This window comes from Mastacembelus armatus, chromosome 7, assembly GCF_900324485.2.
Source record: "Mastacembelus armatus chromosome 7, fMasArm1.2, whole genome shotgun sequence".
NCBI classification, from domain to species: Eukaryota; Metazoa; Chordata; class Actinopteri; order Synbranchiformes; family Mastacembelidae; genus Mastacembelus; species Mastacembelus armatus.
The window spans coordinates 15,911,715-16,055,893 of NC_046639.1; the positions used below are offsets into that span (position 1 = coordinate 15,911,715).

Sequence of the window (144,179 nt, forward strand, 5' to 3'; positions counted from 1 at the left end):
GTTGTACCTGTAAGTTAGTACTTTTACTTAAAGGGAAGATTTGAATATTACCAGTTCCTTTTATAAATTATGGCATTACATTTCAACTATTCTTCTTAGACAAGACTGAAGCTTTATATGGTTTTTAATCGCCATCTTGTGGCCAACACGAAGCACTGCAGTTACCAAGGTCTCACGGGTAATAAACACCATGAGTACTCCGTTAGTGAAATTATTCTATTATTTCCAACTCTTGGAATAAACATGTGTATTTTGTGCGGTGTTACTTGTAAAATGTTCACTTTGACATGTCTGCAGGAGTAGCAGTAAAGCAATTTGTTGTTAGATGTACGGCGAAAGTCTCGGTACGGTAGCCTGGAGAATCACGCTCATTTTTAATGAAGGAGACGTTGACGTGACCCCCTTGACGCTGCTGTGCTGTCGGTGGCATTTCGTGGCGAGGAAAATAAAAACAGTAATGTTAGTTAGTCTGATTAAATATCAGCATTTTCAGTGTTTTTGCTTCAGGCTAAGACGTTTTAAGGTGGGGTTGGTAGCCCTCACTTGTTAGCAACAGCTACATTCATGTCACAGCTAGTTAACCACCAGGTTCTCTGGGTGATAACTAATTAAACCCAGGTCATTTAAAAGAGTTGCTAGTTGCCATTGTTCTGAAGGTGCCTCTATAATCCCCTAACTGGCCGAAAAACTTAGCGTTAGTCCACAAAATGATGAAAGAAGATTTTGAAACTCTTTTACCGAAGTTGCGACAGTTTGCCACCGAGCCGCCATCTTTGCTCTGGGTTTTATCACGTGGGCTAAACAGGTAAAGTTTATTGTTTCTACAGACAAATTTTCATCCTGAACAGCCAAACAGTCTCTGCGGATTCTGAAATATCCCGCGGTAAATGTTTTTTGTCTAATTAACATTTAGATAAATCAATGGTTTTCTTTGTGAAAACATTATAAGCCAATTCACAAGGGCCAGCATAAACCACTACAAGGTAATCACTACTACCTGAGTCACTAATGGTCACTAATGCATTTTAAACAGTCTAGTTTTTAATCATTACTCTGTCCTTTACACCTATATACTGTGTAGTATAACCATTTTCTTTTTTCATTGTCTCACTAAGTGTTTTGTAAAGGATCTACATCAACCTGTGTGGTATTTGTAAATTAGCCAAAGAGCCTGTATGGAGTCCACAAACATTCAAAATAGGAATCAATGTCTACTGTTCTTTGTTTTTCAATCCTTTATGTTGCCATAATTAAAACTTTGCAGCCCTGTGTGAAACAAAAGATGCCACCAACCAAGGATGCTTGGTAACTGGACCATACATACTCTCTGTTTAAACACCATGTCACTGAGCTGGTGCTGAATGTGCCTGTTTACTGGGCTTTGTTTAATTCATGCTGAATTGCAAGAGCTGACATGGCAAACAATTAGGGTGAAATTCTGTTGCATTAGCCGCTGTGAAACAGCCCAAACAGATTCCAATCTTAACTCCAAGAACTGACATATAAGAGCCTAATCCTGTTGATGGAAACAGAATCCCAACCGCGTCAAAACGGCCCACTGCCCCAGGTGCTGTAGCCACGCAAGCCCTGGCTCGTCTCCCTTTATCACAGCTGATGAATTGGGAGACCCCTTCTGGGCAGACAGCCCAGGCTGTGGTTTCGCCAATTAGAGGGTTTGTTTTCTCATAAATATCAATAGTGATGAAAATTAGCCAAGTAAAGGCTGTAGTTACAGCCTGTGAAAATGTAAGATGCAAATTTTAAATGCAGAGTGACACTGTGATGGGAAATCTAGTGTGTCTTTGTAGATGCAAGTTATCCCAGTTTCATTTTTTTAGTTCTGTGAAACTTTTGCTGAGAAGAACCCACCAAACACTTTAACAGCAGTTTTGACAAGCAATAGTATAAAAGATGTTTGTTCTAAATTCCAAGTGAGACCACATCATTAATAAATACATTCAGCTGCAATTAAGGTACATTAGGCGTCTGCTAAGTACAGTTTAACAGCTGATAATGAGATAAGAACTGATGGCTCATCTTGATAAGAGTCTGTGACATTTCAACCACAAGGATGGCCCTTAATCACATTGTCCTTACTAAGTCTTACTGGTAGCTATAAACAAAGCCCTCCTCAGATAAGCCATTTTATCTAACGGTGGTAGATTTTAGCTGAAAATAAACCATGGTTTTAGCCTGACATCTGTGCCATCCTTTCAGGTAACACGAGTATGTACAATAAACCTTTTAAATTTAACATAAAATTTTAATAATTATATAATGCAGATCAGCAAGTGATAGATTCACCTAAAAGTTTTAACTGTCAAAAACCAAGCACGTATGGGAGAGGAGAAGATCAGAAATATATCAAGGCAACAAGTCGGAAACCAAGTTGCCACATCACCATTATTGCTTATTGGACTTCCAGGCGAGTTAGGATGTCACAAAATCAGCCTGTATATAAATTATTAAAAATGTCCTAAATTTTAAGTAAAAAAAATGTTGCTCTTTGTCCAGACAAATTTGAAAACTGCTTAAAACACTGCATAGTAGTAGAACCCCTTTTTTTGTTTGTTAGATGAATATGTTTTTTTTTTCTTTTTTTCTGCTGTTCAAATTTAAATGAGTGACATAAGCTTCAAATGTTGCAGCTCCAGTGTCTTCGCCTGTGTCCCTGGCTCTTCTGCAGCATCTGGAAAATTTCATGGGAAACATTCAGATCAACTGTCGCTCCATGACATCACACTAGTGAGGTATCACCTGACTCACACACACCTCTCATGACCCCCATGTTTGCTGACCCCAACAGACCCACAACAGCTGCCAGGGACATTACTGTAGGTACATTTCAGTTTTGAGTTATTTGATTAAATATCATGATATTGCATTAACAAAATGGCCTAAAACAAATATTAGTATTGCATAGATCCACTTTTAATACATATTGTAGCAAGCATTTCTCAAATAAAACAATGTAAAAAATATTGTGCAACCAGTTTTGCAGTTTGCTAGTGTAGAGTCTATTTAAAGTTGTGAAACATTATGCCTCTGTTGGGGATTGCTGTATTACGTGTGTTACGTGATCAGAAGCACCGCTCTATATTTATCAAATCATGGGGCTTGTGGCGCTGCATGCTTGTGCAAAAAAAGAAAAAAAAAAAAAAACGCCTACCAGAGGACATACAACATGGTGCTGAGACTCCAGACTTCCTAGACCTTCACCTCCTGCAGACCGGAATCACATTTGACACCTGACAGGTAGGAAACCTGAACAGATGTTCATACACAGACAGCTAGAAGTGTAGACAAACCTAATTATCATACATTTATATATTATAATTTATTTAATTGGTGATTAAAGAGTTTTAACTTACTGGCTAGTTTTCAGTTGCAGTCCTCTAGAGATTTCTATTACATCATAGTACATTAGATCACATTGATATCTTTTATAGCATTACCTTTTTGTTTTTTGATTGTGCTGCTAATTGTATGTACAATTAAATTCAGCATGTCTGTGTGTGTTTTCTTTAAATTGTATAAATACCTTTATTAATCTGTTAACAATCTTATGACAGTTTAGCATTTGGTATCCGTGATTATAGTAATTATTTGGTATTTTATTATGAGAAGATTTAATTATGATCTTAAAATTACCTGAAAGAAACATAAATACATTTAACAGTTACAGTTTTTCTGTTTTGCTTGGTTTTGCAGGTTATATTGCACCCGCTAAGTCAAAATGGAAGATTTTGAATACAGTGTGGAGATCTGTGAACGTGACTGGGAGTGTTTCTTTGCAGAGTGTGAGGAATGTAACCTGCTTCCTCCTTCATTAGCAGGTGTGGATGACTCAGGGATGAGTGACATTGATGATAGAGGGCCCATGCTTGCTAAGAGGGTTCAGAAAGGCGACCCAGCAGCAGGCTTTTCAGAGGTGGACCACCCGAGTGATGGCCCCCCAGATTGTAAGGGCTCTCCTGTGGAGCATTACCTCAACAAACATGGCATCAGTGGAATGGAAAGTGTCCTTTCAGGCAGTGAGGAGGATATACACCTGCAGTCTGTGAATATATTCTTTGAAAGGCTGAAAAATCTTACAGATGCTGATAAACATGCTGAGCCAAACCAAGTGAGAGATGGAAAAACCAGAGAGGCAATACAAGAAAAGGAGCCGTGTACTGATGAGCAACAAGCCAGCATGAGCACGTTTCCAACAAACATCCCCAAGTTAAATTCTTTTCCTGCCAATAGTCACGCAGCAGTTGGCAAACGGACCATGAAACCTGTCGACACCATCCGCAAAATAAATACAATAGAAAAAGTCACCCCTGGTTTCAACATTTCTCCTGAACCTGGTGCCAGTAGCTCAAAGCTCAAGACTAACAAATCTGCTTACCCTGAAACAGAGTTATTCGTCAAGGAGGAAGCCTTCTCAGAAACCAGAGTGAAAACAGCAACACCAGGGAATCAGTTTCATGACTCACTGCTTCACTGCTCAGAAACAGCACCTCACGCGGACAAGATGGTGGAGGTGGAAATTGGCACATATCTAGGCGATATTAAGCAGGAAGATAAGTTAAGTCAGTTAACACTCAGTAGAAAGTGTAGTGGTGATTTGTCAAGTAATCTAGAAATGGGGACAAATGTTAATTGGAAGGAACAACAAAACCCTAAAATTATGCAGTCCAGCACATCAACCATAAATGAAACAAGAAGTCAGGAATTGTCTCCATCTGTCTCAATCAAAAGGAAGAGGAGAAAGAAAAGACGACTCAGCGCTGAGCCATTTGAGAGTGGTCATGTATATGAGAGGCAGGCTTTAGGGAAGCAGTGGACTCAGGACTCAGAAGAGGAACAGAATACATGGAGAGGAGGAACAGACCTGTGTTTATCCAAGGATATCAATTTATCTTACTCACCTGAACCACAAAAAAATGTCATGTCTTCTTTATATTCAGTCACAAGCAATCACCCAGTGAGAAATTCTGCTGAGGAGATAAAGGTAAATGAATTTTCTCACTCTGTTCCTCCATGTGGCAGTCAATACCCACATTTATCAGAGAGCATAGTTAAACAGGGAAGATATAGAACAGCCAGCATGGCTGAAAATAAAGTAACTCACAATAGTCATTCAGTAGCCATGTTGAGTACAACTGATGTCACTTTAACGTCACCATCACACAGCAGTGGTAAGGTGCAAACAGATTTGCAACCATGCATGAAGTTAGACATAGAAGAAGTAAGTAGACTTAATAAATGTCCTTGTTTGCCTCTTTCACTTACTGCTAGTCTAAATGGTAAATCAGATAAATTAGATATGGCCAGAGAAACACCAAAGAGTGAAAGGAAGGATACTCTTTTAGGGAGTTTGCAGCAGTCTAATAAAGCGAATCATCCTATTATTGATTGTGAAAATGAACAAAATGGAAAATTTTGTACAGCAGAGGTCAAATCAATAACTGCCTGTACTTTGCCAAATGCAGAGTCAAATGATCCTGTTGTGGATTTCAGCCAAAATGACAAACTATCTGCTGCTAAGTCAGTCCTGGCTGTAAAGACTGGAAATTATGGCAGAGACAGCCACGTGTTGTGTCAAAGAGAGCTTGAGTCCCAACAACAGCTGGAAATTGACAGTCAGGACACAGACCAATATAACTCTACACTGGGAAAGACTCACCTTTCCCTTACTGCAACTGGTATGAACAGTCAAAACGCAGATCCCCAGCAATTCAAAACCAGAGCCGGTACATTCTTAGATGAGGTTTCCAGCAAAAAATCTGCCAGATTAACATCAGGTAGTATTAACTCATTGTCTAAAAGTCCCTCCAATTTAGATGTGAATAATACAATACAAGAAACAGAACATTCTCTGGAGGTTCAGACTTTATCCAAAACTGATAATCTCACAGCAAAAAACATAACAGTTGTGAAAGCTCAATTAGAGCCATCCCAAATGATGGCTTTTCATAGTGGGAATCCTTGCAAATCTATTGAAATTAATCTAACAGGCTGCAGTCACAGTATGTCCATGTCTGAAGACTTACTAACGTGTCCATCTCCAGATATTACACCGGTATCATCCTGCTGTACTTTGGACACAGGATCTGTCATGTCACTCTCAAATGAAAATATGACAGACATCTCAGGCAGTTTTTGTTCACCCAATGGTCAAAATGAGCCTGAAGGCAATGGAGAAAAGACAACAGTAATCCTGTCAAAACATGAGGAGGAGGATGATGCATTTGTGCCTAAAAACCAGACCATATCAAGTGACTTGCCTGAATCAAAATGTGAGTTATTGGGTGGAGCAGAAGATGTCATTGTAGCATCCAAAGCTGAATGTGAACCTAAAACGGCACTGGATTCAAAACCTTCATTGTTTACCATGTCATCTTTTTGGAGTGAGATGGAGAAGCTGACAATAAATGATATTCTGGGTTTACGAATGCTCAACCACTCTGCTTCACCCAGCCCCCTCATACCTATACAGGAAAATGACGAGACTGACATGTTTGCTATGACTGATTCAGGTTTTTTTACGCAACTGGATGAGCCCAAGCAAACAAATGAGTACATGTTGAGTGTTCCTGAATCTGTACAGTCAAGTTTAGCTTCTGTTATGGCACTTGATTCTTTCTCTTCCAGAAGTGTCATGTGGGAGAATGAACCTGTCTCAGGGAACCGAGGTGCTGATATTTACCCTGGCAATATGATGTTAACAGCTGTGAATGACATTTCTCAACCAGTCCTCTCTGAAAGTGCTCAGAAGGGCTTCAGAAAGATTTCCAAAAATGTAAGTGTTCACAATCTACATGCCTTGGAATCTGAGTCTTCCAGCTCCACATCGAAAGACCAATCTTTACCAAGCTTAAACAAAAAAGAATTAGAAACAGAGTATTTTCCTAATGAACACATGCCTAAGGAAGACAATAACGTTGAGTCTTTACCCTGCTCTTTGTTAGACAGCTACCAAACCTCTTTCCTGGATGCTGTTCAATACCTCTTTGGTGGGAAGCAGTCCATTCCCAGACAGCCATCTACAGATGACATAACCACCATCTCTATTGAAGGAGAGTCTGTGCCTGAAACCTATGATCATTTTTTCTCAGAGTTTGACACAGAAAGCTTCTTCTCCTCTCTTGTCACAGAAGAAGTTCAGACCAAAGACGAGCTGGTTCCCATCTTTTCCTGTTCTCGTTCAGCTAATAAAAATTTTCAGTTCCCTGAAGCTTATGATTTTTTTTTTGCGTCCTCCTCTTCAGATGATTCTTCTGTCGAATCTGATGAAGATGATAACAGGGAGCCCATGAAAGTGGTGACCAGGTTCAGCCGTAAGAAAAGTGCATCTCAGATTAATACAGATATGTATGAGAATTTCTTTACAGATAATGACCTCGGCCAGAATTTCTTCTGGAAAGCAACATTCTCCTTCAGGAATACAAATGTTACTTCATCTACAGTTCAGAAGCAGACTGTTTCAAACTCTCTGGCTCTTGTACCCGTGAAGCAAAGTGGCAGAGCTTTTCAACGAACACTTAGTTCCAGGAATATTCTGGGAAATCAAGACATATTGTTTCCTGATCCACTTCTCTGCAACCTGGAGGACAGAATCTCTAGACAACTAGCACAGCAGCCTTTCAGAAATGAGGACTTACAGACAGCAGTTTCCAATCCAAGTAAGTCTTAATTTCTCCAAATGATATGTCATTGATGATGAGCATTAGATTTATCTGCTGTTAAGGTCATTGTACAGGGTGGGCCATTTATATGGATACACCTTAATAAAATGGGAATGGTTGGTGATATTAACGTCCTGTTTGTGGCACATTAGTATATGTGAGGGGGCAAACTTTTCAAGATGGGTGGTGACCATGGTGGCCATTTGGAAGTCGGCCATCTTGGATCCAACTTTTGTTTTTTCAATAGGAAGAGGGTCATGTGACACATCAAACTTATTGGGAATTTCACAAGAAAAACAATGGTGTGCTTGGTTTTAACGTAACTTCCTATTGAAAAAACAAAAAGTTGGATCCAAGATGGCCGACTTCCAAATGGCCACCATGGTCACCACCCATCTTGAAAAGTTTGCCCCCTCACATATACTAATGTGCCACAAACAGGACATTAATATCACCAACCATTCCCATTTTATTAAGGTGTATCCATATAAATGGCCCACCCTGTAGATTAATATACAATAGGAAAACAAGTATGAAAATTAATTCTTCTGCAGTTAAATTGGAAATAATTTCACCCCATTGTGAGTGGTTTGGTGAAATTATTCAGATGTATTCAGAAAAATGTAATAGCTCATCACAACACAGAGCTGTGAGTGTGTTTTTATACATAGTTCAATACTACACTCAATACTATTCTACACTACATTCAGAGCACAAATGCAACCACAGGGGGGCACAATTCAGTGTCTTCATGTGCTGGTCCCAAGTCTGGGTAAATGCAGAGGGTTGTGTCAGGAAGGGCATCCAAATTTCAGCCAAATCAAACATGCGAATCACAAATACGACTTCCATACCGGATCGGTCGTGGCCCGGGTTAACAACGACCGCCACTTGTGCTGTTGACCTACAGGGTGCCAGTGGAAATTGGACTACTGTTGGTTGAAGAAGGAGAGGAGGAAGGCGTGTTCATAGGCAAAGAGAGAAGAGGAAGGGCAGGAGTGTAGGGACTTTGAATGTAGGGACTTTTTCAGAGAAAACTAGAGTTGGCTGATATGATGGAAAGAAGAAAGGTGGATATCTTGTGTGTTCAGGAGTCCAGGTGGAAAGGTAGCAAGGCATATAGATTAGGAGCAGGGTTCAAGCTGTTTTATCATGGTATGGATGGAAAGAGGAATGGAGTAGGAGTTATCCTGAAGGAGGATTTTGCTAGGAATGTTCTGGAGGTGAAGAGAGTGTCAGATAGGGTGATGAGTCTGAAGCTGAAGTTGAAGGTGTGATGTTGAATGTTGTCAGTGGTTATGCCCCACAGGTAGGATGTGAGTTAGAAGAGAAGGAGAAATTCTGGAGGGAGATGGATGAGGTGATTCAGGGTATCCCTAGTGGTGAGAGAGTGGTGATTGGGGCAGACTTCAACGGACATGTTGGTGAGGGAAACAGAGGTGACGAGGAAGTGATGGGTAAGTTTAGTATGCAGGACAGGAATGCAGAAGGACAGATGGTGGTAGACTTCGCAAAAAGGATGGAAATGGATGTAGTGAACACATTTTTCCAGAAAAGGGAGGAGTATAGGGTGACATATAAGAGTGGAGGCAGGAGCACACAAGTTGATTACATCTCGTGCAGATGTTTCAACCTGAAAGAGATCAGTGACTGCAAAGTAGTGGTTGGGGAGGGTGTAGCATAGGTGTACAGCATAGGATGGTGGTGTGTAGGATGACTGGTGGTGAGGAAGATGAAGAGGACAAGGGCAGAGCAGAGGACCAAGTGGTGGAAGTTGAAAAAGGAAGAGTGTTGTGTGGCTTTCAGGGAGGAGCTGAAATAGGCTCTGGGAGGTCAGGAGGTTCTCCCAGATGACTGGACAGCTACAACTAAAGTGATCAGGGAGACAGGTAGGAGGGTACTTGGTGTGTCATCTGGAAAGTGGAAAGCAGATAAGGAGACTTGGTGGTGGAATGAGGAAGTTCAGGAGTGTGTTAAGAGGAAAAGGTTAGCTAAGAAGAAGTGGGACACAGAGGACAGAAGAGAACAGACAGGAGTACAGGGGGATGCAGCGTAAGGTGAAGGTAGAGGTGGCAAAGGCCAAACAAAGGGCATATGAGGATTTGTATGATAGGTTGGACACTAAGGAGGGAGAGGTGAATTTGTACAGGTTGGCGAGGCAAAGAGACAGAGATGGGAAGGATGTACAGCAGGTTAGGGTGTGGATGGAAAGAGGAATGAAGTAGGAGTTATCCTGAAAGAGGATTTTGCTAGGAATGTTCTGGAGGTGTTGACAGGTGCCATAAGTGTGATGGAAAGATAGAATGAATACTTTGAAGAGTTGATGAATGAGGCAAATGTCAGAGAGCACAGAGTAGAAGAGGTGACTGTTGTGGAGCAGGAAGTAGCAAAGATAAATAAGGATGAAGTGAGGAATGCATTGAAGAGGATGAAGAGTGGAAAGGCAGTTGTTCCTGACGACATACCTGTGAAGTTATGGAAGTGTTTAGGAGAGGTGGCAGTAGAGTTTTTGACTGGGCTACTTAACAAGATCTTGGAGAGTGAGAGGATGCCTGAGGAATGGAGGAGAAGTGTACTGGTGTCCATCTTTAAGAACAAGGGAGACGTGCAGAGTTGTGGTAACTACAGAGGAATAAAGCTGATGAATCACACAATGAAGTTATGGGAAAGAGTAGTGGAGGCTAGGCTGAGGTCAGAAGTGAGTATTCGTGAGCAGCAGTATGGTTTCATGCCAAGAAAGAGTACCACAGATGCAATATTTGCTTTGAGAATGCTGATGGAGAAGTACAAAAAAGGCCAGAAGGAGCTGCATTGTGTCTTTGTAGATTTGGGAAAAGTATATGACAGGGTGCTGAGAGAGGAGCTGTGGTTTTGCATAAGGAAGTTTGGAGTGGCAGAGAAGTATGTTCGAGTGGTGCAGGACATGTATGAGAATGCAAGGAAAGGTGTACAAGACAGTAGTGAGAGCAGCAATGTTGTATGGTTTAGAGACAGTGGCACTGAGAAAAAGACAGGAGGCAGAGCTGGAGGTAGCAGAGATGAAGATGTTGAGGTTCTCTCTGGGAGTGACGAGGATGGATACGATCAGGAACGAGTACATCAGGCTCATGTTAGATGTTTTGGAGAAAAAGACAGGGAAGTCAGATTGAGATGGTTTGCACATGTTCAGAGGAGGGACAGTGAACACATTGGTAAAAGGATGCTGAGGTTTAGAGAGGCCAGGAAGGAGGCCTAGAGGAAGCCCAAAGAGGAGGTTCTTGGATGTAGTAAAGGAGGACATGAGGATAGTTGGTGTGGGTGTGGAGGATACAGAGGATAGAGTTAAATGGAGGCAGATGATTCGCTGTGGCGACCCCTGAAGGCAGCAGCAAAAAGGAGAAGAAGAAGACTACATTCAGAGCACAGCATCAATTCCCAAGTAATCAGCTACAGAAAACATTCTCCACTGAAGAAAATTCTGTTCTTGATATCTGTGATCATTTTTTGACACAGAAAGCTCACAGAGGTTTAGGCCAAAGATATGCTGGCTTCTATCTTTTCCTATGCTTATTAATAGAAATGTACTGTTCCCTGACACTTAGAATTATTAGGCTTCTGCTAATTAAAACCTACATGATTGTTCATGTGGGGCAGCACGGTGGCTGAGTGGTTAGCACTGTTCCCTCACAGCAAGAAGGTTGTTGGTTCGCAACCCGGCCTTTCTGTGTGGAATTTGCATGTTCTCCCTGTGCCAGGTTCTCCGGTTTCCTTCCACAGTCCAAGAACATGCATGTTAGGTTGATTGGTGACTCTAAATTGCCCATAGGAGTGAGTGTGAGTGTGTATGGTTGTTTGTCTCTGTGTGTCTATATTTGGCCCTGTGATGGACTGGTGACCTGTCCAGGATGTACCCCCACCCGAAAGAGAGCTGGGATAGGCTCCAGGAGATCCCCGTGACCCTGGTTAAGGAATAAGCGGGTATAAAAAATGGATGGATGATTGTTCATGTTTTTAAAACAAACAATTGTCAGGAATATATTGGGTAAAGCAGAAGGGACAAACTGGTTAAAGGTTAACAGTACAGTCACTAAAATTCAAAATATGAGGTTTTTGGACCTACTATCATTCTCAATTTAATTAAAGGGGAAAGCACTGTTTTTATACATCACCATTCTATTAGCAGGTTTTTGTGAGTACAACAGAATAGATGAGAAAAAAGTACTTTCCCTCAGGAGCTGGTGATGCCTGTTAACTTGAATCATGTGATGTCACTTGAATTAGAATTGGATGAGTGAAAATCAGTAGTCTTCAGGTGATGCTGACTGTTTTCATGAAAGCACAGCTTAGTTCAGTTCTTTATTCATGTTTTAGGCTGAACACTAGACCAACTGAAACTAAAGACGCTACTGGTCTGTCACAAAACTAAAGCTGATAGTGGTGACTCTTTTTAAAGTCAAGCCTTTACACTGTTGGATTTATTGCTCCTCTTTCTGCTAAGCTCTTTTCGTTGTGCTCACGTTGGCAGCTGTAGCATTAGATATGTCAGCTGTTACAGTCCTGACCGGGACGGACTCTCTTATATCACAGTACACAGAGTACACAGCAAGCATGTAGTGGTGAAAGTCAAGAGGAATGGCTGTACGTGATAAGTTGACTTCCCTTAATGAATGACCTCTCTAAGCTGCTACTACAGTACCCTGTCTGTGAAGGAAGTTTTCATGTATATGTAAATCCCAATGCTTAAGCATCTAATGAGCATTCATTAAAAAGTGACTCATAACCTGTTAAATATAGCACCTAAGGTAATATTCAGCACTAATTCACTAAGATTATCTGGAAGACAAAGTGAAAGTTTCATTTATCCGTCACGTAAAGCAGACTTGTATATTTGCAAAACTGAAATTTGTGCAGTCAGTGGGATTTGACTGGGTCAAAAGTCCCAACATAGTATTAGGTGTTGTTCAGACACCAGCTGGACTGCTCTGTGGATCTGAACGTTCATGGTTGTTGTCATCTTGTGTATTGCATTTGTGTGAACAACTAAATAATCCACAACATTTTTTATATTATTGCTATCTTTGAAGGTTTGGATCCCTCCCTCCTACCTCTCAGACAATCAGATATGTGTCTGGTTTGTATCGCGTTTGCTTCATGGGTACTGAAGACTGCAAACCCACAAGTTGGAGATGCATGGAAGGCTGGTATGTATGTAAATACATATAGCATTGGTGTACTTTAATATCACAGAATATCTACATTTTGATGTTTAAAAATCAATTTAAGGCTAAAATGTCAAAGGATGTGCTTATGTGTGTTTCTATGTTACATTTCATTTCAACCTCTGTTTAAATGTTATAACTCTAAACATTAGTGGTATTCAGAGGCTGTAACATCTGTTCTCTTAATATTTATTAAGGTAAAACCAGCAAAGTACCCAAAGTACTTCAGGAACAGCAGAGCTTTCAGGAATGAATACATTTAAAATTGAACTGGAAAGTTTCATGAGTAATATGGTGAGTCACATTTCATTTGTGTTTTCTCACAGTTCTGTTGGCCAATGTAAGTGCTCTGTCAGCCATTCGATACCTGCGTAAGTATGTCAAGAGGGAGACAGCAGCCACTGAGAAGAAATTGCATCACTCCGCCTTCTGATTCTCAATCTCACTGCCTCTTAATACATAATGATTAAAATTTTTCATTTTGCCAAGAACAACAAATATGAGCTGCAGAACTTGAGAAATGTGACAATTGTTGGATGCATTGCTGCATATTTGTGCTACGTATTTGCACTATCATTTCTTCAATTTTATGTTTCCCTGTAAAATGGAAAAGCAAACTGTTTTTGCTTCTTGCTGTGTTAATTTGGCTAACGTTTCAACTCTCTAATGTCTGGAAGCATTCATAGGAAATATGAAACAGCCAAAGGCCAGGTGAGATGTATATTTATGTAAAGGAGGTTTTAGACAGGTGTTAGACATTTGTAATTAAGGTTTCAGTATGTACTGAAGGAAGATTAGAAGCAGGTTTACTAAGAGCTGTATAGAGTTAAGATGCTAGCTACATGTGATAAGAGGATTAAATTGCGGCACTAAGAGAATTAGGATGGTGCTGCCTGTTTGTTTTCATCACCTCACTTTTATGTAGCTGATGATTAAATGCGAAGAGACTGTGTCAAATAATTCTAGTAAAGATAATAGAAAATATTTTACAACTTTCATGAAGTGTCAATGGTTCAGGGGACTATAATCTATGCCAGTAGCAATATGTTTTGTGATTGATATTTATTTTCATGATAGTTTATAGATGTACAATATTTTGTCATATAAATTTCACTGTGAGATGTTTTTCAGTTCAGCTCACGCAAGCAACAATTATGAGTTATGTGTTGCATCTGTTATTTCTTAAGCACTCAAGACATAAAGATGAAACTTTTCAAACACTAGGTGGCGACAAAAGCTCATGTAAGAACCTCATTTAATCGTCACTGCTGTGAGCTGCACTTATCAAGTAATCTACACTTTATTTTCTGTGAATTCAATTTAGAATATTAATTCAGGCAGGCTCCAGCAGATCCCCGTGACCCTGGTTAAGGAATAAGCGGGTATAGATAATGGATGGATGGATGGATATTAATTCAGGCATTATTAGATAATATTATGCTTATCTAAATTATTCAGAGAAGACTCTTTTCCTCCCCAGTTGGCAGAATTGTAATAGGCTTAAGCAAAAACACACATGGTGTACAGCATTCACGAGGGATGTTTGTTTCATTGGTTTGTCATGTCCAAATATAAATGTGACAATTGTTTGATTTGTCGCTCACATTTCTCAGTAGTTTGTAGTTTAAAACGGCAGGTCCTTTATACTGTATTTAGTGTAGACACAACAGATATAAGAATATCATTAGAATAAGACTAAATAGAGATCATCTTGCTGATTTGTGTTTTTTCTGGTTTTATTTACAAATATAAATAAACACTTCAAATAAATGTAAAAAGGAAGCCACACGGGTATCAGTATTCTGCAGCAGTGATAGTAACATTACCAACCTTCAGTGGCAGGCAGTGAAAGTCTCATCTATCTGGTTTTTCAATGTATTATAATAAAATAATAAATATACAAAATTTACACAAAAAATATACATCCTTTACCAAAACAAGACCTGAAGGAATGCTTATTACAGCTTTAAGTAGAAAGAAAAAAAAAAAAAGCTAATAGAATATGAAACGATAAACTGGATCTAAACAGGATCTTACAAAATTCGGAGATATAAAAAAACCGGAAGTTCTTGCACTACATATTAAAACATTAGTGCAAGTAAATGATACAAATTAAATCTAAATGTACATTTATCTATTCAATGCTACCTTTCAAATAACTGAAGGCAGTCTCGTCAGTTTTATAATGTTTTGCTTTTTTCCTGTTCTCCATACCTGCACTTATTGTTCAGCTGCTTGACTGGCCAGCATCTAATGATGCAGTTCATGGGATATTTTTTGGTTCACACTGTATGCAGAAAAATGAACACAAGCTGTGCTAGTTGACTTTTATTATCCCCTGATAGAGATCTGTTGTTTGCACACGTCCAGACGGGTGCTGAGCTATTGTTTTGTTTTATGACCATCTTTGTTGGGTTGCCATGGCACCAAGGCCTCTGGCCCCATAGTCTAATCCCGTCCAGTCTGTTGAAATTCCAGACATTGGCTGAATCATTCCATTATCGCAGTCGTACTCCCAAATGTTGTCATAGTCCATTTCCTGGTCATCTGGTTCTGTGGGTTCTAGGTACGAATGGTGATCTATAGGAGTGTGAGAAGATTCCCAGGAGTTAAGTTTCAAATAATGAAAGACAAAACCTCAGTTTGGCTGAATAAACTTGAATGGTATCACCAAAATACGAATGGTGTGATTGGCCTTGTCCTAACATGTAATGTTAATGTAAAACTGGTAGTGTAACATGCCACTACTACCCCACCCTCATTTGTTATTTATGCTCTCTATCTTATAGTACTGAAACATGCAACAGATACAACACTTGGTCATACTACATTTAAGAACCAAGTAAATTCTACTCTTGTTTTCATATGTAATAAATAAAAGCCTGCAGATACATGTGTGCCCAGTTGTGTGCTCTCTGGTACAGTTCAGGAGTAAATCCTTTCTGTGGAATGATGGTGTTATGCACTGGGCTTCCCCCAAATGAAATATCTGCACAAATGGCAGATAGAGCCATTTCATTTCATTGAAATTTCATTGGCATGTTTGTTACTTTGAGTTCACTTTCAGTTCTAAAGCCTCTTTCCCTCTACCTGGTGATAGACGCAAGTGATCAGTCAGTACAAAGTGTTTATTTTAAGTTGTAATGGAGCGTGAGCAATGTTCTGTATCTTTAGTGGTATTCAGGAAGGGGTCAAACAATTTTGACCTTCATAATTAACTTGTGAGGAATATGATGCTCCAGTCATATGCCTGTGATTTGAGTTGTTTGTTCAAGATATATTAATGGCCATTAAATGAAAATAAGAATTCTTTCTTGTTTGACAAAATGAGAAATTTTAACTAAATGGCTTTCTTGTCAAGACTTGAAACATATTGTGGTTTATTATAAACTGAAGATAAGTCACTTGCATACTCAAGACACTTGCATACAGTACATACATCAAGGAATGATTAGTCAGATTTACAATTGCATGCCTTCGGTTCTTACCTGATGAGTAATTGTAATGCATTTGAGAGGTATTGCTCACAAAGTTCGATGGGAGGAGCATCTGTCAACAAATGTGGGAACAAAAGAGTGTCATAGTTGATAACAGGAAGTAACTAACATTCTCATGTTTCCTGAAATATCTGGTTTAGCTGTGACATCTGTTCAAATATCATATGCATTGCTGATGCACTTTAACTAAGCATCCCAGAAACTGGAGTATTGAGGGATATGAGTGTCTCCATATTTCTCACCTGCTCTTGCAGTTGGCCAGGTGTAGGGAGCAGCTTTAGCCTTGATACAGCCTCGGCTCTTTGCTCTGCTTGACTTTGAGGAGTTTCCATCTCCTGACCCAGAGCCCGTCCCTGGGAATTTGTCAGGACTAAGCTTCTCCTACAACGCTTGCTCATGGGAGGAGTATGGAGTTGAAAGGAGGAGGGTAGGAACTCAGAGCCCTGCTGTTGGTTGTGGTGGTGCTGAATCGGTTCTTGCCAGCTCTGCTGTTAAAGAACAGAGGGTGACATGTAAGAGTAGGGCAGCTGTTAGCATGTAACAAGAATTTACATAATTTACTCAAATATGTATTTTGTCAGAATGGGTAGGAATCCATTAAACACATTCTTTAAAAGAATTCTTGTCTATAATCATGTAATCATGATACTACCTCAACATAACTGGTTTGAGTAATTAAACAATTAGTTGAATTTAGCAATGATGACTTTTAATGAATTATAAAAAAAGCAGTAATGACTACCACTCTGACCAAAGCATGACATAGGAAATAAACGTGACTTTAAAATGGAAATTTGCATAGACATATACAGTACATTATAATGGTATAAAGCTATACTCATTTGGCAATTAGCTAGATTATGCAGAACTCCTGATTAAAGAACTACTGGTTGTTGCCAAGCCTCTGCATTGATAGCACTTTATATTTCTAGTTTGTGTATGTCTGCCTGCGCTAAATTGTATCAGAGAGGCTGTGCAAGTGTAAACTGAAACTCTGAACCCAGTATCATAAACTTACCACTGGCCTGGCCTCGTCCAGGGAATAGATTTCAGGGCTGCAAGGCTCATCGTAGAGGGGTGACAAGGGTTGACGAGGGGCACACATGTCTGAGTGGCGTTGGGGGGCATTTAGGGAGTAGTTCAAGGATGTCTGAGGTGTGCTCCAGCTTTTAGACTGATCATAAAAGATGCAGACAGAAATCGGATTTAGTTTACAAATCCAAAAGATGAATGGAAACTCAATTGCCAATTTTCCCTCACTTGCCACATGTCTTTTCTGTCACATTTTTCAGGTTCACAGAAGGCAATCACATAAACCACACTTTTATTGGATTTACGATCAGGTACTGGTGTAACAACACTCTGCAGTCAGCTGTCTGTGTGAATAAAAACTATAATCTTTACTGCCATAGTATTGTAAGTACACCCGATAAATATAGCAAATCTTTTGTGGTTGTTGATTTAGATTTTGATTATGAACTATCGAGTAGATTGAGCTTTCAATCTCAATTCTGCACAAATGCCAACATTACCCCATTTGTTAACACCTATGTATCATGATCCTTGCAGCCAAATGCTTGTGTCTATTTCATGTCTATTTTAGTTTCTGCACACATGATATGTAAAATAAGTCCGCAGTCTCAAGGGGAATATCCAGCTATCAAGTTAGATGCCACACTGAATTACCTTGACAAGTGGAGCTTTCTCTAGGTGCCGTGGGCTGGCACGATGCACAGCAGAATAAGGTGTGCTGTAGATCTGAGACTGCTCTGAACTCTCTGTTGGCTGCAGATAGGAGCTGCGCTGGGGGGAAGAATACCACAGTGACAAAGGTGGTATGTCACGCTCAGGCCTGGTGTGGGAAGACACACTGTTGGTTCTGCTGCCCAGGCGGGCAGTCTCAGTTGAGGAGGGGCGGCTGGAGCTGTACTGTAAGAACAACAAACACAAACAGGGCAAACGTCAAATCAAGAGTTTTCGGTCTATGACATTGACAGCATCAAATCAATTTCATCCCAGTAAAGCAGTTATCAATTACCCTATCTACAGAAGGTAGTTTCATTATATATATATTTTTTTCTTATTAGTAAACACACTCATCTACAAAAAGGTCTCCATCAATTAACTGGGTGAATGGTGGTTCCGGGTCACATCGTCATACATGATCTGGGCACTAAACCCTCTCTACTTTAAGATAATTGGATGGACAGTCAGCCTACATATCCTTCCTATTGGGCAGCTTTGGCCAAATGTCCTGATAATGCAGAGTGCTGCAGTTCTTTGTAAGGAGTCTGAAGTTATTAAGCAAAGTTTTCAGTGCTGAATCAGCTTTTATGGGGAGTTTTTTATGGTTGGATGTTGTTTTGGGAAAGATTACTGACTTTAGGTTGATTTTTTTTTTTTTTTTACTGCAGTGCAAAGGACTACCACCCGCACTTGATGTAAGCACTTTGGTCTCTCATTTAATAATTAACTTTATAAGAAGGTGTTCCTGCTCAGCTCCACCAAAACAAATATACATTTTTTTAGTCATGTGCAGCTCACAGTACCACATTTATATCTAGGCAGACATTTTATTCTTGGTGTGTTTGCTTCAGCTGATTAGTTCAAGATTATCTGAACCTGAGAAGCAGCACAAGCACAAAGCTGACTTACACAGTAGGGTTCAGAGTATCCTGGAGAGAGAGGATTGTCTTCTTGAATCGGTAATTGAAGGTTGTAGGGCACTTGTCCATTCAGTGATTGGTTGAAATTTAGGGACTCATTTCGACCTTGGCTGTTTCTACTCCATCTGTCAGATGGTGTAGCCTAGAGAAAACAGGACAAGAAAAATTATATTATACAGTGCAATGAACATATTTGACTAAGAGCAAATGATCAAATCTGACACATCTTTTGTCTTTTTCAAACTTCTGTTGGATTTTCTTAGAAACAGAGGTAGATCTCGTTTTTAAGCCCCTTCATACTTGCGCTGACTGATAATTTATAAAAGAGGTAGGGCCATGTTATTTGTTCATGAACTCTCTCCACCCGCTGGGTTCCAAACCCAGGTGGAGCTTGTTATGGATCATCAGCAGCTATGTAGAATCATTTTTGTAATTTTTTTTGCCTCGTGAAAGGATGGAGCGCACACCTTACCTCTCTCTGTGTTGGGGTGTAGATGATGTCATACACAGGGGGTGGGGGACTAAGAACTGGCACATCAGCAATTTTGAAATGCTGAATCCATTCGCAAAACTCAGCTCTGTCCAGACATGACACCACGATGGGATTGATCAGCTTTCCTGGGAAGAGAAAAGAGATGGGACAAAGCCTGTCATTTGGTCGAGTCACTCACTGGAATGTGCTATCGTCAGACTGTCATTCACTGGGGATAAAAAGGCAGCTCATTCATGGAGGGCTACACTCTGTGACGTTGTAGTAGGACAGCAGCTCACTGATTAAGTGTATTTACCTTCGATCATAAACGTGTTGGGTTTAACATCTTGGCAGGGTGTGGTCACGGTAATCATGTTGAGTGGAAGTTTCCCCTGCAATAATACAAACACAGCTCGTTTCACGGACATACTGTCAGTGGAAATACTGTTTGCACAAAGCTCAGAATATGATTAATAAGAAGAATTTTAAGATCAGTGAAGTCAGTGGTACCTTGTAGAAGAGCCCATCATTCTCCTCTGATAGGATAATCAGTGTTGCTGGATACATCACTAGTAGTCTTTCACTTTGTTCCTACGAACAGAAGAGTATATTGTCTCGTGAGGTTAATTAAATACAAGTGGAGGGAAAAAAATAGGAATACAAAAAGAATAGAATTAGTAGTTCAAATCCAGAGAATAGAAGAGCTTCTAAGTGATTGTTGTATAGTTACAGTTGTTAGTATTATAACATTTTCAGTTATTATTCACAGTTATTGAACTTGGACAAATATTGCAGTGGGGGTTCATAGTTATTATGTGTCATATTCCAGTACTAGGACAGTGTTTATTTTTATCCTTGGGCAGTATACTAGTAACACTTATATACAATACCACTTCAAAATTTAGCTTAGTTTTAATGTATTCATCTCTGGAGTTTTTTTATGGTTCAAGAAAGATATGCACCGAGTGCTTTCTTCTGAAGGTACAAAAATAAGCCAGTTATTACGCCTGTGTGAAGAGGCAACTGTGAGCAAACATTAAATCTTTGAAAGCACAGTTTAAGTGCCAGTAAGAGCTTAAGTCAAACCAGTTAGTAAGGGCATTTAAAGGTGTGGAAGCGTTTATGTTTCCTCTCCCGCTTGGAGGGTGTGTCTAGACAGACAGCTGACATTCCAGCTGTGAGGTGAGTCGAGTCACCACGTGAGCCAGGCAAATGCCTCTCTCACACCCAAACCCTAAATCTCCCACACTTCAATAGGGCTCAAACTATTTCTCACAGTAAATTATTTGCAGATATCCATGCAACCTGTGATTTGCATTGGCTGTGTGAATCTGTATCAGTGTTATTTACTTGTACTCATGTTGTATTTGGTTAGAAAGGAGTTGTGTATTGTTTTTGACTTGATTGTAGGTATCAGACACTGTATTACACCTTGACAGGAAATAAAGGGTTACTATGTATTTGTAGGAAAAATGCCATTTTCTAAAATATGTGCTCCATGTGTTTCCTTTACTCCCTATATTGTTGTGATAATGTGTGTGTTGCGCAATTTGAAAATGAAGTAAGTCACATGGATTTAGATGTGACGTTATCCATCATCTGAAAAATTCCCAGAGTTTAAAAACATGTATGACCAGTTGCAGTCTGCACATTTGATATAAGGGCAACAGCAGAGATGGTGTGTTTTACTTCAGTGTGACTGGTAATAGTGGCTCACTCTTGATAAACAATGCTGTCATACCTGACAGGGCAGGTGCTGCAGTCGGACTTTAGTCACATAGGTGATGGGGCCCAGGCTGTCCCGCTGAGAGCCCTCCCACTCAAAGATGGGCTCTCTGTTGATTGAGTTCCTCAGCTCCTCTCTGTCCCCGGGAGCCTCATCCTTGTTGAGCTACAGCAGACAGCATGACAGAAAACGGAGAGAGTCATCAAGATCAATATAGACGGAGCTCTGCCCTTAAGCAATTTTAAACATGTTAATGTGGCTTTTTTCTTGTAATGTTAGTCATGTTTGTTCACAGAAAGTCTCCCAAGCTAAGGCTTATAAAACGTACAGTCAGTTCAGTTATTTTCTTTTGTTGTGACACATCTCGTGTGTTTCATCAGCTATTTCTCCACCTGTGGGTGTGGAGTCAGCCCTTTAACCCTGTGCAGATGTGAGGGTTAGTTTAATGTAGGATATGATGCAGTCGAGGCCACTCCCCTAGTATCCAGGCCTCAGGGAGAGCCAGCAATGACCTACTTGACTCACCAATTCTTAATGCTTATACACATCCTGTCTGATCAGAAGTGGTGGAAGCCAAAGCATTGTCTTGGCTAAAAAAAAAAATGACCATCTTTGTTTGAATTAGGGGGGAGGAAAGTGGATGTTAACTATTGCTGCAGTACCAGACCAAGTTTTTATGTAGTCTAGAAGCAAGGTGGCAGTGTTATTGAACTTACTTTGACTCTGGTGTAGTTTTCAGGTGCAATTGCAGTGCCTCCATTGGCCTCAATATTTTCTCTGAGCAGGCCAAACCATAGGTCCATTTCTTCTTGGTTGGCACAGTAGACAATGATGGAATTAATGCTGACACCTGCAGAGTGCAAAGGTCACGAGGTCAAAAAAAAGGAAAGTGTTACTCAGGCTTCTCTTTCTGCCATGGTGAATCATTACTTGTTCCATTACTTGTCAAGAACAAGTCAGGCAATAAACACAATAAATATTACCATGTGTTCCAGGCAATAAACCACATGTAAGACCTACTGTGGAAGATCCCCTGACCTTCTTCATTTGGCATTTAATCTTAATTTTATCTAATCATAGCAGACTCCCTCCCACATACTGCTTATCCAGGAGGAATGAGCAGGACCTGGGATGAAAAGAGCTGAAATCTCCCTGCATCTACCAGTCCTACACATACCAGAGATAACCAGCACAGATTCCAGCCCATGGCTTTGTACTGTAATTGTCTGGAACCATGGCCTGCTGACTGCTCCTTAATAAGCAGCTACTATGAACTCAGCTCTTGGCTTTCTTTTCATTCCAGCTCTTAATTGCAGACCTTGCCTATAGCATGGTTATGTTTTCCACAAAGCAAAACAAGTGATGTGACAAATTTTGGGACTGAAAGCACATAATCAGACTTTCTCTCTATTAGACTTTTAGTCAGTTTACAGAGGTCATTAACTGTTGTTAATGAAATTAATTATTAATGCAAATAATAGTGTGATACAAGTGAACCATCCCATAAGATAAATAAAAGTTCACCCTGATCAATTGATCAGTTTTTCTTAGACTGATGAAGCCACCTGGATGGGTGGTGAAACGTTTCGGCCTTAAAACTGAATGTCCAGTTGCCATGACTCAGACTTTAGACAACTTCCCCTGAGTCTTCACAGACCCTGATCAATGACATTTCTAGTACAATATGACAAAGAATGTCCATATTTTGTGATGTTTCATATTTCATTAAGATAGTAACATAAACATAGAAATCTTATGCTCCTCATGACTTTTTCTCATTTTAATAATTTTTACATTTTTACACACTTTATCCAGGTTAAGGGCCAAAGCCTATAGTTTTTAATTTCTTTTCTACTTTGTTAATATCAGATAGCTTTATTCCTTCAGAGTTCATAAGCTAAATGGGATTTTTGCCAGTCGTTAACCTAGGCAGCTTTTGAAATGTGGCATGGATTATATGCAGTAACAAGACTAAGAGCGGTAGCTGGGCTTTTCTGCGTGTCAGCTGGCCTGACTGAAGTGCACCTGTTGTCTAACAAGCAAGGCCATGAGGCTGGTTTGGACCCCTGACCAAGGGTGAAGAGGGCCCAGCTCTAGTTAGTCTTCGGGTTGAGTGGAGGTTAAGAGGGTTGCTGCACCTTTGAATCATTGGAATGTGACAGCATAGAAAATGCTGCAGCTTGAAAATAGTATGTGGCTTCTTGCTGATGTTTTAAGTGAGGAGAATTTTTACTTTGATCCATAACTGTTAAGAAGGACAGACATGGCAGACCACCACCAGATTGATATAAATATGAGCCAAAGACCAAGATTCTCACTGCAGTCCTAGTTTATCATCCGTCTTCCTTTTTTGAAGTGTGAAGTTATTCACTGACTTGTTAACATCCTGCTGGATTAGTCTGAATTTAGTCTGATTAGCTAAATTCAACACAACCAATAAAACTCAAAACAGGGGATTATAACATTCCAGTGCTCAGTCCCAACAACTACTTATTTCCTTTCTAGTGTAGTTGAACTTACCATTTATTTGAAAAGTGAATTCTTGGGGTTGGCTGTGGTTGCAATTCTGCTGCAAGTTGCAGATGTTTAGTTCTTTCAATGGAAGAGTTCCCTGAAAACAAATAAACAAAAAGTTATTTTAGGCATTACTTATCAAAAACATTCTCTGCAATATTTATCTTGTTTTATGCTCTAGTTGGTTACTGTAATAACCATAACCGTGACACTGAATTAAGCCTTGTAAAGTAATAATGTATTCTGATTAATATTGCACACATATGTTTAACAAGCTGCAAGGATGATTGACTGCTCATGCTTTCTCAGACAACTGAGAAAGCATAATCATATTTTCTGTTTACTAATAAACTCTTGGTTGACAGGAAATGTGATGCAAAGGTACAATGACATAAAACTCTAGCCCGCTGCGATATCAAAACTATAGAAAGTCAATACTGAGACATTAGTTTCTTGTGAGGAACCAAGGTTTTGAAGCAAGACAGGATCTTGCCTGAGAAAATAAAGAAAATAAATAAACTCACTTGGTAGGTCAGTCCAGTTGTGTTGTTTGATACAAAATGAAGGTGTGTCTGGAAGAGATCCAGGTAGCAATCATGTACATCCTACAAAGATAGTAAGTGGAGTTGTAAGGTGAGAGAGTTGTAGAAATACAATGTTGATAAATTGAGTCTTGACAGAGAATTAATGATTTGCAGAAACTATAATAATTGCATTACATTGCTGTCAAAATTCAAGGGTTAGGTTCAATCAAACAGAAACTAGCACTTAGCTCTTACAAAGAAGACTGATAAAATCCACTGGTTTAGTGGTGATGAAATGAAACCTTGCAAGCGTGCAGCCACATGTGTAGAAGCCCATGTTTTACTAAGATGTTGGTCTCAGATCAGTAAAGTGTCCTATTGCACAGCCTAATAAGTCTCACCACCACAATCTTGATTTTGTTTTTTTAAGTCTATGTCAAGGGGAGTGTGTGATTCTTTATTTCTTATTAAAACATGTTCTTGTATCACCTTCTGATTCATGGAGCACCTACAGGAAGAGTGATTTATTAGGTGTGACAAGGATTCTCAGAGAGGATTTTCAGTGACCGCAAAGTGTAATTTAAAGTTGTCTCTTTTTGCAGTCCTCTATCTTTATTGGTTCACGTATAGCAACAGTTGTCAACAGTTATGTAATTCATGCTTCCTTCGTGGTATTATTCTAATACAGTGTGTTCCTTTGTCAGCATGACGGCATTACTTCAACCAATCTTTTCTTTGTGGTTTTCGTAGAGCTGTTGTGTCACAGCTCTGACAAATTTCAGTTCCCATAGCGGGGAGCCGGCATGTTCTCTATCAGTTTCTGGGATCAGAGGAACTTTCTACCCTGAGGTTTTCTTTCTGAGATGTTTCACAACTGAAGCAGAAGTGAGCATGCCTAAACACAGGCTGCAGTCCACTTTGTGGATTATTCACATCCAGCCACCACATCAGTGCTTAAAGTGAGTTTCAGTGTGTTTGGTGGCTGCAGAACAACATCTTGTTACTCTGTCTTTTTTTTTTTCCTGTTTTTTGTTTTGTTTTGTAGGAGTTTTACACCCACTGGATTCACATAGATGACAGGTATGATGTGTCATTGTATGTATGGTCATTGTTTAAGACTTCGTTAACCACAGTGAAGATTGTGCAGTCTTTGTTTTCTTTATAGTTGATTTCCTGATGTTACAACACAGTCAGTTATTGTGTTCCACTCACCTGGCAGTGGAGGAAGCGGAAGCGGACTTTGGAACTGTGAATCATCCGTCCGTAATTCTTCACATTGATGCTGCTCTTCTTCCAGCCATTGATGGGGTCGTAAGGAAACGGAGGATCCCATTTTATGTTGTCTATCCTCTCTAGATCTTTAGGGGACATTTCCTGCAACCAGTCATAATGTTAGTGAAGTTTAGACATGTTATGAATAAACCAGTTGAACCTGTTATTAAAATCAGTCAGTGAAATGGCAAAAACATTTCACACAAGATGGGATGTATGGTGGTTGGGTATACAGATCACTGAAATTCATGTTATTGCCATCTACCTCAAGCTAAAGAAGGTTCCTACCTTCCTGGGGGTCACAGTGCACAGGATATTGATGATACTGTTTGACTTCTCCTGTCCCTCTTGAGGATTCTTCTTGCGAAACAACCGACTGCTGCCCAAGAGAAACAAAACACTTGTTAGCACTTGCTCTCCAATGTTTGCCATCTATTGCATATTTGCTTTTCAGTTAATTTCCCAATGGCAGTGTCAACAAGGAATACCTTCTGTTTATGGGAGTTGTCAGATGGAGAGTTGACCTAAATATAAGACCTTCTTTTTCCAAGTATATCCAACAGTCCTTCAATAAGTGACTTATTCCATTCCTTTCCCCATTTTTTTTCCCATAGTAATCTAATTATGCACAAAATCTTGACCCACAAATGGAGTTCAGTTTTCCTAGCACTTTAATGACTTTGAATCATGGTTTGTCTCATGTCCTATAAATTAAACAGAACCCCTTCCTTGGTCCTCATTCCATCAATGACAGCCATTTAAATAAGAACAATCAGGACTTCTGTTTCTGATAGTGAGATATGCATAGGAAAATACGCATTCAATGTCCCTCTTTGTTTTGCATGATCCTCATCTGTTACCATTAGTGTCACATCTTTATAAGGAAACTCCCTCACTGCAATGATCAGACATGAAGACTACTTTTACAACCTCACCATGTAGTTTGTTTATCTGCACATTTGTGTTCTAGTGTGTTCAGTGCAACAATGTAATAATATTTTGTTTGCTTGGTGGAAATCAAGGTATGTCTAATCAGGAGGTCCATGTCCAGTCATTGATTTGATGTTCAGTTAATGATGGTATTTCAGTGAGTGGTGCCATTTAAATTTTATTCAGAGAGAGAAAAAAATTGAAGAGGCATTGATGCAATCTGTACTTTCACATTGAAAGAGGACTGTAGATAATAGACAGGTAGAGTGGATTTACATGCCCAGCATTCCCCAACTCACTCCTGTGGCATTCATCGCCACTCACTCGCCTTCTCTGAGGGAAATACCTGAACCTCGCCTGATTCGCCAAAACAAAGAATTAGTAGGGTACACAAAGGAAACAGAACACTGAATGTATTGTTCATGCTGAACCATCAGTCTAACTTAAAACTAAAAAGTTTTATCAGTGTTCAAGCTGGAGCTGTTGGGTTTTGAAACCTGATGTTTTTAGGATTGCCCTGTCTCTATTTTTTATTTAAAAGCCAAGAACTACATGGTACGTTCAAGAAGACCAAAACCCTGAATCATCATATGGAACATGGCAGGAGACTGGAGCAGAAGCTAATTAGAATCAGATGTGGTGGTCCATAAGAGAGGGTTGTACTAAATGTAACATGCCCAGGCATATAATCCTAAAGCATTAAAGAAAACCAGATAGAAAACCAAGTATAGACCATTAATGTCAGACATTGCCTGTATTCATGTTTAAAGCCTTCCGGTCAGTTCACTACAAACTATTAACTAATATGTCAGGAGTCATAAACCAGATCATTTAATAACTGTAATTGCCAACATGTGGTCATAATCTTAATGAATAGGGGTCAGGTCCTGATTTTGGAGGGAAACCAGATTCACTGACAGCTGGCAGATCATTTTCTCAGAAATGCAATGATGGGCAAATGGTAACTGGATCATTGAAACTGTTTGCCAGACGGGCACCAGTCAAGCGTGACTCCGGGACTCTCCTGTATTGCAATATGATTCTGACCCTGCCCTCACAACATCACAACCTCCATCTAACCCCACTGCTTAAACCCTGAGAAATACCAAGAATTCCTTCCCACTTAAATTCAGAGCCTAAAATAACAAACAGCAGTGTTCTGTGTAGAGCAAACACACTAACAGAGGTACAGTAAGAATACTCAGACAATGAAATAGTTCTTACCTGTTTCTGCGTATGAAACTCTTGCTGGAGAATCTGAAGTTATGTTGGGGGACACATGACATACTGCTCCCCATGCTGCTATGCTGCTCTGTGGGAATTTGTAGACAAACTGTACTCCAGTGATGGATGAGTGTAATCCTTGAGTGCAGCGTGCTCCCTGCTGCAGTCAGACTTGTAGTGAGGAAAAAGTGGGCAGGGTGAGGGCTGTATAGTGAAACTCTGACAGTGTATCTGCGTAAAAGGGGTGGAGTTTGGGGCTGTGTCAAAGGCTGTGTGTGTGTGTGTGTGTGTGTGTGTGTGTCTATGTCTATATGTGTGGTGAATAACCAGTAGGATTCACACCTTCTGTGAGTAGCTCCTGTCTGCTAAATCAATCCCAACAACAAAGGAGGTTCATGGAGAAGTGTGCCATTTCACACCTTCCTGGAGCCAAATGGGTGCAATGAGTGGTCACTAAGCACACTTGGATGGTGTGTGTCAATCAAGATGGGAGTTTCCACAAACATGTCCAGACATGAAAAAAACTTTTTTCATGTCTATTCTGAATTTATTGGAACTGGAAAGTTTTAAGATACATTACATTATTATATTATATTTTATTATATATTTAATTTATAAATAGCTTTTCCTCTGGTCATTTGAAAAGAAAAGATATATAGTATATATAAAATATGATATAGATACAATATAGATTTAAAATAGGCAAGACATATCAGTAATATGTAAGTAAATATGAGATTATGTCTTAATGGGACTTGAGGTGCTCTCGGAATAAACACGTTTAGAGAATCAGTTCTAGGATCTACCCACAACAGACTGGAGAACTACACGTTTTTCTGTTTGTGTTCACACCACAAATAGGAACGTTGGAGTAATGTAAGCTGTTTGCTTTAGCCACATCACTTTTGCATGACGTTCAACAACAACCCTATCAAAAAATTTCATTTTCCACCTTGATCTGTCAAGATCTCTCTGAATTTTCTCCATTGCATAGCCAGCCTAAACTTTGGTGTTGTCCATTTGCTTTTCATAACTTTGGCATCACGAGTGGAATTGGAATGGGAATGTGCATTCAAACGCTCTAATTTTCATAATACAAGCGGTGTATGCATATAGATCTACTTTGCGTATAAGGAGTTTTTTCATAAATGAGATACTGGATACCTAAAAATGGAAACTCACTCTAGAAAAAGGTTATTGCACAGGCCTAGTTGGTGAATTCTGTTCTTTTAAATTCTATCTTTCTGTATTTAAGTCAATGTAGTGTTAAGTTCATTGTGACATTAATGCTACTCAATCAGATTAACTGTATTTACTTCCTATTTAGACCTTTTAGGAATTCATTTATAAAAAAAAAAAAAAGATTTTAGGTTACTCAATACATGACACCCTTAAAAACGTAATTTTCCAGGGTCACCTTAAATGGACAGTGACTAGTGGTCTTATCAGAAGGAGGTCTTATCAGGAGCCAACACGCAGTCGCTCTTTGTTTGCTCATTAATTAGGTAACTGTCTGTGGTGAGCTGCTTTACTGTTGTCATGAAATAAACTGTGTGCCACTCACTGGCAACTAATGCCAACCTGTTCAACCAGATTGTTAAAACAGATACACCCGAGGCATCAACAGTCATCAGCATGTTGAAAACCAGCCGTTGAGTTGTTGTCAATTCCAGCCTCCACAATAGCATTTTACTGTTCTTTAAAGAGCCTTTTTGGTGGGCCCTCCGATCTCATGACAAAGTCAGGTAATTTAATCAATGAGGATTGATCTGGTGTCAATGAATTAACATTAACAGTCAGTGACTGGCAAGATATAAAACAGCCCTAAATGCATTTTATCACACAAGTAGAAGAATTAAACACAGATAAGATTATCAGTGTTTTGTCCTTCCTGCATTTCATTTTGTTTCTACCATTTACATGATGAGGACTGATTGGGCTTTGTTCATTGATTGCAGTATTATACATAAAAAGTGTGACACAAGTGGGAGATGTTAGATCAAAGGCACAGCCAACAAAAACACAATGTGACTTATGAAATCTATCCCAAATTATAACAACTTAGCCTGTTTTAAGGAGGACAAAAATGTCATCATTAATAAATTATACTCCTTGACTAAATGGTGCCTGAGTTTATCTAGTAATGTTAGTGTAAAAAACAAGTGACGCTTTCCCACATATCTTGATATTGTCCGCCTACTCACTTTGAATGGGAGAAAGTGGGATCAGTATTCCTGGATTTGTAAGTTAAAGGCTGTTATCAAATGGTGACATCACAGAAACTATCTGCACTCTGTGGAAATGAGTTATACTGATGAGTTATACTCTCTGTCTACAGAATAAGAAGTGTGAAAAGTATTGGATGAAATAGGATTGTTATTGGACATTATTTTTCTTTTCTCTCTTCTTTAATGCTAGACAGTAATATTTCAATGCCAGTGTAGTGTGCTGTCTCTGTCTCTTATCCTTCAGTCTTGTTGGTTAAGCTTTTAAAAATGAAAAAAGAAGCAAATCTGTAGCAGGGTAGAGAAATCTGATTTTTGGACAAACCCTTGATTTCTTTTGGGTTTTATTTTACCTTCATGACCTTTCTGATGGTGAGACTAAAGAGCAGACTTTGAGCATTGCCTTCATTGCCTTTCAATGTATTTATTTACTTCATAAGTCAACATTATCTGTGACTCCTTACTAAAAGGGACCGTCTGAACCACTGTTTTTCTTGATTGAGGACTTTGTTTGAGTTTAATTTAAATTGGATTAGTTGAAAGTAATTTGATTAGTTAGTAATCCACTTGATTACACTGTAATCTGTGTAATTCATCAGATGATATAATCATTTACATATATGTGAAAACCCCAGTACCATTGTTGTAGATCATGATGGAAAAGCAGCATGATGAACTTGATTATACATGCAGCCATGGTGACTCATGTCTGACAGTATTTGTTATGAGATACAGTCAACCAGGAAAAAAAAAAAGCCATCTGGGAATTTTTACTGCAAGGTCAATTTAGTTTCAGTTTTAGACCAGGAGGACCGTTATTAAGTAGGATGAAATTATTTCTCAATAATTTTTCCATTCATTGCACAAAAAAGCTACAGTACACTAGGTTCATTTTTATTGTCAGTGATGTAGTCACATTGCAAGTGAAAACTGAACATCTTGTGTACTGTTATTAACTACAGGTTGGGAAAGAGGATCATTCAGTCTGAAGGCAGCATAACATCCTACTCTGGGGCCCATTTCAGGGCCATACTACATAATTACTAGTGTAGGTTTTACTGCTACAGTTTTGTGTCATAATACCCAATAGGAAGAGAAAATACCAGGTGCGAAAAGCAACACTATACCTATACTGACAAACAGCATATTCATTTTTTTCCACTCTTATTTTCATGTGATTAGATTAGATCACTTGATCCTCTTCAAGCCACCCAGCTGGACTGTTGTCTTACTATTGAATAGGGGTTTTCTGCGTATGTCAGTCCTATTTATATAGGCCAGTAGGTCCCAACTCACGTACTGGAACCTGGAAACGAACTGGTAGGTTCGTTAGGTTCCAGTAGTTTTTATCCTACAGATCTTCATTGTTGTCATTATGTACATTACGTGAGTTACATCATTAAGTTTAAGCATGACAACTACTCAGTTATATTTAGGCACTAAAACATCTGGGTTAGATTTAAGAAATAAACATCTTGGTTAGGTTTAGGGAATAAAACGTCCTGGTTAGGGTTAGGAAATAAGACGAATAAAACCTTTGCTGATGTTGCTAATGCTAATACTAATCGCCATTGACTCGCATTGTCTCCAGGAGGTGAGTAGGCTCGTACTGACCTATATAAATAGGTTTGATGTACACTGATAATGCCTTGACAATAGTCAAAACGGCTGTGCAAGTTCAGGTGTTCAGCAGTAAGCAAAGAGTTACAATAAAAACAGTAAATTAGAATATGGAAAAACACAATTAAAAAAATGTAAGTAATAACATAATATGAGTGTCAGTCTGTATTGAAATATGAATACAGAGGTGAGCAATGACAGATTTAGTGACAGTCACAGTTGTGGACTCTGATGATAGCAGGAAAGGCAGGAAACTCCTTCGCACACTGCGGGTGTAGCAGCCTGTCAGTGAAAGGGCTGCTCAGAACTGATAGGGTGTCCTGTTGTTGGGGCTCAAAATTCCGGAATATGCCATTTCCTAACAATAGCACTCATAGTTTCTCATTAGAAATAGTTATTTTATTATGCAGTATGTTTCAGTTTTTTTTGTCTTTGCTCACTAAAAAGATGTCTCACTGAGTCACCAAATCTAAACATCTAAATTATACTTAATTTAAGATGAAGTTTAAACTACCTGTTTTATTTCATTAGCTTTTAGTAGCATCTATTCAAAAGGAAAAAAAGACCTGAAAATCCATTTTAATAATGTAATTCCCTCCGAATAGGTTGAACTTTGGCTTTCCTGAGAAGTCACTGGCTTGTGTTTATCCAGACTCAGCGGGCGAGAGCAGAGGTGCTAAAGTCGCACCTCGGCCCAGTAAAACGGAGACTGGAAATGAGGTTCCCAACATCAGGTGTCCAACAAAGAATCTGATGTGCCAAAATTCTCACACAGGATGACCATAAAGGAATCTTAATTGGAAGCTGGCCCTTCTTTGAAGACAAGATCAGTCAAAGTCAGATTAACTATTTAAATTTCTAAATTCAGCGTGTACCTGTTTTTGTCACATTTCATGTTTATTTGATTATAGTAAACTAGGTAAATTACCAAACTATAATTATATTATCTTTTTTTTGGAGGTAACCAATATACACCTAGACATAAACATATAATACACTTTTTCAATAACTTTCACTTCTCTTGAGAACAATTTACAAGGAAGTTGGTAACAAAACAAATTACAAGGATGGGACTGTTTTCCTTGGAACTGTGGAAAAAAAGAAGAATGCTGTGTTCAGCATGTAATGCCTTGAATCCCTATCAATCAAATAACTTCTGCTGATATGAAGTTAACCCTATTATATACTTTTTCAATGTAATCTTTAATATAATCTCAATGTTTTCTTATCTCATACTGCACATTATTAAAATGAATAGATGTATTAATATTTAAAAATGCAACACAGGTAAATAAAATAACTGTTCAGTCGTAAATCCAACACATTTTGATATATTCACTGCTGTTTTTTGGTAACAAATTATCACACATTTGTGGTCTACTGTAGTTCTTGAGACCAGAGGTACCCAAGTATGTTTCTGTTCATTTGTCCACTCTTTATAATGTAGGTCTGTTGTTAAACGTTCCATGTTATTTCTACTCTGAACACATTGGCATGAGCTGTACAGTCACAAACAGTTTTGAGGAAGCTGAGAGATTTTCATCCTCATATCTTAAGTAACAGGTGGCTGTTGGTAATTTATGGTATTTACTTTTATCAATAATAGAGTCAGTAACAATGGCCAAGAAAATCAGTTCACTGAAACTGCTTTAATGTTGTGCTATCAGTCATAATTGCCAAAGCTGCATATTAAGCTGCCAAAAAACTTGTCAGAACTAATTGTCAACTTGACTGTGTTTATAGTACTTACGTAAGCAGGTTATAGAAACTTGGTTTCTGTAATCAGGGTATGGGATTGCATAAATCTGATTTCCTAAGGTAAATTTCTCCTGGAGAAATTACAATTGTCCACATGCATGACCAAAGACTCCAGACAGGGAAAACAGCAGAGTGGACCACTGGGGAAACCATTATAAGAGCAATATATCCTTGTATTTAAAATTTGTGCCCCATGCCGCCAAAATAATTGTATAAAACAATATATATTATATAAAATTAAATACAAAATTATTTCTGTGAGTTGCAAGGCCCCTCCCTGAACCTAGGAGCTACGTTGTCCGGGGCTATATGCCCCTGGCAGGGTCTCCCAAGGCAAACAGGTCATAGGTGACGGACCAGACCAAGAGCAGTTCAAAGATCCCTTATGAAGAGAACAGCAAGGACCGTGACGTCGCCCAGTATGGCGAAGCAGGGGCCCCACCCTGGAGCCAGTCCTGGGGTTGGGGCCCGTTGGCGAGCGCCTGGTGGCTGGGTCTCCCCCCATGGGGCCCAGCCGGGCAAAACCCAAAAGAGTGACGTGGGGCTGCTCTTCTGTAGGCCCACCACCCGCAGGAGGATCCATAAGGAGCCAGCGCTCTGTGGATCAGGCACTGGTCAAGGGCGGGGACCTTGACGACCCGATCCCTGGACACTGAAACTGGCTCTAGGGACATGGAATGTCACCTCACTGGATGGGAAGGAACCTGAGCTTGTGCGGGAGGTTGAGCGGTACCGACTAGAGATATTCAGGCTCGCCTCCACGCACAGCCTGGGCTCTGGAACCCAACTCCATGAGAGGGGCTGGACTCTCTTCTACGCTGCTCGCAGTGAGAGGTGGCGAGCTGGTGTGGGCTTGCTCACAGCTCCCCAGCTCAGCTGCCACGTGTTGGGAGTTTTTCCCCATGAATGAAAGGGTTGCTTCCCTGCACCTTCAGGTCGGGGACAGGTTTCTCACTGTTGTGTCGGCCTATGGGCCGAACAACAGTGCAGAGTACCCGGCCTTTTTGGAGTCTCTTGGGGGGGTGCTGAAAGGTGCTCCTACTGGGGACATCATCATTCTGTTGGGGGACATCAATGCTCACATGGGCAGCGACAGTGAAACCTGGAGGGGCGTGATTGGGAGGAACAGCCTCCCTAATCTGAACCTGAGTGGTGTTCTGTCCATTGGTGCAGATGGCACCAGGACACCCTAGGCCGGAGGTCAATGATCGACTTTGTAGTCGTATCATCTGACCTTCAGCCATATGTCTTGGACACTCAGGTGAAGAGAGGGGCAGAGCTGTCAACTGATAACCACCTGGTGGTGAATTGGATCCACTGGCGAAAAGGAAGAAGGGCGGCAGACTTGGCCTCCCTCGCGACATTCTGTGGGAGGTGCTTCAGGAGTATGGGATCCGGGGCCCGTTGCTAAGGACTATCCGGTCTCTGTATAAACGGAGCAGAGGCTTGGTTTGCATTGCCGGCAGTAAGTCAGACCTGTTCCCGGTGCAAGTTGGACTCTGGCAGGGCTGCCCTTTGTCACCGGTTCTGTTCATTATTTTTATGGAAAGAATTTCTAGGCGCAGCCGCGGGCCGGAGGGAGTTCAGTTCATTGAACACAGGATTTCATCTCTGCTTTTTGCAGATGATGTTGTCCTGTTGACTCCATCAAGCCAGGACCTTCAGTGTGCGTTGGGGCGGTTTGCAACCGAGTGTGAAGCAGCTGGGATTAGAATCAGCACCTCCAAGTTCAAGACCATGCTTCTCAACCGGAAAAAGGTGGCTTTCAAGCTCTAGGCCAGGGGAGAGATCCTGCCTCAGGTGGAGGAGTTTACGTATCTTGGGTTCTTGTTCACGAGTGAGGAAATGACAAGAGATTAACAGACGGATCGGGGCATCGGCAGCAGTCAGTGTACCGGTCCGTTGTGGTGAAGAAGGAGCTGAGCTGAAAGGCGAAGCTCTCGGTTTACTAGTTGATTTACCGTTCCTACTGTCACCTACGGTCATGAGCTTTGGGTCATGACCAAAAGGACAGGGTCTCGAATACATGAGAAATGAGCTTCTTTCGCAGGAATAAGGTGAGGAGCTCGGTCACCCGGGGGAGCTCGGAGTAGAGCCGCTGCTCCTCCACATTAAGAGGAGCCAGCTGAGGTGGCTCGGGCATCTGTTCCGGATGCCTCCTGGGCGCCTCCCTGGGGAGGTGTTCCGGGCATGTCCCACCAGGAGGAGGCCCCGGGGAAGATCCAGGACACGCTGGAGGGACTATGTCTCTCGGCTGGCATGGGAACGCCAGAAGAGATGGAGGAAGTGTCCAGGGAAAAGGAAGTCTGGATATCCCTGCTTAGGCTATTGCCCCCGCAACCTGGCCACAAGGATTACAAGATTACTTGAATGTCTGTAAATCTACTGGCTTCATTTTGGAACCAGCATTAACTGATGCAGTTCTTTGTGAAAAAGGAAACTAAACTTCTTAAAGAACCTTTTAGGCCTACAGGTGGTAGGTGTGTAAAGTTTCATTCAGAAGATTTTGGGTGTAACAGCACTCAAGGTTGATTAACTTTAGTTAAAAATGTAGTCCTATGCTGACAAATGGCAATGTTAATGAATAACATCATAGTTTCATTACTGTATTTATGTACAAATTACCATTATACTGTGTAAAAATTTAAAAGTTTTAAACAATTGAGGTGTGCAGGTTTGTGTTTATTAGTGTTTCATATCTTAACCTTTCCATTTCATGTATGTGCCATAATATGTTTTAGAATATGCATTCTAGTGCCACAAATATAGCAAAACCTCAAGCACAGACGCACAGATGTGTTGTCCTCAGGATACAGTGTTAAACCAGCTATGTGTGCAGTTCTAGCCTTGTTTTTTTTTTCTGACCTTCAAACCTAGATGCATTTATCTTTGTGTGTATTTGGCCTGTGCTTGTATGTGGGAGTTTATAGGTTTAAGTGTGTGCAGAGGCAGCCACAGGTGTGAATGCCATGTGACTGAGGTCAAGAAGGGTAAAGTGACAGTGTTCAGCTGTCGGCCTGGATCACTCTGAAAGAGGAGCATGTTGGAAAGCAACAGTGTGTGGTGAGCCTAGCAACAAACACTTAGCAACACAACCTTTAGTGTGTGTTTGCTTGTTTGTATGCATGTGTTTTACTGGGCATTTAACTGTTTCTCTTATCCAGTATTATGTACAGTGAGATGCTTACATTTGCAAAGGCAGGAATAAAAACCTCTGGCTTTGCAGCTGAGGATATGTTGTTTTTGTGGTACCAACCTGTGTGTGTGTGTGTGTGAGTGTGTGTGTATTTGAACTCATCGTGACATTTAGTCCTTCCGAAAACATCTTTATTTCATTTGTTTACGGTGTATAGTATTGCTCCATTTTGCAATAGTGCAAAATTAAATATTTTTAAGTTATTCATAAATAACATAAATAATTATGACCACATCAAACACAAAATAAAAATGCTACAGTTACACTGAAATTGCAGAAATGGATTTAAGATAATTTGATCAATCTATTTACAGTTAGATCAGCCCCTGGCTCGCATCGACTTTATAACAGCATTGCCACAGGACCATCACAGCCCCTATTCTACTGGGTTGCCTCTTAACACATTAATGAACAGGTAAGGTAGTTTTGGATAAAGAGAACTGGATCAACAAGATCCTTCAAAATAAGGAGGAAAAAGCCAACTTCTCAGAAGTTTGGAATGGTATCACTGCACTAAACATCAACGGAACAGAACCCAGGTATTGACTCCTGAGTCAAGAAGACTTAAAGCATTTATGTTAGACAATGCAAGTTCAGTGGTGACATTCCCAAATCATGCACCACAGGTTCTATACCTAGTATATTTGTGGGTAACTATAGAGCTATTTCCAGTTCAACTTTGTTGCAATATAGGTGTATCTATTTCAGCAATGAGGTAATATACCCAGACACCACTCATATATTGGGGAATATGACAGAGATGAGCGTCAACAATATTACGTGTCGATGAGTTGGTATACTGAAAGAAAAGTAATACTTGCTGCTTTGATGTCATTTTAAACTGGAATGGTTAAAGAATTACATTTACGTCTTTAAAGTACTTTTAAAGACAATGTAGAGTCCCTGTGAACACAGATATGGCTAAAAGCATTGGTACCCTTATACATTGGCATATTGATATATATTGTCCACATTTTGGACAGATGAAACAAAAACAGATATATATGTTCACAGTAAAAAGCTTTCAAAGAAAAGAACACCATTCCTACTGTAATACATAGATGAGGCTCGGTTATGTCACGGATTTGCTTTGCTGTGTCTGACACAGGCAAATCAGAAGATTATCAAAGCATTTTGGAGAGAAAAGAAATTTAAGCCCAGTCATTCATCCAGCAGGATAATAATCCAAAACATAGATCTAAAACCAACAAGAACGGATAAGGAGTTGTTGGAGCATTCTGATATGGCCTGCAATAAGTCTTGATCTCAATTTAATTTAACAAAGCTGGGGGAAGTACCCATTAAACCTGAGAGTGGACCAAACTACCAAACTACCAGAGTTCTCATTAAGACCTGCAAAAAAGCCCTTGTTAGCCGTGTTTGCCTCACAAGGGTACGCTGTAAGAATCAAGGAAGATGGTAGGTTCAGTGGGTATCAATGCCTTTAGCCATGTGTGTAGGCTTGCAAGCAGCGGAAAGATTTACACAACTATAAGATCATAAGTTACAGTGTCATGTGAGAACAGGCTTGTGGCAGTGAGGAAACACTAATTAAGCAACAACATAAAACACACAAACGCAACAGCCTACATCACAGTCTCTTTTTCATTTTCATTGAAAATCGGCACATCACACGCCTAAATAAACATATTAACACACTTTTAAATAAGTATAGCTCTACCTGTTTCTTTCTCTATGCATTTTTAAACAATATATTAGGATTTATTCATTTTTATAAATACATATAGTTATATACAACATAGTTATTCTCTATTTTTATAAGAAAAAAAAAAAAGGATCCAAACTCATTAATAGTTCTGACGGCCTAGTTTTTCAATGTTGGCCTAGCTTTTCTATTTTGTGTACATGCGCTCTTGCAGGGTGAGAAAGGTTTATAACATTGCCTTTTACTGCCACCTAGCGTGGCATAGCAGCACTACAACATTTTACCCTCATGTTGGGAGTCGTAAACATGCATGTTATAACCAGTCAAAAGCTACATTCCAAAAGTAAAATCTCTTTTACCTTTGTATACATTATTGCAACAATAACAAACATTAAAATTAAAATTTTGCTGAGAATAACATCAAACAAAAATCTTTTACATCACACATGACAGAAAGTGACCACCAAATTTAACAATGAGTGTATCAAACACTGGAGTGGTGGGTAAAGAAATAGGCCTTGAGGAAAAACCGGTGTCTGTAATTGTTTACACATCTTCTACATCCTGGAATATCTTTGTACTCTTCATGAGAATGGGAGCTGGGTATGGTGGAGCTGTACAGTGGCGTTTCAGGCATCCAGATCGAATATAGTGCAGTCCGGCATGAATGGCAAACCTGGTAAAGAGCAGCCAGATTGCTTTGACTGTAACATATAAAATAAAATTTCATAATTTTATGACATTTTTTAAATTATGGGTGGCCAATCTTTACCAAGTATGCCACTAAATTAGTAAAGGTACTGTATTTTAACCAGACCAGGGCCAATATTTATAAGATATCTCAGAGTAGGAAATCACTCCTAGCTTACCAAGACATCTGAAAAGTAGGACCATTTTGGTGCTACTTTAAGGACTAGAACTGAGCATTTTTTACAACATTCTTTACTAATAAAAAAAAAAGATTATAACAATAATGATAAAAATCTTTCCTATCTCCACCAATATATAAGAAAATATAATAAGAAATAATAGAAAGAATATAAGAAAATTCCAGAGGTGTCCCAATTGGTGAGGAATGGAGATGGCTTTTTAGGCAGAGACGTATAGAGTGGAAATTTGATTGGATAGGGTGGATGAGGATAATTTCACATAGCTGAGTCACATTATTAAAGCATTTAACTGCTATTTTTTGTTATCTACATTTTTGCCTATATTCATAAAGCATTTACTAGAAATGTAATGCTCATTTTGGTGTTTTCATTTGCCATTTTCTTAAACTAAAACAGTGACGTCGCACTCTTTCCTAAAATCAGTCCTTTTCCTTGCTGAAAGCAAGATTCCTAGGAGTGATTCTGAGACATTTGATTAATAAAGGCCCAAGAGTCTCATTCAGATCTTTCCTCTTTGAATTCTTCCCCCTCCATCCCTTTACCTGTGCAATTCCGTCCTCTACCTTCTCCCCATCTCAAACCGAGCAGTTGCGTCTCTTTCCAGAGCCAGTTTGGGCTGTAGCAGCAGAGGCTGAGGTCAACCAAGCGGTGACCCCGTGTCAAAGGCTGGTGGAGGAAACTGAGAGGGTGGGCGAGGAGGGTGGTGGGAAATTAAGCAGCTCCAGCACTGCCACGCCCACACTGCTGCGCCGTGTGAACATACAGGAGGCTGCAACCCATTTGTTGCTGCGTGGGTTATACTTCTCAATGGAGTTCAGACTGGAGCTGCCATCATTACCGCCCACTGCGTAGAGCCAGCCATCCATAGCCACCAGATCATGGGTGCTCCTGGAAAAAGAGGAAAAATCAGAAATCAGATTCAAAATATCTAAATTGCTTTATCATAATTCAATATTTCAGTTCTTAGCTAGATTGAATATGAATCTCTATGCATTCTGTTTAATCTGTCTAACTTTAGATTTATTACAGACTGCTAAAAGAAGCCATTGCCTGTTCTTACAGTGGGTACGGAAAGTATTCAGACCCCTTTACATTTTCCACTCTTTGTGTCATTGCAGCCATTTGCCAAAATCAAAAAAGTTCATTTTATTTCTCATTAATGTACACTCAGCACCCCATCTTGACAGAAAAAAAAACAGAAATGTAGAAATTTTTGCAAATTTATTAAAAAAGAAAAACTGAAATATCACATGGTCATAAGTATTCAGACCCTGTGCTCAGTATTGAGTAGAAGCACCCTTTTGAGCTAGTACAGCCATGAGTCTTCTTGGGAATGATGCAACAAGTTTTTCACACCTGGATTTGGGGATCCTCTGCCATTCTTCCTTGTAGATCCTCTCCAGTTCTGTCAGGTTGGATGGTGAACGTTGGTGGACAGCCATTTTCAGGTCTCTCCAGAGATGCTCAATTGGGTTTAGGTCAGGGCTCTGGCTGGGCCAGTCAAGAACGGTCACAGAGTAGTTCCGAAGCCACTCCTTTGTTATTTTAGCTGTGTGCTTAGGGTCATTGTCCTGTTGAAAGGTGAACCTTCGGCCCAGTCTGAGGTCCTGAGCACTCTGGAAGAGGATTTCTTCCAGGTTATCTCTGTACTTGGCCGCATTCATCTTTCCTTCAATTGCAACCAGTCGTCCTGTCCTTGCAGCTGAAAAACACCCCCACAACATGATGCTCCCACCACCATGTTTCACTGTAGGGATTGTATTGGGCAGGTGATGAGCAGTGCCTGGTTTTCTCCACACATACCGCTTAGAATTAACGCCAAAAAGTTCAATCTTGGTCTCATCAGACCAGAGAATCTTATTTCTCATAGTCTGGGAGTCCTTCATGTGGTTTTTGGCAAACTCTATGCGGGCTTTCATGTGTCTTGCACAGAGGAGAGGCTTCCATCGGGCCACTCTGCCATAAAGCCCCGACTGGTGGAGGGCTGCAGTGATAGTTGACTTTGTGGAACTTTCTCCCATCTCCCTACTGCATCTCTGGAGCTCAGCCACAGTGATCTTTGGGTTCTTCTTTACCTCTCTCACCAAGGCTCTTCTCCCACGATTGCTCAGTTTGCCTGGACGGCCAGGTCTAGGAAGAGTTCTGGTCGTCCCAAACTTTTTCCATTTGAGGATTATGGAGGCCACTGTGCTCTTAGGAACCTTGAGTGCTGCAGAAATTCTTTTGTAACCTTGACCAGATCTGTGCCTTGCCACAATTCTGTCTCTGAGCTCCTTGGGCAGTTCCTTCGACCTCATGATTCTCATTTGCTCTGACATGCACTGTGAGCTGTAAGGTCTTATATAGACAGGTGTGTGCCTTTCCTAATCAAGTCCAATCAGTTTAATTAAACACAGCTGGACTCCAATGAAGGAGCAGAACCATCTCAAGGAGGATCAGAAGAAATGGACAGCATGTGAGTTAAATATGAGTGAATATGAGAAGTGATAGATTTGTCTGGATCCAGTGGACAAATCAAATCATTTATAAAACCAACCAATTCACCTATGCACATTGACTTTGCTTGCCATTCTTTACAAATAGAACAGTTTAAAGTAATTTTCACAATTACTCTTTTTGTCCTAGCTACTCACACTCAAGGGAAGTGACTATTTCTGTGTATGTGTGTATGTGTGTGTGTGTGTGTGTGTGTGTATGGGTGGGTCTATGGGCTTGGTCAACAAGTGAATCTGCAGGTATGTCCACTGCTACATTTCTCTGATGTTAATCCTGTACCAGTACAAGGCTGTGGGAGTGCTGATGCACAGCAGCTTTGATATTCACCCACACCACAAGTTTCTAAGAAATGAGAAAGCGCAGAGTGTTGTGGAAAATAGGTCATTTGATGTTTATGCTGTAAGAAGCTTTAGGCAGTAAGGAAGGCATCCAAATGCCCCAAAATCCCATGCCTTGAAGAGCGAAGATTTTTCAAGGTTCAGCAAGGGTGCCTCTGAAAAGCTCCATAAAAACAGCATTACAGTGCTGTTTTTAGCTATTAAAGGGACATTTTATGTTCTACCAAAGTTAAGGCAAAACTAAGGTTTGATGCATCGATCTTTCCTCATAAAAATGTCACACATTTAATATAAAGCACCAATAAGGATCAAAGCTGGACAGCACTAAACAAAAAGTGTATTTCAGTACATCATGACTGAGTTGAACCCGTGTGCCTGGATAAATTGAACCAGGTTGTCCTGATGGTTCAGCTGACTAAGGTGTGTCATTTAATAATATTCCTTGGCTCTATACCAGTCCCTTTGTCATCTACTCTTTTAACTGTTCGATGTCACATAAGCAAATGCAAATGCAAAAAAAAAAAAAAAAAAAAATGTATGTATGTTTAAACTTTCATTTTTAAAGCTAATTTTGGTAGTTCCAAATTTTGTATTGTGTGTTGTTCACAGTCAGTGTCACTTCTCTAGAGACTAACCTGCGTATGTTCATGGGGGCCACTCCCTCCCAGGTGTTGGTCTTAGGGTTGAACCGCTCCACTGAGTTCAGGCAGCTGGTGCCGTCATTGCCGCCTGCGACATACAGCATGCCGTCCAGCACAGCCACCCCAGCACTGCTGCGCCGACTCAGCATGTTGGCAATAGCTGTCCACGTGTTGCTCTGTTCATTAAATCAAAAGAGAATGTCAGTCACATGTTCATAGATCCACCCATAGTATATAATTCTTTCTGCCATGTTCAATTGATCTAAACCTGGCAACACAAGTTATTTGATGATAAATTTAACAGCATACAATTTACCTGGGGGTCATATTTTTCCACGGTTGCAAGATGTGAGGAACTATCATAACCTCCCACTGCATACAAGCTGCCATCTGGAAGGGAAAAGGGAGTGAACACTCAGAATGTAAATATTAGCAGTTGAATACCAAGACGGCAACTCCCTCTTGATCGCAGACAGTAAAATATAAATATGTTCATGATATTATGTGTTGTGGCAAACTCCTACCCAGAGTTGCCACTCTGACATATCTTCTACGTGTACTCATGGCAGCAATTGAGGTCCATGTACTAGTCAGAGGGTCGTACCGCTCTGCACTGAAAGAGGAGAAAAAAAAATATTTGTCATCGATTCAATTGTGTGCAAGATTATCCTATAAATTTTGTCTGCAACTTAACCAAGGAAACACAAAAAACTCACAAGATACAACAATGCACTCTAAGCTTAAAAGTATTAAGATGTTCAGTATTCATCCCCACCACATCAGTCTGTGTGTACCTGTTGAGGCAGGAAGCTCCATCATAACCTCCAGCAGCATACAGCAGGCCATGCAGGACTGCTACACCCAAACAGCTTCGCCGTGTTCCCATGGAAACCTCAGGTTGCCAGGAGTTAGTAATGGGGTCATAGGACTCCACGGTTGCGAGGTCTGAGGTGCCATCGTACCTGAGGAGATATGGATATAAATGAAAGAGGAAAGACTTTCTTATGACTGAAGTGGCAGCATGTCGCCTCAAATCATCAAATTAAATGGCATTTTAAATAAAAAACTTTATATCTTATCAGAAGGATGAAGCAGCATTTTCAATGTCAGCCATTTGTTCCACCTGCTAAAGCTTCCTCTTAATAAGCCAGGTTTAGTTCATATAACACAATGTAATGTTTGAGTAAGAGATAAGATGGTGGGTTGACTAGTTTTGTGTGAAAGGTCAACACTACACTTCCCATCACTCACCCTCCAACAGCATAGAGCCTGTTGCCAATGGCTGCCACGCCCACCCGTGCCCGCCGAGTGGACATGGATGCCACCATGTGCCAGCGATCTGTCCTGGTGTCGTACGCCTCGCAGTCTCCATGGATGGCAAACAGGCTGCCACCACCTAGGACACACATAAACACATAATATGGTGGAAAAAATGCTTTAACGTTGAGCTGTAGTGTAAACATGAAAAATTCAAAATTGTAAGCATAGTGATTATTTGGCTGCAGCCTATGTCGTCTCCTGGTTCAATGTAAGATCAAGGTCCCATCTTAATTGCTCTTAGACAATGGCATTCATTTTGATAGTGACATTTTGTTATACATAATGATGTTGTATTTGAAAATGAACATTTTTAGGCTTTTGGACCCAACCATGGCCTTTAATTGCACTGATGTTTTAGCTGTGAAAGAATTTTAAGCTTATATAATGGTACAGTTGCAAAACACCACTTTTTTATCAGTTTTTCATCTCTCAACTTTTAAAAATGTGTGACATAAGGTAAATTTAGTTGCTGTGTGGCTTAAGTGTACCCTGGTGGGTACCTTCAAGGGCACACTGACCAACGGCGAAGAGCACAGGGCTGGCGCCTTCACAGCGTCGGGGGCGCGTTCGGCTGTTGCTGAGGACTCCCCTCTGCTCAGGCATCAGGTGGTATTTAAGAGCCTCAATCAGCAGATCCTTGCACTCTGAGTGATGACGTACAAGGAGCTCTGTATCCACATTGCTCATCAGAAAGTCTCGCCTCAGCAGTGGCAGACGTACACACTTCATCAGCTGACGGAAACAGAGGGGTGATGGGGCCAGGAGGGCCTAAAGTGAGTTTGTATACAGTGTTGAGAAATAATGTCACATGAGATGGGTCGTGCCTTACCCATGGTACATGTTGCCTACGTCCATCTATATCGTGTTTCACCCAGTTCAACACAGCGCGGTACACTTCCTCTTCTGATGGTACATTAAGATTGTCACTGGAGATCAGATCAAGGACCTGGATGGAGAGAACAAAGCAGATGGGGAAACTACATTTAATGGATGTGTGCCAAAACCACATGTAGAAGCATTTACCAATAGCAGTGAAAGCTTCCTGATCAAACATGTAGTAAGTAAATAGTGCTGGACAGTAGCAGATTTATTTCCTGCATGCTGTATCTGACTTTGTTTGCTGAGCTTTTGCCTCTTTTTCTTCCTCCTCTCCTCCCTCCCTTGATTTGTTTTATCCAGACTAATATTTGGCAGGATGAGCAGCACTCGTGTTGTTAAAAATAATACTCGTCAAATAGAATAATGAAATATAAAACTAAACGATCATTTTAGACATCATTTTCATAGGATCACAATTCACATTTAAATGCATCTATGTCATATTACAATCTTATGTGTATAATGGCGCTGTGATATATTTAAGTTACCAGTATGTGTTTGTGTGTCTGGCACTAGTGCTGCAGTCTGAGTGGCCGGCTGGCGCTGTGCCCAGATCAACCCAAAGCTGGCAGGGTTGGGTGGGGCCAGAGCAGCCAGCTGCTGCTGCTGTTGCTGCTGCTGCTGCTGCTGCTGCTGCTGTCTTGCCTGGCCAGATCAGGGCAACTGTTAGCAGCCTCTCAGGAATAGCCTCCACTAATCCACAGTCACAGTAAGAAATAGTGCTGCCGCTCTACCCTGCAGTCCCTTTTACCTCTGTATGCATGAACTGCATCACACTAACTCATACAACAAAAGGGAGTGAATCTCTGCTTGGAGGAGATGTAAAAGAAAATTGCCTGTGTTTACAAGTGTATTAACTGTCCTCATAGTTTGGCAGCAGAAACTATAGCTGTATGACTGAAAAAGGTTTAGTTATATCAAGATGTTTAATATTAAGTAATTAGGGCACACCCATCCTTTTTTGTTTTCATAATGTCATGCATGTAATGCTACATCAATGAAGCATCACCAAAGGAAGCTAGTCAAAACCCGTTCCTGCCACTTCCTTCACAGAACAATGGAGGAAATATGGGGCACATTTTACAGCTCTGTAAGTGCAGAGTCCTTTAGAGCAGCCAGGACATAAATCCAGATCTGGTGCAGATTTATGACAGACACACAACAGCTGCAGAAAGAATGGGGCGGTAAGGCAAAGGAAAAAGTGAGACAGAAGAATAGAAATGAAGGAAATTGTCTATTTTTAATCTGCATTCACGCTGGTTAACTTTCACTGTTTTAATTCACTGTGCCCACACATTCACATTGCAGATTCAGTCTCAGAGAGATGTTTAGTGTTTTACTCTCATGTAGCACAAACTCTCTCTAGTGCTGTGGGGAATGTTCCTTAGAGAGTTGATTAGATAATGGGATGAAAAGTGATGCTGGCAGCTGTTTTTTTCTTCTCACAGTCGCTTTGATTCATTGTCACTTGACAGGGCTCAACAGGCATTTGTTCGAAACAGACACTATTTCATAACAAAGATTATGCAGTTTTCTCTTTTACTGAGGTACCTACATAAACTCCTCCTATACATTGGTGGAGGAATGCATCACCTGCTGGGCTTTTAGCATAGACTTAGCACAATATTGTGAAGGTAATTTCATGCCCATGCCCATGTCTCCCATAGTCCATTAGTTTTGGTTGTTGAGACCATCCCTTTTCAACCTTTGGATCACATATTGTAGTGTTGTTGTTTCTTTCACCAAACGGTTAGGCAAAAAACACTTGAGCAGTTTATCTCATTAGTCTACGAATCTAACCAGCAACCTTCTGACCACCACTGCACCACTAGCTAGCCTCAATCTAACCTATTTTTTTCTCCAAAACCTTGAATGAATAAATAAGGGTAAATTAGTGGGACAAAAAAAGAAACCAACACTGAGAAGCAAGCAACGCTGTTAGCCCTACAAACAGTACAGCAGCTGTGAAAATGTCACTGGCTTTGCCTAATTACCACTTCGAGGACAGGAGCCACAGCACTGCCACTGCTGACTCCAGCTGATGAATAAGTGATAGTTTGGTTAAGTTAATGTGTTACATAAAGTAGTGCATGGCAAAATCCCAAGAGACAGTGATTGATGCAGCTGGCTCAGGAGGAAGAGGCTTTCTAACGACATGCTCATGGTCATTTTCCTTTGGGGAGCCTGCATGGTAATGGAAAAACATGACTGGTTTGGATACAGGCAACTGTGCTCAGACTAGTGAGGAAGAATAAACGATATGCAAGAACAAAATTAAATGCTTCTTAGTGTGTTCATCTTTCAGGTTTCTTGAGCATGTTTCAAAGCAAGTTGGCTTAATCAAACTGAACCGCTGAAGTATAAAAAGCAGTAGGTTGTTAACCCAAAGGTCAATAAGTGTCATAAATTAATAACAAATAGCATTTTTAAATAAAATTGTTACAACCAGTTGTCACAAAATAAACTGAGCCTGGGCCAGATAAGGGAATGTTTTGTCTACTACGTTTTCATATTAAAACATTTATGCACAAGTTTCTATGGCGACAGACTGTGACCACACTGCTATGTCTCATGGTAAGCAAATTACCAGCATGACTGACAAACAAACAATCTAACAACAAGATGCGCAATTTCCAGGAAAACAACTCAATCAGCAACCATGAGTATATCACAGTTTTGTTTTTTTTTAAAGCACCGGTCGGCTGAAGCATCACACCTACCTGTTTGAGTGGCAGCAACATGAACTCCTCTGTCTTGGACACTTCCACAAAGTGCTGCAGGACATACTTGTGTGCTGACTTGAGCAGGTCGCTGCACGAGTGCGTGTCAGCGAAGCCTCGGATGCCCAAGCAGTTGGAGGGGTCCAGCTGGCTGAGGAGGAACTTACAGCAGGCATCCCGCACCCCGTTGAGCTGCAGCAGGCTCGCTGCTGGAAGCAGCGTCTAGTAAGAGAGCAATTACAGGTGGAAATAAACTGTGTGTGCTGTGTGTTTTGCACTTTGTGACAAATAGGGGACAAATTAGAAGACAAATTTAACAATTTTGCCTATAAGTCTTCTACCTTACCTGTACATTCCCTTCCCCGACCACAATTTCAGCTGTGTAGGCATATTGAACCAGCTGCTCCAAAGCCTGAGGGTCAATGTCATGAAGGGTCACATGGGTCTGCCGACTTTCGGACATCTCATCTGCATGGACAGCACAGAACAAGAGCTGTTACATTTTGGAGTTATAACCAGTAAATCTCTGGCTGATATAATTGCCTCCCCTGACAGCTCCTAAAATATACAACACTGCTTCCAAATGTCAGCATGACTCATTTGTTGTCATCCATTTAATCAGTTGTTATAGCTGTGGAGCTTCTTGAAATTCCACTTGGAATCTTGGATAATGTGTGTGTTCCTGCAAAACATCAGGAGTCAAAATTTTCCTCTCCTATCAGTTGGACTAAATCAGAAACAGTTAGGGTTGTGAGTTTGCTGTTTGTACCCACAGGGAGGTTTAGGATTGTGTGGAAACCTGAGACACACACACCTCAGCTGATCACCTGTGCCCCAGACAGGAAGAGGTGGAAGGAAGCGATGATGCTGAAAGGATAAGGTGGCTTTTACTTTGCACACAAATAAGTTAGTGTGTCATCAAGCTATGAGCAACAGAGGGAAAATAATCTGCAGTTTGAGGAATGCACCATGCTGGGCTTCATGCATTTTATAAATAAAAGCACACAGTGAAGCAGAAACAGGCCAGGGCTTGTAGGAATAAATTACACAAAATGGGCAACAGGGACTGAACTTACTGGTAAACATAGCATGGAAGTAGGGGCTGCAGGATGCCAGCACCACTTTATGGGCCTTGATTTCTTTGTTTGAAACATGGAGCACGATGTCACACAGTAGGCCACGCTGTCGCATCCTGTTCATGGATACAAAGGAGTCATGGTAGTGGCGCTTTGAATTGTGCGAGATGCTGTGGCCATCGCGGTTGAGCAGCTGCATACCCCCCTCCATCATGGTGCCTGATGTGGCGGTCGCTGGCTCTTGCCTGGGCCGCACTCTGGGCAACTGAAACACATTTTCATTTCAGTTAATACCAAAGTCATTATCCTATAAAAAAAAAAAAAAAAATTGTCATCACAAAAGTTTTCCACCTACAGCAGCTTAGTTTATCTGCAGGCACGCAGGTGTTATGACAGGTGTCCTGAGCAATTATTATAGCTGTCATTACTGTTACAGTACTCATTCTGAGGGCTATGATGAAAAGCTTACCACCATGACAAAAATCTTAGTGCAATTACAAACTGTATTAGGTTGGCTGGCCTGATTAGTTGACATTTAGTATCAAGATTAATTAGATCAGTTTTTGACAGATGGCAAGTCAAAAGATGGCCATTATTACTTAAACTGGAATCAAGTCAGCACTGGCTTTTCATCTCTTTGACTATCTAGGTTTGTCTGGCTGCAGAGACTCCTGAATTTACCAGAATTAGCGATCAACCTGCACCTCAACCACAACCCAGCTGCAGCCGCAGGTATGCAGGGTGTGAGGAGAGAGGGATGTAGCCCGAGTTAGCTTTTTTTCCTTTCTAGTCTCAGCCACCCTGCTTCTAGAGGGAGGGCACATTTCAGAACGTTGCATAACCATCTTCACACGGCATCTTAGAAGCTGTCATCTGATGCATATTTAGAATGCATTATGGTAAACTATGAGGCAACCCCAGCTAGAACTAAATTAGAAACCTCACAGATATAAACCAGACTTCCGGTAGCACAGTAGGCATATAAGCAGAAGCTGACTGGTTTAAACAGTGTAAAATAAGGAACTTCAAACAACTGATGGAAAACTTCTACACATATATTCTGCTGTTGTAAATATTCTTTACTAGGTAAATACATTGAAATACTATTTCATACCATGTAGCCTGTCATTTGATTGTGTCCTACAGCGGTGTGTGGATAAATCTTTCTATTTATTGTTCTACTTTCATTTATATTTTCAGTTATTTTTATTTTTGCATGTTTAAGGAGGTTTCTGGGAAAATAACAACAAATAAACAGCCACTACAACCTAATTTCTGTGTTGTATTAATCAGTCTGAAGTCAAGGAGATGCAACACTCAAGGCTGAATCATACTATCCATTCTAAGGTCAAGTTTCACGTCTTTCCAGTCAAATATAATATTCACTAAGTATCTGTGCATCACAGTAATATAGTCACCTGTCCAGAGGCACTCTTTCAACTAAATACTCAGCACTGTGCCACAGAGGGGCCATCTCATATGTCACCACAGCTGCCTTGTGATCAGCTTTGGATCTAATTTTCCAAAACACACTGTACCACAAAAACACACCGACCATGTTCCTGTGTGAGGGAACAATCTGCTCTGGTGCCCAAGGGAATAACATGAGACAATGCTGCAAACTGAGACGTGGTCACAAAGAAGGCTGGGGACAGACGTGAGAACCCAGTTGCAATAGTTAAAACCAACAGAGTAAAGCACTTGTCATCTTCATCCTCAACTTATATCTGAAATTTTGAATCTCCTCTTCTCTGGTTCAAAACCTTGGCTTACATCCACACAACGACTCCTTGGCAAACATGCATAATCTTATCAGTGTTGTACTATAATATCTTCTTTCTATTCATATATCACCCTTCTTATGTGATGTGAAGACACCCCCAACCCCCACTCCATCTATTCTGACTAACACTAGCTATCAGCTGCAGCAGCACCAGCAACAGAAAGAATGAAAATGCCATTTCTTTACCGGTGGCTCTGTTGCGGTTATCCTTGGACACAGTGTCTTCCTAGAATTGATGGGAGATAAAGCAGCAGCTGTCAGATAGTTGGAAAATTGGGACCGGTGTCAGACTCTCTGTCCATATTGTGACTCAAGCATACGAGACATACGAAAGCCTCTGTTTTGTGCTGTATGCGGTTGACGTCAATGCAAAAAAACTGCATGAAAGCTGAGATCGGCTTGTTAAGGTGGAGCCGGAGCTGCCCGGGGGGGGGGGGGACACTACAGTGTTACTGTCGAAATACGACGCACCCAAGAAGAGGCACCAATGAAACACAGGAAGCTATTTCTTAAAAGCAAATGTCAACAGCTTACAATGGATGTTCGTTTATAACTTGACGTGACACAGTCGACCTTAAGCGCCCCCTTTTGTCTGGTCCGAGTCCGGATGTGCGTTTGATATATTCATCTGTGCTTGCTTCAAAGGCGGGGTTTAACGTAGAGTGCGATGATTGGTCAGGCGATAAACCGTCCTTGCACCGGTTAGCCCGGATGCAAAAAAATCAAGCACACAACCAACCAATCCATCTACTCGGTGTTCACAAATGCATACATCCTGCGATTCTTTTCGATTTGGATCGTGTTGAATGGGTGGAGATAATGCGTTTATAAGTATATCACTAAAAGAAAACTGTCATGACTGTTGTAAGTCATGATCATGTAACTAAAGTTGCTAATGTTAGCCTCGCCTGTCAGGACTCACCACCAGCCGTCGTCGATGTCGATAAGACAGCAGTGATTTCTTCTTGTGCGTAAGCTTGCCCAGCTTTGTGGTTATGTAACATAACAGTCAGAAATGACGACCCCAAATAATAACTCCCCCCTCTGGATTTTTAGCTTGGCCGTGTCTTGTGAATGCAGTTTCTCATTTAATTTTAACCTCAACTGTCACATCTAAACGCTGCTGGCATAGCTCCAGCTGTTAAACTTCGAGGGTGTCGTGATCGCCGATTGTCTTTTTTTGTTTTTTTTTAATTCATATATGAGTGTGCGTTAACAGTGACAAAATTGAATGCTTTCATTTATTATTTAAAAGCTAAGCTAACATACGCCTGCAGTGTTGGATCAACATAACTATGCTTCTGTTGTTACCTGTGTCAACCTAGTTAGTTTACGCGATAGCGCCCATGAACCACAAAACCAAGTCTTTCGTTTTGTAGCGCGGGGGATTGTGGGTATCGAGGTTCGCCAGCGTCACGTTTTGGATTCAGCATGGCAGGGAAACAGAAGAGGCATGTGGCTATTTTTTATACTCCGTGCTGTTATTACGACGTTTTAATGTCAGGTTCACGTCGGTGTTAAAAGTTAATGTTTGGAAGCCCGGTTGGTTTATCTCGTGTGATTGTTAGACTCGTTTTAACCAGCTAACGTTAGCTAACAAGTTAGCCAGACATGCTGTTAACGCTACGTTAGCTTAGTATGGGCTCCTTGCAAACTCCAGCAACTACAACATGTTTTATCTTAGTTAAACACGGAACACGAATGATGTGATATTTGCAGCTAAAGGACAAGCGTATAGCTAAACAAGCAGACGTTTCAATTGTTTTACGCTGTAAATGGTGTAGCACATGCATATATGCATCATTTAAAGCGCCCCCACCACCAAACCTCATGTTGAACAGCCAGTTTCAGCTGTTGAACTTCTGTCTTTTTTTTCTGTAGGAAATTAGAAGATCTCAGTGTGGACGAGTTCCTGCTGTCAGGCTTTGACTCTGAAGGTGAAGGTGAAGGTGATTCTGAAGAAGAGATTCACAAAAAGAATACCCCCAACAAAAAGAACAAGAAAAAAGATTTAAAATCTGTAGTCTCCAAGAGGTGATTATCAGCTGTGGGATCATTTGTTTTGACATACTGATGATAATAAAACCTTTATCTCCAGGACTGACAAACATCTTGTGTGTTTGTGCTTGTTTTTCTATATAGCAGTGAAAAGAAGGAAGGCAGGGCCTCTGAGCACAAGGAGCAGCTGTCCAGGTTAAAGAACAAAGATCCAGAGTTCTACAAATTTCTGCAAGACAACGACCAAACACTATTAAATTTTGATGACACAGACAGCGATGAGGATGAGGAAAAGTACCACAGATTGCCAGCCAGACTGGAGGTAGGCCAGATGATTGTGTGTGTAAGCTCCTAATGAATTCTCTTGTTTAAAACTCCTTAAGTGCCCCTGGAGCAGAGCGGATCCGATCCGAAAGTTGTATGTGCAGATATGTCTTGATACAGTCTAACAATTTTTAATTTTTTTTATATCTAATAAAAGCTTAAAGTCTCACGATTCAAATGGTATCAAGCAATTTAAGATTGAATAATCACAGCGACTACAGTTTAATTTAATTTAACAACAGTACAAATACAGTACAGTACGCTGGTTCTTACCTTTCTGTCGTGTTACTTCATACGTCTACTCAAACATGGAGTGTCGCATATCGTTTTGTTCGTTAGAATCCATAGAACAAAGTGCATTATTATATATTATTATTATACAGTAAATCCATAAAACCATTGTCCTCCTCATGAAAAGCTGTAATCCCGTTCGTTTTACGGTTGATTTCGCCAGTTATTCAATAAAGTTTGACGTAGCAAGCTTCTGTGAATCACATGAGGCCTCAATCAAACTTGTTTGTTACGTTTCACAGCGTAACTAACCCTAAAACCAATAGAATTCACACTAATAGAATTCAGAACAAATCCCAGTTAGGGGGCATAGACTAACTTCGATTGACAGTAGAACAGTCACATTGTTCGTCAATGATGACTAACGCATCTTGTAGCCAATGATGAGGCCTTTCCAAAGTTATATGACTCGTTATGTTTGATGACGCAGCAGTGGGCTTTAAAGGGCCCCCACCGCTACTGTAAATGTTGCCTTGACAACGCTGGGCAAGCAGCGCTCTAAGCTAGAGGGGAAGGGGAGTCATATTTCACATTTTACAGCACGCCGATAGTAAACTGGAAAGCTTTTGCTTCAAACGACTCCAAGGTCATCAATATAACTCTTAAAATGTAAGAACAACTGCTAGTTTAAATTGGGTGTTTTTCAGCCGTGTGCCGAAAACGGGGCACGGCAGCTAACAGGTTAAAAAAAAAAAAAAAAGTCTTACTTCTGGCATGTTTGACATGTAGGAGGCCAGCTCTGGTGAGGATGATGATGAGGAAGATCAAGAAGGTTCAAAGAAATCCAAAAAGGTAGTGGAGGCCATTAAAGTCACTGACAAAATGATTGAAGACTGGAAAGCTGCTCTGAAAAAGCAACCCACACCTCGACTGTTCAAAGAAGTCACCCAGGCCTTTAAAGCTGCAGTCGCCACAACTAAGGGTGAAGGAGGGGGCCAGTGTCGATACAAAGTGGCTGAAAGTTCAGGTAGGACTCGACTCCATATGTATCTAGAGGTGCTGATATGTATATTCATGTTGTACCACCTCAACAAAAATATTGGACTACTGGTAATTAGTTGTGTAAGACAAAGGGACTTGGTATCATCCAGCTTTTGATAAGTGGATAGAGCAGAGATAGTTGGAAAACAAACAGGGTAGAGACTCAAGGACTGAAATTGCCCAACCCCGTTCTAATGCCCACTACATTATTTCTCTTGATTTTTTATTTATTTATTTATTTGTTTGTTTTCAGCCACTTTTACTTTTTGATATTTTCTTCTTAATTTTTTTCCTCATTGACCATCTATCTGCACTGCTCTACATTTACTTTCCTATTGATATGGTGACGCAGCATGTCTATACTATCATTTGGGAAACACTGATAGAAACATACCATAGCAGTGCACAACAAGCAAACCAGTGTTACTGTTCGTTAGCCAGGTATGGGGAAAAAGCAGGAGTTAACATATTAAATTAGGAGACTTGTGCAAACATAATTCACCACGTTCTACTCAATAAGTATAATATTTCTTTTCCTGTCCTGTCCGCAGTATTCAACGCCTTGATCCTGTTCTGTATCCGAGATATTTACATGGCCCTACAGAGGATACTAAACCTGAAGCCAAATAAAGATCAGAAAAAGTATAAAGTGAAAGTTGCATCTGCTGATCTTACCTTCTGCTGACAATTAATGTAGTTGTGGAAAGATGGTTCACTCCTCACTGTTTCCTTTTTGTTCTCAGGTTGGTGCTCCCGTCTTCAAGTCCAAAGTGGCAAAAGAATCAGATTGATGTCAAGACATATCTCAGTGGAGTAGTTCAGGTGTGTTTTTCCTTTGTCTCTCTCTCTCTGCGTTTCTCAGTTTAATGTATTTCTGTGAGGTAGACATTATTATATAGTGCACAGTAGATACGTTTTTTTTTTTTTTTTTTTGTTGTTTTTTTTTATGCAGAGCAGTTGAACTGTACATATGCCCTCATTTGTCTCCCTCTGCATCCTGAAAACATCCCTTTTAATAATCAGTGTTCTTTAACATTTTTGGGTTCTCCACTGGTAGCTATTATCCAGTCTCACGGAGGCTACAGTCATCAGTGCTGTGCTGCGACACGCCAACCAGCTCGTACCCTATTACCTCTGCCTGCCTAAACAGTGTCGGCACCTGGTAAAGGTAAGCTTCACCTACAGAATAACAGCAGGGCTCCAAACCAAAAAATTAAGGGACCAATGGCTCCTATAAGGGAAAAAATCAGGCGCCAAATAATTTTGTTTAAGAGCCACATAATGCAAATAATACACTTAAAAAAAAAAAAAAATCACTTTTAGTTACCCTGTTGTGTGCATGTCTCTCCTCTTCTTACAGTTTCAGCATTTTCATCTTGTTAAAGTTCTGGGAACTGAAGCTTATTTGGGAACTGAATGTCACTTCCAACTTATGAACTATATACAGTCAAATAAAATTTTTTTACGCAGAATCAGAGCCAGTGTCACTGCCACTGACCACGATTATGTCCATATCACTTGGCCACTGAGTGTAGTTTGGCCCTCTCCTCTTCGTTTTTGCAGAAAGCCAGCGTTTGACACATGGTTCAGGATCAAACTGTTCAAGTGATGGGCTTTCAGTGCTGATCCTGATCAAATCTTCCAATACACATGGCGTGAATTGCGTACTTTAGATTATATCCTGTTTTGAGCTGAAAAGCCACGCTCACACTGAGCAGCCGAAATTGGTAGGACAAGCATTAGCTCAATCAGATGCAAAACATTCTGGAAATCTGTGCAGTAGGGCTCTTTTGTTAGTAGGACTTCCCACAAGCTGTAAAAACAAAACATTTTTTGTATCTCGTGATCATACCTCAGCCAAGAAAACTCCAGAATCCAGGACGTTTTGAAATGTCTTTCGGCACGGTGTTCATTGACTGACGCAGAAAGATGAATCCCTGTGTCTCTGTGTCAGCTGGCACAGCTGCTGGAGCCTGCTTTTTTGTTAGAAGGTGTGTCATCCGTGCTGGTGCTTGACAGAGATGAGGATTGCTTGAAGAAGTCAGATATTTTTCGTTTTGACATTTTTTCTGTCGCAGAAAGGTGACATTCGCTTTACCCGTTCATATTTTGGCACTTTCACTCATTGAAACTTTCACCCAAAGCATCTTATTTCATGACGTTAACAAAACAAATGAAGCGATAGGCTACTCGTTATAAAACATGCACGTAGGATGCAAATTTTACAATCAAAGCGAGTAAATTTGTATTGTCGCCAATGGCAACCTGGGCAGAAATTTCACTTGCAAATAAATATATTTGGTCGCAGTTTGGAGCCCTGAACAGGGAGTGTTATGTTTTAGCTGTTGATTGGAAAATGGAGTTTATTGTTCCTTTTTATTTTTCATTTAATTCTCCTTATATCTTTTGGTATAGCAACTAATGAAACAGTGGAGCACTGGGGAGGAAACAAGTCGGGTTCTCGCTTTTCTGGCCCTCAACAAAATCTGCAGGCACAAGCAGGAAACATATCTAAACCCAATTCTCAAGGTGAGCTAACTGCAGATCATCACAGGGTTTACAGAGCAAATCTGGATTTAAAGTAAAGTAGAAGTGATCAACTTTCAAAACTTCTTTGATTTCGTATTCCTTTTAATTCGGTGGTGATTACAAACACTTAAAACCACGTTAAACAGGCATAATCAGTGCAGTAGTGTTAATCAGTGGTGTTCTCGAAAGTATCTCTCACTTATGATACTTTCCTTTCTCTTTGTAGCAAATGTACATTTCCTATGTACAAAACTGCAAGTTCACGTCTCCCAATGCACTGCCCATGATCAACTTCATGCAGCGAACTCTAACAGAGATGTACGCCCTGGACACACAGGCAACTTATCAGCACGCCTTCATCTACATTCGACAGCTAGCCATCCACCTTAGAAACGCCATGACCATGAAGAAAAAGGTTGTTTTGTTTTTTTTTGTTTTGTTTTTTTTACTGTTTATGTGCATAGTGTTTTTTTTGTTTTGTTTTGTTTTGTTTGTTTCTTTTTTTCCTTGGAAAGCTTTGAAGAGATTGATACACTGAACTGCTGTTCTAGATCAGACAGAAATGGATACTTTTTGTGATGGGTATAATACAAATTCACATTACAGGCCTTACTACTCATCTTGTTTAGTTTTCAATTTTGTTGATAGTTTACATTCATGTTTGTGAGACATGTATTCAGCTTTGATGTGAACATTAAGGTCCTAAGGTGTCTCCCATAAGCAGATTTAACTGAAATGAGAGGTGCACAAAAATGGCAGTATCATTTGTGTGATGGTCAGGTGTGGACACAGTGTTAACAGGCAATATGTGTACACACAGTGGACTGAGACATAAAAAAAGTCACATGAATTTAGATAGTACTGTTACTGATACTGGTCATATAGCAAGAGAATTGATATGAAGTGGGTTAGAGCCAGATCTGATGCAAGAAAAAAAATATGCTGTGTGATTTGTTCATACATCTGTGGGGAAAAAAATTTGGGGAAAAAAAAAAACTGATTTGGACTGCATGTAATGTGAACATAACCTCTGACACTGACTCTGCCTGTGTATCCACTGCAGGAAACATATCAGTCGGTGTATAATTGGCAGTTTATACACTGTCTGTACCTCTGGTGTCGTGTCCTCAGCACCTTGCACCCCAGTGACGTTCTCCAGCCTCTCATCTATCCACTCTGCCAGGTCATAATTGGCACCATCAAGTGAGTTCATTTATATAGATTTGTACTGAAGTTCTTGGTAATCTCATGTGTATGTGAAACTTATAATTGGCAAAGGAACTTGAAGCTGCTGTATGACGTTCATTTTATATTCAGTATAATATTAGCTTTGTGTTAACCTACTTTATCACTGTACATTTTACCAACAGCAGGTGGAGACATTGACTGCTTTGTTCTCTTTCTGAACAGGTTGGTGCCCACATCAAGATATTACCCTCTAAGGATGCACTGTTGCAGAGCCCTCACCCTGCTCTCTAGTAGCACCAATACATTTGTACCTGTTCTGCCTTTCCTCTTGGAGGTAAGACTTGCTGTGATATCCAATAACCACTATGTGGATCTAATAGAATCAGTGCAGTTTGACAGGAGTCAAGTAGATGGTCAAGTTTCCATCACTCTGATCTTAAGTATTTTACATCAGCGAACTGCTCAGAGGCCTCAAATAGTTTGAACTGATGAACAACAACAGTTGCTTATCTTTGTCATAAATGGAAACAATGAAAAGGTAGATGTGATGAAATGTTCCGTCGGTGGTTTGCTGTGGAAAAACAGCACCATATGAAATACATTTTGGTCTCAACGGCCACAACTGTAGGAGCTCAGGAGGAAACACATCGAAGGGTAGCAGAGTGTGTGTGTGTGTGTGTGTTTGTGTGTTTGTATGAGAATGAGAGAGAGATATGCCTTTGTTATCAGACCAATCAGATGTCACCAACTGACAACATTTTCTCTAGGTCAGGTGTTGAGCATGTGACTGTGCGGTGTGGTTCTGTTTGTCTTTTGTGCGCGATTGTGTTTATGCATGCTGTGGAGTGGCGTTGTGGTTTCCCAAAAGAGAGCAGTGTGCTGGCGGCAGTGACTAACTCGTCCCGCTGGGAGTGGTCAGTACATGTCTGTATGTGTGCATGATTGTAGGCGTGTGTGTGCATGCGCATGCAGCAGTTTGACCGAAACGATAAAGGCATGGTTGTGGTTTACATCACACTGTGCAGACCACATCCTTTCTGCCTGTGGCCCACTCCCCACCTCTTTTTCCCTGCACACACATTCAGAGCCCCCTCCCCCTTCCCCTAACCCCCAACAGCAGGCTGAGTTTATTTGTGACGCATGATATTTCCTGTGTTTTTTCTCCTTTACTGTTCCTCTTGTTAAAGGCAGGCTGAGGTACTCAGCTACTGTTTTAATTAGAGCAGCAGAAGCAACCCCTTCCTCCTGTGCGTCTGTGCCTGTGTGTGTTCTCGCATCTCAGAGGGGGGGTGTATGATTTGGAGCTTCCTGCTTCAGTAACTGTGTGTGTGTTGCGTGTGTGTGCATTTGCGTGTGTGTGTGTGCGCGCATGTGACTGAACGTGCGTCTGTGCGCATATGCATGTGTGTATATGTATGTGCATGCATCAGGATTGGCCCATGCTTTCCCACTTCCCCAAGGCTCCCCCACAGACCGTCACCACATCCTATGTTTGTAGAAACAGCACCGGCCAAGAGCGTTGCTCTGCTCGCACACTGAGCACATTAACAAACACACTAATGCACAGAAGTACACAGAGATATGGCGAGTCAGAAATAGCTTGATACACAAATGCAAGATAGAAATTCACTTGCGCACTGTGGGCAGATGTGAAAGCTAAAGCTTTTTGACATAAAGCCCACACGTTGGCTAGAGTGTGTGTACTTTCACACACAGAAATTTGTCATCTTAGTAACACTGCAGTAGGTAAAATGAACAGCATAGTTATAATTGTCAAAATGAAATAGCCCATATCAATATATAGTTGATTACATAAACTTGTAATGTATTAAATGCATGCTATGTAGGAACAGTACTTAAATTAAAATAAAAATTGTTTATTTGGTTTTTTACTGACCTGTTGAGTTTTTGTCGTTAGCTTGAGTATAAGGTTTCTCTTTCATTCATTCACTCACCAGGTTCATGATAATGAGTGGCAACAATTTCTTTTAAACATTGAGAACAATAAACAAAAAAGTAAACAAAGTTTACCAGGTTTCATATTTTGCACAACATTTCTTATTTGCTTTGGGTTTTGGATCCATGTATTACTCTGAAGAAAGTGTGAATTGCACCAGTGAATCAGATCATTTTGGAGCAGTCCGATGTCGGTTCATGCCAGTTTATGCCTTTCCTTTATAGATCTTCCAACAAGTGGACTTCAATAAAAAACCTGGACGAATGAGCAAGAAACCCATCAACTTTGCAGTCATCCTGAAGCTTAGCAAGGTCAACCTGATGGAGAAGGCCTTCAAGGTGAATATTACTGCTATCACTGGTAGTGATGGGCAGAATGTAGGACCGTCAGACTTTTGCTCTCTGCCTCTGTGTGTTAGTCTATGTGCGTGCATAAGGGGATTGAGGGCAGCACTGAAAGCCCCTTGTCAAAGCTTTAAAACTGTGAGTTGCCATACTCCGTGCTGCAGCCAAGAGGATTGCAGCATGGCCTTCTGGGATTATCCCTACACTCCACTCACCAGAGTTTTTTTCACTGCTGTCACCTGGGCAGCTACCACAAACCAAAGTCACACAGACTTCATCAAGCAAACACTAATCTGTCTGATATGAGACACTCATTAGCTGAAGTTTTCAGTTGTATTCACAGAGGCCAAGCTGAGTCTCTGTTATTGTAGACGGTGTGTTCACTTACTCTTGCCATGAGTTTTAATAAGGTTGAATTATACCTTTATCAAATTGCACTTTCCACAAATTGGTGCTGTCATAAATATGTAATGATTCCACAGTTTGGCTGTAACTGCTTTAATATGTAAATTTCTGTAGTGGCTACTACTGCTCAGTTTACTTGTATTTTTTATTTTTGTAGTGTTTGTTGATAGTTAATGCAACATTGAATGTTGACGAACGGCTACATAATCCTCTCCTCATCAGTAATATGATGAAGTTCATTTATACAATCCTGTGTTCTGCTTTTAGGATGGGTTGATGGACCAGCTTTATGACCTGATTTTGGAATACTTCCACACTCAGGCCAGCTCCATCGGCTTCCCGGAGCTCACCCTGCCCACCGTCATCCAGGTAACATCACTTTTAAACCAAGTGGAATCCATTCAAATTCCTATAATTTTACAGGACACACTCAACTGTTAGTTGCATTGATTTGGTGTAAACTCTTTAGAACCAGTGACCCTGAATATTATTGCCACAGTTCAAATTCTCCCTGAAAAGATATTCAGGATCTGGGCTGAATCCACTCTTCCCAACCACAGACCCTCCGCTGCTCTGCATCAATGCACCGTATGGACAGACTGGTTGATCCTTTACACTGGTTCCTTCTTTCTCATGCTCCCCCTTCATGTCTCTGCAGCTGAAAGCGTTCCTGAAGGAATGCAAAGTGGCCAATTACTGCAAGCCGGTGCGCCAGCTGCTGGAGAAGGTACAGGAGAACAGCAGCCACATCACAGCACAGAGACAGAAGGCCGCCTTCGGAGTGGCCGATGCTGCCGCTGTGGTGAGTGTGTGTGTGCGTGTGTGTTTATATATGTATATGAGAAAAACTGAGGGAGGGGAAGACTCTTATCCTGAATTTACAGCCTTTCCAGAGTCCTCATTTCACCTTACTCTTCTATTTTCTATTATTATTGTTAGCAGACCTTAAGGTAGAAATGAGAAATTAGAAAAATAAAAGCATGGATGTGCTCATCAGGTCTGTTACTGACCATTTACTTTAATTACTTCAGATTTGTAGTATTACTGAAGAGAGACATTTTTAGCTGACTACTAAAACTTGTGATTATAAAAGACAGCTTATCTCAAGATTTAATAATATCTTGTGGGTTATAATGCAGTATTGTAATAACATCAGTGAGCAATAAATTACAGTCTTGATAGGTACTAATTACCAGTTTTCACAGCAGTTTTACAACTTTACTGCTTTATTTGTTTGATTGCATTTTCCCTACACAGTGAAACAAGTCATTTTATCGTTTGCTGCAGGGAGTTTCGTTAGCTCTTCTTGTTAGCCCTCTTGTCACATGTATACTGGTAAGTGCACCAAACTACCTGGTATGTTAAACCATGTTAGCCCAAAAGCTAACTCTCATAAGAAGCTGTGCGCTTCTCAAATCAAGGATAGATAGTAATAAAAAATAAGAAAAATCGCACTCTGTTGTCAGCTTGGTGCATCAGTCATGTGTTCAGTTCACTCTCTTCCACCATTTAGTGAAGGACAGAAAAAATTAAGTTTAGACTTGGGTTTTGACCTTTTGTTTGGAATCAGACATTCATGTCCACTAATTCCTCTTGATAATATATTAATTTGTCCTACTGGGGAAGAGTTGGCTGTGTCTCTGCCGGGTTTTGACAAGATGCCGCCAGCTGCTGTGGTGGGCATCTCGGGTGTAGCTGAGTGGAAATCTCTTATAGTCAGTAGAAGTTTCACTGATGCTTTTTTTTTAGTTTTTACTAGAACAAAACATACATACATACATACATACATAGATACCACATCCTCCACAATACTGCACAAACAAGTCCCACACTTAACCCCCCTACCCTAATTATACTGTGGCAATTAACCAAGTGTATCTCTATTGTTGCTGTTCTTTTGCGGTTTTAAAGTGCCCCATTGTGCACCTAAAATCTCAAAACTGTTTTCGCCATATTTGATTCAATTTGATTCACGCATTTCAATACCAAAGAAGAAAAAAATGATCCTGCCCAGCATATAACTTGGTGTCTCAACTACATTAATGCAGAACAGAGTGAAGGAGCTAGACATATCACACTTAAGCACTGAGATTTACCTATTGCCCAAAATCAAGCCATCCCGCAATCCCAGAAAACAAGTAGTCTCTGATTTCATTTTTCCATCAGATTAGCTGACATTTTATTGATCCCTTGCCAGGGAAATCCAGGTGTTACAGCATTTTTGCACTCACATATGACGCCTTGATGATCAACCTCGATCTTATTTTGTGTAGCTAGAAATTCCTAGCTACACAAATCAGTCTTGTCCCACCCAACCCAAATACTAGGGTCTGTATACTTACATCTTTTTTATTTGAGCTGGATAGCATATCATAAACAGTATCCTACCACATAGTTGCTTCCAAATTGTCTACATCTGTGATAACTGAAAATAGCTAAAGGTTAAATAAGCTAAATAAGAAATATATGGCTAGAAAGCTTGAAATGTTTTCCTTTAAATGAAACAATTCAAGTCGAAAACAAATCACCAATTTTTATTTAATCTGTATGAACGTAAGGAGGGGTAAGTTTTCTCCTGTCTCACCTCATTACAGCTAATGTGATCCCGCCTCGCACTGAGTGCAATGTTCATTTGGAAATAATCTGAGGTGAACCAGGTAATTATGTGCACGCCCCTTTGAAATGACATAAAACGTCAAACTGGAATAGAATTTACTCACTTTTTCTGTGCGTTTGGATGATGGCATGTTACGCGGGTGAGGAAGCGCTTTGTATGTTCCAGACAGCAATGAAGAGTTTACTTTGTCCTCAGAAGAAAAACACAACTCAAATGATGAACGTTTGTATCTGCATTGTATTGCACTAATTCCCTCTCAGCCACATTGACTGAAAGGCTCATTATGCAGGTCTTTGTCTTCTCAGGTAAATCACGTGACTATTCATGGTCAGACACACCTTCCTGCATATGCACTTTCTAAACAAAAAGTGTCTTGGAAAATTTAAATCAGTGTACTATTTTCTGTGAACAAGATGACTTTCACGTTATTGCGAGGCAAACACTACAAGATACATTTCTTAAAAGTCTTGTGACCCAATGTTCTGTTTGTGTTTTATGGTCTTATTTCAGTGACTAAAAAATTGTAGTTTTTCACTAACCATGCATAAACGCTGTTTTCTCACAAACACAATCATGTATAAACATGCTGCTCACATATTATTGTAGCCCAGTTTGTGCTGATTACAGGGTTTTCAGACTTTAGTCATTAATATGTTTAAAAGACACTGAAAAAAGCACAAATGTCAGGACATGTCAAAACTTGTCCAGGGCCCCAAAACACTCTCAGACCCCAGAGGGTTAAACTGATTTTGTAATCCCTATACATTTTCCATAGTCTCTTATAAGAGATTATTATTTCCTGGGATAATCAAATAGGGCACAAGTTTATGGCTAGATAGTAGATTCTTGAATTTTTTAAATTAATATAGTTGATTTTAAAGCAACTTTCATTAGTTGTGTCGGCTTTGTTAGGTGTTGTCTTACCTGTATGTTTCCAACAAGCCTGTATAAGCTTTAAGCCCTGGTTAAGAATGACCCTGTGGTTATTGGAAACTCTTATGGACTTTTGAACCAGGGGCATCTCTGCCTTAATGAGCATAGTGTGTATGTGTGACTGTGTGTGTGTGCGCACGCGCCTTGTTTTCTGTGTTGACTTGCTTTGTCCACACAGGCTTTTATGTGGCTTTGCTACCGCAAAGAGTTTTGACTTATGATGCTGATTAATAATTTAGAGCATTTAAGGATGAAATTAAAGAGGATGGTCTGTGTATTTTAGCTGATGGGAAAATGTGTGTGCGTGTACACACAAGTGTATGTGTGTCTATTGAGTCCTACAGACAGCACGGCACCGCGGCAGCGCCAGCCCCTGTCGCCACAGCTATCTGCTCAGCGAAAGCTGTCTCCACGGCATCCCCTGCCGTCGTGGCAGCAGTAGAGGTGTCACCGCAGGCGACAGAGTGCGGACAGCCCTGCTGCTGCTGCTGCTGTGGAAAAGGCCATGGCCCCCCTCCGGCCACCAGCCCCCTGCTGACATGTCACCCAAACTGAAAGCTAGCCTAATTAATGAGGCCCTGCCTCCATCCAGGTCACACACTGGTGTATCTCGCCCTTCTCTCTCCTGTGGATATTTTTTGTTTCGTTTCGTTTCTCTGGGGCCACTGAATTCAGAAGTAGCATTTTCATTTTCTTATCTTAGAATTTTTCCTTTTTTTGACGGAGGAGGGGTGGAGGCTAACGTGACCCATCCTAATAGCCACACAGCAAATTGTGGTAATGTGTTAAGCTAACAGGCGGAAGAAGCCACTGTCTGTTCGCTCTATTGGATTTGTTGGTCAGATAATGTGATTGGGCCTAATCAATATCATCCACAAAGACCTTTAGGGGGAAGGCTGGAGAAGGTCCACTGGTCTCCCCTTTCAGCCATTTTCAGTCCATCTGTTTTCCACATCCTGTGACTATCATCCGTCTCGCCTTTCTATCTCTTTCTGTTGGTCAATTGATGAGAAGTTGCGGTAGCAAGCCACTTGTAAGATCATTTGAAAGCCTGAATGAACCTGCTTAAAACCTTCTCTTAGGCGTGGTTGTGCATATACGTTGGACAACAAGGATTTTGATGACTGTGTCCTCTTGTCAGGCGGCTTGGGAGAAGCAGGTGCAGGAGGAGGGAACTCCTCTCAGCAGGTACTACAGCCAGTGGAAGAAGCTGAGGGAGAAGGAGATCCAGCTGGAGATCTCTGGCAAAGAAAGGGTAATTATCTAACTAAAAAAAAACCCACCAACATTCGCTTCATCCCACTGAAGTCGTCATGAGTCACTTTTTAGCTTATTCTGCGTTAGTCAGAATAACAGTTGTTTCTTTATAAATCACAGTTTCTAAATCACAAACCTGTTGTGTATAAAAGTGTAAAGTTTCACTGGCAGAGCCTGTGTTTTGATCCTGCTGTCATGTTTTGTAAAGATGGAGGACCTGGACCTCCCTGAGATCAAACGTAAGAAGATTCAAGAGAAAAAGGTGGAGGACAAGAAGGAGTTCACGGATCTGTTCCAGTCGGACAGTGAATCAGACAGTGATGATGCAGGGCTCAAAATCAAAGGTAGGCCAACTTGCACAAACATGTTTCACCCCTGCATTGAAACAGATGTACTGCTCAGCTTTCCCTCTAGGGGGCTGTGTTTTGTTACAGCCTGGTCTTCCACTCAACAAAAGCAAAGTTAAGAGGTGCCAACAGGTGTGATTTCTCTGCTGTTATCTCTGTTCCTGGGACAGTCCCCCTGCTTGAAACATTCTACATGAAGCAGATGGGCTGTGAATCAGTTACCCCAAGGCCCCAAGTTATTAAAGTTAGTAACGGGCTATTTCTGAGGAACTGAAACTTCCGAAACTCTAGAGGGAAACTCTTGGCTCATCAGATACTTTGGTTGTCTCTCTGTTGAGAGGAATCATTAGCTCGCTCATACTTTAACCCCAGCGTGCCTCATCCACTCGGGGTCGTCCATAGGTCACAGGCGGCCACAGCCTCGCTTTCGCAGCTTTACACACGGACACACTCAGAGCAGAAAATAGCCCTCTGTGAGGTCACAGAGGAAAGGAGTAAGCAGTAGGGGATTTTTCTCTTTTTTGATGCATCTGGATTTTATTGTAGGGAGAGTCCCCACAAACGGATGGGCAGCTGCTGTCAAGCGGCAGGCCTCTACCTCTCACTCTCTGTCCCCCCTCCCCCTCCCGTTTAGTTCGCCCACCCCTTGCGTACACTGACAAACTGAAACCACCGACAGGAAGTACAGGCTTGGATCCCAGCAGGGGTTCCTAATTCAAACCAGCCCAGTGGAACAGCCAGAGGTAGCCTCTGTCTCTCCCTCCCACTCTGCCTCTCTTCTTCTGACTCTCGCTCCGTGGGCTTTAACCAGCTGCCCCCGCATGTCCTTGCAACACGTGCACAGAAAAATATACATAGCACAGAAGTGCACACCCACCACCTCGTCGTCCAGTCTTGAAGAGCCAAAAGCTTTTGGGCAGCCTACCAAAACTCTTTGTGGTCTCACACAGTCCCGGAAAGAGGGGGAGTGTGAGAGGAGGGGGCTAATGGTTTAGATTTGTGTGTGGGGGTGTAATAAGTTTTCCAGGTCACTTGGGGGCAACTGCTGAGGTACTAAAGTCTACGTAGCTTCATGTGAGCAACAAAATTTGGACATTTGAGTGATTGAGAGTTCGTCAGGTTAAATTCAGATAGGAAGGGAAGTACCTGATGGTTTTGTAGACATTGTGTGTGTGTGTCTGTGTGTGTGTGTGTGTGTGTATGTGTTCAGCGTCGCCAACAGAGGAAGTAGCTCTGCTTTGCTTCTCTGTCCTCCACGCCCCCAGCCTCTCATCACACCTCAACTTCAAAGCTTGTGCGCCCCAGTTGTCCTTTGGCTAGAAAACACACACACACACACACACACACACACACACACACGTGCGCACACACACTTTACTTTGAGGATAGAGCAACACAATTTCAAACTTCTCTCCAGAACACACAAACCCACATCAGCACACACACCGACTCTCCCATCATCATCGTAGCTGCGGAGCCTGCCTGCTATCTCCATTTGCTATATTTAGGCCGAGTGAGCATAAGATGTCTGAAATTGCCAGTAGTAAACTGTCATGGGTGTTTGTGCAGCAACAACGGCGTCTGTAATCGACTCTTCGTTCCATCTCAGGAGGAAATAGACACTTCCAGCTGCCTCTGATACCTGGCCCACATATGGGTGTCTCCAAAGTGCTCAGACGTCAGCGACGCATCCACACAAACTTTAAAATGTCTTAAGAAAGTTGCAGTACACAAAATTGAATGCAGCGTAATATTTCTAACCGTCTCTCCTCAGGTAAAAAGGGAAGCCGTGGGTCTGATGATGATGATGATGATGATGACCTTGAAGATCTGTCTGACATGAGCGACGAGTACATGGAGGGAGGACACTCAGGTTGGTTCAACAGAAATGTCTAAAAGGAGTCACTGGTTACACTAATTAGTTTAAAATAAATAGATAAATGTAAGTGTGGTTTGTCTCAAGTGTACATATTCAGTCTGAACAGAATCAGCTACATGTGTTCAGTCATTGATAAGGAGGAACTGAGGGTAAAGCATTATTGTCAATCTAACAATTAGCTGACTGTTTGAAGTCACGACAAAAAAATCGGCAGCTATTTTAATAATTAATGATTGTAGTTTTTATAATTAAGGGTAAAACAATCTTCAATCTGAGAATATGCTTTTTCTAGTTTTAATACTATAAATGAACACAGAAAATGAATCATCTGTTCTAATACTCCCATTAGATTTTATGCTTCTTAGCAAAGTTGGCAAATATTCCCCAATTTCAGCCACTCGGGTGAGAGTGTTTACTATATTTGATATTTTTTTTTTTTTTTTTTTAGTTTTGGATTGTTGGTTTGACAAACTACTCAGTGGCATCACTTTGGAATTCTCCCCATTTTCTGATTTAACCTGAATCACTGTTATTTTTTGGTGAACTATAACAGCTGATCGAGTTTGCTAGGACTCTGGGTGTCCCTGTTAGCAACAGCCCATGCACAGGGATGACTGAATTGTAACCTTTAAAAGCTGCTGGTCTTTCTTTAGCTGCTGAACAATCAGTGTTTCCTGCCTGTATTCCAGATGATGATGACGATGATGATGATGATGATGATGATGATGAAAAGACGTCCAAGACTCCTCAGCCGCTGTCGTCCTCTGCTCTGATAAAGCTGGCAGAGGGAGACGAAGATGTGGTGGAGGACCTGGAGCTGTCTGATGATGACTGAGATACATGGATGCACACACTCGAGCTGACCTCAGAGACTTGTGCACTCTCTCCATCTGAACTAAAATAATATGGCTGTTCTTTGCTTTTGCTTCTTTTTTTTTTTACTTCACTTGTATAGTTCAATGTAATAATGTAACTTTATTAAGCAAATGAATCGTAAAAGAAGAGTTCAAAAGTCCAGTTTCTTTTCTTTTTTTTTTCTTTTTTTTTTTTTTAAGAGTCTTAATTGAGGCATGTACGAACATGTGATGCACAAGCACACCTGGAATAATGTGTCCCCTCTGTACATGTGCGCACCTGTAGGGACCCTCAGGCTTTGTGAGGACGGGCTATTTGGAGAGAACTATGAGCCTTGCTGAGCTGGGCCGAGCCAGCCAAGAGGAGGGGTACAGAGAGGCGGGTGTTGAGCCCTGAGGCAGCAGCGCTTTGCCAGGCTGGCAGGGTGGCGTCTGATGCTGTGCCAAGACTCTCTGCCCAGGTGGTAGAGCAGCAACACAGGCTGGTCTGTTTCTCTGCCAGCTCCTCACCCACCCCCTGTCCAGACCACTGTCTTTGCTGTCTGTGTACTCACATGCTCAGACACGGCTTTCCTAGTCAACATATCCCTTTTTCCTTCTGTACTTCACTGTAGCTTTCACCACTGAAGGTAACGCTGTCCTTTGTGTTGGGTGAACATTTATGTGCATTCACTGGTGTTCAGCACAGGGGAGATGGGCCTTAAGTGCTGCAAATGGAGATTTGACTAGAGATCTTTTTGTCATCACAGTTCCCATGTAGTCATTTTCAGTGAGTACAGAACCTTCTGGTGTAGAGGCCCAGCTGAAAGAGGGGTGGGTGGGTGTGTGGGGGGGGGGGTGGGGGGGGTGGGGGAGAGTCCCAGGAGAGAGTGTATGGTGTTCTGCTTCAGTGTAAACTCTTTGAAGGAGGAAGGTAAGTGTGAGTGGGGGCTCTTCCTGGTTCTGGTCCTGGATCTGTGTGTGGGTGTAAGGGGAGGGGTCAGGTTTATTCCCCGAGGCAAGGAGGCTCTGGCCTATGGCTGAACCTCACACTCTGACAGCTGTTGTTGACCTGAACTGTGCCCCCATGGGTGACGACCTCTTCACACACGCACGCATCAGGAGAACACATAACTCCCTCCTGCATGTTTTTACACAAGAACCAGAGCACCTGAGGAGATATGTTGTCAAAGGCACACAAATGAAAAAAAAAAAGATAGCAGAGGGATTTCTTTAGGATTTATTTCACCTGTGTGGTGAATAGAAAAATAGGATGAAGACAAAACATTTGAAGGGACATCTAGAGACCATTTAATTCATTGCTTGTGTGGCTTAAAAAAAAATTCCATAACAAATTCAAAACTTACACATTAAGAGCTTTGTGCCTTTCTTTTCCCTGCAACCAAGAGACAACCCAGTAAAAGTATCTTTGGAATCCATCTTTAAAGAGCTAATTATAATACATATTATAATCCGCTTTATCTACTACATCAAAAGTCCTATAAATATTTTTTTTTCCTCATTTATATGCCAGAGTAGCATTTGAGATTGGGGCGTCTTAATATTACACTTTTTAAAAACGGCAGAACAAAAAAAAAAAAAAAAAAAGTGAACCAAAGTACCACCAAAGTTCAGCAAGTCACATTTTTCAGTAAAGAAAATCTTATTCGTGCAACTACATTTAACATAAAGTAGAAGTACCAGCTATGTAACCTTCAGGATATTTTCATCTTGAGCATGATTTTGTACAATTTTGCATGTTTTTCCTACCTCCCACAGTAGTCAACACAAAGTGTACAGTGACGTAAGCCGTACACACCATAGAGGCTTCGCTAGTTCACCAACATATTGGAAAAGTTTTCTATGTCAGTCCTAGCGGTGTCACCATGGAGTCCAGCATGTGAGACACTAGCCTAGTGTTCCCCATTAATGCAAAAAGAAGCAGACACATTGTGAAACATGTTTTCAATTCCACGCATCCGGTCATCTTTGGTATCGGGGACGGTGGAATGCATAGTAGCAGTGATGAGAGGGGCAGGTCAGGTCTGGTGCTGCTCAGCATATGCTTCAACTTTAGCCTCAAAAGACACAGAGCTCCACTCGGCTGTTTGGCGTAGGAAGCAGGCGAGGGGGAGGGAGAGAGGAGAGAAGGGAGGAGGCGGCGTCTCTTCTTTAATTCCTGGGTTCTGCAGGGCTTGTGGTGAGAGCAGTCAGGGAGATACAGATGAGAGAGTGTGGACGAGCAGAGCTTCCTCCAGCCCAGGAAGGAAAGGAGAGTTTCCGCTAGCGTCTGACTGTCTGACTTGCAAGAATGTCGCATTTGTGGCAGGGCTTCACTTCTTTTTTTGGCAGGCTGTCTGTGACCAGCTGTCTCCTTCTCCTCCTCTTTCTCTGTTTCTCTGTCGCTTCACGTGTCTCCCTTCCAACCCATTTTCTTTGGATGCTGCAAAGTTACAACCACTGCAAAGGAACTCAGAAGCTGACTGGTTTGCTGGATATAGTTTATATGTTGTTCAGTTGTCTGATTTTTCCAGTCCAATATTTTCCCATAAATTTCTGCGTAAAGGTCCCAAGGTGCAGGGAATCTGGTAAATAGAACCTGTGAGTCAATCTCTCTGGTTCAGGTTATACCACCACCTCCGTCCGCTGTCACCTGTCTCTCCAGTTAGTTAGCTCCATCCATCCCTACGAAGGAGATTTTGCCTCATACCTTCTCATCACTGTGGAGCTATTACCATTTTCCTGCTTCGGGGAGGAGCACCCTGGGGTGGGGCCACTGTAGGGTGAGGAGCTGCTGCTGGTGGATGTAGGTCTGTGCGGCAGGGACAGAGATAGGGCCAGCGGGGTGTCAGACGGCACGGTCAGGGGGTCCCGATCCCGTTCTGGGGGGCGCAGCGCAGCAGAGGGCGGAAATGGAAAGGCTAGCGGGAATCCGGTCATGTAGAAAAGCCTGCCAACACGTCGCGCCACCTGCAGAGATGAGGGAAGAACGTGACTTTCAGTGCAGCCTGTCAACACCACATGCTGGGTTAATGTTCGATACTGTGTTTCAGAGAGAGAGGAGAGGCTGCACTCTGTGGGGCAGGCTACTTTATGGGAATCGACTCTTCTACTCTAGTTTGTCTTGGGCCTATAGACATAAACACATTCAGACACACACACAAGTGTACTTGATCACTCTCTCACTCACACACACACACACACACACACAGGTCTGGGGTGTGTGTACCTGTGAGCGGATCTTGAGCGCAGGCCCCAGCTTTAGTCCCATGGTGTTGAGCAGGTGCTCCTCAGTGAGCAGCGGTAATGTCTCTCCGTCAATGGCCTGCTCCCGAAACACCTGGCGGAGACACAGCCGCTTCATTCAGCCACAGCCCCAACGAACACACAGAAACACACTCGGCACACAAACCTACACATTCACCCCCACGCGACCTACAAAACACTAGCTCGGTTCCAAAATCATCATTCCGCACTGTCAGTGTGGAGGTGAGGATCCAATGGATCACACAGAATAAAGAACATGACCTCTTAACGGCAGGGTTATTGCTGTGCCTACTGATCACTAATCATTACCCCTCTGTCTGATTGTATAAATCTATTTCTCACACGTGTAAGGAACGAGGAACAAAATCCATGCTAATGCTAAATGTTTATCTGAAGCCAATAAGAGATGACTATTATTAGAAGAAACCCACCCGACTACGCTGACTCAGACAGCAGAACTGTAGAAATTCTAGTTTCCTGACGTACCCCACGAGTATTTTGTCCCACATCCCTTACATTGCAATTGTGTTGGAAAGAAATCAATTCATGTTATTTAAATATATATAAACTACATAAACCTTAAGATTAGCTCACAAATGCTGGATGGCTGATTTTAGAATATGAATACAGCTTTACACACATACACACACATTTCTGTCACACAGGCTGCATGCATACACCCACATGCACCCTGACCCACCCTAATTCACGCATTATGAACATGACCATTCAGACATCCACGCATATTCACAGTAAACCTGAAAAAACTGTTTAGTGCTTCGACCTGAGCATAATGACATACCCTTGAAAATACTCCACTAGTGTTGCAGTATGAATTATATCCAAGTCTCTGTATTCTTCTTATGTGGTTAGTAGTCAGCCTGCCCCTGGCCTCCATCCCCTTCTCTCTCTCTCTCTCTCCCTCTTCCCTCGCCCCGTGTCCTCACCTGTGTGTATTCTGCACATCCAGCCAGGCTGCTTATGAAGCCACACACGTCCTCCACACTCCACTTGCTGATGTCCTCCACAGGGTTTGCTGTGGCTGAGTCCTCCCCATCCATGAAAAGACCTCCCACAGAGGCTGAAAAAGCAGCAGTGGATGAAAATGATGTGTCAATATAAACACTGGGTACAAAGCTGCTATTAAGACTGAGGATCTTGCTTCGAGGATCTGGCACGTTTGTAGTGATGCAGAATGCCTAAATTCTTTAGTCATGGTTCGTCTGAATAGGAAACATACACTTAAATAACTTAAATTCAGGCAGGTCAGTTAACTAGTAGTAGTTTATTCGTTCAGCTGCTCATGGTGGCAAGTTGGTTTATTACAGTTTTCTTGCGTTTACAGGAAGTATGGGTGTTCTGATTGTGCTCACATATGGCCACGCTACGCCACAAACGTGGCTGTGCCACTGTTGGTGTGCAGAAAGGTCACACTGGAGTCAGTGGCAGGGCCCCTAACAGTGAGGGGTCTCCACATTGGAGACACGCACACAGTGTGATATTAATGTGTTTCACATTTCTGTTTTCAGCCTTGTGTTTGTGTCTGTTTGTGTGTTTCTCACCTGTGTGAAAGTAAGGGCTGGCGTAGGGGAATCCAAAGGGCAGTGACTGGGCATGCAGAGCAGGTAGTGGTGGCATGAACCCAGGTGGCAGGTGGTACTTGACATCGGCCTTGCCCAGTCCAGGGGTGAAGAGGTGGCGGCTGGGTGAGTCTGTACCTGCAGAGCTACAAGGGGCACTCAGCCTGCCTGAGCTCTCTCCAGTCTCCTTGGCACTGTCGCACACTCCCTTGCTGCCAGTCTCTTTTCCCCTGTCTCTCTCCCTGTCCCTGGGTTTACTGCTGGATTTGGCACTGATGGCCTCCTGCCTCTCCTCACACATCTCTGTCTCACTGTCAGAGTCCTTCATCTCATCCTCCTGCACCTCCCTATCGCCCCCCCTTCCTCTTGAGTGATCCACAGTACGGAGCTGCGCCTGGGGACCCCTACGTGGGGCTTTCCTGGGATCAGCATCTGGCCCAGCCATAGAGCTCTGTGCCTGGGTGTCTTTGAGTGTGGAAGACACCCCCGGCTGTAGCTGTTGCTGGTGGTTCAGAGTCATAAGAGGTGTGGCAGCCCCATGACGAAGCACCAGCATTGCATTTGAGCGGCGGACCAGTTCATCGCGGAGTGGATGGCCCTCTGGGATGTCGTGGAGGCTCCGCAGGGCTGGGTGGTCGGAGGGCAGGCCTGTAGGTAGACCTCCCAGAGGGTCAGAGCCCAGAAGACGCTGCTGTTGCTGCTGCTGTCGCTGATGAAGATTTTCCAACTCCTTCTGTCTCAGCAGCTCTGCTGACATCTCAAGTCTGCGGCAGAGAAACACACAGGAACTTCAACATACAGTCCAAATGTTTGTGCAGTATTTCACATGTACCACACTGCTTACTTGGCTGTGTAATGAAAACAAAACCACAAGTTTACCTTCTCTGAAACATTTCTGACCTTCAAGTTTCTTTGTGACACACATCACAATAATAAACACATCACCAAACTTTCTTTAACATTAAATTGAAGAACACAGTAATACATCAATGTGTGATGTTCCTATGTGTACTTTTACTTTTGATACAAGTATATTTGGCTGCAAATACTTTTGTATTTTTACTTAAGTGAAAAACATTATTATTACACTGTGATATTTATACTTTTAACCTAAGGATCTCAGTACTTCTTCCCCACTGGTTGTGTTTATACATAGTAATCATTGCAACTGTACTATTGCATAATGTAACAGCACCACGTACACACACACACACACCTGGCCAGATTCTGCTTCCTCAACATCTCCTGTTGGCGAGCAAAGATCTCAGCTTGAGCTGGCTGGAGGAAACCATAACCTGCGACAGGGACATCAAGCAGCACACAAGTTTTCAAATGTTTGAAAGACACACAAACACATATGAGTTTGGTGACTTAATAGATGGTCAGCAAAAACACAATGCTACATGCCTCAACTGTTTACTGCGAAGTATTTGTAAGGTAATATGATAATATCTACCACACCATTGAAAAAAAAATACAATGGAAAATTGTTATTGTCACTGTGCACCATATCAGCAGTAACAATGACTCACCAGGGGCCTGGCAAAGAGCAGAGGGCATGCCCAGGAAAGGAGGCCGCAGGTGAGGTCCTAAGGCGATGTGAGGTGCAGTTGGAGGGGACAGTAGGGGTGGAGGGTGGGACAGGTCTCTGTGGGCAGACACACAAAAAAAAAAAAAATTAATTCAACTTGTTATATTTTTACTCAGTAGGGATTGTTGAGGATGTATAATGTGTAATTAGCTACATGAAATGAAGAGTTTTAATGGTTTTGTGTTATACTCTGCTCTCAGTCCTTTCTCTGTGCATGTGTGCACGCAGCCACAGCAATGTATGCGGTGTATTTTTATCAGTGGAGCTCCAGAGGCACCCATGGCGCCCCAGTGCCTCATCAGTCTTGTCACGCCGCAGCAAGCGCCGCTGGCCATTGCTGTACCCTGGACTGCAGCCTTTCCTTCCCCTGCCACCTCACACAGACACAGAAACACACACAACTGCAGACCCACACACATAATGAGGGGCTGAATACACAATGCCAGTGTGTCATGCTCCGACAGCTGGAGCGGCCCCTGCGTCTTGACCGGGGCCACGGGCTGAAGGACCTTCTAATTAACACTCATCCCTCCCCTCTCTACTTTTTTTTTTTTCACCCGTCTCCATTACCCTCCCTCTTCCCCTCTCACTCTGTACGCTGCATTGAAACTGGTGAAAAGATGGAGCGTCCTCCAACCTCTGCTTCTGAAAAGACCTCTCCATTATTGGCTTCATCTTTTGTCCTCCTTGAGGGGGAAAGGCGCCTCTCACCTTTCTCTCTCTCTCTCTCCATCTCTTATCCTGTGTTACCCATATTTTTTCTCTTCTTTACTACAATCTCTGCTTTTCTGTGCCCCTGTGAAAAAAAAAAAATTGCTGTTGCCTTTTTCTCTACTTTTTTTTCATGTTCATCCCTCCATCTTGGCCCATCTCTACCCGCCACTTGTCTTCCACTTCGTATTTCCTTTTGTCACTTGTTTTATCCCTCCTTTTTCTCATAGCTTTGTGCACATCTTGTGTGGAAGGATAGGGCAGATTTAAAAAAAAAAAAAAGCTCTTAGGTTAGGATCTCAAACTACAGCTGTATCCAGGACCTTTCCCGAGTTCACCCTGAAGCTTGCTACCTACACCTCTACTCTTCGTCCTCCTCAAGTCTTTGGTTCCTCTCCTGAGCTGCTGTTGCTGCTGTTATCACACCAATCAGAGCTCAGCTGTGGGTGACTGCTGGCGCGCACAAGCGTATACATGAGAAACAAGCTGAGGAAAACAAAATCAAAACCAACACTGGGACACATGCAACCGCAAATATTGTTTTGCAACCGTGTTCAAATTAGCTAGCGCCTGCATGTCTCCCGCCTCACTAAATGGTGAGGGCAAAGGAGAGAGGGAATAACTGTGGAGGGAAGGCATGCATATAACAGAGGGAGGATGAGATGGAGGGGGGCAGCATTGAGAAGGTGGTAGAGCGTGTGTGTGTGTGTTTGTGTGTGTGTTGGTGGTGGTGGGGGGGTGAAAACCATTCATCGATCGCCTCCGCCGCTGAAATGTTAATGCTAATCGTATAACCGCTCTCTCCGGCGGTGCCTCGCACTCCAGTGGCAGCTCCAATTAATCTTGGGTGAGGGCTGCGGCGCGTGACCCCAGAGCCGCAAGCCGGAGCCCTGCGAGCCGCTGCTTATGTAATTACACCGCCCGGTGTGTAATCACCTGGCCTAATCCCTGGAGGCCAGCAATTAGTCTGGCAACGCACGGCTCCACCAGGTTATACACTGAGACGCCCGCAAAATCAACCCCCCCCCCCCCACACACACACACACACACACAGACCTCACGCCATGGCTCCCGCATGCTAAACACAGCACCACCCTCCACTTTGATATTCCCTCTTTCTCCCCTCGCCTTTCACCGCCTGGCCTTGCCCCGCGTTAGACCGCAGATGAATAACGGTCAATTAAAGCTGCATGGCCGGGGCTGCCAGGCGTCTGCACCACCATAATTAGGCCTAATCACGGGGAGTGAGAGACAGACAAACACAGAGAGAGAGAAGGAGAGAAAGAGTGTGCGTCTGACACTCCCTCTCTCTATCTCTCTCTCTCTTCCTTCTTTTATAGGAGGCAATTTTGAGGGAGGAGTGGCAGACAGTCGTTTTGCTTTAGGGCTGGTTTTGTGTGTATGTGTGTGTGGCTGTTGTTGGTAAGCCACTGACATGTTATGAAAAAAGACGCAAAAACAGTCACCTGGTTCATGCGTTGGACTAAAAATAGAGATTCTCAAATGCAAACGTGGGCCCACAATTACGCAAATGTGTATGACTGGACGCCCCTTCCCTCACTGTCTCGTTGCCTGCAGTGAGGCCAGGGGCTCCTTGGGAATTCACTGGTCTGTGACGACCTGTCAGAGCGGCGACAGCGGTTCCGTCCCGCAACAGCCCAGGCAGCCAGGCAGTGTGTGTATGGGCGTGTGTGTCTGTGTGTGACAGGGCTGCCCTTAATGACGGGAGCGTGGGGGGGATTAGGAGCGCCGCGCCGCCGCCTTCGGCTCTCTCTCCGCAGGAACACATTTACACAGGAAGCTCATTAAAATGGATGAGGCTCCCTCCGCGCCTCCTCTCCCTCCCCTTATCTCACACTCTCTCCATCTCCTCACTCCCTATTTTGGTTCATATCGCTCTCTCCCCGTCACTTTGTCCTCTCCTCTCTTCTTCTTCCCTCTCTTCTCTGTTTTAAGCTCCCATGTTTTCCCCTTCCTCTCTCTACCCCTTTCTCTTTGCTCCATCCTTCCCTATTTGCCTTGCAGATGCTTGGTGAGCTTAGTGCCATTTAAGGCCAGACAAATGGAGCGCCAGGTTCTAAGCCCATTGAGCGGCCCTAATGATTTGTTTTTAACAATGGGCCCTAATGGGCCCCACATAATCAATGATGAGGGGTCGATGGAAAGGTGAGCCATGGAAAGAGTTAGAGAGGGGGAGACCTTCCCTCTCTAACTCGCTTGCTCAGGATCTGCTTTTTATTCTTTTTTTCTTTTGCTCACCAATTATCTTGGTTTTATTTTTCTCAACTTTGAAATCTCAAGTCTCTTCTTAATTACTGTCTGCTCTCATATTTTACCTGTTCTGTTTAGGTTACATTTTGTCTTATAAACACCTGTACACTGTAGCTGGCTGCAGGGATTGGTCCCATTCAGTCACAACAGCATTAGTGAGGTCCAACACCGAGGTCTGGCATTTAGTCTGACATTCATTTTATCCCAGAAGTATTGGATGGGGTCAGGGCTCTAGGGCCAGTCGTGTTTTCCCGCACCAAAGTGGGAAATCCATTTCTTTATGTACCACACATGGGGGCATTGTCATGAGGGCCCCCCCCCCCCTTAATTCATCAGAATTAACTTTCCCCTCTATAGGAAGTAAGGACCTAAAACATAAAACAGCCCCAGCCCAAAAGTATATTTTCAAATCCTAGGGGGAATGTGCACGAGCAAGATGGGCGTAACATTGCATAGATTTTGTATAGCCTTATGTCCTTTCTAGTTGCAATCTCTGATTTGAATTTTGGCACAGTGATGGAAATGGCACTTCTTCATATTCTCTTCACTAACCCATCTTTTTTAATTACTTTAAAGACATATAGAGAGTGAAAGGGTTAAAGAGGAGACTGGGGGGGTGCAGAGGTGGACAGACTGAGTAGAGATGGATGGGTGGAGGGAGCGAAGGTAGGTGAGGCCTAGTTAACTCTCCCCAGTCCTGTGTGGCTAATTACTCTGTGTGCTGTCGGAGAACAGCCGCGGCTCACTGACTTCATTCACACTGCACCACTGGCCTCTCTCTGTCTATCGCTCACACACACCCAAATTAGCAGGCATATTCACACAAACAAACCCAAATTCAATCCACATAGATGAGCACACATGCAGACCGCCAGCTTAAAAAATGGAACAAACAAACACACCCATCTGCAACAAACACAATATACACCCCCACAGCCTCCCAGAGCTGCACCACACAGCGCCTGGCCGCTGTGTTTCCTGCTTTATATCCCCTACCTACCTTTATATCTACCCCTCACCATCCCCCTCCGCCTCACATTCACACAAACACACACACATACACACACACTCTCCCCCCCTGCTGCTGCACTGCCGGCCCATTATCGATCCCCCGCCTCTCCCCGCGCCACATAAATAATCGACAAGCAATTACCCGCCCACTCCCGCTGCCCCTGGCTTTGTTTGGGAGGCGCAGGGGCCAGCGCTGGGGTGGAGGGGAGGGGAGGGAGGAAGAGCTGGGGATGCAGGCGTGCAGCTCCACAGTGGTAGCCAAGAGGTTATTGGATCCTTAGTTTAGCCATGTATGTCGAGATGCACGTAATTCTCTATCACACATACACACACTACTGTACATTGCAGTACACCGAAACAGCCAAAATGGGCTGAGATCTAGCTGATAATGCTTGGAATTGGTGGACGAATTGAAAAAATGGTCCAGTGGTGCAGTGATAAACACCGGCAAAGTGATTGCACACTGGCAAGTGATTAACTCCAAACTCTTTCGCCAACACCATTTTTTGTTCTGGTTTCTGCATTTACATGTGGTCACATCACCTGGGGCCTTTAACGCAGTATATATGCATGTGGAGATGTGGTTTTTGGCTTTATTAATGATGACTAATGGTGGTATTGCATGCAGGGCAGGGATGCTTCAATAATCTTAACTGTGCTCTGGCAGCGCTGACACAGAGACTGAGCATCAAGGGAGCCTGTGTGTCCGCGTGTTTCTCACCTGTCGGCGTAATGTGCATCTCGGTGCTGCGGCAGACCCTGCTTGCGTCTCTGACTGGATGAAGAGGAGCTACCCGCTGGGGGCAGGTGAGCTTCTAAGGCCGCTGGATTCCTCACTGCTGCAGCCAACGCCTCCTGGCGAGCACGCAGCATCTCTGAATATGGAGGAAATGGGGCGAAATGGGAATCAGAGTGGAGGGAGAGGAAGATAGACTTGACTCGAAACATACAGATACAGCATAAAATGTGTTTTCTAATCCTCATGTTACATCCATATACACATAGAGACACATGAGCAAGTAAATGCGCACACACAGAACAAAGATAAACGACTTTTTGGCAGAGGTGTATGAAATTAGCAAATTGCGTTCGAATCCATCTGTCATGCTTTGGAATGGAGCTGACCAATTTCAAGCAAATGTGAGGAAATAAAGTAGAAGAGTAAAAATGAAAAGGCTAGAAAGATCCCATGAAAAATTATGGTGTGTGTGATAATGTTTTCAAAACAAATAACATGTTTTTGTATGAGCGAGCAAAAAGCAACTTCACACATTGGGCGCAGAGCATTTTCACCCCTCCTCACTTCCTCCACCATCATCACACCTTCTCCCTCTATCGCTGCCTGCCCTCTTCTCCCCTCCTTCTGCCCTCTACCACTCGCCTCATTTCATCTTTCTTCACTCATCCCCTCTCTCTCGCTCCCTCTCCAGGCAACCCTAGTTCTCTCTCGCCCTCGTAGGAGAAGAGGCCTCATCATTATCAGCCAGGCCAGGCCACACCAGGAGACATGGCTTCTAATGAGAGAAAAATCCTTCCTGCTCTCTCTCTCTCTCTCTCTCTCCTCCCTCTTTGTCTCCTCCCTCTCTCTCTGCCTCAATCTATCTATCCTCTCTCTCTGCTCTTATCCGCCTCCTCCCCCCCTCCCCTCTTTTTTAATTAGACAGATCCCTCGGGAGCTAGGGGCCATTTCCGCCGCCAGTGCGGGTGTGATGTGTGTTTGCGTGTGTGTCTGTGTGATTTAGGTGCTGGCGTGTGCGTGCTCTGTGTGTGTGGTGTGTGTCTGTGTGCTGAAGTAGTTGAGCGGGCGCCGAGGCGGGGGTGGGAGGGGGGGTGAAGCGACAGATATTAATGCGGCCTAGCTCCGGTGTATCGATCTGTTTGCTGCGCCAGGCCACAGGGGACTTGGCTGGCGGCAGACAAGGGTGGGTGTGTGTGTGTTCGTACGGAGGGGGTTGTGAGAGATAAGCAAAGGATCAGAGAGAACTGGAGCCCAGAGTGCATGCACACACACACACACACACACACACACACACACAGTATGTTGTGCTTGCATACATGGTGCAGGGGTAACCGGGTGGAAGAGTTGACCTCTATGAATTTACTGTGGTCACAATCCCACCTCACCAATTACTGTGTCTGACTTGCTCAGCTAAAGGGGCACCCCAGCGATTTAGTGTTGTACTTCCATAAAGTCCGGGGACTTTCAAGAGACAAATTTTAAAAAGAATGGTCAAAATCAGCACAGCAGAGCTTGAGACATCCTGACTATATTGAGTCAAACCACAATGAAGGAAGAGCGCTTAACTTTTGGCTTCAAACCTTAGTCAGAGTCAGAGAGAAACTAGATCCCACACCTAAGTCCCAATAGTTACTTTGTCTTTTTAAAAAAAAAAAATATATATATATTTTCATCTAAAAGCAGTGATATTTTGTCTAAATAAAACACAGGTGTATCAGTGGTAGCCATCACAATTAGTGTGATATGTGAAATTGGTGTAGTGTATCCTTAAACCCACCCAGAAGCTGAATAAAACTGGGAATTCTAAATTTATGTTGATGGTTTCTCTTCGTTTTATTTATTCTTTGCTTGTAAAGTCCAAGTCCAATGTTGAGTCCATATAGCTATAACTCCCCCAACTCTCTAATTCTCTTTCATCTGAATTGAGAGGAATGAGGTCACCTCAGGCTCTACCTGAGTGTGTGTGAGTAGGTACTCTCACACAGATGCAGAATTTCCCCCTCTAAGACACTTCATATTGCCACTGCTGGAACACAAGGGGAGAGTTCCTCCGACTACAAATTAGAATCCTAATTGAGGGCCCACAAACACACACATCTCTTCCTTTGCATGAGTTATTTTGGGAGGTCCCAGTTTACCCATCCTGCTTATCCTTCTTTTGTGCCATCCCATTTTTCTCCCTGCCATCATTCCTGGAGTTGGGCCTAAATCGCCTCAGTTAAGCTGGGTTTTCCTCAGCATGAGAACGCAGAGGAGCGCTGCGCTGATACAGCTTGGCCAACCTCCTGATGGATTTGGTGGACTGGCAGGTACACAAAAGCCAACATCCATCCACTAAAGCACGCCATGAACTAGAAAATTAAGTATCTTTTCAGGAAAAGATATTCAGCCAACATCACAGGCTTGGCCAGCAGGAAATTTGTAGTATGTTTGTCGCAAGGAAAGTCTGTACTTTAACCAAACATATGCTGCAGTTTTCTAGTTTTTTTGGGATGATGAAGAGATGTTGTGTACATCCTCATGTTTCAAATCAGACTAAACTACAGGAGACAAAACAGATGAACACCTCTTCCATCCCACTCCTCCTTTTACTTTCATCTGGATTTCTACCCCCACCTCTCTTTTTCTTTTCTCCCTCTCACTCTCCTTTCATCATATGAAGAGGAATGGAAAGCCCTCCTGGCCATTTCTTTAACCCTGCCACTCCTCCACCTCCACCCCCAATTTCAGCACTCCCTTCCCAACTCTTTTTTTGCCCATCAGGTCCAGAGAGAGCCTCTCAAACAACACCTTGCAACTACACATTCACACACATATGCACACAGAGTTCCTCCTCACCCCCGCCTCTTTCACGCACACACACTTATTTTCTGTGCCCTACACTTCAAACACATGAAAGGATGCTCTGCGGGGACCAAGGCTAAAGGGAGAGATGGAGGAGGGGGTAAGGAAGAGGAGCATAAGGAGGAGGGGAGCTGATATAAAAGCAGTGCTTCAGAGGGTTAGGAGAGGTGGTGGTGGTCCAGCCCAAGTGAGGGGTGGGGTTGGGGTCACAAGGGCCCCATCGGAGACCAGGTCAATGTCAAGGGGCTTTTGCTGAAGTGATCTGTGTCCGCCTCTCGAGACAAAACAGCCGTCCCTCTGGCCCACCTCCTAGACTGTTTGTCTCTGAGAGAGTCACTACTTAACAAGCTCCAACTGTTAATTGTAGGAAGGAAGGATGTGGAGGTAGTGTTATAATAATCTTCTACATAATATATTAACTAATATAACAGTTAGTTAAAAGACAGAGGAAGTTGCTAGGTGTGGAAAAGAAATATTAACAGCCTGGCTGTCAAGGAGTGTTGGCAAAGCCTGTAATGCCTAGTCATCATCATCAGAAGCAAACACAGAAGTTAATGTAAACACATGTTCAAGTAAGGAAATCTTTATAGTAATGTTGTGTTTTGAACTATAAATTTGTATGTACATGTTTGTTTTGTTAATTTCTTGCTCCAAGAGAAGTTGTTTATTCACTTTTATTTCTTCTGACAACATCTTGCCTTACATCATTTTTTTTCACTCCTATTCCTGGTTTCTCAATACCTCTGTCACTTCTTCTGCACATTAAAAGCGTTTAGCAGCTTGGAAGAAGAATGCACATATGCCGAATAAAGGATAATGTGGAAACTATCAAATGATTTGGAATGTGGAAGTGAAGAAGGGAGTGAGTATGTATGTATTGCGCCAGAGCGTCTGCCTCATACCAACAAGGCTTCTGGGAAAGGAAGCCAGCAATCAGACTACACCCTGAGCCATAAAACCCCCACAATGTACTGCATCTTGCCGCTAACTCCTCTAAGACATAGGGAAAAGGCAATTAAAGCATTTATAGGCTTCGCCCCTTAGATTTGCAGCCAACAATTAAAAATCATTACTAATCAAATAAAAATAAAAGTAGCTCAAACGACAATACGGCCAGGACTTCGATTGGATTTATGCTACTGTGAAAGAGCTCATAAAGATCAGTAAGACTTAATGTTACATTCTTTACAAAAATGTGAGAAAAAGGTTAACACTTAATGAAAGGAACAGTGAAACAAAAGTAAAGCCATCTTATAAAATCCAAATGAGGCAACTTTTCTCATTTTCTACTTTCTCTACCAAACTACACTTCTCTCAAGCTAAAACCAGTAAATTTTATGTGACTGTAGAAACTGAGAAAAACTGGGACACTGGTGGTTTCTCGGGGGTAAGGAGATTTAGAGGGTTGGCAGGCAGCCAATGAGAGCTCCCAGATCAATCGTGGCGTTGATGCATGCAAAGACTTGTGGGTGTTCTTAACAATGGAGAGCTGTGGTGATCAGAAATCACCATGAGTGACACTTTGAGACTGGGTGGGCAACCACCGGAAATAGAAATGTCAGCTATCTTCATGGCAGGAGTTTTACAGTGGCAGCAGTGCAGCACACCTTAGCATGGTACCCTGAACACAGTGCTACACTCAGGGGTTACAAAGTAGTACTGTATCTCAGTGACTTGGTGACAGGTGATAGAAGAGGTGTTTTTTTTTTTTAAGACCCTGCAGAAGTTCTTTCAAAGGAAACTTAGTTTGAAGTAAATCTCAAGTCACTTCAAACTAACTCTACCTCAAAATAAAAAAATAAGAAAAAGTATCTCTAGATCTTTCATGAGTCAGTTCTTACTGGTAGGGTGGGAAACACTATACAGAATTTAAAAATCAACTGTGCAATGAGGTACATGAATCTGAATACACTGCCTGTATTTAAAAGCCAATATTACAACACAGAAAATGGTGATGGCCACACACACATATACAAATACAGAGCCTGTGGACTAACCATGGCCATGCAGGCCCATGCTGCTTGCCAGCTGGTAGAGGCGTTGCTGCTGTTCCTCATAGGATCCTTGCTCACTGAGTGCTGACATCATGCGTCTGTAGTGTTCTTCAGGGCTCATGTGGCTGTGGCTCCCGCCTGCCTCCACCACTGGGCTTTGCGAGTTTTCTGAAAGGAGGAGGAAGACACTTTTGTTATGATCAATCACAATGACTGTCAATTATTCAACTCATTGGGAAATAAATACTGCAAGCTCTAAAACTACTATACAATTACTGTATACTTTTAGTTTACCCCAAATGGACAATAGAGCAATTGAATTGAATACTAATAACTGAATTTTTCTGAAAGGGGATCAATTCAAAGAATGTTGGCATGTTTACTCCAGTTTGAATATTAAACGCTGCAATTTCATTCAAGCAGTCTGGATGGAAGGAATGTTTTTCCATCACATTTTGTGATTATGGAGGATAAGACAGGTGCTTTCATTTTATAAAGATAATTTGACTTTTGTACACTTTCCAACATGCATATTTTTGATAAACACTACACTCTTTGACAGATGTCTTTCTCAAATATCAGCCAGAACATACGCTCGCATAGAGGTCATTCATTAAGAAGGCAGCACTGATGGGCTGCAAGCCTCTTTGGACGAAGCTATACACATAACGGCATGCATTGTTAATGGTCTGAGCCTGACCCTAGCATGAACTCACTAATTCTCTGACCAAATACCACAGTAATGTCCATGCTAACAGTGGCATAAGGTTAAAGCTTATAAGTAGAGTTATTTTTCAATACTGTATTTTTACTATATAGAACGCAAACTACAAAATAGCACAAAAAAAAAAAAAAAAAAACATTCGGCATTCTTCATAAAGTGTGCATATGTGTGTGTAGTACTCCTGTGGTGTGAGGACGATATCTATCTAGCTGTCAGTCCCCACACTTAATCTCTCTCTCTCTCTGACCTCCCTCCTCCCTTTCTCTGTCAATGGTAACATGATCTAAGGTAAGGGCCGGGGGTGGTGGTGGGGGGGTTAGGGAGTTAGAGGGAGGAGGAGAGAGCTGCAGAGGAAAGAAGGGGGTTATTTTTACCACCCTCCTTCTTATTGAAACCTGAGCCTGGCCCCGGGCAGGCGAGCAGGAGTGGCGCTGAAAAGTTGAGGTGGTGGTGGTGGTGGTGGTGGTGGTGGTTGTGTGGGGGGGTGAGCATACAAGCATCTCTGTCTTCACTGCCAAGCTCCAGCTAATCCACCCAAGGTCCTCAAGTGTATGTGTGCATGTTTGCGTGTATGTTTGTGTGCATTTGCGTGCACGCAACTAGACTGTGCCTGTCTAAAGTTTTGTTACTCTCTAAACACGGCAGGGGGTGCAGACTTTGCATTTGGAAGGAAAACAAACATCGTTTACACAGCAGCATCTAATCTCTCCGGCTCCATCCATACACTACCCTGTCAGACTCTCTCCCTTAATCTATTTTTCCACCTGCATTAGTCATTAATTAATAGTGCCTGCTGCCAAACTTTGAGGCAATATGACAAGATAACGGACATACAAAAACACACATACAGGTGCAGAGCCTGGGTTTGGGTGTGGACAGAGCTCAACGTTAAGACACAGGATCGGCAGTGTTTAGAAATGGTTTACATGCACTCTCTGGACAGCAGGCTACAAACACATTATTCTTTACGTTTCCCTTATGCAAATATACAGCAAAGGCTTCTATACATATATATACACAAGTCATACACAGAGGTTGGTTGCTTTAAAAGCCAAACCTAACCACACATACTCTGAGAGGGACAATAACATAAACTCAAAAATAAAGACACACAAGCCCCACTTATCTTAAAAGGAAGCCAAACCTGAGTACACAAACAAATGCGCACACAAATAAACACACATCCACAAAAACCCATTCATCTTTCAGAAGCTGAGGTTTGTCTAAGTAAGACTATAATGGCCAGGAATGAGTGCTTCTCCACACAGAAAGAGGAAGAGGCTCCTGGCAGGTCTGCTATCAGTCAAAGGTCACTCAGAGGCCAAAAGTCGACACCTGGCTCAAGCTGGGCTTGTCAAAGCTCAATCTGAGCTCCAAATGCACTTATACAAACACCCTTACCTATCTATTTTATTTATTTATTTATTTTACACACAACCATCACCAAACAGCTTTTTATAACAGAGCATTTCAAACAGCTATTTATGTTACGTACTGTATGTATGTGCTGAAGATGCTGTCTAGATTATATGTCATCCTGCAGTGTGTGTATTCTTTGAGTGTCTGTACAGATGATGTTGGATGTGAGGTGAGGTGCCCTTGGTTTTGCCTGCTCTATAATGCATCAGGCAGGAAGTCTTCCTCAGGAGTCCGTGGGGACAGGCCCGGTGACTGTGCTGGCTCTGCGCCAAGCACCCGGTTACACACCACATAAGGGAGATATGAATAATAGAGGGCAATGACCAAACTGCAGTCCTACAGAGGGGCATCGTCTTGCCAGAGTGCTTCATTGACATCCGTCATCATGTCATATAGAGAGCAAATTAAAAGGTGGCAATGAAGTGTCCATGCAAGGATCAGCCCCAAAATTAAAAATAACCCATCTAAAATTGATAACACTTAAGATTATCAATCATGTTATGCTGTTACTGAATGTAATATTATTAGACATTTTATTGTAGGTGTTGTGATTGGAGGAAACCAGCCATGTCAGCAACCTGTTTTTTCTTTAAGAAAACTAAATCACAGTTTTCGTTGGGGCCACTATTTCAATGACATTTGTTTAAAACAAAGAGATGCTGATTGACCTGAGTAACTAAAACATTGCATGTGGAACAGAACTTTGCTTTTTGGTTTTGTTTTGTTTTGCTTTAGTCATTTAACAAGAGTGCGACAAATCCTCCTTTTGTGATGCACAAAATCATATTTATGTATGCAGGAAAATCTCAAAGACAAAAGTGAGCAGATAAAACTAAAACTGTCTTCACGGCAGCATTAGTGAGAAAATATTATGCTTTGGCATTTTGGTGTACTGACTCTTTACTAACTTCCTCTAATGTGTGTGTGTGTGTGTGTGTGTGTAACTACATGTAAGTACATAAGAGAAAGGAATGACTTACTAGAAAGATGGCATGGAAATGTGTCTTCAATTATGAGAAAGTGAGACTCCATCACTAACCCTAACACACTGAGTACCAGCAAATAAATCAATACCACCTCACTTCTCCCTCTTCTTCATCCTACAGCTTCCATCCTCTCTCTTCAACACTCAATCATCCTGTCTTCTTTCCCACAATTTCCATTCATTTCCTCTTAGAAAAGCATGATGTGTATAATGTAACAGGGATACACCGCATGGTCTTACCTTTGGGGGACACGCTACGTGACTTCTTGCTGTCAGAGGGGCACTCGCTGATGCTGTTGGGCGAGAAGCTTTTCCTCTTGCCTAGAAGGTCATCTGTAAATACACACAAAGAGTGAAGAGCAGTCAGCAAACACAACAAAATAAAGGCTCAAAATTCCTGCTCTGAGTCTACCTGTATACATGATGACTGCTTTGGAAATGGAGTTTGAAAAGAGCAAGTGCAAAGGAGCCAAAAAGTAAAAAATAAATAAATAAAAAAGTGATAGGTGGAGAGAGAAAGGGAGAAAAAGAGCAAGTGAAGCAAGCCACGGGCATCTGGAGATGTGCCTGTTCTGTCAGAGATGAGAGGGGGCCTGCACTGCTGTGGATGACAGATCTGCCCGGGCTCATTCAAGTGTGTGTGTCTTTGTCTGAGGTAGGGGAGGAGGACTCTGTCTCTCTGTGTCTCCTTCAATGTCTTTTTCCAGCAGTCTGTCCTCAAGTGTTATCACTGTTCTTCCTCCCTCTCTTATCTTTTTCCAGATGTTGGCACAAAAGGTTCTGACGGAAGCCTTTCAGCTGCTTGTGAAAATCGCTCAGCCTACATTATGTCTATATCATGTGTTTCTGTTCCTCCACAACAGCTCTTCCCCTCTCTTCCCACCAAAAACACAATTCTTATCTTTTGGTCTCATTTCTCCATCCGCTTCCTTCTCTCTCCTGCCCTCTAGGTGTGTTAAAACTGTCTTCCTATCAACACTCTCCCTGTCCTCTCTACCTCCTTCCCTGCCACCAAAGAGGAACGTCTAGTGTAAAATTACAACACCCGCTACTGCCTCCTCCGCCTCCTCCTGTCCTCCCCTCTCATCCTGCTTTTCCTTCCCGCCCTTTCGCCTCACCTCCATCCCCCTCAAACACACCTCAAATCAATACGGGCCTAATCAGAGAGGGAGGAGATGCAGAGCACATCGTACACAGCGCCTGCAAGAAGGAAAAAGCCGTTTGTCATTGCTCTCCCTCTCTGTCGTTCTTTCTCTATTTCTATTTCATGCACCTCCCATGCACTTTCTCTAACTCGGTTTCTTCCTCCACACAGACAGCCAAGCCACAGCAGCAACTGCTTCCCTCCTTTCTCTTTTTTCTCTCTCTCTCACTTCACTCTGCGTATTTTTAGGGATGGGAAGAGTGTTTTTTTTTCTTCCCTCAAGGAGAATGGTTCCTCTCTCCCTCCGTTTCTCTTTTTTCAACAAAGCAATTTTTCATCATTTGCACAGCATGTGTAAACAGCGTGGAGAAACAATGAACAACAACACAACAAAAAAAAAAAAAAAAACAAAAACATAATTTTGTAGCAATACCCAAGCAAACATTTGGCGATTTTATGTCATGTGACACTGTTGTTACCATAGCGACAGGCGGACAGTCATCAACAGAGGAGTGGAGCTGGAGAGTCTGACCTTTAACTCTTAACCTATCACCCAAACTTATGTTTTTTTTCCTCTCTACAAGAAGACACTGATAGAAAGAGAAGGAAAAGCCAGAATGAGATTTCGACAGGACTCTGAGGATTTTATCGGGCTACTGAAGGAGCCCCGGTGTTGATGAGAGGGCAAGTCAGCAAACAAGAAAGCGAGAGAGAGGAAGAAGGAGGAGGTTCACTAATGATCCAGTGTTTGATGTTGCCGCTCTGGTCCTGAGGAGACCCACTCCCTATACCACCCTAAAGAGACAGTGGGGGGAAGGGAGAGCACTAATGGACAACTATATGCACACACACTGAATGTCTTTCACAATATCTATTTTTACTGTTGTCTCCTTTATGATCTCTCATTCTCTTTTTCTTCTCATTTTAAATCATGCTGAATACATTTTTTTCACTGGTCCATTTCAAAAAGAAAAACTAAAGGTCTCCATCTATCCTATTAGTGGAATATTAACAAAGAGAGAAAGAACCCCATTAGTTAAACCCCCCAAACACACACACACACACACACACACACACACGCTTACACCCACACCCTGAGCCATTCATGATCAAACAGACACACTTGAGTCGTCCCTTGAGCCAACCTCACTCAAGACACTGTGTCTCCAGAGCGAATGCCCGAGGGCCAGAGATTTCAGGGCGGAAAGCTTTTAAAGCCAATTAAATGGGGCTTCTTAGAGCACCAGCACTCCCTTTTAATGCCGTATCCTGAGTTCTGCTAGCATCTATGCTAACCCTTTTACTGCCACTAACACCGCTTCTAGTCAAGTGAGCTACCCTGAGCTTTTCAGCTGCTTGTTAATATTGCTGAGGAATAATCATTCATGGAGTTAAGAGTTTTAGTTCAGTATCAAGCTTTCAAGCGGGTGCAGAAACAGTGGAAATAGCATTAGCTGCCATAATACAGCCCTCTGTTTTTGCCAATTCTGTAAGCACACAATCCAGGCTAACTTATTTTTTTGGTCTAATGAAGTACACCATATTCTTGCTTCTGCTACAGTTCCTTCTTGCTAGTTAACCTCCTCCCTATCTGCTGTTTCTCCCGCTGAGAGAAAAGAGGGGATGGTAACAGACAGACAGATAGAGAAAAAGGAAACAGCAGGACCTAAACCACTTCTCTTTCATGTGACACCACCAGGGCAAACCATCAGGCAGGGGGAGCATTCCTCTTTTTCTCCTATTTCCTCTCCTCCCTCAAACTTTAGTCCTTCTCCTCTCTCTATCCCATGGAGCGTGGTGACAGCTCAGACAGCCAGACTCCTTAATTCCTCTCTTATTCCGTTAATCTGTCATCTTTATCAGGTCGGGGTGGTGGGGTGGGGTGGTGGGGTGGGGGTGTGCAGAGAGGAGGGGCGAGGTGACAGGCGGGGACGTGGGGTGGGCCGCCAGCCACAGCCCTCCGATCAATCTCCACATTACAGCTGACAGAATGGTGCTAATAACTTATTGATCCCCCTCCGTGCACCGGGGCCTCCGCCGGCCCTGAAAGCCCTGCCATTGATTGGCTTACAGGCCGATGCAGCTGGGAGAGGGAGGGGAGTATGAGGAAGGGATGGGGGTGTGTGATGGAGAAGCGGAAAAGGTGCTTCTGCTCACGCTGAGGGGAAGATGCACCACCACCAACACGTGCAAATGTACACACAGGGTAACACTGCTCCACTGTTTGTCTTGTTCTTGCTTCCCAACAGGACGGGAGAAATTAATGGCGGTGATGAAACAAAAACAGCTAAAGAAGAGAAGTTGTGGAATGAGAAGACTGAGATATGTAACTGACTAAAATATGGCTGACCTTAAAATGAACGTGACACAGAAATAAATGCCCCCTTGCAACACAGTATAAACTACACCTGCAGGCTGTTCATGCAAGCTTTTGTTTGTGTCATTATAAACACATTCTGTTGGGTACAGTCAGTCACTCCTGTAAAAATCAGCTGGTGCACAGGTGGTGATGTGCAAGAAATATTTCCTTCTGCGCTAACAATGTCCTATTTTGAATAAGTGCTCAGCTGTCACATCCACTATTATAACAAAGAGAGTTTTGATGTGGGGAATACTTTAAAAACAAAAAGACAACACTACTTTTACATTTATTTCTAAAAACCTTACAAGTCAATTAACATGTGGAGAATATTGACAGACAAAACAAACCTCTAAAGACATTACCAAACAACAAACAACAAGCTGTTTCTGGCCTGAACATAGTTTACATCACAAAATAAAACCTTTCAATAAGGAAACTAAATTAAATCAAAGTATATATCCTTCTTAATCATTGGTCATCTTTCTTAAATGTGATGCTTTTTTGTCATATCTGTCAGTTTATCATCTTTGTGTTCATCTGTCTCCTTCCGCTTACCACAGCCGTTGCTAGGCAACTGTTTATTACAGAAAATGGATATTAAAATTTGGAATAAAACAATGCTCAGGTTACAGGTTATTAAATATAAATATTACATTTTAAGAGCATAATCAAATCATTTTGTTGAAATTGACAGTACTTTGTTACCTTGTATTAATGAGAGAGAAACCTGGTTCTACTCATTTCACTTGGTAATGCATTACTCTAAACACTAGGGATTAAAGTGCAAAAACTGTTTTATATCCCCCCAAACCTAAAGCACTACTGACTGCTTAATGTCAAAGATGGCAATCAAAAAAGAGAGCTTTCTGCACTGAAACTTGTTTAGTTTCCTTCAATTGCCCCGAAAGGCAGGAAAAGTATGTATTTCTGTTACCTGTGAATTTCATCTCCTGACAGAAGTGTTACCACGATTTTATGCACTATAACCCTGAGAAGCCATTTTGTTATGACAGCACAATTACTTCCCTATTAAGCAGTGGGATGTTTTAAAATATTTACAACCCACATTTCCCTTTTTGCTTCTGTCTGAGACAGCTAATATAATCAGAAATCCTGCAGTGTTCACTTTTGTGTTCACAGAAATTGCCTTTCTGTGCTAATCACGTAACAGCTAGCCAGTAATACTTTAAAAACAAATCTTCACAATCAGGTTGGGTGAAAAAAAAAAGTCTTTTACAAACATGCTGGGCTGCAGATTCACATGCAAACATCTAAAACCAGGCATTTAAAATCAAACACAGAAAGGTGCACACACGCACGCACACACACACACACACACACACACACACACACACGCACCCACACACACACACACACACACAAATGTGCTCAAGTCCCAAACCACTGCTACAACCCCCAACCACACACACACTGACAGGCTGTAACTGCCTCTGGGAGTCTGAGTGCAGGGAGCAGAGGAGAACGAGAGTGGCGGTCCAAAAACACCTTATCTGCCTGTTTGAGGCTCCAGTCTGACCGCAGAGCCACGGTTTACAGTCTCTACAGGCAGCCAGACTCTCAGCGCCGGCGCCCCTGCTCTCCCCCTCCCGCCTTCCTCTCCACTCACAGATCTTCCGAATAGCCAGTGGCAGGAGGGTGAGAGAGCGAATAAGGGACAGAGAGAGATGGAGGAAGAGAGGCAGCCCTCCTGTCTGTCCCTCAGATTTAATTAACGGCCCACTCCGGCACAGAGACGACCCGGCAAGCTTTCTTCCCTTTCCTCCTGACCCACACACACACCCACACACACACACACACGCAAACACACTGAACTGTCCGCCGCCATAGCTGCCGCCTGCCCTCCCCTGATACCACCACCACACTCATTCATCTCCCCTCTGTCTCTCCAAACCATTTCTTCAGTAACTGCATCTCTGTCTCCCTGTTGCAGACTTTTCCTCGCTTTCCTTTCTTTTCTTTAATTTCTTTCCCGTCTTACCCACTCTCCCTCCACAGTTCATTTGTAGATGTTAAACACTTCTAGAAGATAAGTCAAACATGAGAGCTGACTGGCAGAAGACAGTAAACACAATATTACAGATGGCAAGCTGCGTTTACCATCTCATCCATCTCTAAGTCAAATAATCCACTACACTAAAACTTCATACACATTACACCCACCTATGCATTTGGATGCAAATTTAAACCTGTGTTGATTTAGTGTGGGCACGCATCTGTATAACTACATGTTATTTGTGTGTAATTGTGTGTTTGTGAATGTGTGTGTCTAATTTCACTGGCAGACAGAATTAGAGCCAGTGGCTGATCGGATTGGACTTGTTTACAGACACGGAGCGAGCCGCTTATGCAGCCTGTTAAATCTCCCTTTAATTCTCAAACGGACAGATTTTAGGGTCTTGGACCCCCTCTGGCGCAGTCCATGCTGTACACCCCATTCATCCCCATCCCCCACCCACATCCGTTCCTCTTGTCTTCCACTAAAACAACTACTCAGGGCTCTGATTTCGCCATTAAGTTAAGCAGCTGATTAGGCCAATATTTGGGTGGAAATCTGTCCCAAACTGGGTCTAAGACAGTGGGAGGGCTACAGAGCAGTCTAATACCCTCCACCTTGCTCCTACCCTGCCTGATATCACAGGCACCGTATGGACAATTAATCTGGCAGACAGAAGAGATGAGCACACAGAGAGAGGGTATGGAGGTGTTGGGTCTCGACTGATTATGCCACTTGCTGTGCTAATGGGATAAGAAGGGACAGAGTCGAACCCAGGGCAATATTGGAGTAAAGGTATGGTCTTCACTGATAAAAAGGCAACATATTCTTTAATTAGAGATACATTTATTTGTTTAAAAGTGTTTGGACATGCTGACGGATGTATTTAGTTCAGCTGATTCATTTTCATGATATGTATTTTAGATGCACATTTTTATTGTAGGCAAAAGCCTGCACAGACAACAGAAAAAAATCTTAATAATTACTATAATGTATATTAAACCAATTTCGACAGAAAAGAACATTTAAATAGTCTGTCCAAAAACACTCAGTTTTAAAAATAAAAGAGCCTGCAACAAGACTGAAATATTTTGGAAATGAACTATGCAATAATGCGTAAAGTTTGTTTTGGGTTGCTTGTGGCGCTGCCATTGTACCATTATTGCTATAAATTTTACTTTGTTCGGATATAGTATAGCAGAGAAACACTATAAAAATATGCACAACTACACCAGTGTAGCATACACATCCACTACAATAAGTTCATTGCTTATTAGTAAACTACACAGAGGCTGTTTTACAAACCATATGGCTTTGACGGCTATATAATGTCCTCACACAAAGTGCTTGACAAATATTTGTGATTTAATGCTGTCTGTTGTCTGTCTGTAAGCTGTAAGAAAAGCTCTTAGCTTAGCTTACACATGCCATGGCTCCTCTGCTCACATGAAACTGGATTAATGGCAAACAAAGCTATTTATTCAGAGGTAATTTAAAACGGGGTTTAACAAAAATCCTGAAGTGCGGCTGAGAATGTGGGAAAAACATTAGGCAATCAACTTGAGAGCGACCTTCAGGAATGAGTAATAAGCTTAAGTTAAACTCCTTCAATTACAGAAATTAGAGTAAATTAAATAGGTAATGGGACATTAACATATGTTACTGGAGACATACAACTGGATGTATCATTAGTTTGGATGCAAAAAGAAAGAAAATAGAAAAGAAAAAAAAGAAATGCCCTGTATATGCTGCCAGTATTATACATATATGCTGCACTGACAAGCATTTAAACACACACCCACTGAAGGTCCTACCTGTGTGTCCAGGACTGGTGTTGCGGTCAGAAGCTGACTGGCCCTCGGGCATGCCGTGCTGTCTGGTGTGGTGGAGATTGGAGATGATTGCAGAAAGGTCACTATCGCGACTGCTGTGCGTGCATGCATGCAGACACACACACACACACACACACACACACACACACACACACACACACACACAAAGAAGGAAAAGAGAATATAAACACATTTTAAAAACTTAATTTCATAACAGAGTCCAAGTTAGTATGTGACAAAGCAGCGATGCATAAATTTATACAATTTCACACACTACTTACCACAGAAATGCTCCATCCAGATAAACCTGTTCTCTCTGAAATGCATACCTCCACATGGGCTCAGTAGCTACAAGTGGCTGATTTGTCAGCTGGCTCTTAGCTATGAGATGTGTAATACACTCTGACAGACTACCGCATCCAGCACTTTTGAGTCTCATCCCTAGTCATCTTCCACGCTAAGATGTATTAACGAACATATTCACAACTCGTAAGTAGTTTAGCAGGTGTTTTAGAGACATATGGCAATTAATGTGAAAAGGCAGATTATGAACATCTATAATAGAGCGAAATATTAATAAAACCTTTAGAGGTTTTACTTTACTCATTTATTCAACCCTAAGCCTTACTTACTTATTTGGAATTTAATATTTTTAAAACAACTCCTCCACCGCAACACCCTGCCCTATCCTTCAGCACACAAAGACGGGGCAGAAGAAGAGTTCACAAATTATGCCAGATCTGGCTGGAGTCACTTGCCCCTACCAAATATTCCACCAGTTGCATTTCTAAGCTTCGCACACCAGTGGTCCAATACAACTGTGTCATGGAGGTATTGCATTGGCAATCTGATTACCTCCCTGATCGCATTAAATCCCATAATGATGGGAAATAGTTGCTTAGCTTTTCAGGGGACTATAGCCGTCGTGCAGCACAAGCGAAGTCACAGTGTAATGGCAAACAGCTTGTGTGAGAGTAGCAGTACAGGGTTGAATATTTTTTTAGCTTATGCTCTAAATATCATTTATAGTTTAAATGAGTGTGACGTAGAAGAGAGTTCCAAAGTGTAAAAACCAATAAAGTTCACATCCACTGCCACATAATAAGCTTGAAAACATGCAGTATTTAGACTTATCAGCATTCTTGTGTCAGCAGGAATCTTGTTTGTACACCTAACTGGCAAATTTATTGAAGAGAATCATCTATGAAGGGGGTCTGGTATGACATGGCAAGTACAGTTTATGGGACAGAAGCGGCGAATGGCTCTTAGCTGCCACCACTATGACGAGGCCACACTGTTTGCGGCTGCTGGATTTGGGTTTTTACAGTCCCATGATTACAGGCTCCTACTGTAATGTCAGGCTGTTGGTCGCCAAGCTGTTTTCCACACGCTAACAGAAAAGATGAAGGGGAGTGTAGAGGGCCTAATGCTGGCCATGATGGCTTTACTAGTCACCTTTCAGTCACAGAGAAGCAATGATTCAAAAACAGTCTCAGACAAAACAGTCACCCCCAGTAAGCAAGAAAATGCTTGATTGGACTGTGACTCCAGACTTTTAGACTAATGATAGACTCCTTTTTTAGAGTTTAACTTGCTAAAATTGGTAGCTATCTGAATTTGAAAGCCCAATGGTTTTCTTCAAATAGAAGATGAGGTGCAGAGAAGATTTTTTAATTGTGCTTGTAGTCATATAATAATGTATCTGCGTCACCCAGTGACTCCAACAAAATACAGATCAGACAGTAACACACTCCACTATGACAAACTGCAGCCAAATCCATCCATCAGCTAGCTGCGCTATAACACCACAGTCTGTCCATCAGTTAAAGCGATCATGATAATGCAATCTTGAACTCCTCAGAAAGGTGATGGGGTTATTATCCCATGGCAAAGTGGCCACTCTAAGCCATGAATGGCAAGGACAATGTTACTGGGGTAATTAGTGCACTTTTCCTGAGCTGTCCCACATTGGCTTGGGCTAATGAGGGCCTAGTCCCATCCCCACCCACATCTGCCCTCCCTCAACCCCCTCCTCCTCTCTTTCTGTGGGTGGAGGCAAGGTCACACTGAAACCCTGCAAGATGGAGAGGGGGATGGGGACAGCATTTAAAACCCAGTCACCTGAGTCAGCGCTCCCTAAGGAGCTCCTAATGTCAGGGTTAGCTGGGAAGGACGGGGGGCTTGGAGAGGATGGAGGATAGTTATATTGTAGCTGTTGGGCCTGACAGCTAAGAAGGACACCAGCTACCTTCTTATCATCCAGGTGCACGCCGTAGACAATCATCTCATCCACAGCTCATCCCTAAACTGAAAAGTCCCAACCCTTCATCCCCATCCAGAGGACAGACACTGACCCAGACACTGAGATAACTAATGTATTAATACTTAATAGTCCGCCATGGATAATACTGGTGTCAAGCATTAGTGAGATGATATCACAATCTCTATATAAGTATTTAAATTTATATTTGGGCTTGCTATCAACAGCTTTTTTTGTTTGTTTGTTTCTAATACAACACCTGACTATGGTACTGATAAAAAATTTTTTATGGCAATGCATTTTTCATGTCAAAACTGCTAAAGTCATGTGTAACATCTACTAAAAGTGATTTTCTAAAAATTTGAGTTCTTTATAGCCTTAACTATATTGTTATTTTCATTGTCTTCCTTGTCTATGCATTTCATTTTTCCCCCATTACACAATATCACAATATTCTGTGAATTACTTTTTAAATTTTCACACTAATTTTAATAATTAGTTATTGCAAAATCTTTAATGTCCATAAAAATGTATAAATTTCCATAAAAATAGTCAGGGGTCCTTCAAGGTTTGATGAATTACATCTGCTGAAACATTGGCTTGAACTCTCTTTTTTTTTTTTTTGTTAAGGGTGCACTCCCTTCTACCATTATAATAGACATTACTATTCAAAATGAGCCAAACAACATGAAAAGGCTCTTCTCCTGGCACAGGGAGTCGTCTCAATATAAAAGCCCAGTAGTGGCCTGCTGTGGCATTGGCACGTGGACCTGAGGTGGCGGGACTAGAGGTCACAGTGTGAGCTGGCAGAAGCTGGCAGCCCAGGCACCCTGACACCGTGTCTCACACCACCACTGGGAAAGTGCTGACAGACGGACAGCAGGGATGTGAAGGTGGAGGAGTAGAGGGTGAGCGAACAAGTGAGACATAGACAGTGAGAGAGAGGTTGCTGTGTAACATCTGGTGCTTGCAAGGTTTACTGTGTATCCTCCTCTGCAATTAAGACAACAGCCTGAACATGCTCACTTTAAGCTGCACACATGACCAACACCAACATGCAAATATTACCAGGCAGGTAAAGCATGGCAAAATGCTGAATAAACAGGGAATGAGTGAAGCTGTACAGATGTTCTTTAAGAAAAAAAATTTAATACAAGGCGTCTATTTAGGAAATACATGTCCTCTAGGATATAAAGTTTAAAGCTGGATTATAGATCCGTTCAATATACATTTTATGTTTTGTTCGATTCCTGTGAACAACGGAAACATGATTGTCATTCTACACATAACTGGATCAAAAGGCAACCCACAACTGGGAACCCACCAAGCACAGGAGTAATGAATAAATGCAGATATAGATACATAAATAAATAACAGTATGCCAGGTGAAGCTGAGCTACACCTGGGCTTCATTTCTCCTTGTTGTTCCCTGCATTACACAGGCTGATATAAGGTCGATAAGGCAGTCAAGGAAGGACAGAAAAGTACAATGAAAAGTATACAGTACGTCCACTTATTTATAATATGTGATGTAATCCTTATGACCTTTTAAGGTATCCAATGTTGAACTGTAGATCCAGTGTGATGGGACACGGTGAGTGCCAAATCTGAGACTGAACTGCTGAAACACTAATGATCATCTATTGTTAATTTTATGTTTTGACAGGGAATTAATAGACAAAACACAGTTCCATGTGGAAACAATGAAAGTCCTTCTGTTAGCCAACACCCAAGCAACTACTAAACTGCTGTGACTCTGTTGCCATGGTAAATGTGAGTAAACAAGGCCAAAAAAATCTTGAAACGGAAAGCTCCTTTAGAAAGCTATAAAACCTCCAAGCTCCCTAATTAGTGCTTTAGGGAAGAGTCATTTCCAGTAATTTCACACTGTCTGTAACCCCTTACTGGCATAAGGCAGTGACACAGTTGTTCAATAAAGCTAGAGGACAAAATGTCAAATGCAACAGACAGTGTGGTTACTGCACAGACTGAATACGGTTTCCCTATGAACAAATATGAGCCAGTGCTTTCATACAGAAAAAGGGACTGAGAAAATAATGCAATATTAAGTAGTATTATCAGATTCTTCTGAATTTTTAAGACTGTGTACATGCATCAACCACTACGTCAGTAAGACAGTTTTCTCTCACTGAGCAGCCAAAGCCTGTACTGCCTCAGTCTTTCACTGGAGTGAAAAACACAATCAGACAATAGTTCAGGAGTAAATTGACAAAAAATGATGCCCAGAAAAACATAAGTGGGGTCTTGATGCTGAAGACAAAAATGATGGGGCAAAACCTTTTAAAATGGATTGGTAGTAGGTTATGTTGATTTCAGTGTGTTGCTTCTTTCAACCAGCTCTCCCTGTTGAGGAGGGCAGCCTTATAAGAGGTAACTCAATGTTGGCCTCTGACATGTTGGTCTGTTTTATGCTTTTGTAAGTCTATGGTAAGGGTCTCCAGACCTTCTAACCGCCTCGCTCTTTCTACTTAATCTATTAAGTCTTAAATAAAACACACAGTAAATATTCTTTGTATACCTAGGAAGTAGCAAAAGGCCTCATGCATGATTGAAAAACTTGAGAAACTGCTTTCATTTGTGTTGGTGAAGGTTAATAATGGGTATGGTGGATTTTTTTCTCTATAGGGCACACGCTGAAAGGCAAACGTCAGCGGGTGTAACTTATAAAATCCACAGCGGTTGCCGGGTAATTACCCAGTCTCTCAGTCAGCACTTTTCAATCAAAGGCTTGTTATCTACGGCCAACTGAAACAAACACTAAGGTAGGCTTTGTTTTGCCCTTGAGTAAGACACTAAAATCCCAAGTTACTGCCATCAAATATTTAGTCGCCAAGATGAAATCCATAAATCAGTGCTAATGAATCCAAGTCAGATACAAACAATCTGCTGCACCAAGGCAATATTAAGGTGATAACAAAACTAGATTTTGAGTTCCTGTGTGTTTCACAGGAGCCACACTAGACTTTAGTTTTGATACCCCAAAGAGCTTCAGTATACATCTTATTGGAATAAGCAATAAGCAATAGCTCTGTGGCTTGACTGCACTTCGGTCTCTTGATGCTGTGTGCTTATTTAGCAGATCTATGAAGCACCGAGTAAACTAATCGTCTGTAAAGCCAGCAATTATTTACATTAATCTGGCTAAAAGAAGGGGGACTTGCTTATAACAAACTGGAGAAGACATCCAGATGGGAACAATGAGCTATAAAGACAGTATCTGTTGACAGTGAGTGACAAATGGACAGCAGTCACTGACATAAACAAAACGGTCTACTCTAATGTTAACAAAGTGGCATTATAAACACATATAAAAATAAAAATGAAATGTTTATCTCATCTCGTCATCTCATCTCCAACAGATGTATAGATATTCAGCTTCACTGAATCCCTGGATGTTCACAGTACCTCCTAATGTAATGCCACCTGAAATAAATTATATCAAGACAAAAATGAATGATGAATGTGCAGTTACAATAGACAGGTTGGATGGACACGTGCTGCTGCTGCCCTGATGATGTGTGCTTGAGACAGCACAGATACACTCACACGTGTGATACACAAAGGTCCTGTATTTTTCACTTCCATTGGCTAAATCCAATTTGTCAAGACCCTTCTACGACTCACTTACGAAGCTGTGGTCAATGGAAATCACATTTCCGTGATTGGACATCCCATTATCCCTTTCGTCCAGACCCGCATGGCGGGATAAAGCAGAGCTGAGACGGATGCCCAGGACAGAACAGAGCTGTGGCTCCAGTGAGTCCGTCGCCTTTCAAAGGGTAAAAGCCTGAAATATTAGTCATAAGTGTTCTTTAAATTCATTATCATCTTTAACACGCCAGCGGCACAAGTGTCAGGGGGAAGGGAAGCCCTCTTAAATGAGGTTAGTGGATCCATTTAAAGCTTCACAGTTGCTGTGCTTTCTGCCGTGTCACACGCAAGTCTCAAGACATGAAAAACATTCCCTCCTGTAATGAGGCTGCACAAGCTGCTTATAATCCAGCTGGGGACATTCAAGTTAATCAATGAACAGCTTCTGCATTTTATCTCTCCATAGCTTGTCTGATTTTGGAATCATGCAAATCTGTTTATGTACTTACGAAGTATTTGCAAACTCGTGATTTTTATTTTAGATTCCCTTCCTCTTGGTATGACAAAAACGATTATGAACGATGTGTATTTCCCACTACTGAAATGTTTTTGAGGAGAATTTCTTATTAATTTTAGTCTGCCTCACTTTAGTCCTTATTTTTCACTCGCATTATATCCCGCACCTCAGTGTCTTTTTAAGTTATTGAATGACTCTAGAGAGTTAATTCATTTCAAATTCAAAATGTTTTAAACTTAAGCTGAGAAAGTGCAATACCATGACATGAAGACCTAGCTAAACACTGATCAGACTGCTCTCAAGCACAGCACAATGTGGGATGAAGCAGCCAGTGGTGACTCGGGTGATTCAGTTTTCCAAAATCAAGTCAAGACAGTTACACTGAGACTTGGCAACAGCAACAAAATGCAAACCAACAAACCAATTAACACTTTCAGAGCTCAGCACAAATCCCTCCATTAGACATCCCAAAGCAAAAGCCATAAGTACATTTTGGAAACACAGGTCTTTGTCTGTTCACCACAAAGTGAGCCTTTAACCCAAAATTAACCTAATATTCAGTTTAATATAAATACTACACACAAGTTTGTGTTTGTACAAAGAGTTTCAGCTATCTACTTTCAGACTGCTGAAAAGAAGTAAACAAAGCAGATGACTTCTTGCTAATAATTACTAATAATAATGATATCACTGACACTAGCATGACATGTTCTTGTGATTTCCCATATGCATCTTCAAGCGAAGAAACAGTAAAAAGTACAATGTCTGGGACCCTCACCTCTTTCTCATGATACCGTAATGCAACTCTTCCTCCTGCTTGATGTGGGCATGATCCCCACTGGCCCGCTCACTGCCTTCGCTGTCGTCACTGCTGAAAATGGAGGCCAGCTCCTTCTTGGGCACCCGATTGGGGGGAAGGGGGATGGTGCGTTTCTCAGCTAGTCGCCCACGGTTCTGCACAACATGGGAGAAAGAAAAGAAGACTCTTTAGCAACAGGATTCACTATACCTAGTAAATGCTAAACATCATGGTGCTGTCCAAAAAAAAAAAAAATTTCTCATTTTGGCCATTTAGGGAACTCAAGTTTTATTTCGCAGTACTGTCGCACTCCAAATTGTGGTCCAACGCATCCTGGTTGTTTTCATTTTTCTTGAGATGTGGCTTGAACTTGATTTGAGAACTTTGAATCACATTGAGCTGCTTCAGCATAGTTTAGAATTTAACACTACTGTGTCAATAAGGTTCCACAATTCACACTGCATATCAGGACAAAAACCTGAAAAACATGAAGTCCAAGGAACTCTCTGTAGATCTCTGCAATAAAATTTTGTGGTGAGGCATAGATTGGGGCAAGGGTATAAAACCATTTCTAAAGCTTTGAGTGTTCCTAGGAGACAATGGCCTCAATAACTGTGAAATTGAAGAAGACCGATGAAGACCACCAGGACTCTTCCTAAAGTTGACCATATGACCAAACTGAGGAACTGGGAAAGAAGGGCCTTAGTCAGTGAAGTGACCAAAAAACCATCAGTCACTAACAGGGCTTCATAAGCCCAAACACTATGTTTGGCAAACGCCAGGTACTGCTCAATACCTGACTAACATTGCTGGTGGTTGAAAACGGATGTTTTTCCAAAGTTGCCCAGAGTAAGCAGAGAAAATAGGGGGTAACTACGAGAGTGTGGCCGTAGGGCACTACAGGGTGAAGCTGGGAAACCTTTAATGTGACCTGAAGAGGTCACTGCAGATTAACATGGTTCTATCACAGAGACAGGACAAGCGGAGAAAGACAGTAGAGAGGAGTAGAAATGGGAGTAGTGAGAGATCGAAAGAGTAGAAGAGATTGAACTGGGGGAGGAATTGGAGAAGAGAGAAGACATGGTGGGGAGAAGAAGAAGAAAGGTGAGCAGTGAAGAGAGAGATAGAGCAGAGATGTAGTTTGTACTGGAGAGAAGAGAAAATATGAGAAAATCCAGAAACTAAAGAGAATGAGGCGAGTCAAAACTCCACAGAAGTAATGTCTGTCCAGTGTGGGAGAGTGGACTTGGATTTAAAACTCTATTCCCCTCTCTCTCTGTCTGTTCCTACATCTCTGCTTTTGCTCCCAGACGCCTTCAAGCCCTCCAGCTATCCCTTCCACCACACGCAACCCTGCTCTCCACCACTCCTCTCTGCTCCCTCCTTCCATCCCAGGAGGTGCGGCAACATGAGTGGCAGGCGGGGGCAGGAGGAGGGATTTGGGGGCTGCTAGCCAAGAGGCAAACAGGTGCAGCCCCTCTGGAGTCTCTCAAATGGCAGACATTAAAAAAGTGTTGGGGGGGGAAAGACAGAGAAAGATGAAAACATCCCCCAGGATGAGCAGGCCACAGAGTTCTGCACATTTCTCTTGTTTCGTGCCTTGCCAGAAAAGAGTTTTTTCTTGCTTTCTTCTTTCCTGTTGGAGCTTTCTACAAGTTCTCCAGTGTTTGAGGACAGTGATTCACTTTCTGATACTTCTGCTACTTCCACACAAGGCCTCACTGTGGGATGTTAGTGCTGAAGTTTCAACAGAACATTAGGAGGGAAACAGAAGTGAAACATCACCTAAGAGCAACAGAACAACACTGTTTCATGGATGCAACCACAGTGAGATCTTAAGACAAACATCTGTTAAATACAAACTCTCCACCTCCAAGTTTTCTTATTGCTCTCTTCATGTCAGGGAGAACATACATGCGCAACACTCTGCCACCACCCATACATACACATGCACCACTCTCTCTCTCTCACTCTCTCTCTCTCTCACACAAACACACACCTGTTCCTGTTCCTTAGAATTCCCCTCCAAAGCGGGGGATTTTAGTTAGAGCATGCCAGCAATATACTGTATACAAGAATAGTTTGTCTAAGAGCAGTCGTGACTGTGGCTGTAAGTGTGTGTGTGTGTAGACAACCACCCACATGGCTGTGACATACCCAGGCTGACAGCACTCCCCTCCTTCCCCTCCCCCCTTCCTCCCTCTTCTCTCCTCCCGGAAAGCCCCGATCCTTTCTTTAGTGGCACTGACGCAGAACTGGGGGTGAGCTCCCACTGCTTCCGGCAACACTTCCGCAGCACGGGGGAGGGCTCTCCGAAACAAAACACAAAGCAAAACACACCTCTGGCAGCCCACGTAGGGGCGCTCAAAGGAAGGGCGCCTGAAGACTCAAGCTCGTACGTGCACGCACAAACACACATGCCTGTGTGCGGAGCTGACACAACCCTACTGTGTGTGGTCAACCTCCTTTCAGCCATGGAAAAAAGTCTCTCATAAAAGTCCCACTAAAAGCACCTCTATGAATATCGCCTCCCACACTTTGTCTGACAGTCAGGCAGCCAAGAAATATATCTGTGCTTCAGATTACATGCTAAAAAACAAAAGACATCCATACAGATGCACTTGTATATCTTATTACACAGTCACTATGGTCTTATCAGGATCATGACATCAGCATTCAGAAACACCCCCCATAAACATACAGTGACATTTATATATTAATCCATTACAATATGCTCTGAGACTAATACTAGAAATGAAACTTAAACTGAAAATGTACAGATATAGAACACAGTGCTGTAAGTTTCAACACAAAGGGCAAACTGTAGTGCAGGTGTCCCTTACAGTGATGTAACATTATAGGTCAGATAAAATGAGATACAATTAGTGTTACACAGCCATAAAAGATTTGATATTATAGTTTACTCTTTTCATGCCTTGCACCACACTTGTTTAGGACAGAAGGTTAATGTGTTACCTGTAAAGTAAAATGTCTTGTATATGTTACTTCTTGAAACAAATTTTAAACATAAATTCTTAAATTACTAACAACAAACATCCCCCCTGTTCTCTGTATTTTGGCAAGTTAGACTGTTTTGGGATGACATGGCATGTTTCATTGCCCAAAATTAAATGATTTTTAGCAGAACAATATTGTAATTTTAGCTTTAGTGAATATCTATCTAATCTTTGCATGCTGACCAAATATCTAATCTTTCAGAGAGCTCAGGGGTACTGAATGCTATTCATTGTGTTGTGCTGAGAGATGCTTAAATAGTGGATATACTATAGTCATGTGGGCTGACTAAATTGACAACAATCCTGATAAATGACGAGAAGTCACAAGTACTTGGATATGGTTCATGTGAGCGAATAGGCATAGGCCTACGTTGTTGGTTATTAGGTAGATATAGGTATTAAAACTTTAATATTGCAATGAAATATTAAGAAAAACAATTATCCAACTATGTGTGGTAATGTGCTTATATCATATTTTTTTGTAACTGGGGTCCAGAATTCAGTGATCCATAGTAAGGGTTTGCTTTAAAACCAATAAAAAAAACAAAAAAACAAAGCCTTCAGAGTGAAAAACAATACAGGCTAATATCACATTACAAATTAGCCAGGGAAGGTATTTAAATTCAAGCAGAAATTATAAAGCAATCCAACATTTTCTCTCCAAATTTATTTCAGAACACTAAATTTGTTGTTGCTGGACTAATAAGTGTGTTTTCTTCTTTCTCCTTGTTATTTCCAGAAAGGTGCAGTGCCCTGCCGCTGGCTCCAAGCAGTGTTAGCAGCACACACCCACACACACACACACACACACACACACACACACACACACACACACACACACACACACACACACACACACACACACAGCGGTAGCCGGCCGTGACATTCCTGCAGCTGTGGCGCTCTCTTTCCCTCGCACGCGCCCCCCCAGCAATCTCCCTGGGGGACGAATGCCTAATGAGTCACGCGCCTGTCTGCCGTTACCTCACAGCGTGTGTGCATGTGCATGTGTGTGTGTGTGCGTGCGTGCGTGTGTGTGTGTGGAGGCGGGATGGTGGGCCGTCTTGGCGCAAGCACGCGGGGATAGGAGGAGGGGGAAGGAGGAGATGGCAGAGAAAGAGAAAGGGGGGAAAAATGAGTGTGAGGGGGGCGAAGCGGTCATTACCACGCTCACATAAGAGCTCAGAAACAAGGCCAAAACAAGTCATTTGTCTGTTGTGTGTTTGTTGAGCCTGAGATTGAGTTCATCACAAAATACAAATGACAAATTAACTTTTATTCTCACCCCCCCCCCCCATTTCTGACTTATGAGCACAGAAATTGATCATGATATTTTCACAGGTGCACTCACGATGGACGATTAACTGTATATTTTTCAGATTTCTCCAAAATGTGCGCTCCTAGTATGCAGATAGAATAGTTAAGAGTAAGAGTTGAAGTGTTTATGTGGGTCTTAGTAACCCAATAATAGTTTATAATAAATTTAGGCTATGTGTATGAGTGTCAGGATAATGTCTGTCAGGATTTGTTGTTGCCAATAGAAAATGTCTCATTAGCTCCACAACACGAGAAGAAAATGAAGAGACTTAGAGTTTATTGTTTTTGCTTTGATGAATCCAGTGCCTTACTGCAATTTCTATTACTTGTATTGTTAAATGTAACATGAAAGCCATTTTGCTTTCACACCAAAAACAATTTTAGGGGTTTCATTTTCTTCTCAACTATCCATGCTGCTGTATGTTTATAGAAACCGTAATTTGTGTCCACTGTACTCCATGACCTTCCTGGTGCATGTTCAGAATCAAAACAGTTAAAGACATCAGACAAAGGCAAACTATACTGTACAGGCCGCAGAAAAACTGACATGCGTCATCTCACATTTGCCTTATCTAGTTAAAATCAAATTAGAAGTGTGCACAAAAACACTTGATACAACATCTGTAAGGAGAGAATGGTTGTAAAAAACACAGCAAACATAATTAGAAATTTGATTTTCTTGGGTAAGAGAATATAATGCTAATATATTTACAGAGGTAAACACACTCCACACACACACACACACACACACACACACAAACATACACATTAAAGCACACATACACACTGGTACTGTTACACAGTATGGATGTTTATACTGTATAGCAACTTTTAAACCCATGTTTTCTGTGTGTGGAAAAGACCACACATTTTTGTGACTGTTTACTATCTGTATACACTGTGCAGTATGACAACAGCTTTGATATGACAGCTACTATAACTTTCTTCTATCTTGTAAAAAAGCTTTTGTTTTTTTTTTTACTCTGACAAATATTGATAAAAACACTGCTTCTTCATCATTCTGTCTGTGCATTTTAGTGTGTTTCAAAGACCTGGTAGGAAAACATCTATTTTCTTTAATATCAATAATGACATTACTTTTCATGTTGTCAAACGGTGTGCACGTTCATATGTCAACAGGTGTGACTCAACAAATTTGATTCTCAGAAGCTGAGGATGGGGAACAACCCCAACCACAGTAAATGTAGCCCTTGAAATGTTTCACCGTATTTTACCATACAGATGAATATGTTACAGACGGATTGCTAAAAACACCACACGTAGTGGCATCACGTTAATAGTCATAAGTTATTTACTTAACATTAAGATATTTTGTTGTAAGTTAAGATTCTGGTTTAATATATAAATACTGTTTCATATGTCATACAAAGAACTTCAGGACCTTAGAAAGACAACTATAACTGTGCCATGACAGGCACCAACCATATCAAGTAAAACATGAGTGCAAATGTACTGAATTTTGATCTGATTTTAGATAACTTTTGTGTATGTGTGCTTCATGTACAGATCTTAGCCAACACTTGGTTGTTCAAGGCCATGTGAGAGGAAGTGAAAAAAGTGAGAAAGCACTGTAGGGCGGACAGGCATGCGACCAACTCCCCCACTTCCCCACACACATACCCTCTCTCCTGCACCCTCGGCCCCCATGCGCTGAGCCGAACGGGCAGTTGCAGCCCAGTGGAGCAGCACAAGGGCAAGAGGGGAGAGATGGGGGATCAGTGGGAGGGAGTGAGGCGCACAGAGGGCGAGAGGCGGTGAGGTGGTGGCGAGGGGGGGTGTCTACTGGGGCGGCTCTGGGAGGTCAGTGGCAGTGCAGTCAAGCGTGCCAGTGTGCCTCTCGCCCTCCCCTTTCCCGCTTGTTTCTCCCCCCCATCCTCCTCCCTTATTCTCTCTCTCTCAGTGTTTGGACAGGACCACCAAGACCACCACAGGAGAGCTTTATGGACAGGTAAGGACTGGGCCTCTGTCTCCCCAAGCAAACACAGGGGTAGTGGAGGTGAGTACAAAGTTGACAATTACTAGAATCTCATACCTCATTTAAAGTTCAACACAATTAAATGTATTAGGACAACATACTGTACAGGCACTTCATGTGTGAAACAAAGACAGGGAGAATTTAAATAATGAACAGTTGATGATGTGGAAGGAAAAACCAAGATAAATTCAGATGCTAGTTATTTATCGTGGCAAAATAAAATTTGCCGCCAAGGTTCTTCTGTGTTTAACTTCCTCAAACTGACTTTTTAGCACTTGAAAATATATTTGTGTCTGGACCATATATACAGCACATTTTTACACCTACATTACTGATTAACAATTAACAAAAACTGAACATACTCCCTAGTTTTCATTTTTTTTACACAACATATGAATGCTTGAGGGAGTGCACTGATTAATGCATGAATGCGAAACTACGACAGAGCAGTGCTATCTGCAAAGGGCCTGGTGTGATAAGGCACATCTGCAAATAGAGGAAATCTCATTGTGGAAAAAAGAAAAAAACAACACTTTTTGTATGCGCATGCAAACAAACACACAAATGCATATGATGGGAGGAGGATTTTTAGCAATATTAGTATTTGTCATGATAAACCACAATTGCCTGATAGATAGTTGTTTGAGCTGCCTCTTAACTGGGTCCACACCCAAACACAGATATACTGTATGTTCTCAATCAGCCTGTGTACAAGTTAACGCAAACATTTAACTATCCATCTAACGAATCTTGCTCAAATGGACAAGTGGCAGCTAAGGTCTAATTTAATAAATTTTTTAATTGTTTTCTTTGTAGATAAAAACACAAGTGGCATGACAGTGTTTCTGCATGTTTGTATATCCAACATTTACTGTATTTCTGCATGTCCAACACATTACAATTCATACTGATCAGTGGAAATTAGACTCACGGTGAATAAACAGATCATCAGAGGCTTACTTAATCTCAAATACACAGAGAGACGCACACAGAAGTGCACAAATGCATCACAGTTCTGCACATTTCTGGGCCAATGACCATTCCAGTGTTACCATAGCAACGTAGCCTCAGCAACATGCATGCAAGCATGTGCACAAATACACACAGAACAGAAGCAGCATACAGTAAGTATTTGAACTAATAAGCCAACTCCATCACATAACAGCTCAACTTCTATTATTTCACTCAATATGGTGTACTTTATTTTCACTTATCTTTTCCCCATTAACCCTATTGGAAACGGCATTATGAAAATGTAATGACATACACTACAAGTTATATGCAAAAGTGTGCATGTCTGTGTTTGTGCATAATTGTGTGAGTGTTTAATTCCACTTTGCAAGAGGAGCCCTTGATTGGAGGAGGTCTTTACGAGCCGGAGGAGGGGAGTGTAATTTCCTCCCGGCCTCCGCCAGTTCCGCTGAAATAACAGAGCAGAGGAAGACCATCTCTCCCAGGAGGAGATGCACACACACACACAAAAACACACACAGAGCAAGCAGGCAAGCCAGCCAGCCATTGGGGGCATACAAATAATCACAGCCATGCACGCGTAAAAACACAGGCAGAAACATACATTCTGCACAGACAATTACACAAACATACAAAACTACAAACAAACATCCATACGCAACACAGTGTCAAGCAATATATTGTATACATGCAAAACATGATACATGGAGTCCCAGACAGGCACAGCAAATAGTATCCAACGACTTCAAAGGTGATACACATATTTCAATTCTAAACTGTTGAGTGTAACTACAGCACAGTGTGTGTCACGTTGGTATAAACAGCCTGTGCCCAGGCCAACACAGCAAATTAGCTTCCATGAGTTCTGAGCAGACAGGTGAAACATCTTCCCACCAGCTGCTGCACTTTTTTTATGATCACTTGGCTCATGCCTATAGCAAAACAAGATCACTCAAAGTTCAGCCGTCAAACTTTCAAAATAAATGTCTGCATGAGGTCATTTGTGTCAGCAGGCAAGCATACAGAGAGGGAGAGAGAGAGAGAGAGTGTGTGTGTGTGTGTGTGTGTGTGTGTGTGTGTGAGAGAGACAGTGAGTATGAGAGAGAGAGCTCATCACTGAGGGAGTGCTGGCTGCCATGCCCTGAGGGGAGTGAGTGGAAAGAGAAGGAGACGCCAGTACAGACCATACAAGTCCTGCTGACTTGCCTCCTCTGCCTAACCCTCACCGCTTCGCATGGAACTGCCAACATACTTAGCCAATATGTGTGGATGTGTGTGTGTGTGTATGTTTGTCAAGGTGGTATTCGCTTGGTGGGTTAGACTTCAGGCTTCCACCAAACAAGTAAAATAAGAGGAAGAGATGAAGAGAGAGAGAGACATAGAGAGAGGAATAAACTGCAACAACAACCTTAAGGCTCTCATATCCCTGCTTACGTCAATAAAGTTTTACTCCGTCACAGCTGTAATTGAAGTGGAACTGTACAAGCCCTTGCAAGCCAAAAACCAATCACTCTGATATCTGTAATGAGCCTAAGCATAAGCAAGCATGCTCATATTCTCAAATCCTTCTGTGAAAAATAAGACATGAACATTTCTACTATCTGTTTTCCCTGCCCTGTACCTCCCCCTCAGGTAATTCGTTTTGGCTGAACCCTATGTGTTAGGGTACAGGTCTTCATTCTTGGCTGTGAAAAATGTCACCAGTTTAGCTGTATCACTCAAACACCTCCGGCTTATCAAAACCGCCTTTGCCTTGCGTGCCACGCACACAATAATCAGCAGTAGCCACGCTCAGTAGCTCGCTAAGCCTCTTACACCCTTCCCTCAAGATTAGTGCTTGGGAGCGACGACAGATGCGCTCTGTGGTGATAAAAACACACACGCGCAAAGACACACACACTCACAACCCGCTGCACCTGTGTGAACAGATTTGGCGACGGTGAGCCAGCAGCATGCCTGCTTAAAGCTGACACACACACACACACACACACACACACACACACACACACACACACACACACACAGACAAACAGAGAGACAGAGTGGCGATGCCGCAATCGTGACACACCTGCAAGGCCTCAAGGTTTGGCATCGTGCCCCTGGCCGAGCCCTGAGGGAAGCACTAAACAAACAAAAGTTCAACAGCCAGGTGAGGAAACTGATTCAATGGGATAGAAGAGCCCAGCTAATGACACCTAACGTCAAACAGCCATACTGAATAGCTCAATGCCTCTAAATAAAAAGCTGTTTGATACTTTGCGTCTGTGAAAGGCTAAAAGTGGATTTGATATTCATGCTGAGAAAAATTAGCATCAAAGTTGATATGTTTGCCTGTAGGGTCTTTACTATCAAGGTTACAAAGAAAGACAATGTTCCAGATACTCTCACACACAGACCCACTGTTTCATGCATGTAAACCTGGGTGAGACATCACAGTTATTGCATCAGCTTTCCTAACCCTGCTTTAACACAAGCTACATCTAAACAACAGGTTAAGAGGAAAATATAAATAATAAAACAATAGAAATGTGGTTATGCCGAGACTAAAATCTTTTTCAGGTAACATTGTGATTTGGGGTTTTAAACTTGGCTTTATCTAATATAACAAAGTAGGTACAGGCCCTCAATCACCAGTAGGCAAAAAAAAACTATATTTCATAACTATAAAGTACAAATGTAGACTTTACCATAATATTACAACAGCAAACACCAGACAATATGTAGTCTAAAAACAAAGATTAATATATCAATTCTATCATCCATGACAAGTTGCAACCATTGCCAATGAGGAGGATTCTTGACCAGCACAGTTGTTAACCCAGAAGCCACTACAAAGAGGTTGTTCCTAAGTCAAACAGAGACTGTATTTCCAAAGTATTTTCTTCTAGTCAGCACATTGACACAACTAGCACAGAAAGCCAGTGCTGAGAGACAAGATGAAAAACATTCTTACCACTGGAGATGAAATTCGACAACCAGGACAATCACAGATTGGAGGATGCACCTGCAAGATTCCTTTGGACATAAGAGTCTTGAGGCTTTTCCCTGGAACAAAAAAAAACAAAAAAAACAAAATACTTTCAGTGACTATATAGGCTACCAATCCTATTCTCCAGCCACTAAACTCATCTTCTCCATGACACAGCATATGATAAGGTGTTGCCTATTTGTTAGAACGGCCCTTTTTCTTAAGCACATTACCTCAGTTCTCAGGTGTTTTAAAAATAAATATTTTCAAAAATCATTCAATAAACACAGTATTTACCTGAAGTAGTTGGCACCTGCACACAAACCTGACTTACCTCTCTAAAATTTCAAATGAAGTTTAAGTTCTATCTATAGTCCACTGTAGTGCGCCAGAGAAACAGCAGCATACTATCAGTTGTCTCTAAGAACTGGTATATTAAACTATTAGACTATCATTTTTGACCTGGGGGCAACACCCTCCCCCCACACATCTTAACTCGTGTCAGTTCTGCCTGAATAACCTTAGGCTGAGTGTGTGTGGTGAGAGAGTGCGTGGATCGTGCGTCATTATTCCACACAAATATTGTACCTTAAATCTCAACTTAAAAAAATATCACTGTGCAGTCACCATATAAACCCAGCTATCGCCTACAAAACACGTCTATGGATAATAAAAGCTGTGCATTCAATAAACAGTATACAGTTTACAAATGTATCACAAGACTTTGATGTTGCATGAGCAAACAAAACGTTAAATTAAAAAAAAAAAAATCACACGAAAATTACGCGATGCGTAAAAGTGTCAACACCCATGCACAAGTGCAGCTGCACTTAACGGTATGATTCTTCATCCCATAATAAGAAACAAAAAACATTTTAACTGTCGCACATTGAATATCTATAGCCAACTTTTCACCTCAGTCCCGGTGCAGTCTACTCCAGATGCCCCGGTGTGGTGTATGATCGCAGCCCCAAACTCTTGTGTCAAAGCCTCGGAGGATATGTGGAGGATACGCGCCTTTTCTCATTTGTCTCTTTACGCACCGACTGCTGTAACCCTTTCACTCCAAAACTCGACAACGAGATCAAAGTTTGTACCCTCAATAAGTAGTGTCTAAAAAGTGTGTAATTAATGGCAGGATGTCCGTCTCTACCTACGAATCACGAAGACACTGAAGGTTGTTCTTACCTTTGTGTCGAATACTCCGTTTCCAGTCTTTGGCAGTCTCTCGTCCACTGACAAACTGGAACTCATTGGGGGTGAGCCACTCACCCCTGTATTTAATTGAGGGTCCCTTACTACCTTGACAGAGTTTATTGATGTAAAGCAAAGCCTTGTTTTCTCCGCACTCCACCTCGATGCACGGCTCCCCGTTATCGAAAAAGGGTTGAAAGTCGGGGATGGAGGAGAATCTCTCCAACATTAAGTCGTCCGTGTGATGGTGGAGGTGCTGGTGATGTAGCGCCGAGTCGTGGAGCCCCAAGTACGCGCGATGATGGGCGAAAATGTGGTCGTACGGCGGCGGATGGGGGGTCACCACGGGGATAGCGGTGGCATTTAAAGGGGCCAGGTATTCGGACTGGTTGAACGCAGTCAATGCCATGTCGTCTCCATCCAGCCTCTCCTTTTTGATGGCAGGCATGTTAGTGAAAGCCCAGCGCCGGTAACAAGTAAAAAGCTGCTTGCTGGATCCAACTTGACCGTCCTCTCCGTCTGCGAGTTGGGCTGACCCAGACTTGGAGACGCGCCGGTGGGTTTTACGCAGAGCCCCCGTGTCGCCGTGAGACAGCGGTCTGGTGAAGTTGCCGGATAGATTCCCATTCAGTAGTTTCCAGCTCGCAGCGGCAGCAGCGCTCTCCGTCAGCCTCACAGGTCCTACCTCCCACATTTAATCACACTCGCTCTGTTAATACCTGACACGCTGGGTAGCCCTGAGCCCCGGACATTGTGTTACCTACGGTGATCATTGCCAAGAGCAGCTACACATCGTGTCACTCCTTTTTTTCCTTTTCTGAAATGACAAGTACGGGATTGTTTTATATTCACTGAGCCAATTTTTTTTTTAATCGACAGTGCAGTATTAAACAACGCACATCGATACAGTTTGTGGGGAGTTCACATCTGCCCAAGATATCATTCCACAGGCAATTAAGACGATAAAAAAAGATACTGATAATAATTACTGGTGTTACTTAAACCAATATGGCATATAATCAGAAACATGAACCAAATGCATCGAGCCTAATATTCACCAGTAGTATCTACTTAACATGAATACAGCTGAAACTTTGGAAATAGTTGTTTTTAACCCTTGTGTGTGTCGTTGAAGTCACGCTGAAGTTCACAGACCCAGACCAAACAAGATTTGCACTCTCCGCCGCTTCTCAACTTGGCCCATTTAAACAGCGGAGGCTCAGCGAGAGCCACAGAGACAAGGGGGGACTGCGACGGACGGTGCGTAAAATGGTGGAGCCATCATCGGTGCGGATGAGGAAGTGAAATGAATCTAAAAGTCACTGACAGCTCGTTCTTGATATTTACAGTTCACACAAACATCTTGAAGTGCAACACGTTTTACTTTTCGGGTTTTCAGTATTTAATAGCTTTTCTTCTTATGCAAACCCTCGCCTAAAAACATGATGATTTATGGTTACTTTAAAGCAAAGTAATATAATCTGAATCTGAATTCGGTTTCCAGCTTTCACACCAACAATTTCTACATATTGTACACATTCCAAAAATCAACTGATGGGTTAAGATCATTCTAAAGCCTTAAATCTGACCTTCATTAAACACACTGTCATAGAGATCAGGAGCCACCACATGTACCCATGCCATCAGCCACTGGTCTGCACCCTGGGCGTGTTATGCTCTCCTTGTCCATTTAAATTCAACCATCTATTTATTACGCTCAACCTACATTGGCACTACCTTGGCCTCTCCTGCCCGACAAAACCCCTCATCTACTACAGCCGTTTTGTGAGCCAGTGTTAAAACTGCTCAAATCTGTGTACAGAGCAGTCGGTATTAATGACTTCCTTAAACTGTTTGCATAAAATTACACTTAAAAGTTACAAAAATTGAACAAACTGTTATATTTTCCCTTTTATTTTCTAATGCCAAACAGCCCAAGGTGGTGTAATTATTGTTTCATCAGTTATTACAAAAAAGGAGATTTATACTTTAAAATGGCAAATAGTGGTTTGGGTTGAGAAACTTCTCATTCTTTGACTCTTGACCTGTGACTTCTAAATGAAATTATTTTCAGAAAACAAGTTGATCTTATTTAATTATGAACAGCAATTTTAATTGTCTTAATCAATATGCTACTTGTGGTTTAATAAACTGTTTTGACCTAAATGCAGCCTTGTTTATTGACCAAAGTTAAACTTAACTTTGATTTATTGTATGTATATGTGACTACTGCTGCACGCTTGTTGCTTTAACTGGACTGAAACCTCCCAAGCTCGGAACCACATTTTCTGAAACCAGTTTCTCTCCACACTGTCTGCAGGGCATGTTCCCCTGAGCACATCTGACCCCCATCAGTGGAGAACCACCCAGGTGGATCCACCACCAACACATGGAATAGCCATTCCAACAGCAGAGGTGGGGTCCAAAGCACTGTGTGTCAGGGGCCTATAAATCAGGCCAAACTGCCTCTGACACACACAGGAAGGAGGCACGCCACACCACAGGCGGAAGCGGTGCACGGGAAGGCCAGAGACCACAGCCTGGCCAGAGCTAGTATTATGCCTACAGCCAGGACCATGTAGGCAAATACATGACAGACGTTTGCAAGAACACTTGCCAGTTACCTTGCCAAAGGCGATGACGGACCGTAGTCTGACATTTCTCCTACTGGAGTTGAGAAGAATCTGAAGGGAATGTAATGGAATTAGTGGGTTTGTGGACAAGGAGGAGACCCAAACAGATTTTGCACTCCCAGCTAAAACAAAACAAAGCTTGACCTTACATTACTTATATAAAATCAACCCATTAACTTTTTAAGTGAACATAATCTGAAAAATGAAAATCGAAAGGCAAGACTTTCTAGCGGCACACTAATGTCACTTCCCACATGCTGGTGCATACACTGAACAGTAACACTGACATAAATCATGATTTGCTGACATTTATGGTGAACGTTAACCAAGCCGTTTCTAGGAAGTGGAGCACTTCATTTCAGAGCGAATAGCTTTGATTGTGTCCTTATCAAACCAGACCTCACCGTATTGAAATGTCTCGATGGAAATCTCGATGTGTGCGTTGGCGCATGAGGTTGCACCATTGGGAGATCCCTGATGAAACCAGTCATAAAGGGGACACCCATGCCCACTCCTACACCCACTCACCATCCCTGACTGTGACTCATTTTCGGTGGCTCATCACAGAGGGGTTCCCCAAACTTGTACAGTGACGACACATCAACTTTCACATCGTTCATTTTTCCATCACACTGCCTTTTTCAGAAAAATGTTCGATGTGATGAAGAAACCTTCTTTAACCCGTCTACCTCATTTAACCTTAAGAGCCGTGCGTATGTAAAAAATATAACTGAAAAACCCACACCTTCTCCTACAACCCATGAATTTACAGTGAAATGGGAAATCCCAATATCAATACATCCTTTTTCAAATATATTTTTGCTATATTAATAGTCGGTTACTTCTGTTTATATCATTTTTGTGTTTTCACATGAGACACTTTCAAAAGTTTATAATTCTAGTCCAAGACTTCAGTTGCATTTTAGACAAATTTAGAGAACAGCACATTGGATTCAGATAATTGTAGTGTACTAGCTTTGTAATATTTTCAATAAAAAGATAATAGATTTCCCAACAAAACTAAATGGCTCCCCAAAGAAAAAGTTCTTTGTGCTCAGATCATTTGAAACATTAAATGCCTTGCAGTGATGCCGTGATTTACCTGTACTTTCTGCTACTAACTTCTGCTTCAGTCATTAAGCTTCTGCTTCCTAAGAGTCCTGTGAACAACTTCCACAGAAGTAAACACTGCATTCAGCAACTGGTTTCAGATGTACAAGTGGAGAGCGACAGAAGTAGCAGAATGACTTATTCCAGTGAAGTGACAATGAGACAGCCTGTTACTGAAAATGAGGCAATACAAGTGAGTTTTGACAGACACACTGTTCTCTCCTCTTACAGAGTTTCATTCCTTATTGTTGAATGCTGGTTCAAATGTGATTAACCTGGTGAGTGTACAACAGAAAACTCTAACTCTTATAATCTCAGGGTTTGACACCCAAACCATCAACTTTTATAGGTTTAGCATAGATTTATTCTTTTCAGGTGGAACAATTTTGATATTGAGATATGCCATGACATGGGTCCCTTCCAAATTCAAGTTTTTTAAGGTTATGCTACACAAATATGTTATTTGGATATTCTCACTACTGCTCTGTTACTCAGTTGATCTAGCACTAATGCTGGGCTAGTGTTTGACTTCCAACCCAGCAGTGTTGAACTCATTTAACAAACAGGATAGATATTTATATATTAACCAAAAATTCACAAGAGGTTTGCTACTTGGTTACTGAGCTCAATACTCTGCAATTGATAACAGAAGTTTATTTAAAATGTCAAGCACAGTTCACGACCATGTATTTAGATGCAATTTCTGTCTGTCCTCAAAATGCATAATGTGTCCATTCTTTCCCCTCATCGTCCGACGAGAACCCCCCTAATGTGGCCTCCGCCTCTGCACCGTTGTTGGCAGCGGCCCCGGAGCCGCAGCGCTGCCGGCGGGGGAGAGAGGTAATAAATAACCCAGGGAGAGGAGCGGAGACCGCCGGGCGGTGCACAGTCTGACCTGACAAATACTCACTGGAAAACCATCAGAGAGCGAGAGCCCACCCCTAGCGCTTGGAGCCAGCCTTTCAGACATGATCTGCAAAATATATAGGCCTGGGCCTACTGGAAAAAGGAAAGGAAGACAGGCAGAAGCGTCTCTCTCACCCCCCTCATCCAGATACCACCAGAGACATGGCGAGAGTAATTAACTATTTAAAGCAGAGCATGAATTTCTTTTTAAATCTTACGCAATATTTTTTGTCTAATTTCCCTATAGCAATATAAGAGATGATAAACACACTGGAGAAACTTATAGCTGCTTGAGGTCTTTAGCAAAAAAGAGGAGTTTGAATATTTGTGAAACTCCAATTTTGAGTTTTACTTCTTAAGAATTTTTTGGATCTATAAAACATCCAAACCTGTTTTATGTAATTAGTCACCTGCTGTGATTCTGATTCTCAACTTAAAATCAATGCTACGAGCCAATTAGCATATTTTCTCACACTCCAGTGGTTGGTGAACAGTTTTGGGCTTGGAGATCTCTAGTACAACATCAATGCAATAAAGGTGGATGAGATTTGTGGGACAGTACTGAAAAATGTTAACTTTATCACATGATGCAAATCTCACTGTCAACAGGTGTCACAGGTCTCATTGATATGAAGGAGACGCCGTTTGTTGATGCTAAATCTTTTAAAATATCCTTTTTCAATGTTCTGGGAACCCTAATCACATTTTCATTCATTCTTCTTCTTTCATTCTTCTATTGTTTTGGTACGGCAGTGTCGGATATCAACAGGAACACTGGCTTGTACCATCCTGCAAAACTTTCATATGCCAGCTACTGCTGTCGTCATGGCAAATAAAATATGACTAATGTATGGTTAGGGTTAAGAACCTGAGGCATTTAGTTAAGTTATGGTAAGATTCTCCTACACTTAATCAAATAATAATAATAATAATAATAATTTCAGGTCTGATGGGACAAACTCTGGTCTCATGTCTCACCCCATTCTCGACAATCTTACTTTAGCCTCAGTACTTGCAAAAGCACACAACATCTGATATTGGCAAAATGGACAACATTTCTAGAGAAACTGGGTTTGTCATAGTGATGACTGAACTAATGCATCATGTATTTGGGCCATGATTAAAATGTCATCTTGCTTACCTACACATTGCAAAGGAAAACCTTCATTCTAATTCATTGTGCTCCAATTTTTTTTTTATACTACCTCTCGTTTGCATGCTATTTGATAAGAGGAGAAGAGAAAACGCAAGAAAACACCTCAAGCTTCAATCTTGTCTTGTAACTGTTCATATCCATTAAGTTTATTTGCTCCTCTACAATGATACTTGTCTTTTCTGACTTATTGTCATTTTGTCTAGTGATGAAATGTCTCAGGGCTTCTGGAAGGAGTTTACCTCTCCTAAGGATGAATTTAATGTCATAAAATATTTTAGGGGATACCGGCTTTGGGCTTTAAGTGTGCTATGTTAGCAGACAGGGTGAGGCATCACACGTTAAAAGGGGAAAATTGTGGATCCAAGTGCTGAATATCTGACAAGAGCCTTCGGAACGCACAAAATTTGGCATTTCAATCACGTCCATCTGGTGGTAGTGCTAAACGCCACATCATATTTCAAAAGTTTTTATTCTCAATATGTGTCTCTAATTGCTCACTAGGCAGTGTTTTTGGCAGTCTCTGAACATCAGCAACCGCACTAGGCCCCTTTTTAACAAGGTTAAAATTAAAATTTCCCTTTTGTGTTAGGTTTCAAAACAGTTTTAATGGCATATGGCCATGTAAGCAGAGAGAAGTCTGTACTATTTTTGTGGTATAACCTAAGACTTTAGTTAAATCTTCACCCAAAAATTTCCCCCAAACTCCTTCAAAACTGAACAAGTGTGGGACCATCACAGTCTTGTAACTCCAGAATTTCAGAGTTGGCAAGCAAGCAGAGTAACATTACACCCTGGATGGGGCTGAGGGGGGGTTATGCTGTCGTGCCGGCGCCCTTGGCCTCCCCCGGCGGATCTAGGGGGTCAGGCGGCTGTCTCTGATCCCACACAGCGGCTCTTCCACATGGGATTTATTTTCTTGCTGGATGGGCAGGCAGGCAGCCCAAGAGGATTCTCATTTTAGACCAGCGTCTGTAGCTGTCAACGCCAGCCGACAGAGGCAGGCGGACACCCGACCCCAAATATCCTCCCTCAACACTCCCCTCTGGACTCCCTCCCCCTTCCTTCTTTTCCCTGTTCACACACGCTGAAAATAATGATTTCACAGCATCATCTAAATGAAACTTTCACTTTATACTACAAAAAGCGGAAAAAAAAAAACTTTGTTTTTTTTTTTCCACTTTTTGTACACATTTTGCATTTCAGGCATCGTTATCTTTGATTGTAAAGCTCAGTGGTGAACCCAAAGCTCTAACCGGCAATGAGCCAGGTCTATCTAGCAAAAAATGCACAGCGTCTCCCCTTCCTCCCCAGCGCCGTTAATAATTTGTGCAGTAAAAGATAGCGTGCCTCTCTGAGTTTGTGGGAGTTATTGGCACAGTATTCCCCACCATATTTGTGCGAGGCAGTGATAGGAACATAAATTATTTCTTATCTCTTCCGCAATCCATTTTTCAAAGGGCTCACTGTGTTTAAAGGGTAGCAGCGCCAACAACCAATGCCTAGATAGTAAGATACATTAGCCTTCAAGCGATCCGACATAGTGATTTCAACAATGCAATAAGAGCAGAACTCATTGATATGGGCAGTGCCATATATGACCATAATCTAATACAAAATTACATCCAAGAATCCAACAAAAGATCAAAACCATGGCTAGCATTACCATATTTCAAAGACAAATTGTTGTGAGATTATTTGGTTAAATGAATAGCAGAATAATTGAAAATCTAATTGGAAGGTCCTGAACAGCAACTGATGTTTTAGGAGACTGTATGAAGTTTAGTAGTAGACCAAAGTGGACACAGTATACACCAAACTTAATATTTTAAACAATTTAAAAGTATCGCTCCATTACGAAGCGTTGGTAAGCAGTTATCTAAACTGTCTGTAGGCACACTGATGCCTCTGGAAAAGCTTCAGCCCTCTGAATTGTGCGGTGCTGAAAGAACAAGCAAAGACCTTGTAAATCACATGAGCCACTTTTCCACAACAAGGCCTCTTTGGTGCTTTCCAGAGGTCAAGATTTTTTTCTCTCTGTTGAAAACATACAAAAACAAAGACAAAGTTTTTCAGGGAAATTGAAAAAAGTTGAATAATGACTTGACCTGGGTACCCCTGCGAACAGTGTTCTGGATCTGAACATTTAAACTACGTTAATATTTGGGGACTCTTCAGAAGCAGCATCAGCTATCACTCAACAATTCAAATATATTCAACAGTTCAGGCTGATCTGCAGAGACAAAGTGACAAATGATAAATATCAAACCCTCTTCTGCAAAGCATGAATGTCTGCTTGCAAAGAATAAACCCTAGCTCTCCCAGCTACTATTGATTTTTTTCCTGTGTGATGTGAAACCAGCAATCAGCACTGTGGTTCGAAATAGCCATGAAACTGGAGTTGAGACGGCAATGAGTCGCCAACACATTTCAATTAGCAAGCCGCCCTGGCCAATCTCTCCCTTGGGACACAAAGCACAGAGGGTCGGGCACACCCAGTCCAGGTTCACATATAATCCTGTGTTGGCTCATGTGAATCTGATAAGCGATAGAGGGATAATTTATATGCTACAGCCAACTACTTGTCTAAATCTTTTCCATTAACTGCAAAACACAAACTTTTGTTTTCACAGGTCAAACCAACCTCAACCTCTAAAGGCATCCAAAGTGTGGTTTTGTTTCACACAGGCAGTTCCCAGTGAAAAAACATAGATGGAGCAGAGTAGAACAAGAATCTGTTCCTGCAATATGAGCTGGTAGATGCTCACATCACATGATTCTGATACGTAAAATAATGGTCTGTCAACTACTTATCTGAGCAGCCCATCCAGAAAATAGTTTCATTCATAGAATGCCCATGGCAGTACTATCTAATGCCTAAAGGAGGAGTGACTATTCACAGCTTAATGTCTCATAGTTGTGCAGATTTTCTGTCAGCTAATTTAAAAAAAAAAAGAGTATTTCTGTTTCTTCAGTAATTTTCTAAGGAACTGTTTTTAGGTAAGAGTACTAAGCAAAAAAGTTTTTATGCTCACTTGAGGTGGTTTTTGGTTTGTGCCAAAAATAGTTAATGCAAATAATGAAAGATGGAAACACATTTGTTGAATAAGTTCCGATATAGCAAACATTACGTAAACCCACGTTGGCGTTGTCTTTCCCATATGTACAGGGCTTGTTGTAATGCACTTGCTGCTAGTGCTCACATCAAAATTTCAGTATTTCTTCTTCTCTTTATAGCATTTCATACCAAATTTATAATTAGCCCCAATTGCTGTACAGTCTGCATTATCTTCTATCTAACCTTGCTTGTTGGTTGCTCGGTTATCAACACCACCCTTACACATTAGCACACCCGATGAAAACGCATCCAATTCACATTTATTTTATTTTCCTCTTTTGTGAATTGATTTGCTTCATATTTGGGTGGAAACAGCTATTGGCAGCACCAAGTTTAGCTTTGCATAGGAGATACAAAGATTTAACTTTGGTCAAATTAAAGGTTGGTGGCTTGAAAAAGAAACAAATTTAAAAAATTTTCCTGAAAGGGAAAAATAAGTAATGCGAAGTGAAACCATTTTACTTTAGCACTATATTTAACAATTCAAGGATGTTTTTAGTGGCCTCTTTAATGTTTATTGATGAAGTTATAATTAGATTACTAATATCAAAATCTCACCATATTGTTTTGGAACAAGATTTTTTTTTTAAAGTTACTAGCTTGTGTTTTGTAAGTAGAATTCTCAAAGGAAGGTACTAGACAAGTATTATATCTATAGAAGTATTGAAATTTTTCAAATAATACTCAGCCATAAAAGTAACAAGATAACTGGATGAAAAATGTTTTGTGTATGTTTGTCAGCTTGCTCTCTCTCTCACTCATAGCAATGTTGTTTCATTCTCTGACAGCTCCCATCAACAACTGTAGACTGGGGTGAGTTTTGTGTGTTTGTGTGTTTGTGTGTTTGTGTGTGTGTGTGTGTGTGTGAGGGTGTGTGTGTGTGTGTGTGTGTGTGCTGTACATTTTCCACTGAGGGGCCAGGGGGTTACGCTGAAGCCACAGGGCCACAGCGACAACTCGCTGCCCTCCTCTCTCAGCCCCCACCCCCGTACCCCTTTGGCCTTTTGCTCCTCGCCTGGCTGGCAGCCCTGCATCAGGCAGACACACCACAGGCTCTGCCCCCCCCCCACCAACCCCTACCAGCAAACACACACACACACACACACACAAACACAGCTCGCTCCACCACCTCCTGCTCTGTGCCGATCGATAGAGCTCTACGCCTTTCATCTGACCAGAGCTTTGGAGGAGCCGCACTTCCTGAAGAAAACCAATACAGCACTCCCTCTCAGGGTAGCAAATTCTCTGTGTGTGAATGTGTGTGTATGTGTATGTTTGTGTGTGTATGTGCATGCACGCGCAAGCACTGATGTCTGTCTACATGTTCATGTGTATGTGAATGTGTAGTGCTGAGAGGGCAAGGGTTTATGTGAAACTGTTGAAGGCTGTGATAATTAAGAGAAAGCCAAAGATAGGGTTTGTTTGATTGAATGGGTAGCTATACAAAAAACATATGATTGGTAGACAAAATAATACAAAACACAAGTTTAAAGCAATTACACAAGACCCTTTCTACTCCGGTGGAAAATAAAGTCATGTTTTATGGTATTCTGTTCTATATTAAGAGGAGGAGTATTATTTGATTAGTACAATATTTTGACCTGGTTGGTCTTATTCAGAGAAAATCCTCCATGTTCATGTAATCCATTAACTTTTCACTCGCCTTCATTTCATCGAAATATGAATACCCTATAGCTTTAGTGGGTAAGTTCTACCTAGACTGACACTCAAAGTCTGTAAGAGGCAAGTTCAGTCTTAGTGCAAGATCCTCAAATACTTCAGAATCAAGAGAGGCAGCATTCATTTCTCTCTCTCAATTTCTCCTCTACTTATCTGACAGCTTCCTATGTTGTTTGAGGATTGGGAGACTTAACTCTGTCTCCCTCTCTTCACTGCTTACCCTACAGATTCTTGTTGTTTGTAGACAGGGAATCCTAACTTCCTGTGTGAAAGAGTTAGAGACTGAACGTCCTTCAAGGTGTTAAACAAGAGAGGCTGCTCAGGTCATGTAGAGGTCAGGCAAAAACATCACATCCCAGGACAAAAACACACCCCAACGAAAACTATTAAGAAAAAGCTTGTACTATTACTTCCTTACTTATAAGGGCTTTTAATGGCACTTTTCTTGGGTATAACATTGAACCTGACCTGAAAAATCAACTACATGATGCAAACTTCCAGTTTAGCTGGACATTTTGCTCAAGAACAAAAGGAATAAACAGTCACCGCTTCACGATGTACGCCGTTTGTGCATATTATATTCTCCATACTTGACACAAATCCATAGGAACAATCCCTGCATAAAAATATACTTGTAACATTCACAATTTTCCAGATCTTAGCAAGACATTTTCCTCAAAGACTTTATGTATATACTATACTACTTATCTAATAAGTATATTTCTAAAGTACAGTGAACTTTTTCGGGAATCGCTCACACCAGTAATGTGTCACTTTTATATCATAAAAGTTGCTGACCAAAATAAAACTAAAGCTGTACATTATGGATTATAATAAAGTAAGCAACTTATTTATAGTAATCATAAAGATTAGTCTAATTTATACAAAAATAACGTCTATTTATTTATTTATCTGTGGTCTAGGTCAGAAAAATGGTAGGTTTTCCCCTTATTCTGACGTGGCATGAATATAATAAAGTAATAAAAGCACTCAAACGCCTATGGTCAACAATCGTGGTCGAACTTAGCTACTTGGTCTGGGTCTAAAGACAGAATCAAACCTAACTGGTATCCAGAAGATTTGGATTTCCTTCCATTGTACTGGAAAAAGTGGGATTCGTTTTTATACAGGTACGTGTTGATACACATGCTTGCACACCATCCACCCATCAGAAAAGCTCCACTCAGGATGTTGTCTGAATAGATGTTTAGTCTGCCCAGAGCAGTGCACTGCTGTCTGTTTTTATTGGCCCTCTGAGCTCACAGAGGCATCACTGCCTTGGTCACTACTTCCCCCCTAACCCAACCCACGCAAACACACGGCAAGCATTTGAGGTAGAACGTCAAAGGGTGAAGGAGCAGGGAAGAGGGAAGGCAGAGGTTGGATGCAAGCATGCTGCTTCCAGTTCCACAAGGCCACGGACGGGACCATATAAACAAGACTATGTGGCCATTGTCTGAGTGGAAATGTCTGGCCCTGAATGACTCAGTCTCCGACACAGCACAGTGGAGAGACACTGCACTGTCCCAAACATTTTCCAGACTGTCCAAAATAGTCCTGTTAATCCCAGCCTGATGGTAACCAAATGTCAACTGAGGTACGAGAGTGTTTGACGTTTGTAACATAATTTTCTAGTCAAGGCAGACAATATCCAAACCTGTAGTTCAGGAGGCAGCACATGACCAGAGGCCATAAATATACAATAGGCATGTTCACCCTGATGTTATTAACTATGATGTTATTTATCAAGTGGTTTGGATCAGCCACTTCTGCCAGTGATCAGAAGGAAGGCAAACAGGAGTTAGGGAGTTGGTGGGTAAAGGATCTAGGAATCTAAGGCAGGGCAACTGCCTTCGCAGGTAGATGAAGTAAGGATCACAAGGGCCAGCGCAGTGGAGATTAATGGGCAGGGAAGACACAGGGAAGGAAAACAAGGTTATAAATCAGCCTCTGGGCCACCATGCTAATTGTGACTGAAATGAAATTTTCAAGCCACCAGCGTAGGCAATTGCAATTGCCACTGACCAAACCAAAAACTATACTTTTCTATATAAACTGTGTTGGGGGATCACTAATGACAATGAATAAGCACTTCATCGAGAACCCCTAGAAATGCTGCGCAAAAGCACAGCAGAAAACAAACCCAATTTTTTGACTCAGAGCAAGCTCCAGAGCCCTAATCTCCTACTTGGTCATTAAACCAGAACACTGACCCTGGCACCTCCGACCTGTGAAATCCTTCACAGTAAAGAGCCAACAGTTTCAAATGTCTGGTCCACATCCCACTGAGGGCTGCAAACATTCCTGGAATAAACAGCTCAACATCAAGGACCTATGAGAGTCATCACTAACAACCCCACTTTGAGAGACAGTCACCTCAGCTATGTGAAACTCTCTGTTGCAACATCTACATATAGTTACATAAATGGGTAAACATTCTGTTGTGGCTATCTGTCTGCCTTAAACAGCAATTTAACGTCATAATAAAATGTTTTGTCAAACCGGCCTACGAAGTCCATAAATCTGAAACCACCAGCTTGGCATTGCAATACGTACAGGGATCACATAGATTTGCAGAAATGCTGTTACTGTATATCAGTTATAGCGGCATTTTTTTTTAGCTTTATCTGGAAAAGAAATAAGGAACACGACAATACCAGAAACACACACACCCAAATAGAACATAAGGTCCAAGACAATGTAAGACAAATGGCTGAAAATCCATTACATGTAGTTCTGTCTCACATTTAATACTGTATGTTTTTGTGGATGTGCGTGTAATAGCAAATATGTCCTAAATACCATTTTTTCAGCTCTGAAACTTTGGAAGTAATATTCAGTGAAAATTCAGAGCTTTGTGTGGGGGGGGTGGGACTGCCTGAATGCTTACAGTACGTCTTGGCTGAGGTGAACAGCTAAATTAGCCCCCTGCATTAACTGCAAGATTAGTGCAGTGTAGCACTGTATCAACTTCAGTTCAGTGATGAGCTCTATTATGGCGTCCTCTATTATCCCTCTATTTCTTTTAGACTTTAACAGTGTTTGGAACTGCAGGGTCTGCTCTGCCTTGTACTTTTATATGTGGTTGATGATTCTGCTGTCTGATGATATTAGACAATAAAGAAAAGTAGGAAACAAGAAAAAAAAAGCCACAACAACAACAACAAAGGGGTTGAGGACCAAGATAATATCGGCTATCCTCCCTTTGACCTGCCCAGGTAAAGACTACTCATTATTACCTTTCAACTTTATATTTATCACTACTGTACAACATACGATGCCTCCCTAGGACAGAAGCAAGTATTCCACAAAAACCACCAGTCCATTTGCTTAAACTCAGGTGCATTATTGATAAACATTACTGGTAACACAGCTACTGGACCTGGGGACTGGGGAAGTTTTTTTCTATTTCTCAAAGCACCGCATCTGGAAAAAAAAAAAAAAAAAAATTAAACAATTCACAATTTCAATGGATCTTTCTTATGTGGACTGGAAAAGGGTTATTCCTTATCATTTTACATGTTTTTGTAAAGACTTATCTTACTGGATTGATAATTCTCTATGTAAATTATGAACAGTATTTTTTTTTTTTTTTTCAGTTTCCCCTTTTAGATATTTCAGCTTCACAAATTCCTACATTTCTTTGGTGAATCAAAAACACATGCTTAAATTGCCTTCTGAGCATAAATTGTAGTTTAATGTTCAAATCTGTTTATCAATCCCCACAACTGTATGTAGCCTACTATATTCGAAGACCACAGAGCTGCAGAAACTCATGCGAGTCTGCCTTCCAGACTACTTTTTTGTTTAACTCCAACCCCCAGTCAACCTCACTCAGTCAACACAGGTACTGTAGCTCCCTATTCATTAACTTAGCTGCTTACTAGCTAATTGGGACATGCACAGACCTGTCTGTGTCTGCGTCTAAAATGAATTTGAGAACAGAGTATGATCAGCCTGAAGAAAACAAACGAACAATGTTTTAACACAATAGATTCTGTGGTGTTGAATCTAATGATAAAGTCTCCGTAAAAACTGGAGTTGGTGCACTATCAACAGTTGAGTTTCAATGAGCAGAAATGAGACATTCAGAGATATCCAGTCCCAATGGCTTCAGGCATAACAGCGTAATACCTTATTGGCTAATAAATACATGCTACCAGTAACAAAACCTGGACACACTTTCCCTTTAAATCGCATGGTAACTTTTGACTGGTAGCACAGAAAATATATTTTTTTGTTTTTCCACTTGAGGTAATTAAATCTTTCTTAAATAAATGTAATGTTATTATCAAATGGACAACCTTACTCAAATGTAAAAAGCCAAAGTAGCCTTGGATGAGAGGGACCCACATTGTGTTGAGCACCCAGCATACTCTCTTCCTGGGTTTGGTCTCCATGTTGTGATCCAATAACATTTCCCCATGGGACTGCAGATAGCATCCTATCCTTGCTGCAGAAAAATAACATCCTTTTCCATGCATACACAAAGGAATACTGAGTTTCATAACATACCCTCATCATGACATGCTTAGATGACATCAACTCCACAGGCTACTTATTCCAGTATTAAATATGCAAACATTCTCAGTACAAACTGTGTGCAGAAACTGTAGGATATAGAGCATTACATATGTGGTGATTCTCTGTCCCATGCTTGACATTGCTTAGAAGAGTTCACATGCTCTACAACAAACTACACAAACATTCAGTCCCACAATTTACAGCTCTTTGAACCCTGTGGGTGCAACAAACTATAGGAACAAAGCATTGTTTTCCAATTGTCTGTGACAGTGTGGGTTGCTCAGCACAGAGGCCTTGGCCCTAACTATTGGGGCTATATTTGCTAAACGAGCCAGAGCAACTCTGCGGAGCCCACAAGGCTCCACGCTCTCTGATACAACCAGGGTCTTTTCTCTGCCTGCAAACCCCTTCCACCACCTTACCTCCTTCCCCCCGCCTTCCCCTCCGTCAGGAATCTATATTTCATAAGCGAGCTGTGGAGCTCCAGTGCCCAATTATCAGCAGATAAGGCGCAGGAAGCCCTGGAGCAGCGGCACGGCTATTTAGTTGGGGAGGGGGGATGGAGCTGGAGAACGAAAGGCAGGCAGGCAGGCAGGCAGGGACCCAAACCCCCAGGGGCACTTCGCCCTCACCATGCTATTTTTTTTCTTACTTTTTTTTTTTTTCTTCTCTCCCTCCCTGACAGCCTCTTCCTCCTCCCTCCCTAACCTTAGCGGCAGGGTTCAATTAGCGCCGGCGGCAGCAAGCACCCGCAGCCCTGCTCAGCCCGGGAGCTGGAGCCTCTATCAGCACACAGCAACAACACGCAAGGCTGAGCCCAACAAGCAACCTAGCGTCAAGGCAAGTTCTGTGTTGGTCTCGCACATACAGGCACAAGCGTATGCAAGTATGCACATACACAATATGAAAGGCTTTTAGTATATCTGCCATGAGCACAACAGGGTCATCCATTAAATATTTAAAGTGAAAACTTAGGTAAACTTTTTTTTCTGCATTTTTTTCCCAAAACCACAACATGGAGATAAGAATGATTCCAGGGCTACTGAAACTACAATGTCTCCACGGAGACAGATACTGATAATCAGCGTTGCGATTTATAATAATGCTGGACTAATCTCTGGGGTATACTTTGACTGTGAAATCACCAGCAACTACACCAAGAATTTCTTGTTATTTCACCATTTCTCAGATACACTACTGCTGCCTCCTCAGACTGGCACGTTGGCAAGTCCGAACTTTCCACACTTTTCTGCAGCCCCAGACCTCTATTAGTGAAGGGGTAAAACTCGATGCGCCTCTCGCATTTGCAGACCCCAAAAAAAGAACAAACTCCAACCGTCAATGCTGAGCAAGGTCGACCAGGGGTCAGGCACAGCTCACAGATACGAAACGGATATCGATTTACTGGGACAGACCGTGAACACACATACATACACACTTTCTTTCCCCTCCTCTTTTTCTGTCTTTCTCTACAGTCACAGGGCAGAAATCACGCAATAGATCAGCCACGGGCAGGAAACGGCCAGGGTCAGAGGGGACAGTTTGTGTGTGTGTGTGATGATAAGACTAACAGCTTGCTGAAAGCCACTCTCATCCTGAACTATCCAGGACCTTCAGGCTGTGCCAATTCACCTCCAAGCAGCAAAGAAAAAGAAAATAGCTCTGAACAAACACTGATGGAGAATATATCTTACTGCCACTGACATACATACATCTACATGCACAAGCACAGTCCGAATACAATTTAGCAGCGTTCATGATCTTGTGTAATTTCCCTATTTGGGAATTCCACACAAATCACTGCTAGGATATTATTTACTAGTTGAAAATTGATAGAACACTTGTCACCTCAGGAGGGTGTGTGCGCGTCTGTTGTTATTGCTGTCACCTAGTGGCCTGGGTTATGGGATCTGCCAATGGCAAAGAGACTGGAGTAAGATCGAGGCAGGGCTTCAGCAGCACTGGGTTGACTTGAGGCTCAGCTGGAGTCATGTACATACAGCGTCAGTGGTGCATGGGTCGTCGTGTGTGCATGTGCCATGTATGATTGTTGTGCATGAGTGAATAAGTGCATGCCTCACTGTCTGTGTGTGTGTGTGTGTGTGTCTGTACTGTGTATGTGAGAGAAAGTCAGGGGGCAGTGAAGCGGAGGAGGGCAGGCAATGCTCCCAGGCATAGAAAGCAGGCCAATTCTATCTCTCACTATGGAGAGCTTCAAAGAGACAGGGTAGTAAGATTGTAGATTACGCTGGTTTGTATCAGTAGAGTCGCATGTGATGAGGTATGAGTTGTGTTCTATTCAAACTAAACCAAAATATGCAACACACGACAACTCCTATGATGGATATGATGAAATATTTGTATTTTTTGTATGATAGATTATAGTTGCATAGTGCATATAAAAGACGTGGCCTTTTTTGACTACACAGAATGTGCAAAAAGACAAAAATAAAAATTTTCTCTACCTCATGGCCATTTACTTTATCCCTGTCTGAGATGTCTTATAGCTGCCTTTACTTCAAACTACTGATACATCAGGTGGTTTTGACAGAAAGAAAGAAGGAAACCAAAGAAAGAAGATTCAGCGATACAGATCGAGTAGACAGCAACATAGACAGGGGAAGCAAAGTTCCTCCGCTGACGCTCTTGTTCCACGGTGAGAATCCCCCGGCCGGTAGCCTCAGACATCTGGTTCCAGTTAGCTCTCAGTGCTTTGACGCGTTTCCTGTGCTGCTGCTGCTCCACGCAGCCACGGCCACGATGCAGCACTCCCAGTGCCACAACAGCCAAGCTTTCTCGAGATAAAATACTGTAGTGCATACACACACACACACAATACTCAATCAACCACGTCTACCGAACGTTGCAACCAACCAGAGGAGGTTGAGGTCCTATGCTGATATTTATTCATTCCACAATAGAGTTTAGGATTGCTAAAAACCATCTCAGATTCCCCAGATCTTAAAAGAACAAGATGCACACGTAGTACCATCATGACATCGTTACACTAATAATCAGACATTTCTGGATACTGTAAATGTTTGTTTTGATGCATTCACATATTTAACAGAAGTGAAATGTGAAATTAATCATACTCAATTTAAAAACCTTGTTATAATTACCAAGCAGAATATCCACCCTTTCCTTGTAAAAATGCTCTATCAAAGAGGAAATAGTGTTTTACTTCAGCTGCTTCAATAGGTTTTGAAAGGAGGAGCTGGAAGGTTCATCAGCTGCAATGACAAGCAAAACCCAGCAAAATATTGATGAATTAATACAAATGGCAAGTACAGAGAAACATAAAGTAAAAACCTTAAAAGTAGACGAAAATAACATGACCTTTGACTAAGAAGTGATTTTACTCTACATTTTGTTATAAGTTATTAGATTACATAGACAATTTTCATAGCATACATGTTGACTAGTCAAAGTAGGAAAAAATGGTGTAACCAATAAATAATGGCAGCTCTGTTTCATTTCATGAACCAGTAAGCCATAACAGTGAGCCAGTATCCACAACACCAGGAACACCTTGAAACCAGGTCAGCTAAATGAAATCCAGTCATAGTAATTTACGCTTGTCTTTCCCACTATGGCAGGTTAAAATGTGTGCTGTGAAAATGCTCTGCAGAACAACTAAATTTCAGTGTTTCCTAAATGGATTCAGTTTTCTAAATGGATAGTTAGGTACTAATCAGTATGAGTTGCTATTGTTATTGTCTGATTTTGTGCAGTTTAGTATATTTTGAACCATTAACTGTAACAAATATTCAGTGAAGAAGGAAATAAGCAATTTAAAAATACACTCATTGTATTTGTCATTACTTTACATTATTACTCTACCACCATTTGAATAAATTAAGCAGCTCTGTTTGGTGGTGTGGAAGGTATTGCTGGTCCAGAATAAATAGTTGAAAACTTAATTGAAGCAAAATAAGAACTGTCTTACCAAGGCTGTTCCCTGGCCTGAAATTCAGATACTGACCTTTGAAAGCATTTTTATTTTTTCCATTCTTTTGCGATAAAATACTGATTTTGAAAATGTTGCATAAACAAACTTTATAGATGGGAGTGAACAGGTGTCATGGCTGTTATGTTCTTCTCTGAAACACTGTCAGACTGACTAACAGGACTTTTTTTTTGGATATTTTCATATATCTACTGAGTAAGGTTATATTTAAAGGCTTTGTTTTTAATCAAAATCCCTACATGTATTAATGAAGTGTAGATTTCTTGTGAAGTACTTCATTTAGAAATTCTATAAAAAAAAAAAAAGAACGATGATATTCAAAATAAAGACAAATACGCTGTATTTTTGCATTACAGTTTTGGAACTAACAGTACAATATGTCATGTCATTCACATTATGGTGCAACAGCAACGTTTCAGTGCAACTACCCACTACATCAACCACAATGCCTTTCAGCGAAGTGATTCCCTGTGTGGGGGAGTGGAAAAGGGTGACCCCAGAATGGAGAAATACATGAGAGGTACCCAAGAAAAAAAACAACATGCGCCCACACAGCCCTGCTGTTCTGCAGAGGAACACAGTAACCTCGTAGGCCACATCGGGGATTACGGGGAGTGAAAGTGAGAATGAGGGGGTGAGAGGAGATAAAGAAACAAAAGTGCAATGAGGAGGAGTTAAAGACACAGGAAGGAGCTTCTCAAAGGCTTTCCTGCGTTGGAGGGACTCCCTACCACACACATATTCTCTATAAACACAGTACCAAGAGTATTCTCCGAAATCGTGGTGTGACTGGAAATTTACCAACCTTGTATTTACCTACATCAATACAACAGCCATGTTTGTTCATGTCTAAATTTACTAGTGCTATGCTGTAGACCTGAAATATTGAGGCACAGTAAATCTATACAATTCAATCATTTTAAAGTTTTATAACAAAATGTGTAAAAACATGTACACCAATAATACAAATTCTGAATTTCTCTGAAGTTGTAAGGAGTAATAATTCATAAACATCCCTATATTCAAATTCAATTTGGGCTAAAGACATGACTCAAAAAGCCCCAAATTAATTGCTACCAACTGGGGGTGAGCATGAGCAAACAAGGACAAATGAAAGTTTAAGGAGGCAGTATTGATTTGTGTAGAGGTCAGGGGTAGGTCGCCCCTATCAGAGAATCAACAAACAGCCGCCAGCACCCACCTCAGCTAAGCCAATCACCTTCTGACCTTGTCCACCGTTACCATGGAGAATGACCCTGAACCACATAGACCATATGCTCCTTATACAAGAAAGCAGCAAAGTGGAGCTCTGCAAAGATGGTGGAACTACAACAAACTCATCAATTCAAAACTTTATTTTGCTGTTGTGCTTGGAATAAGCTCACTTTCATAATCATCTCTGGTAATTATTGGTACTGCCTTCAGTGGTGACATGATCCAATTTTGTTACTGTTTTGTGAAATTGGTGGTACATCTTCATGCTTAAAATCACACCATAAAAAGAAAAAAAACAACTAACAAATGAGTTACTGATAGTTTAGCCTGATGTCAAGCATTACAATCCAACACACTTCACTGGATTGAAAATCAATTTGATTGTACATGTAATATTGCATGCAGTACATGCACAGCTACAGTTTTCTTGTTAATATTGCAATACTGAATGCATCGATATCAAAATCAGTATCATGCCCTTCTCATAATCCTCCCTTTCTAGCCATTTTGGAGGACAACATCGCAGATTGTTGCCTTCTCCCACTCTTTTTTCGCCTATTCCTCATTTCACCCCTCTCTCCTTCTTATACCCCTCCCTCCCTCCAAGGCAGGCAGGCGGTGGTGGTAACCAAGCCTCTGGCAGTGTGTTCCTATCCTGCAGGAGCCCTCGGGTTCCAACCTGTCAATATCCCAGGCAGCGTCTTGGCTCTGCTCTGGCTCAGTTAACCTCCTCACTCACAGCAACCGCACAAGGGGCTCCTGTCCTGTTGCCAGCCCGGAGACAAGCTCGATCAACCCCCGCCCCACCCGTCCTCATCCTCCAATCCCACTCCCAAACCACACACACAGCGAGCTCACATCCGTAAAGGGCAGCACTCTGGCAGAAAAGGCAAGCAATATGGAAGCTGATGGCAGTTTTCTGCCCACTGACATCTTAGATGTTTGAGATGATGGTCACGTTGGAAGCTCAAAGATTGAAGAAAGGGAGGAGATATTGGAGAAAAGTATAAAGCCTGAAGGAACGAAAAACTCAGTGACGCTGGACAAAGGTCATGTCATCTGTATCAATTTCTGGGAGAGAAAGGGTCACTGTAAAAACGAATCAATGTATAAACACAGTATAGAAAGGATTTTCAGAGTAGTTGAGGAGATGTATATGTAAAGTTGTGAGAAATACAGAAAGTCAACCATAGATATTAGGAGAGGTATTACTGGTGTGTTTTTTTTTTTGCAATCTACACAAGCACATAGGCCTGATCCTGAGCGTGGTAACAAACGTGTGGCAGCATGTCTCCCACCTTATCTCGAAAACACACACTCTCCTCCGTGCTTGACTGTGAGGCACTGCGGCTGTCTGGTGGGAGCTCAGGTTACGGCCAACCGGCGGGACAAACTTTATGGAAGCCTCTCTCCCACACCCACTCTCCCCCTCCGCAGGGCTCCGGAGGAGGTATCAGGTTGCCGGTTCAGCGCCGGCCAGCCTTGGTGCTGGGGGCGGCTTGTGATCTTGTGTGGTTGTGTGTGTATATATGTGTGTGTGTTTTATCTCCCAGTCTTTGAGGGTATCAGCACACAACACTGCTGTCTCCTCCAGGTATGTAGGTGTGATTTACAGTGTAGACGCATGCAATCCCACACACGTGCAAAATCTGACCTCTTCCACAGCTCCAAAGCACCAAGAATATTCAATACTGCAGTGCATGGTTCTTTTTGAGAGTTTTAAACCTATTTACAAAGAAACATTTTCTTACATCTAGACGTGACTATCCATGTACATCATGTAGGTTTTATTTTTTTATTGGCAATATTAGTGGCAATAATATTTTTTTTTTTTTGCTATCACCGAAGTAAAACACCGGTAAATTATATTTTACTTTGTTTCCAAAGACAATGCCCAGGTCACTGTATATAATTTAGAGACCATGATGACCACAATTGTCACTCACTTTCCTTTCTAATAAAAAAAATCTTTATGTAAACTGATTATTTGTGTTTCATTGAAAATCAGGGACATTATTTCTGGAAAGACACACTTATACACTGAATTTTTTAACTGCAATTTTTCAATGTTCTGAGTACCGCAATCAAATTTCCATTCACTTCCACTGCACTGAACACAGCAGAAATCGTCCTAACAGTGGTGTAGAAGGACAGATTTTAAAGAGGACAGTCAAAATTCAGCATAAACCCATACATTCTGACTTTAGCGCCTAGCATGGCACAAGCGTTAAAGAGGGAATCCTGCACTTCCAATAGAGCCACAGAAACATCACACAACTTTTTTTTTAACAAAATGTAACACTAACTGTGACCAGGAAAATTATATATAAAATGAAAAGATTGACACTTACAAAAAGATTTCTATGTGAAATGACAAAGTTCAATAAATTACGACCCCTGAATAATAATTATGTACGAAAAAAAAAAAAAAAGACTGTCAACACATCATCTGTGCGACTTGCAAATCTCATAATTCAATGTCGTTTTCAACGTCCCATGTGTGAAAAGCTCACTGTGGCCTGTTTGTAGAACGGCATTGCAGAAAAGGTGAACTCGCAGGTCAGCGTGGATGAGATCCTCTATATGCAAGTAGCTTGTGCCGGTTCCGCCGCTAGCTCACTTGCTAGCCCGACATGGAACGGCACTCATGAATAACACATGGGGACATCTGCCACCCCTGAATTATAGATCTGTGGAGGCTCAGCATATGGGAACAGCATAGCAAGTGCTAATGGCTAACTCCCCATGACAAAATATGGGTTCTAGACACATGAACGATAGTCGGGTCATGAAACCTTTAAGTCATGTGAGTGTGAGGTGGATCGTAAATGTGATTATTTACATGGCTGCATGTGTGTTTATTTATGGAATGAGGGAAAACTCCATTGAATAACCTTGAAGGACTTTGATGGTATGACCACAAACAAATTAGCTTACATTATCTTTGCTGAAGTGTGTTTGAGCACTAGATCTCAACATATTTAAGGGATGTAGCTCTATGGCTGAAGATGCATTCAAGAGTTTCCAGAGGAAAAAGGCAACAACAGAATTTCCATACAAGGATGAAAAAATGTACTGTTGCATTAGAACACACCACTGTGGCTCATCTTAGCCAATTTTAGGTAAGTCAGTAGATGCCACTTTTTAAAAAAAAGGTCTCAAAACCACTCAGCCTAACAAGCAATGTGTAATGTCTTTGAGTCTTTCATGTAGGGCTCCTCCTGCTGAAGTGCAGCCTGCTTGAATATTCTATACTCCCCAGTTGTGAGTCCTGCTCTTTAAAGAAGCAAAGACAGGACAGAGGTTTGGAGGGCTGGGGGTGCATTTTCTCCTGGCCCAGTCAAGCAGGAGGCCTGGTCTACTGGGGACTACTTCGATCTCTGCCTTTCTCTCCAGGATTATCCTCTTATCGGCGCAGCAAAAGCCAGACTAAGAAGCGCCAGTAATTAGGCTATCTTTAATTAACGAGCACCTCACTCCAAAACCACCCACAGCCCATGTAGACTCCCACTTGGAAGGCAGTCAGCGCAGCGTAAAGATGAGCAGACTTAATCTTGTTTTTGTCTGAGTAAGAAAGCATTGACATGTAGAAAAGGGCAAAGTTCATCTTCAAGTAGCTAGGGAGTCACACCATGCAGAACATCCCTCATGCATGTGTGCCTGCAAATAAGCCTTTCTACACCGCAGGTTTCAAAGGGAATCCTGCCACCCACCACTGTTCCACTTTGTTGTGCGTGTGTGTTAGTAAAGTGTGTGTTTGTTCATTAGGGTGTATATGCTATTGTGTGGATTATGCTACCACTCAACACTGACAGACTAATATTTCCAGGCTTACTGAAGCCTCCTTAGAATCTACAGTGGAAACTTATGTGGGAGAAGATGAAGGGACAGAATTCACCTCCATGAGCCTCAATTAAATTTTGATGGGTCATAACCTTGCTATACTCTTGCTAGAGAAGCTTACAGATTGGAGAGACCAACATCTACAGTTGCATACATTTAAACACTTGCATTAAAGTTACATGATCAAAAATAATGCAAACTTCAGCACCAGGTGATAATGGCCCCAGATGAAAAAAGAACGGGGAAAAAGGAAAGGGAGAGAACTCACAACACGCTCTGGCCTGGCCTGGCCTGGCCTGGCCTGGCACTACCAAGTGGGAGGGGCAGCAGCAGCCTCAGCATGCATACATTAGCGGTGCTTAGGCGCACTAATTGCTTCTCACTTAGACAAATCTCCTGCAAATCACGGCTGTGCCGCCAGCACTGCCCAGGCCCCCCGGGAAGGAGAGACGGCAGGCAGGCGGACGGAGCGAGAGGCAAAGGAGAAGGAGGAGGAGGGGGTGGTGAGCGAAGCGTGTGTACCAGAGGCGCCTCAGATGGAGGAGGAAGAAGAGAAGGAGGAGGGGGGAGAAGGGGTGTTCCCAGGAGAATGGAGAGAAACGGAGAGAGAGAAAAAAGCTCCAACACTTCAAGAGTGCCTCTCTCTCTTTCTGCTCATCCATAACCCAGGCTGAGTGCCCCCCAACCTCTTACACCCCTACCCTCAGAAGCCCCACTGCTGCTCTGCTCCTCCAACGCTCCATCCCTCCATTCCCCACCTCCCACCCCCACCAGCTCTCAGATCTCTTCTCTGCCCCCATGCTTGCCCCTCCTTTCTCTCTCACACTCCCTCCCTCTCCATTGCTCTACAGAAAAGTAGAGGAAAGATGAAACTCTACAAAGAGGGAAAAAAATCAATAACACAGATGGATAGCTGGATAACAGGGTCCGGCATGCTTCGGTGGTGAGGCAATCCAGAGGGTGCCCACACAACTTCCACACAGGCGGAGAGATGGGCAAAAACATGACGCTGGGAAGAGGGTGGTGATCCACCTCAGGAAGCCAACATCACCCACCATACAAAAGTACACACTTGTTCTCTCACTCACACACACAAACACACACACACACACACACACACATATATACTACAATATAAAACTTCATGCATACATACTGATATAAAAAAACATACACATGGCCACACATGCAGCAAAAATAAAACAGGTGCAAATTATACCCTTAGTCCTTTCTTCTTTCTTCTCCTTTCGGCTGCTCCCTTCAGGGGTCGCCACAGAGAATCATCTGCCTTCATTTAACCCTATCCTCTGTATCCTCCACACCCACACCAACTATCCTGATGTCCTCCTTCACTACATAAATTATAACCCTTAGTCCCATGCTGTTAATTAGAGAAATACTCCAAACAATAATATTTATCAGGTTTATGTATTATGTATGGAGGTAAAAGAAAATAGCTCCCTGTAACAATGACAGATCTGATCCAAAAGATCAATGTTATTGCCAGGCCTGCATTATTCTACTGGGGTTATTTCAGATATTGGTTGGCTGAAGGCCTCTTGTTAACAGCGGTTTAAGGTACCACAGGGCCCCATCAAGAGCAATGTATACAATGTACTGCAAAAACGCTGTACCTGCATTTTAGCATTCATTATCAAGATAGCAAACAAAGTAGCTGAAGCTCTGAAGTGTTACCTTTTATGTTTCTACTATTTCTTAAAGTTTTTAACTCTTAATGAGAGTGTAGGCCTCAGTAGACAATGATAGCTGGTCAGTCATTTGGTTCTACACTTGTACAGGAAGCCACTGAGTTCAGTCAAGTAAAGACACTCATGGTGAAGGTTCTTTTGAAAGGGCTGAGATACAGAGGGCTGTTGTTATACCTCATTGCAATAAAACACACTCAGGCATGGTGGAGGCATATCTCAATACTAGACCTGAAGGAAGAAAGTAACCTGCTTCTATTTAAACAGAAAACAACAGCCAAAACCACAATTTTTCTGAATCGTCTGACTCAAACACAACTGTTTTCGAAACTTCCAAAGGATTATCTGCACAAAATTAGGCCCAGTCACCAAAACGTCTGTGGCTTTGATGAGACATATTTTGGTAAGTAAGATTAATGCTTTTCATACTGTTGCATGGATGCCACACATCCTTTCATCTTATTTATTTGGATAATCATGCTGATGTCTTATATTCCATTCGGTTAAAAAAGTAGTAACATCTATTACAAAATTGTGCATACTGTACCTTATGACAGTCATCTAGATTCTGATGTATTTTGGGGTTTCAGGTCACGTGAAGTAGATCTCTTCGGCCTTTCCTCCCACTGGAACCAGTGCAGGTTGGGTGCCATGCTTCCATCAACTGATGGAGAGGTTAAAGAGCAAAGAATTTATTATAATGAATGTGAGTGAACCCATCCACAATTCATATTTCACACATAAACATGCAAACACACACACACACACATTTCACCCTATTTTCCTCCGACAGCTTAATCTTTGTGGAAATTACTATAATCCTCTTTCGATTGTGAGATGGCAGTATTAAAATAAACTTCTGAAAGCCAATGGAAACCTGTTACACTTTGTGTTTTGACAGGTGATATTTGTTTGGTTATGAACGCATTTTATTGTGTGAAAATAATTTCTTCATTTCATCACTTAATGAGATTGAATTTAAACAATTATAATGGTCAAAGGGAATTGCTTCGACCTTGGACCCACCAATTCAAACCATGTTTAGACTACGTAATGTGAATGGGTGACCTAAAAACAAGTGTTAGAGGTCAATACACAGCACAAGATTGAAGTGCGTCACTTTGTAACTTTAATTTAACATAATCTCTACAATAAATTATGAAGCACGCTGATGATGGAGGTGACAATGAAAACAAACCACAAATGGGCTTGCAAAGTAACAAGAGCACATTAAGTATTAAGCATTTATTTATTTATTTTGCTTATTCATAGCTGAAACCTCGAATTTGCCATTTATAAGAACTTTTCATGGCTGATAAATCACTAGCACCACCTACTGCCTATCTTAATCCAGGCCTGAGTGTTTCTTGGTTTTTATCTACACTAAACTGATTTTAAAAAAAACACCCCAAAAAAACTGCAGGATGATTTCATTATAGTGGCCAAAATAAAATATTGAACTGAAATATTAGTAATATGAATATGCAAGTCCAAAAAAATATATTCAGTCAATTATTATTGTGCAAGTAAAACACATAATAGTTAAAGAAACATATAGAAAAATATATTTCCAAATTCAACATTACAATATTGCCTACAGTAAAACTTATTTTTAAATCAGATTAAATGTTTCAATTTTTCTTAGCCTTTTTTTTTCAGAATACAAAATATTGGACTAATGCTGAATATTTTATGAAGAACAGCACTGGCTGCAATACAAGAGTGCAACACAAGGACGACACATTTCCCATTGTTTTACAAACAGTGGGTAGACACATTTTTGTTTTTTTTAAATTCTGAATTACAAAAGTGGTGAAAAAACATATTTTTGCCAATCCTGATTTGTCAAAAAAAGTAAAACAATACAAGAGCTGTGAAATCATACATGTGTTGACCAAAACATATGGGGATTTATTTCACAATAATTTGAAGATAGCGCCAGATATGAAACCAAGCAACACATGACAAGGTTAGCTGTTCCTGTGTCACTGGTGAATTTAACTCTGTAAAACTCCGATTATCCCAGAGGTTGTTTTTTTCTTTATCAAAGAGTTAAAAAAAACAAAAAAAACAACATGCATTACATTTGGAACATTTGTTTTTTGCAAAGCAATAGAGGGAGAGTCTTCCAATAGTTACAGGTTAATTGTTTTCAAATACATACATATTTCTCACCATCCTCTCCTGAAAGCCTTTACATTGGTTGCCTGTTAGCATTCACATTCATTTTAACATTTCTGGTATCACTTCTAAAGGCACATACTGTGTGTCATCCACATCTGCATGCCTTTGCATTGCTATAAAATAAAATAACAAAGCTGAAAAAAAGAAATGAATTCTTAACCTACAAACATCTAATGGCCTCAACAACATCACTGGTAGGCTTACTCCTTAGAAGTGGAGGTAAATAAGTGAATTGCAAAGATATTTTGTAGCAAACTATGTCTTCAATCTTATTAGTCATTCAGCCGAGCTAAATGCAGAAAAGTAATCACTCTGCTGTTTGGTATCAGTGAACCACAGACAAGTTAAAGAATAAAGTTGTTACTGAAAATTGTGAGGAAAGGTAAAGATAAAAGCTACAAGACCATCTACAAGCAGCTTGATTTTCCTGTGACCACAGCTCCATTGGATCATATCAAACCTGAACAAGAGGAAAATTGACCCAAGATTGAACAGGATATCAGGTCAAATGTTGTTTAAAGAACAACATCAAAACAGATACAACTCACCCTGAAGATCAAGGTACAGGGTCCAGTCACACCAAACATGTCTTTCTGAATGGGGATGGGCTTCATTGAAGAAGATCCTGGGAGAGCCCACTTTTGAAAGTGGAACATAAAACTCTGAAGTTTACTAAAACGCATGCTGACACGTCACATTGTTTCTGGAAGAATGCCATTGTCAACAAAATGGGAGCTTTATGTTCAATTAAAAAATAAAATAAGCTTACATAAAAAAAGAAGACTCAAGAATGTTATAGGTTTGCTTTGCTGTGTCTGACATAGCATGGTGTGTTGAATCTGTGCAGGTAAATCAGAAGATTACCAAGACAATCTGGAAAGAAAAAAAAGTACAGCCCAGTGTCAGGAGCTCCGTTTCGTTTGCTGGTCATGACTCATCGAGCAGGATAGGACAACAACCAAAAACATACATCTAAAGCCAAAAAAAAAAAAAAAATGGATGAGGTGAAACTGTTGGAGCAACTCAGACATTGACTGCCAATGAGTCATGATCTTAATCTAGCTAACTAAACTAATAAAAAGCCCCACATTTAGCCCACAAACAGCCCTACAATAAACTCTTATGCATGTTATAATTTTCGGTGAAAACTAAAGTTAGTTATGTTTCTAATATTAAGTCTACCCTCGGTGACAAACATGAGGTGCAAAATATCACAAACATTTCTCAGTATTAGAAAGCAATAACATAACTCACCTGGAGGTAGCGTTACGTTAGACAAGTTAGTGTTTTCTTAGCTAACGTTAGCTAAAATAGCGGTTACGATCTACTAACTAGCTAGCTAGTTAGTTCCACGCCAGTTAACTAGCTAGCTATGTTGCTTATCAATTTCTCTGACATGTTGAAACGCTAGCTTAACATTTTTATATTTTAGCTAAGCACCGTGACTCCATTGTGGTTTTAAAGGGCCAATTCTGTCCCAGTTAACACAACAGCGAGTGTTAAGAGCAGGTCAGCTAACGTAGCAGCTAACGTTAATGATGTTGGCTGATGGTGGTTTTAACTTCAGGAAACAAAGACAAACTAACATTTAGTGTATATAAGTCCCTTTTTATGTTGGACAGGTGAATAACGGTTTATGACAAATACATTTCGTGGCTACTTACCAATTGTTGACAAAGTGCAACTCATTGTTTAATTCCCTCATTTAGCTAAATTGGTGACCTGGTGACCTGTTCCTGTTTCTAATCACTGCCAGATTTAACTGCTAAAGGAAATTACTATCTAACAGCTTATATAGATTTATATAATATATGACGACGAAGATGAATTACAACCACTATTTGATTAATACTTTTATGGCTCAATAACTTTGTCTTTTCCCTCCATTAAATGTGGCAATTTCAGACTTTTAATGTGAAGGTAATGACAATTTTCTGTGAATATATTTATTTTTCTTTTATAAAGACTCAAAGTGAGTGTTTGAAGTGTTTTGAATCTAAAAAGGAAGTTTGAGAAACCGACTCAAGTAAAAGTGGTAATGTCATAGCAAGGTCTATTCAAAGTAAAGGTTTACTTTTGTGGACTTAATATCAAAAGGGAAAAATACTCATGGATAGAGATGGAGATGGTTGTAAATGTTTAGATTTTAGACATTTAGACATTAAGATCTATAGTAGAACAAGTATAATAAAAGCAGCTTGACAAATCTAATCTAATGAATAAGAACATATAGTTACACACAGAAAGGAGGTGGTTGACAAACTGACTCAAAATCTTATACTAGAGAAATAATAACCTGGCTGAATAACTGACAGCTATCCCTACTGGGCTGGATGCTGAGTGTTACTCCTGATCCTGGAAATGTGGAGCTGCCCCAGTGCTTCCAAAAAGGGTTTTCGTATAAACTGAGGTGCTAAGCTGAAATCAGTTGAAATCCTGTTGATATTCCACTAATAAACACGCACTGCTGAGTCAGCAGAAGATCCTGTAAAACATAACTGTTTTTTCCATTTTTGTCCTCTTCGTGTCACTGCATTACTGAATCATTTTTGAGCATGCGGTCTCTAGTTTAGATGCAATGGTCCTCTGGCGCCATCTACTGGTCACCCACCACTGAAACTAGGCAACAACAATGTCAGAACAATAAAACTGTGAGAAGGTTCACACACATTTGTAATCATTGAACAACTATGAATATTAAATGATACAACGAACAGAATCTAAATTTGCTGTATGTGCACAGCCTGCAAAATAATAGTACTTTGCAGGCAGTCTCTATTTGACATTAAGGTAATGGAAAATATGTG

The 144,179-nt window shown here is 41.7% G+C and overlaps 5 protein-coding genes across 23 annotated transcripts; 2 read left to right on the forward strand and 3 right to left on the reverse strand.

Annotated features, from left to right (window-relative positions):
• The first annotated feature begins 3,140 nt into the window (after positions 1–3,140).
• On the forward strand, positions 3,141–16,234 carry perm1a (PPARGC1 and ESRR induced regulator, muscle 1a). 3 transcript variants are annotated; one of them, XM_026332464.2, is made up of 4 exons: positions 3,141–3,255; positions 3,834–7,673; positions 12,740–12,856; positions 13,201–16,234. In XM_026332464.2, the coding sequence occupies exons 2-4, from the start codon at positions 3,854–3,856 to the stop codon at positions 13,305–13,307; spliced, it is 4,044 nt and encodes a 1,347-aa protein (XP_026188249.1). In that variant the 5' UTR covers positions 3,141–3,255; positions 3,834–3,853; the 3' UTR covers positions 13,308–16,234. The 3 variants fall into 3 exon arrangements, with proteins under 3 accessions (XP_026188249.1, XP_026188248.1, XP_026188250.1); XM_026332463.2 differs by having other exon boundaries at positions 3,154–3,255; positions 3,712–7,673; XM_026332465.2 differs by having other exon boundaries at positions 3,173–3,255; positions 3,837–7,673.
• Positions 15,165–27,861, reverse strand: plekhn1 (pleckstrin homology domain containing, family N member 1). Of its 3 annotated transcripts, none has more exons than XM_026332467.2 (16): positions 27,700–27,861; positions 25,834–25,921; positions 25,486–25,647; positions 24,274–24,354; positions 23,756–23,846; positions 21,952–22,085; positions 21,251–21,400; positions 20,020–20,100; positions 19,826–19,901; positions 19,510–19,655; positions 19,027–19,179; positions 18,058–18,300; positions 17,390–17,545; positions 16,614–16,859; positions 16,363–16,423; positions 15,165–15,454 (listed from the first exon to the last, which is right to left on the reverse strand). In XM_026332467.2, exons 1-16 carry the CDS (start codon positions 27,771–27,773, stop codon positions 15,270–15,272), a joined length of 2,127 nt encoding a protein of 708 aa, XP_026188252.1. In that variant the 5' UTR covers positions 27,774–27,861; the 3' UTR covers positions 15,165–15,269. The 3 variants fall into 3 exon arrangements, with proteins under 3 accessions (XP_026188252.1, XP_026188254.1, XP_026188251.1); XM_026332469.2 differs by having other exon boundaries at positions 16,614–16,856; positions 25,834–25,924; XM_026332466.2 differs by having other exon boundaries at positions 25,834–25,924.
• Positions 27,862–36,612: 8,751 nt separating this feature from the next.
• Positions 36,613–51,420, reverse strand: klhl17 (kelch-like family member 17). 6 transcript variants are annotated; one of them, XM_026332042.2, is made up of 13 exons: positions 51,230–51,420; positions 48,525–48,789; positions 47,795–47,916; positions 47,449–47,670; positions 44,679–44,795; positions 44,350–44,581; positions 43,781–43,925; positions 43,324–43,491; positions 43,054–43,142; positions 42,846–42,919; positions 42,524–42,705; positions 39,597–39,942; positions 36,613–38,868 (listed from the first exon to the last, which is right to left on the reverse strand). In XM_026332042.2, exons 2-12 carry the CDS (start codon positions 48,736–48,738, stop codon positions 39,714–39,716), a joined length of 1,794 nt encoding a protein of 597 aa, XP_026187827.1. In that variant the 5' UTR covers positions 48,739–48,789; positions 51,230–51,420; the 3' UTR covers positions 36,613–38,868; positions 39,597–39,713. The 6 variants fall into 6 exon arrangements, with proteins under 6 accessions (XP_026187827.1, XP_026187828.1, XP_026187826.1 ...); XM_026332043.1 differs by lacking the exon at positions 51,230–51,420 and adding an exon at positions 50,494–50,650 and having other exon boundaries at positions 44,368–44,581; XM_026332041.1 differs by lacking the exon at positions 51,230–51,420 and adding an exon at positions 50,494–50,650 and having other exon boundaries at positions 36,613–38,840.
• noc2l (NOC2-like nucleolar associated transcriptional repressor) lies at positions 51,025–68,359 on the forward strand. 4 transcript variants are annotated; one of them, XM_026332037.2, is made up of 18 exons: positions 51,025–51,278; positions 52,189–52,341; positions 52,453–52,627; positions 53,650–53,887; positions 54,453–54,543; positions 54,645–54,723; positions 54,959–55,069; positions 56,317–56,430; positions 56,657–56,845; positions 57,494–57,633; positions 57,841–57,952; positions 59,800–59,913; positions 60,592–60,693; positions 60,983–61,126; positions 65,016–65,129; positions 65,340–65,475; positions 67,253–67,351; positions 68,047–68,359. In XM_026332037.2, exons 1-18 carry the CDS (start codon positions 51,163–51,165, stop codon positions 68,190–68,192), a joined length of 2,373 nt encoding a protein of 790 aa, XP_026187822.1. In that variant the 5' UTR covers positions 51,025–51,162; the 3' UTR covers positions 68,193–68,359. The 4 variants fall into 4 exon arrangements, with proteins under 4 accessions (XP_026187822.1, XP_026187821.1, XP_026187823.1 ...); XM_026332036.2 differs by having other exon boundaries at positions 51,027–51,278; positions 52,450–52,627; XM_026332038.2 differs by lacking the exon at positions 51,025–51,278 and adding an exon at positions 51,631–51,758 and having other exon boundaries at positions 52,450–52,627.
• Positions 68,360–69,417: 1,058 nt separating this feature from the next.
• On the reverse strand, positions 69,418–114,574 carry samd11 (sterile alpha motif domain containing 11). 7 transcript variants are annotated; one of them, XM_026333091.1, is made up of 14 exons: positions 114,446–114,574; positions 113,325–114,147; positions 112,122–112,213; positions 101,846–102,021; positions 94,661–94,773; positions 87,567–87,659; positions 84,202–84,366; positions 79,343–79,496; positions 74,570–74,685; positions 74,254–74,332; positions 73,020–73,801; positions 72,405–72,538; positions 71,420–71,530; positions 69,418–71,160 (listed from the first exon to the last, which is right to left on the reverse strand). In XM_026333091.1, the coding sequence occupies exons 2-14, from the start codon at positions 114,022–114,024 to the stop codon at positions 70,876–70,878; spliced, it is 3,000 nt and encodes a 999-aa protein (XP_026188876.1). In that variant the 5' UTR covers positions 114,025–114,147; positions 114,446–114,574; the 3' UTR covers positions 69,418–70,875. The 7 variants fall into 7 exon arrangements, with proteins under 7 accessions (XP_026188876.1, XP_026188877.1, XP_026188875.1 ...); XM_026333092.1 differs by having other exon boundaries at positions 114,389–114,574; XM_026333090.1 differs by having other exon boundaries at positions 113,325–114,574.
• Positions 114,575–144,179: the final 29,605 nt, after the last annotated feature.

What these genes read in the sequence shown, in the direction of transcription:
- perm1a (XM_026332463.2), top strand. Translation starts at nt 3,737, where the DNA reads ATGGAAGATTTTGAATACAGTGTGGAGATCTGTGAACGTGACTGGGAG. An exon ending in GACAGCAGTTTCCAATCCAA is followed by an intron (nt 7,674 to 12,739) that starts GTAAGTCTTAAT and finishes CTATCTTTGAAG; the next exon opens with GTTTGGATCCCTCCCTCCTA. An exon ending in TGGAGATGCATGGAAGGCTG is followed by an intron (nt 12,857 to 13,200) that starts GTATGTATGTAA and finishes GTTTTCTCACAG; the next exon opens with TTCTGTTGGCCAATGTAAGT.
- plekhn1 (XM_026332466.2), bottom strand. Translation starts at nt 27,773, where the DNA reads ATGGGGAGCAGTATGTCATGTGTCCCCCAACATAACTTCAGATTCTCC. An exon ending in GATACTCTGAACCCTACTGT is followed by an intron (nt 18,301 to 19,026) that starts GTAAGTCAGCTT and finishes TTGTTCTTACAG; the next exon opens with TACAGCTCCAGCCGCCCCTC. An exon ending in TGGACGAGGCCAGGCCAGTG is followed by an intron (nt 16,860 to 17,389) that starts GTAAGTTTATGA and finishes GTTCTTTAACAG; the next exon opens with CAGAGCTGGCAAGAACCGAT.
- klhl17 (XM_026332042.2), bottom strand. Translation starts at nt 48,738, where the DNA reads ATGATGGAGGGGGGTATGCAGCTGCTCAACCGCGATGGCCACAGCATC. An exon ending in TGGTCAGTGTGCCCTTGAAG is followed by an intron (nt 43,926 to 44,349) that starts GTACCCACCAGG and finishes TGTGTGTCCTAG; the next exon opens with GTGGTGGCAGCCTGTTTGCC. An exon ending in GGAGCTTCCTGCCTCAACAG is followed by an intron (nt 43,143 to 43,323) that starts GTACACACAGAC and finishes CTCCTCTTTCAG; the next exon opens with TGCAGAGCGGTACGACCCTC.
- noc2l (XM_026332036.2), top strand. Translation starts at nt 51,163, where the DNA reads ATGACTGTTGTAAGTCATGATCATGTAACTAAAGTTGCTAATGTTAGC. An exon ending in AAATCTGTAGTCTCCAAGAG is followed by an intron (nt 52,342 to 52,449) that starts GTGATTATCAGC and finishes TTTTCTATATAG; the next exon opens with CAGTGAAAAGAAGGAAGGCA. An exon ending in TGCAGGGCTCAAAATCAAAG is followed by an intron (nt 65,476 to 67,252) that starts GTAGGCCAACTT and finishes GTCTCTCCTCAG; the next exon opens with GTAAAAAGGGAAGCCGTGGG.
- samd11 (XM_026333091.1), bottom strand. Translation starts at nt 114,024, where the DNA reads ATGTGGGAGGTAGGACCTGTGAGGCTGACGGAGAGCGCTGCTGCCGCT. An exon ending in CATGGGCCTGCATGGCCATG is followed by an intron (nt 79,497 to 84,201) that starts GTTAGTCCACAG and finishes CTCCATATTCAG; the next exon opens with AGATGCTGCGTGCTCGCCAG. An exon ending in CGCTCAAGATCCGCTCACAG is followed by an intron (nt 71,161 to 71,419) that starts GTACACACACCC and finishes TCATCTCTGCAG; the next exon opens with GTGGCGCGACGTGTTGGCAG.